This window comes from Rhineura floridana, chromosome 4, assembly GCF_030035675.1.
Source record: "Rhineura floridana isolate rRhiFlo1 chromosome 4, rRhiFlo1.hap2, whole genome shotgun sequence".
Lineage (NCBI taxonomy): Eukaryota > Metazoa > Chordata > Lepidosauria > Squamata > Rhineuridae > Rhineura > Rhineura floridana.
The window spans coordinates 205,106,191-205,224,384 of record NC_084483.1 but is presented as its reverse complement, the minus strand read 5'-3'; the positions used below and the strand labels follow the sequence as shown (position 1 = coordinate 205,224,384).

General features: G+C 45.9%; 2 protein-coding genes across 3 annotated transcripts; both read right to left on the bottom strand.

Moving 5' to 3' along the window:
- Positions 1 to 30,958: 30,958 nt before the first annotated feature.
- SOX7 (SRY-box transcription factor 7) lies at positions 30,959 to 38,533 on the bottom strand. Its single transcript, XM_061625809.1, has 2 exons — positions 38,077 to 38,533; positions 30,959 to 32,251 (listed from the first exon to the last, which is right to left on the bottom strand). Exons 1-2 carry the CDS (start codon positions 38,315 to 38,317, stop codon positions 31,353 to 31,355), a joined length of 1,140 nt encoding a protein of 379 aa, XP_061481793.1. The 5' UTR covers positions 38,318 to 38,533; the 3' UTR covers positions 30,959 to 31,352.
- Positions 38,534 to 46,305: 7,772 nt separating this feature from the next.
- PINX1 (PIN2 (TERF1) interacting telomerase inhibitor 1) lies at positions 46,306 to 109,307 on the bottom strand. Of its 2 annotated transcripts, XM_061625812.1 has the most exons (8): positions 109,217 to 109,307; positions 108,343 to 108,452; positions 105,027 to 105,119; positions 103,818 to 103,896; positions 99,031 to 99,123; positions 97,440 to 97,513; positions 54,433 to 54,490; positions 48,477 to 48,589 (listed from the first exon to the last, which is right to left on the bottom strand). In XM_061625812.1, exons 1-8 carry the CDS (start codon positions 109,233 to 109,235, stop codon positions 48,576 to 48,578), a joined length of 540 nt encoding a protein of 179 aa, XP_061481796.1. In that variant the 5' UTR covers positions 109,236 to 109,307; the 3' UTR covers positions 48,477 to 48,575. The 2 variants fall into 2 exon arrangements, with proteins under 2 accessions (XP_061481794.1, XP_061481796.1); XM_061625810.1 differs by lacking the exon at positions 54,433 to 54,490 and having other exon boundaries at positions 46,306 to 48,589.
- Between the last annotated feature and the right edge of the window lie 8,887 nt (positions 109,308 to 118,194).

Here is a 118,194-nt window from a genome sequence, read left to right as displayed (position 1 = left end):
CTAAACTAAAAGGCCCCAAATGCTGCGACACAGGAACATGGGACGCTACCTTACACTGAGTCAGGCCATTGGTCCATCTAGTTTAGTATTGCCTACACTGACCGGCAGAGACTTTCCAAGGTTTCAGGCAGGAGTCCCTCCCAGCCCTAGATGGAGATGTGGGGAATTCAACCTGGGACCTTCTGCATTCAAGGCAGATGCTCTGCCACTGCACTACAGCCCTTCCGCAGTCACCTTTCTTTTCAGGAGAGTTGCTCCATCCCATTGATCATTTTGGTTGCCCTTTTCTATGTTACACCTCTGAGCAGCCATTGGCGGTTGGATAATCCTGGAATAAATAGGCTTAAGTATGCTTAACCTTGTTCGCTGGATTACACCCTTTGGCCCTGATCCAGCGTCTGGCTCCACACTAAGCGTGGACTAGACATGGGCATTCAAATGTATGTCAAAACGCAGCACATCCCATTCAAGGCAAATGAGTGTGGATAGACCACATCCATGCATGATAATGGGCACCATAATCCTGTTTATGCTTACGGATGAACACAGGTGGCTCAGGCTGATTATTTTGATGAGTCGCTGTTACCCAATCCTGGGCATTCAGGGAGTTTGAAAATCCAAATAAATAAATAGAATAAAATCGGCATGCTACTCTGAGCTGGGGAGCAAACAATGTAGATGTAGGTATATTTTTAAAAGCACATGACAAAAATCCAGATATTTTTGGTAAATCCAGTAGCATTTACCCACTCCTGCGGCTCAACCCTTCCTCTTTAGGGAACCACTTGCTTCTGCCCTTTCATCAGCAAATCAAACAGGAAAGTAGGTCAGATTTGGAGACAAACCCTTCCCAAACACCCTGCCAACTGCTTTTAGACTTTGAAATCATTTTTGCTGTAGCTTTACTCTCTTTTTCTCCCCTTCCCGGGGGTTTTAGAGGAAGATCAGACCTTATTTTGGTTGGTGTCCTTCATCCAAGCAGATTGGGCACTTTCCTTCCTGAGACCATGGCAAAACAGCTAAAGCCCTCCTCGCCCCAGAGCTCATGGGGAGGAACATCATGCACCACAGCAGGCTCCCCCCCCCCAAAAAATTGCAAATCAAAGGAAAAGGCTTGTGAAAGGACAGGGAGGTAGAACAAGATGGTGCAGATATCTTGAGATGAAAGGAGCGTCAGTCTTATGAGGGCATGTTCAAACAACATGGCTTCCACACAGCAATGCCACAGCTAACGAAAGCAGTTAAGGAGTAGCCACTGTAATTTAGCCAGCACTGTTAATTATGATGAGAAGCACTTCTAGTGGAAAATATTGTTCCCTCGGAAATTGGCCCTTATCCTGCAGGAAGGCAGGTCCTTTACTGCATGGCTCACTTCAGTCATCCTCATTCTACTTCTTTTCATTCAAATCCCCTTGGCCTACTCACATCTGTGGTGTAGTGGTTTGAGTGTTGGACTAAGATTTGGGAGATCAGAGTTCAAATCCCCACTCAGCCTTGAAGCTTGCTGGGTTGCCTCAGGCCAATCACGCTCTCTCAGCCTAACCTACCTCACAGGGTTGTTGTGAGGATAAAATGGAGAGGTAGGAGAGCCATGTACTCCACCTTGAGCTCCTTGGAAGAAAGGTGGGATAGAAATGTAATAAATAAATAAATAAATATATGTTTCAGATTTACAGTGCAAGACTGCAGACTCAAAATCACTCAGCACAAAACAGCTATGCCTTAGCTGTTAAGGGATCTGAACACATTAAGGCATACGTTGACTGTATTAAAGACATCTTGAGTGCTCCAAGAAGTACCCTGCTTTATGGAGAACAGTCTTCTAGTTGAATGGCTGGCAGAGGACAGTCCTCTATTTGTCTGGTCCAAAGAGGGTATTCACCGCCCTCATTCTGTTAGCACAAGGATTTATGATTGCACGATGGAACTGCCCCCCTCTCCTCCCCCAGTGTGTGCTCCACACCCTCTCCAAATCTGCTCTGGAGGTTTGGGGGGGGGGGAAACCCAGAACATAGTTGGAGGGGGTGCAGGGAGAGGAGGGGGGAAGTTCCATTGTGCAAGAAGAAATCCTGGCACTAATGGAACGACTGACTTAGCACTTCTTTGGATTCAAGCCCAAGTCTAGTATAAAGATGAAGAACCTTAAGAAGGACAAGCGAAGAGGAGGAGGTGCCTTCCAATTGCCCATCCACAGTGAGCACCAGGGCAACAGACTGAGCAGGCAGGCACACAGAGGTCACTGGGTCACAGTCTGGTTCCTCGCTGTGGCAGGATGTATTGTCATTCTACTATAATAAATTGCTATAATTTATTTATTCATTTGCATTGATACATATCAGTGAGCACATGCACATTTTGTGCAACTTGGTGACTTCTTTTGGCCTCATTTTTTGGGGGGGGGCACTGCCAGTGTGTGGTTAGAGTGTCGGACCTAGGAGACCAGGGTTCGAATCCACACTCAGGTATGAAGCTGACTGGGTGACCTTGGGCCAGTCACAGCCTCTCAGCTTAACCCACCTCACAGGGTTGCTGTAAGGATAAAATGGAGAAGGAGGAGAACCAAGTATGCCACCTTTAGCTCCTTGGAGGAAAGGTGGGTATAACTGTAATAAATAGATATAAATAAAATAGCCACCTTAGACTCAAGAATCTAGGAGCCCCTTGTGATGTCCTTCCCCAGCACCACCTGTGAAGCTCTCACTTGGGGCTACCAGCAGACAGGAACGTCAGGTTTATTCTTACCCTTTACAGCTTTAGGCAGCATCACCAGTCACTTTCTGTAACCCAAACTTCCAGAGACTTTGCCTAAGTCTCTCTACAGCTTGTTACTTTGTGACTGTGTGCCTATGCTGTTCCCAACCCCCTTGTATCTTTATATTTAAAGCATACAACTCTGGGTTGCTCTGGATAGTGACTTGTTACAATCTCTCCCTTCACAGCTGCCACCATTAGATACAGTTTCTGTTCAGCCTTGGTAATTACCTTGCCCTCCCTTCTGGTCTGTATATTCCCCCAGCCAAGGATTAGGCCTTTGGTAAACCAAACAAGTATTTATTTAATATCAGAAATAACAAGATTACTTAAGGAATGTTTCACAAGCGTATGGTTTCATCTATATTCTGTTAGGTACTTAACTTCTTACTAATTGCCTCAGAACTCCGACTCACTCTCCACACCACCAAACCTCCAAACCTCCAACCTCTCTCTCAACCTCTCAAACACCACCTCCTAAACACCCTCTAAAAACCACCTCCCAGATTCAACTGTCCTTCTTCCATTTATACTCCCAGCCATTCAAACGCTCAGCCAATCATCCAGCATTCTACCGCTCATGTACTCCCCCCTCCTCTTTCACTCTACTTACCATATATTTTCTATATAACCAGCACTTACCATATTTACAATATAATCAGGAACATCACACCCCTCTAGATGTCGTTTTCATGGTGCCAGGGCCGACGGCAGGCATGACTTGGCCCTTGGGCACCAGCCTGCCTCAGGCTCGTGGTACCCACCCGAGCACCCCACCTGCCTCTCCCGTCACCTTGCATGAAAGATGTACGTGCTGCGCACACATGCCTGCCATCAACCAATAGGGCAGCAGGGGCTTCCTTAAGGGGCTGGTGATGACCTATAAAGCCCTATACGGCTTAGGTCCAGGCTATTTATCAGACCGTATCTCCCTGTATGAGCCTGCCCGGGCCCTGAGATCCTCAGGAGAGGCCCTTCTCTCAATACCCACATCTTCTCAAGTACGACAAGTGGGGACGCGTGAGAGGGCCTTCTCGGTGACTGCCCCTAGGCTTTGGAATTCCCTTCCTAGGGAGGTAAGAATGACCCCCTCTTTGCAGTCCTTCCGCCGACAAGCAAAGACCTTCCTATTCCAACAAGCCTTTGGAATTGAAGGCTACTGCATTGCTAATGTCTATTATATCATTTTTAAACTAGTTTGAACTCTTTTAGCTATATGTGTGTATGGTTTTAATATTGGAAATAGTTTAATCTTATTTTAATGTAGACTTTGTATGTTTTTAATTATATGTATTTTTTATCTGGAAGCTGCCATGAGTTCCAGTTTTGGAAAAATGGCGGGGTATAAATAAAGACAATAAAGATAATAATGCCCCTGCAGCCATCTTGGTTGGGCTTCTACTGGGAGAAAGGGCAGGATATAAACAAACAAACAAACAAATAATATGGCAGCAGGAGTGTGAGCCCCTCAGGGAAGCCCCCGCTGCCATCTTGGTTGATAGCAGTCATGTGCACACAACATTCACAGCAACAGGAGAGGTAGGTGGGGTGTGAGTGTGGGCTTATTGAAGCCTGCACAGTCTGTATGGGGGGGTGCCTGGGAGCTCCCTCTCTGCGATTTGTGGCAGGGTTGGGAGCTGCCGCTGCCGCGGAATGGGAGCACACTTTCAGGGGGGCCTGTAGGCTGCAGGGGCCCTTGGCCAGGGCCCTACCTGGCCACCCTCTGGCACCAGCCCTGCATGGTGCATTCATGACGATTTGTGTCTATGGTGCTATCAAGGCAGTTATACGTGATCATATTTTCAATACCGTGTCCACCTGCAAAATATTTTAGACTGCTTATACTACTTCATCTGCAATCGGTTTGTGTACTGTAGTTTCATGCTAAAATCCATCACTTTTTATAAGTATTCCTTTTTTAAAAAAAGAAAAAAATCTGCTTTCAATAGGCTGTAGCACAAGAACCCTTCTCCTTCTAGAACCTTCTGTCTGGGAAGAATCTTCCCCTGAGGTAACTGAGGTGATTTTTCCACCTGACACTGCTTTTTCCTCTCAGGTCAGTTGTGCCAGACAGGGAACATTCCCCTGAGGAGCCAATAAATTTTAGTAGTTATCCATTATACCCCACTCATCTGCAAGGGAAGCTCAGGACAGTGAACAACAGTCCAACAAATAAAACCAAGATAAAACAATAGTTCAAATCAATATTCAGTAATAATACAGCAATGAAATATTATAAAACTCCCCTCCAGCCTAAATATTATGGTGGTGGTGGTGGTGGTTGTTATTATTTACATTTGTTGCCTGAACAAAAGCAGCTTAGGGTCACCCAGGGAACCTGATGGGTGTCAGATTCAGGACAGGCAAAAAAAGGAAAGTTCTTTTTCCAACAACACAGAAAGAATGAGCTACCACAAGACGTGGTGATGGCCACAGACACAGATGCCAAAAGGGAATGAAGCAAATTCCTGAAGGGTGAGCTGTCTTTTAGAAACTATTAGGCGTGACAGCTTCATGGAACCTCCATAACCAGATGCAGTATACCTCTGAATACTGGTTGCTGGGGTCACACCTAGAGCAACGACTTGGTTCAGAGGCCCATTTAGTAATCCTGACCACCTAATTCAGGCAGGATCGCTTCAGGCTCAACATAATCCAGGCCTGATCTGGGCCCTAAACCGAAATGGGGGCCTTCCACAGCCCTAGGATTGGGCGGTGAGGAGGGGGAGGAGGAGATGATGCAGGCAGAGAGTCTCACCTGCATCATCTCTTTCCCCCAGTGTCTCTCAGCCCCCTCATTGCATGTTTAATATCCCACCCCCTTTTGACAGCTCCAGATCACTCCGGGTAGACCTGACCCGATCCGGGGTGATCTGGGTCTTCCTTGACCCGCTCTGGACAAATTCCAGATCAGCTTGATTCAGTTCAGGATCTGGAATTTGGATGCACAGCCTTCAACACGCCACAAGGAAGGGCTGTACCCTTCACCGCTTAGAAAATTTGAATATTAAGTGGTACGTACATACAAGGAAGCAAGCACGCAAATAATAAACAGCTTGTGGGTTTACAGGAAGCTCTCTGGCTGGCCACTGGTGGTCACAGGACCTGGGCTGGATGGATTATCAGTCTGATCCAGTGGGGCTCTTATCTTCTCTGCTTGGATAACTTTGGTCTGAGGGAATGTGCAGCTGATGGATGCTTCTTCCAGAGACCCCCTGTGCCTTAGGTAGCCTTCAGTCCAAAGGAAGAAAGATCGCCGGGATGGATGTTTAGGACAGCTGCAGCTGCTTCCTTAAGCACTGCCGTGTTGCAAAGTAAGCACTGGCCTCACCCAATGCCAGGCCAGATGCCAGGCTCAGGCTGCATACAAAAAGCGAACACAGTTCTGAAGTTGCTTCAGCAGCGGTCAGCCCTAGACTGAGCCTTAAGTAGGCGCAGCAGTTCTGTCCCAATTGTAAACTCCACTTTAAGAATGTAAGATGAGCCTCTTAGGCTGTATCAGGTCAAAGGCTCTCCTGGTCCAGCATCACAGTGGCCAACCAGATGCTAATGGGAAGCCCACAGACAGAACATAAGAAGAGCCTGCTGGATCAGGCCAGTGGCCCATCTAGTCCAGCATCCTGTTCTCACAGTGGCCAACCAGGTGCCTGGGGGAAGCCCGCAAGCAGGACCCGAGTGCAAGGACACTCTCCCCTCCTGAGGCTTCCGGCAACTGGTTTTCAGAAGCATGCTGCCTCTGACTAGGGTGGCAGAGCACAGCCATCATGGCTAGTAGCCATTGATAGCCCTGTCCTCCATGAATTTGTCTAATCTTCTTTTAAAGCCGTCCAAGCTGGTGGCCATTACTGCATCTTGTGGGAGCAAATTCCATAGTTTAACTATGCGCTGAGTAAAGAAGTACTTCCTTTTGTCTGTCCTGAATCTTCCAACATTCAGCTTCTTTGAATGTCCACGAGTTCCAGTATTATGAGAGAGGGAGAAGAACTTTTCTCTATCCACTTTCTCAATGCCATGCATAATTTTATACACTTCTATCATGTCTCCTCTGACCCGCCTTTTCTCTAAACTAAAAAGCCCCAAATGTTGCAACCTTTCCTCGTAAGGGAGTCGCTCCATCCCCTTGATCATTCTGGTTGCCCTCTTCTGAACCTTTTCCAACTCTAGAATATCCTTTTTGAGATGAGGCGACCAGAACTGTACACAGTATTCCAAATGCGGCCGCACCATAGATTTATACAACGGCATGATGATATCGGCTGTTTTATTTTCAATACCTTTCCTAATTATCGCTAGCATGGAATTTGCCTTTTTCACAGCTGCCGCACACTGGGTCGACATTTTCATCGTGCTGTCCACTACAACCCCGAGGTCTCTCTCCTGGTCGGTCACCGCCAGTTCAGACCCCATGAGCGTATATGTGAAATTAAGATTTTTTGCTCCAATATGCATAATTTTACACTTGTTTATATTGAATTGCATTTGCCATTTTTCCGCCCATTCACTCAGTTTGGAGAGGTCTTTTTGGAGCTCTTCACAATCCCTTTTTGTTTTAACAACCATGAACAATTTAGTGTCGTCAGCAAACTTGGCCACTTCACTGCTCACTCCTAATTCTAGGTCATTAATGAACAAGTTGAAAAGTACAGGTCCCAATACCGATCCTTGAGGGACTCCACTTTCTACAGCCCTCCATTGGGAGAACTGTCCGTTGATTCCTACTCTCTGCTTTCTGCTTCTTAACCAATTCCTTATCCACAAGAGGACCTCTCCTCTTATTCCATGACTGCTAAGCTTCCTCAGAAGTCTTTCGTGAGGAAAGGGAATAATCATTTAGAATATCTAGAAACTTTGCTTCTTTGTCATGACTGGAACACATATGCGGCCAGTCTATGTCCGGGTAGTTGAAGTCACCCATTACTACCACATTTCCTAGTTTGAATGCTTCCTCAATTTCATATCTCATCTCAAGGTCTCCCTGAGCATTTTGATCAGGGGGACGATAGATCGTTCCCAGTATTAAGTCCCTCCTGGGGCATGGTATCACCACCCACAACGATTCTGTGGAGGAGTCTGCCTCTTTTGGGGTTTCGAGCATCGAACATCAGTGCAACTGTGCTCTCCGTACCTGTAATTCCCAGCAACTGGTACTCTGAGGTATAGTGGTTAGAGTTCTGAACTAGCACCTGGGTGACCAGGCATCAGCCATGAATAAGCAAGTAAGCCACCTTGAACTTCATTGGAGGAAATATATGATGATGATGATGATGATGATGATGTCTTCACTGCAATAAGCCTTTTCAGTTAAACGGGCCTAGCACATTCCAGCCACCTTTTAATCTGACAGAATTGGAGAGATTCTGGTTGCACTGGGGCCTCTGTGACAGAGGCCACGTCCACACTTGATGTTTATTCCACATTAAACAGCCATGGCTTCCCCCAAAGAATCCTGGGAAGTGTAGTTTGTGTAGGGTGCTCGGTGTTATTAGAAGACTCCTATTCACCTGACAGAGCTCCAGTGGCCAGAGTGGTTTAACAGTCAGGCCCTCTTAGAATCATAGAATCATAGAACAGTAGAGTTGGAAGGGGCCTATAAGGCCATCAAGTCCAACCCCCTGCTTAATGCAGGAATCCAAATCAAAGCACTCCCGACAGATGGCTGTCCAGCTGCCTCTTGAATGTATCCAGTGTCAGAGAGCCCACTACCTCTCTAGGTAATTGGTTCCATTGTTGCATGGCTCTAACAGGAAGTTTTTCCTGATGTCCAGTCGAAATCTGGCTTCCTGCAACTTGAGCCCATTATTCCATGTCCTGCACTCTGGGATGATTGAGAAGAGATTGAGAGAATTCTGGGAATTGGAGCTCTGTGAGGGGAATAACAGTCTCCTCTTAAAGTAGAATAAATGTCTAGTGTGGATGTGGCCAGACAGAGTCTTCTGAGTCAGAGGATGGCAGTGAGACAGCCTGGGGCCAGAGGGGTACCCAGCACCACAGGCTCACCTTGCAGACTTGCCTCTGGGCCTGTCTGTCATTCCCCGTCTGACTCAGAGCCCTCGATCTCATCTCCTGAAGAAGAGGCATCTCTGAACCCAGAGAATCATCACGACCTGAGCACTGCGTCATGCCCCCAAATCCTTGAGGCCCACCCTGGGATGTGTGGGCCCCTGTATCTTCTTTGCATTCGTCTGCATGTGGTTTTGTATGAGCTTCAGGGCAGCCACTTAAACGTGTTCACGGGAAGGAGGAAAGAGAGGGAGGGAGAGGAGGGGGGGTCTTTTTCTTGAAGGATAAACAAGTCGTGATTTCTCCTCCTCAGCCTTTTGCTTAAACATAAAGGTAGCACCAGGGCTCATAACATCCGGCTCGAGGGGCCGGCAACTGTTATCAGGCAGGAAACAGCACTGGACACATCCTCTCCTTTGCCTGGGCTGCATAAGCCACCTCCAGTGGCAAGAATGGGCAGGAAAACACCGCGCGGGGGTCTTCCTCCTCCTTTTGCCCAGCAGGGGCCTGCTGCCTCTTTAGCTCTGGGGAAGTGATTTCTTTTCCTCCCTATCGGATCAGAGCGGGAGAACATTTTCTGACTTGAGAGAAGAGCAGGATTCGTACGGCTAATGTCACTTGTAGTCTAGACCCAGAGGGGCAATGTACCCAGCTCAGAGAGGGCGGTGGAGAGACACCAGGCATTCCCTCTTAATTTGAAACCAAGGTCACATCCGCACCATGCATTTATACCGCTTTAACAGTGGTGGAGAATCCTGGGAACTGTAGCTGGTGAAGGGTGCTGGGAATCATAGCTCTGTACGGTGACCCCAGTTGGCTTTCCTTTCGATTTTTGATGATTGTAACTCCAATCTTTTATTTTAAGGATCTTGTAACATGTCTTTTATTTGCTGCTCGTCTTTTAGTAGCTCAAATAATTTGAACATTTCCCTTTGGTATACGTTCTAGACACTGCGCTTTAAGAAGGATGCAGACAAACTGGAACAGGTTCAGAGGAGGGCAACAAGGATGATCAGGGGACTGGAAACAAAGCCCTATGAGGAGAGACTGAAAGAACCGAGCATGTTTAGCCTGGAGAAGAGAACACTGAGGGGAGAGATTGTAGCACTTTTCAAGCACTTGAAATGCTATCACATAGAGGAGGGCCAGGATCTCTTCTTGGTCGTCCCAGAGTGCAGGACAAGGAATAACAGGCTCAAGTTAGAGCCAGATTTTGACTGAACATCAGGAAAAACTTCCTAACTGTTAGAGTGGTACGACAGTGGAACCAATGACCTCGGGAGGTGCTAGGCTCCCCAACACTGAAGGCCTTCAAGAGGCAGCTGGACAGCCACCTGTCGGATATGCCTGAATATTCCTGCATTGAGCAGGGTGCTGGAATCGACGGCCTTATAGGCCCCTTCCAACTCTACTATTCTATGATTCTTTGAATACCTGGAACATTGCCATTTTGGGGGAAAATACACTTTCTTTATGATCGATTCAAGACAGGGCTAAACCGGACGCATTTCATGTGGTGTGGAGTTTTGTATAGCTCTGAACATCAAGCGCAGGAGCACCTGTCATAGGCCTGTCAAGAAATCTGGGACTCATAATTTGCTTTTGGACTGTCACCATCCACTCCTGGTTTTAGTTTGCTTATTTAAGAAATAAATATTTTAAAAGAAAACAAACAAGCAAACTACAGTTCCCAGGATTCTTTAGGGGAGGCCATGACTGTTTAAGTGTTATAAGAGTTCTTTAAATGCATGGGCTTGTAGTCAGCGAAGTCCTACTCAGAGTAGAACCATTGAACTGAATGAGGCTAAGTTAGCCATGTCTATTAGCGTCAAAGAGTCTACTCTGAGAAGGACTAGCACTGAATACCACCTATGGGGTGGATATGACCCAGATCTCCTGAGGTAGCTGATGGGCTGATTGACCCAAAGTGGCAGAGTCCTGTCACAGTAGAATGAACTGTACCATTGGGGGTGGAGGGGGGGAGATCACTTTTAAAAATGAAACGCCAAAAAACCCTGTTCTGTAAAAGAAAAGAAAAACCAGCTCTACAATCAGAAAAGGAGATATGAGTGGTTTAAAAAATACTCCCTGATGTGCTAGGGTTTTCTTTTTTGCTTGGAACAAACTTGATATAGCCATCAAAAATGGCATTCCCACCGGCAGTTCAAGAGAGTAAAGCCCACCTTGGCATCGCAGTCTGCTGCAGGAGAAAATCAGGTCTTTGTCTAGTCATCACCAGTGAAGCTTCTCTTCGTTACTGATTGTGCTTGTGTCGTCCTTTTCCTCCTGATGGAGCCCAGGGTAGCTAATGACACCCTTAAAACACTATCCAAATATCATAAAACGATAACTTAAATCACTACAACTTGATTTTTTTTTAGAAAACAGCCCTTAAAACCAGAGCTTGGAAATGTTACTTTTTTAAACTACAACTCCCATCAGCCCCAGTCAGCACGGCCCCTGGATTGGGTTGATGGGAGTTGTAGTTCAAAAAAGTAACTTTCCCAAGCTCTGTTTAAAACATAGGAACAGGATGATGAACACTCCCGCTGCAAAAATGCACACCTGTCTGCTAACACTCTGGAGCAATAAAAACCTTTTAAAGATGGCAGATGCTTTTGGCTCCCCTCCTTATAATGCATCTCTGCCTTTCATTCTCTTGCATGAACCGGCCAAGACAGCCAAGGTTTGGAAGGGGACAACTCTGCCAGAGCCTCCCCTGTTGCTATTGGAGAGGAGAGGGTTAAAAAGCATATCTGATGGCTATGCCCTACCTCCCCTGTCGGACTACCATTTGCAGGAAGGCAGAGTCCCATTGTGCTCAGGTCCCAGTGGGCTTTTCACCAGCATCTGGTTGGCCACTGTGACAACAGGATACTGGACTAGATGGGCATAGGGCTTTTCTCCTGTTCTGAAGCCCTTTGCATGTATATTGGCTAGAATAGGGGAAATAGTGTGAGGGTGAATAACACAGAGGGGTCCTTGGGATAGGAAGTTAGATGGGACACTTACGGGGTGGCTAGTTGCATCCCCATACACCTAAGATAAACTTTCTAAGTGACAAAAGAATTTTGCAAGACAGCTCAGCTCCTCGGGAAACTTTGCAAGACCTTAGCTCCTTTGCAGGCTATAAGGCTCTAAAGTCAGAGCAAAGGTCCTCTCTTTACAAATAAACTTGTCGCTAGGTTCTGACCTGAAAGCTGCAGCATCCACAACACTTCCTTTCTTGGCTGTCAAGAGTTTTATCTCCATTAAACTCTGAGGCTGGCAATTAACAGGGATTGGGGGTGGGGGGGTGGAGGGAATCACCACCTGTTTCTTGAGCTTCAAGGAAATGATCTGCCAGGGACACACTCACGCATACGTGGGCCGTGTTCCAGCGGCTATCCGGGAAGGATGATGTCATGATGCCTCAGGATTACTAACGCAGCAATCTGCACAACAATCAAACAGGCTGTGGAAGGACCGGCCTTGGTCAATGTGTAAATAAAAATGTAAATGTACTGCCTTCAAGTCGATTCCGACTTATGGCGACCACACAAATAGGGTTTTCATGAGGCTGAGAGGCAGTGACTGGCCCAAGGTCACCCAGTGAGTTTCATGGCTATGTGGGGATTCGAACCCTGGCCTTCCAGGTCCTAGTCCAACACCTTAACCACTAGTCCACGCTGGCTCTCCAATGTGTAAATAGAGATATATAAAACAGAACACCCGCCCCCAGCTTCAGGGATCTTGATGCAGCGCGGTTAGTTTGAATGGGGGTCATGCAGAAGAACTCCGGGGGGGGGTTAGGGATTGGTGGATCTGTCTATTTCAGTTTCCCCTAGTTTCTCACTTTTGCAGTCTTCAGTTCAGTTCTCCACCTTTCCACATAAGCTTGCAATATTTGTTTCAAGTCCTCATGAAAATTCATCAGCCTTTTAGTGTGAATTTCTCCTGATATTGCGACTGTGGTTATTGGAAACGTTTTCACAAAGAGCTGTTCCCTAATACAACAGATTTTTTTGCATGTTATTTTCACTAATATGTGAAAACTTTCACTAATATTTAACTAATATGCATGCTTGGCCCAGAATGTTCATTTTTGTAGCCATTAAGTAGCTGCGCTGCAAAATTCGGAGGAGTGCAAAACTGGAAGGATGGCTGTGTTTTGGTCACAGATATTGTTTCAGAAAGTGCAAGTTCAGTAGGTTCTCCTTTAAATGTGCACTATGGGTGGGTTATCTTGTGCGCATCAGACACCACCAATCTGCCACTCTGCCACCCCTTGAGGCTCTCACCATTGGTGGGCTCTGCCTCTTGTTGCTTCATGACAGGGCCACCACTGCAAAATGTGCCAAGGAGAGGAGACAGTTTCCTCTCTCCTGGCTTACTGTGATTATGAAGGCCTTGGCCACATTCACACCAGACATTGATTCCACTGTTATTCCACTTTAAACAGTCATGGATTCCCCCAAAGAATCTTGGGAGGCATAGTTTGTGAAGGGTGCTGAAAGCTGTTAGAAGATTCCTGTTCCCCTCACACAGCTGCAATTCTCAGAGTTTTCTGGGAAGAGGAAATGACTGTTAAACCGCTCTGACAAACTGTAGCTCTGTGAGGAGAATAGGGGTCTCCTAACAATTCTCAGCATCCTTCACAAACTACACTTCCCATGATTCTTTGGGAGAAGCCATGACTCTTTAAAGTGGAATAAAAGTTATGGTGTGAATGTGGCCCGTGTCCAGACAGTAATTTCCCCAACACTCATCTCTCTCTCTCTCTCTCTTTCTCTCTCTCTCACACACACACACAGGTGGTCCATCTAGGGTTACTTCCAGATTAGAATGGGATCCGTTGACTGGTGCCAGTTCAAAAGCGTTCCGTCGACCTAACAGGCCGGTATCAATTTGAGTTTGTCTTTTGTCCGCTAGTCACTGCTTTTACTGATCCTTTTATTTCCCTCACAAAAATATTGATTTTAATATTGATATCTTAAAAGGAAATATCAATAAAGTTGAAGGAAATATCAATATTTTGAAAGGAAATATTGATAAATGAAAGGAAATATTGGTAAATTATCGCTCTCACTATTGATATTTTAGAGGGGATTTTTTTTTAAAAGCCATTTTCAAAAATAGCCTGGAAAATCGCTACTTAAAAATCCAACCTGCAACTATAGAGAATAAGCAAATTATTGGAGAATTCGGTACCAAAACTGAATTGGGTGGAACTCTAGCACATCCCTACTTCCAGATGACCTGTGTGTTGAGCATCCATTCAGATTTATTTGCGGGAAAGTTAATTAGCATCATATCAAGTAATAGTTACCATCTGCTTTCCACTGCCTTTTCTGATCACTTTCCTTGCTGCAGAAAGTCCAATATTTTTAATATGTGTTTATTTATTTATTTATTTTGAAATTTATATCCCGCCTCTCCTCCCAAAGGGAGCCCAGGGCAGCAAACAACAGTGATCTCTCTCTCTCTCTCTCTCTCGCACACACACACACACACACACACACAAATCTTTTTTTAAAAAATCTTATAAACAAAACATCCTTAAAAACAATTGCAATATAGATGCAGACAGGGATACAGGTTTGTGGCACAAGAGTGCCAAATCCAATTTAATTGTGCAACCTGAATGTGCTGGTACATGATTTAATCCCACCTGGAAAAAAAGTGACAATCTAGAAGCGGCCTACCTCAGTACTGTCTGCCCTGACCGGCTGCAGAGGCTCTCGAAGGTACTGGGCAGGAATCCTTTCCACCTTACTGAGGACTGAACCTGGGGCTTTTTGCATGCAAAGCATGGGCTCTACCACTGAGCCACAGTCCTTACTCAGACTGGAATCAGACACAAAATCCCTGAAGAAAGAGGCACTCTGATCATGTAAGGTTTGGCCTGTAATGGTCACGAATTTCAGCATTACCACCTCTGCTGCTACAGCTGGCCTGTTGGGATTTATACGTGACACAGGAGTTGTCGCACAACAGTTTGGCTCAGTGGCTGTTAGTGGCGTCATGTCAGTGGGGCAGTGGAATTTGCTCTGGGTTTTAATCCAAATGGTCAATGAGCTGTCCAAGGTGCTGAGCTAAAACCCGGAGCGGATTCCACTGCCCCACTGACATGGAGCCACCAGCCGCCAGTAGTCTGGCTAATGGGGCACAGGAAGCTGTGTTGTCTTGCAGTCCCTCTGTCTGGAAAAGCCTCAAGCCAAGGGTGAAGTTGCAGAAGATCTATGCAGAAGACTCTCCTGATGTTTTAACATATAAGCAGCTGTGGAGGGCCCAAGACTGGAACAGGACATGGGGTTGTGGCAGGCCATTTTTAAGGCACCAAGGGCAGAATGTTCATTGGAGACCCCTCCCCTTTGCTGCCTCCTCCCAGCACCTTGGAGAGAGGAGGAAGATCATGTAAGCCGCCCTGAGTTCCTTGGATGAAAAAACCATCTTGCTCATGCGACCATGACAAAAGGGTGCTACCAATGACACTACCAAGTTCAAGGTGCTGGTTTTGGTGTTCAAAGCCCTATACAACTTGGGGAACAGGATACCTGAAAGATCATCTTACCCTGTATATGCCCAGTCGATCACTGTGCTCTGAAGGTGAGGGCCTGCTGCAGATACCACCTTATCGGGAGGTCTGTTCCACACAACATAGGAAGCGGAACACCATAGCTTTAGTGTAGCATCACCTACCCTTTGGAATTCCATCCCCTTAAATATTAGACAGGCGCTATTTCTGTTATCTTTTCGGCGCCTACTGAAGACCTCCCTCTTTCAACAAGCCTTTTAAGTAGAGACCTTTATCCCACTCTGTGTCTGTGTTGGAATTGCTTTTTAAGATGTTTTTAAAGTTGTTTTCTAAACATGTTTTAAAGCTGTTTTGTTTTTAAGATGTTGTATAGAAATCTAAATTTCAATTTAAATAATAATAATAATTCCACCAGTAAAGTTTGTTTTGTGTTTTTTTCCCCCATTAGGTTTATGGTGCTCAGGTTAATGGGATTCTGAAAGAAAAGAGCTGGCAACAATGCCGTAGTGCCAGTGTTGATGTGGCCACCTCCACGTGGGAGCCCCTTCCCATATGTGAGGCCTGGGATAATTGCCCGTTATGCACCCCCCCCCTTAAAAAGGGCATGTGCTGAAGGAACAGAGAGCTTACTCTTTCCCCTCCACCATTTTCCGGTCTGAAATCAGACACACACTTTTAAAGCTGCTGTTCGGTCCACTGAGGGGTGGAAAGAGGGGTACCTGTATTGTGACAACACCTCCTCCCATCTGAAATGGGGCTAATAACAACTTCAAGGAGGATTTTGATCTGGGAAATTGTGCTGGGGAAAGCGTTAAGCACACCATCCCCACGTGGGAGCTGGTGCCCTCCAGGCAGTGTTGGACTCCAACTTACATCAGTGCCAGACAGCATGGCCAATGGTCAGGGATGATAAGAGTTGTAGTCCTGCCACATTCTGGAGGGGGGCTTCTCACTCGTATTGGCCTCCCCTCCTCCAGCGGCTCCTTTCACCATTTAGAGCAGATTTGGGGAACCCTTGGCCCGTCAGATGTCACAGGACTACAACGCCCATCATTCCTGAACACCGGCTATGCTAGCTGGAGGCTGAGGGGAGAGATGAAGACTGACCAGATCTAGATTTTGACACTGACCAGATCTGGATCTGCTTATACCTTTATACCTTTAGCAAGGCAATGGGCTTTAGACCATACCTTGGAAGGAAGGAAGGAACCAGATTCTAGCCCCCTCTGGATGATACATTTAAAGGATTATTCCATTTTAAACAGTCATGCTATCTCCCAAAGAATCAGGGGAAGTGTAGTTTGTGAAGGGTGCCAAGAGTAGTTAAGAGACTCCTATTCCCCTGACAAAGCTCCAGTGGCCAGAGTGGTTTGACTCAGTTCCTTTTCCCAGTGAACTATTGGAATTGTAGCTCTGTGAGGGGAATAAGGCAGCTCCTAACAACTCTTAGCACCCTTCACAAACTACACTTCCCAGGATTCTTTGGGGGAAACCGTGACAGTTTAAAGTGGAATAATAGTGGAATGAATGTGCAGTGTGAACACGATCCAACGTAGGCGGCTTTAAAAATGAGACAAACTGATATCTGTGGCTTCCAGCCACAAGGACTATGTTTGCTCTCCTCTGTCAGAGGCAGTATGCTTCTGAATGCCAGCTGTTTGGGAACCACAAGTGGAGAGAGTATAATATCCTTGACTGGATTCCTCCTTGTGCAGTATGCAGTAGCACAGAGGCACACCTTCTCGTTGACCCTGTACCACAGCCGACTCCAGTAAAACAGCAGAAAAGTTTTATTGAACAGGAGATGAACAGGTCTAGCTCTGAGGCCAACATACACAGAAGTGAACTGGTAGAGGGCTGAAACACACACACACCATAGATCCCACCCACTGAGTCATAAGAGGGGCAATGGTTGCCGTCAATCTCCTTTAACCCTTTACACACCATATACCAGAGTGCTGTTTGGCTCAGGTCCTGCTTGCAGGTGCCTCTTTGGGGGTCTCTGGCTGGCTCCTGTGAGAAAAGGGTGTTGGGCTTAGGTGGGCCTTTGGTCTAATCCATCAGAGGTCTTCTGACGTATCAACTTCAGCTAATCAAATTAAGTATATTATGATGCCACACATATACACACACTTTACACACCAGATGCTTGGTTCGTCCCCAGGAAATGATGGGAAGTTATGAAAGAGCATGGACCCCTTTATTTCCATTAGACTTGTGGGGGGAGAACTTCCTGATGGATCATTGCCTTTTAAGTCCTTGGTTCTCCACATGAAAAAAAAGAGTGAAATGTAAGTTTAAAACAACAACACCACAATGATGGCCTGAGGTTCTTTCATCCCCATCTCAGCAAGCTCTGGTGGGGCTGCCTCTCTCCGAGTCCTCTCCCTGCCCTAGGAACTGCTACAAAAGCAACCTCCTATTGAATTACAAGAGATTCTGAGGACATGTAAAGCCTCCAAAATGTGCTGCAGAGGCGGCTTGCTGCTTTCCTTTTGTATGTTGCTTTGAGGGGGGGGGTTATGTAATTTCTAGCTGGGAAGATGCATCTTTGCGATGAAGGGGCTATTGACATTTTCCACCTCATCTGCAGTCCAGGCTCTTCCCACTTTGAGCAAACCTTGTCTGCATCCGAGGAAAGGCTTGGAAAGACAAAACTGGTTGTTGCTAAGCGACCCATCTCCCCCCCCCCACTCCACAGCACACACCTCAGTCCATCAGCCATTGATAAGAGTCAAACCTGGCAAGCTGGTGCATGCTTTTCCACCCTTGCTAAGGTGTTAAGCCACGACACAGTAAGAACATAAGAACATAAGAAGAGCCTGCTGGATCAGGCCAGTGGCCCATCTAGTCCAGCATCCTGTTCTCACAGTGGCCAACCAGGTGCCTGGGGGAAGCCCGCAAGCAGGACCCGAGTGCAAGAACACTCTCCCCTCCTGAGGCTTCCGGCAACTGGTTTTCAGAAGCATGCTGCCTCTGACTAGGGTGGCACAGCACAGCCTGATATAGCTATATAGTTGCTAGAATGCAGAGGCTAGCAGTGCAGAGCTGGTTATATGGGAGAAGTCCCTGTTAGATAGACAGGCTGAGAATTTTCCTGTTGCTACTGTCATAAGAACATAAGAACATAAGAAGAGCCTGCTGGATCAGGCCAGTGGCCCATCTAGTCCAGCATCCTGTTCTCACAGTGGCCAACCAGGTGCCTGGGGGAAGCCCGCAAGCAGGACCTGAGTGCAAGAACACTCTCCCCTCCTGAGGCTTCCGGCAACTGGTTTTCAGAAGCATGCTGCCTCTGACTAGGGTGGCAGAGCACAGCCATCATGGCTAGTAGCCATTGATAGCCCTGTCCTCCATGAATTTGTCTAATCTTCTTTTAAAGCCGTCCAAGCTGGTGGCCATTACTGCATCTTGTGGGAGCAAATTCCATAGTTTAACTATGCGCTGAGTAAAGAAGTACTTCCTTTTGTCTGTCCTGAATCTTCCAACATTCAGCTTCTTGGAATGTCCACGAGTTCTAGTATTATGAGAGAGGGAGAACTTTTCTCTATCCACTTTCTCAATGCCATGCATAATCTTATACACTTCTATCATGTCTCCTCTGACCCGCCTTTTCTCTAAACTAAAAAGCCCCAAATGCTGCAACCTTTCCTCGTAAGGGAGTCGCTCCATCCCCTTGATCATTCTGGTTGCCCTCTTCTGAACCTTTTCCAACTCTAGAATATCCTTTTTGAGATGAGGCGACCAGAACTGTACACAGTATTCCAAATGCGGCCGCACCATAGATATATACAACGGCATTATGATATCGGCTGTTTTATTTTCAATACCTTTCCTAATTATCGCTAGCATGGAATTTCACATTTGAGTTGAGAACTCTTGGGTGGATGCCATCCGGGCCCGGTGATTTGTCAGTTTTTATATTGTCCATTAAGCTTAGAACTTCCTCTCTCGTTACCACTATTTGTAACCAATCACTGCTTTCAATAAAGCAATTCAATCCAATCAAGCATTTCATAAAGTAATGATATGTTTGGACAGTCCTTCTCAAAGCATTCCAAACGACAGGAGCAATTGCATTCCACTGGCTGCCTTCCCCTTATGATCTCAGGGCAAATCCATGCCATAGGCTCACAAGGTGGTTAGACTGGCATTCCCTAGAATCCTGGGAATCAGGGGTGTAGCGGAGCAGGGATGAAACAAGGCTACTTATTTCACAGCAGGGACAATGATGTCATCTCCTGGGGGCACTGCTTCTCAATCCTCTACTTGACAAATAAGGTGCGTATATATTGAACACGGTTTCTGGGGACGATGGGAGTTGTAGTCCAACAACATCTGGTGACCCAAGGTTGAAGAACAGTGACTGAAGGCACATGAGTTCCCCCAAAGAATCTTGGGAACTGTAGTTTGTTACATGTGCTGGGAATGGTGGTTCTGTGGAGGTAAACTGCAGTTCTTAGGATACTCTGGGGGAAGTCATGTGTTTGAAATATATTGTTGTTTATGCATACAGTCCTTATCTTTATGAAAACAGAAAAAAGGAACATACGGTACAATGAGATTCATCTCCCCCTTTCCAGAGCCTGCCGCTATCTAAAAAGATTTGACAATTTTCATATAAAAATGTATTTATTTAAATTAAGCATTTTATGCCAGCTGCAATGGTCTACACGTACTCAAGAGCATCGAAGGATGTGAAATAAAAAGGAATGTTTTAGCTTAAACTTTGTGATGTTTAATTCATTTATTTTTTTTAATATATGTAATATATAAAAGTATTATTTGTAGGTTAAATCACACAGTTCAGGAACAAAATTAGGAAAAAAAACCCAGAATGATATAAACCAGCTAACTAATCATTACATTTAACTTAACTCTTATTAAATAACTGATTAACAAAGAAAAACAGTCCATTTCCATCAACACATGAAAGCTGTTGCAATGCTGGACGGGGTGGGGTTTTTTGTAAAACAGATATGTACAGTGTGTTTTCAGGCAGAAATATACTGACATTGAAAAGAGAAAAGGTTAAACCATTAAAGTATCATCCTGCAGAGATAGTTTGATAAAAATCAGAGCACTGATGTTGTCAAATCTTTTCAATAAAGCTCTCCCCAGACTTTGAGCCAGCAGTGAGGAAGACAGTTTGCATAAAACATAGGTTAGAGAAACACAATTAGGGCTGGCTATTAAATTAAGTTCACACAATCCAGGTATGTTAGAGCTTAGTTAGAGCCAAGATCCAGCCCCAGAACGTGTGAACTAATAACATCTCTCAGCATGTCCTTTTTCTGACACACTTAATAGCCCCAGGCAGCCTCTGAAATTAATCACAAAACACCATGTTCCTGAACTTTATCTGCTTGCAAAAGTCACAAATCATTTTTCTGTAATGCCCACCTAATTTTAGTTTGCCACACAAGGCTAGAGCAGCAGTTTTTAAACCACACTCTAAATGCACATCTGGGTGAGTTTTAAAGACCAGGCCATATATCATTTTCCCTAGTGTATTCCCACTAAGATCAATGGGATTGCAACTAGGGATGGATTCCGTTCAGTAGACATTTAAAGTCAAATTATCAAATTTGCACTTTCTGAAAAGGTATAAGAACTGAAACACAGCCACTCTTTGAAAGTGGCACTTGCCCGAACTATCTGATGCAGTTCTCCAACCGCTATTTACAAAAATGCATACACTAGGGAGAAACGTGCCTAAAAATGAGTATATTAGTGACAATAACATACAAAAGTGCATAATATTAGGAGAAATTTGCACTAAAATGCTGAAGAAGTTTCATGAGGATTTTTAAATTAAAAAATCACGAACTGCTGCAGAAATGTGAACTTAATTTAAGATTAGAAAATGGAGAAACTGAGAGAAACAGAACTGACATCCTTCCATCCCTAATTGCAACAGTGTGTAAACAGTCATGTGATCATTGCAGGGGGGGATTTCTCATCTTACAAAATGAGAAGATCTTTGGAGATCATAGAGTCATAGAATAGTAGAGTTGGAAGGGGCCTATAAGGCCATCAAGTCCAATCCCCTGCATAACACAAGAATCCAAATCAAAGCATTCCCGACAGATGGCTGTCCAGCCGCTTCTTGAATGCCTCCAGTGTCGCAGAGCCCACTACCTCTCTAGGTCATTGGTTCCATTGTCGTATGGAACGACATCAGTTTTTCCTGATGTCCAGTCGAAATCTGGCTTTCTGCAACTTGAGCCCATTATTCCGTGTCCTGCACTCTGGGATGATCGAGAAGAGATCCCGGCCCTCCTCTGTGTGACAACCTTTCATGTACTTGAAGAGTGCTATCATATCTCCTCTGTCTTCTCTTCTCCAGGCTAAACATGCCCAGTTCTTTCAGTCTCTCCTCAAAGGGCTTGGTTTCTAGTCCCCTGATCATCCTTGTTGCCCTCCTCTGAACCTGTTCCAGTTTGTCTGCATTCTTCTTGAAGTGCGGAGAACAGAACTGGATGCAGTACTCAAGATGAGGCCTAACCAGTGCCGAACAGAGGGGAACTAGTACTTCACGCGATTTGGAAACTATACTTCTGTTAATGCAGCCTGATATAGCTATATAGTTGCTAGAATGCAGAGGCTAGCAGTGCAGAGCTGGTTATATGGGAGAAGTCCCTGTTAGATAGACAGGCTGAGAATTTTCCTGTTGCTACTGTCATAAGAACATAAGAACATAAGAAGAGCCTGCTGGATCAGGCCAGTGGCCCATCTAGTCCAGCATCCTGTTCTCACAGTGGCCAACCAGGTGCCTGGGGGAAGCCCGCAAGCAGGACCTGAGTGCAAGAACACTCTCCCCTCCTGAGGCTTCCGGCAACTGGTTTTCAGAAGCATGCTGCCTCTGACTAGGGTGGCAGAGCACAGCCATCATGGCTAGTAGCCATTGATAGCCCTGTCCTCCATGAATTTGTCTAATCTTCTTTTAAAGCCGTCCAAGCTGGTGGCCATTACTGCATCTTGTGGGAGCAAATTCCATAGTTTAACTATGCGCTGAGTAAAGAAGTACTTCCTTTTGTCTGTCCTGAATCTTCCAACATTCAGCTTCTTGGAATGTCCACGAGTTCTAGTATTATGAGAGAGGGAGAACTTTTCTCTATCCACTTTCTCAATGCCATGCATAATTTTATACACTTCTATCATGTCTCCTCTGACCCGCCTTTTCTCTAAACTAAAAAGCCCCAAATGCTGCAACCTTTCCTCGTAAGGGAGTCGCTCCATCCCCTTGATCATTCTGGTTGCCCTCTTCTGAACCTTTTCCAACTCTAGAATATCCTTTTTGAGATGAGGCGACCAGAACTGTACACAGTATTCCAAATGCGGCCGCACCATAGATATATACAACGGCATTATGATATCGGCTGTTTTATTTTCAATACCTTTCCTAATTATCGCTAGCATGGAATTTGCCTTTTTCACAGCTGCCGCACACTGGGTCGACATTTTCATCGTGCTGTCCACTACAACCCCGAGGTCTCGCTCCTGGTCGGTCACCGCCAGTTCAGACCCCATGAGCGTATATGTGAAATTAAGATTTTTTGCTCCAATATGCATAATTTTACACTTGTTTATATTGAATTGCATTTGCCATTTTTCCGCCCATTCACTCAGTTTGGAGAGGTCTTTTTGGAGCTCTTCGCAATCCCTTTTTGTTTTAACAACCCTGAACAATTTAGTGTCGTCAGCAAACTTGGCCACTTCACTGCTCACTCCTAATTCTAGGTCATTAATGAACAAGTTGAAAAGTACAGGTCCCAATACCGATCCTTGAGGGACTCCACTTTCTACAGCCCTCCATTGGGAGAACTGTCCGTTTATTCCTACTCTCTGCTTTCTGCTTCTTAACCAATTCCTTATCCACAAGAGGACCTCTCCTCTTATTCCATGACTGCTAAGCTTCCTCAGAAGTCTTTGGTGAGGTACCTTGTCAAACGCTTTTTGAAAGTCTAAGTACACTATGTCCACTGGATCACCTCTATCTATATGCTTGTTGACACTCTCAAAGAATTCTAATAGGTTACTGAGACAGGACTTTCCCTTGCAGAAGCCATGCTGGCTCTGCTTCAGCAAGGCTTGTTCTTCTATGTGCTTGGTTAATCTAGCTTTAATAATACTTTCTACCAGTTTTCCAGGGACAGAAGTTAAGCTAACTGGCCTGTAATTTCCGGGATCCCCTCTGGATCCCTTTTTGAAGATTGGTGTTACATTTGCCACTTTCCAGTCCTCAGGCATGGAGGAGGACCCGAGGGACAAGTTACATATTTTAGTTAGCAGATCAGCAATTTCACCTTTGAGTTCTTTGAGAACTCTCGGGTGGATGCCATCCGGGCCCGGTGATTTGTCAGTTTTTATATTGTCCATTAAGCTTAGAACTTCCTCTCGTTACCACTATTTGTCTTAGTTCCTCAGAATCCCTTCCTGCAAATGTTAGTTCAGGTTCAGGGATCTGCCCTATATCTTCCACTGTGAAGACAGATGCAAAGAATTCATTTAGCTTCTCTGCAATCTCCTTATCGTTCTTTAGTACACCTTTGACTCCCTTATCATCCAAGGGTCCAATTGTCTCCCTTGATGGTCTCCTGCTTTGAATGTATTTATAGAATTTTTTGTTGTTGGTTTTTATGTTCTTAGCAATGTGCTCCTCAAATTCTTTTTTAGCATCCCTTATTGTCTTCTTGCATTTCTTTTGCCAGAGTTTGTGTTCATTTTTATTTTCTTCATTCGGACAAGACTTCCATTTTCTGAAGGAAGACTTTTTGCCTCTAAGAGCTTCCTTGACTTTGCTCGTTAACCATGCTGGCATCTTCTTGGCCCTGGCGGTACCTTTTCTGATCTGCGGTATGCACTCCAGTTGAGCTTCTAATAGAGTGTTTTTAAACAACTTCCAAGCATTTTCGAGTGATGTGACCCTCTGGACTTTGTTTTTCAGCTTTCTTTTTACCAATCCCCTCCTTTTTGTGAAGTTTCCTCTTTTGAAGTCAAATGTGACCGTGTTGGATTTTCTTGGGAATTGGCCAGTTACATGTATGTTTAATTTAATAGCACTGTGGTCACTGCTCCCAATCGGTTCAACAACACTTACATCTCGCACCAGGTCCCGGTCCCCACTGAGGATTAAGTCCAGGGTTGCCGTCCCTCTGGTCGGTTCCATGACCAACTGGTCTAGGGAATAGTCATTTAGAATATCTAGAAACTTTGCTTCTTTGTCATGACTGGAACACATATGCAGCCAGTCTATGTCCGGGTAGTTGAAGTCACCCATTACTACCACATTTCCTAGTTTGGATGCTTCCTCAATTTCATATCTCATCTCAAGGTCTCCCTGAGCATTTTGATCAGGGGGACGATAGATCGTTCCCAGTATTAAGTCCCACTTCAGACATATATTTTCAGTGCACATCTCATGTACACCTCAAAATGCAGCACTGTAAGCAGGGATGGACAAATCTGTCAATTTCGGTTCTCTCATTTTTCCAATCTTAAATTCAGTTCCCTACATTTCAGCAGCAATTTGCAATTTTTTTAAAAAAAATCCTCATGAAAATTCTCCTGAATTTTAGTGCCAATTTCTCCTAATAAACACATTTTTGTAGGCAGTTTTGACTAATATACACATTTTGCAAGCAATTTCCACTTATAATGGATTTTTGTGCGTTATTTTCAGCAATATGTGCATTTTTATGTACGCGTTCTCCTGCTATATACATTTTTGTACACATTGTTTGGAGAACTGCAAAGTTTGTAAGACAGCTGTGTTTCAGCTTGAGAAGTTCAAATTAGGTAGTTTCTCATTAAAATGCAAACACTAGATTTCTCCTTTGCCCTGTGCTGCATCTGCTCTCTGTTGAACATATGGTGGTGGCTGATCTAGGTTTCCTTCACTGTAATGTGGGAAAGGGAGAGAGAGAGAGAGAGCACAGCTTTGGGAGTGAAGTTTAGGGAAAGAACAAGATGTTTTAACTTGGAACACAACAGCTTGTTGCCAAATGGCCTCACCAGGCCCAAGAAACTTCTCGTTTTCTCGCCACACTGAGGGTGTGCAGTATGTGTGTATGTCATGTGCAAAGCGAGATGGAGCTGGAGGAGTGCATGAGGACACTGTGACAGCTGAACCACCAGTGGCAGAACAGGTCCAGCGTAGCAGGTCAGGGAGTATCTTGTCCTACTGCACAATTTAATTAGCACTAACAAGGCCAAGAAAAAAAATTGATGGAGGAGGAAACTAACAGCTGTTCTCCATATTGAAAAAGGATGTTCGAAAGAGGAAAGGTGACAGCAGAAAGTCAAAACCAAAGGAGCAGTGGGCTTAAAAGAGACCAAAAAAAGGTTGAATTTGGATTAAAGGTTTGGGCAAAGACTTCATTCCAAGACAGCAGCTCAACAATGGAATGAGCTGGCTTCTGACACTTCCCACCCCTGCACATGGTCTTTTGCCCATGCACAATTTGTTGGCATGGTCGCTTTGGACATGTATGGTAGCCAGTGGGGAGAGTGATTATTTCATAGACTTGAGTGGAGAAATTGCTTGCCTGGGGCCATAACTCTGCTACAGATGTTGCTCTCAGTTCCAGCACACAGCTTCTTGGATGGATCTCTCAATTTCTCATTTTTGCAGTCTGAAATTCACTATTGCACTATGCAGCTATCGGCATTTTTTTAAATTCTTATAAAAATTTGTCAGCATTATAGTGCGGGTTTCTCCTAATAAAACACTTTTTTTAAAAAAAAACACATTTTTCTGTGCAATCTTTTGCCTAAGATACACCTTTTTGCAAAACAATTTCCGCAAATATGTGTTTCTTTTATTTTCCATAATATATGCATTTTTATGCACACTTAACCCTAGCATATGAGTTTTTATACTCATTTCTTGCCTGAAAAACTGCACTGCAAAATTTGGAGAAGTGTGAATTTTGAAGGATGCCTGTGTTTCAGTTTGCATAGCGTTTCAGAAAAGTGAACCTACCAAATTCACACTTTAAAAGCGAACTCAATCGAATTTCTCTTTTAGGACAGACAACTGGATGACCACAACAGCACACTGAGAACATTCAAAATGCACTCTGAAGAGACATCTGCTAGCAAATGGTTACAAAACCTTTCTCCATGTGTTCTAATGAGAACACAAACAGCGTACATTTGGGCATGCATGCATGCGCATGGACATAGCCAGCACTGCCTGAGCCACACCTCTGTGGTGCAAAGTCCACCTTGAAAATGCCTTCATTCAGTTTTTTAAAATAGAGGTTTATAAAATTATGCATGGCATGAAGAAAGGGGATAGAGGGGGAAAATTCCCTTCCTCTATAATAGTCACTGAGAAAAATGGTCTTGCAGCAGATTCTAGACTGACAAAAGAAAATGCCTCACTGCACAAGGCATAGAAGACGTTGAGAATTCACTGCTTGAGGTGCCACGATTGCCCGTGGATTTAAGAGCTTCAAAGGCTGAAGCCAAATCCACAGAGAGCAGGTCTATCAAACACTACTGGCCATGGTGTTCAAATGGAATCTCCAAGGTGGGAAAATGGAAATGGACAGCCTTTAAGTCGATCCCGACTTATGGCAGCCCTATGAATAGGATTTTCATGGTCAGCGGTATTCAGAGGGGGGTTACCTTCTCCGAGGCTGAGAGGCAATGACTGGCCCAAGGTCACCCAGTGAGCTTCAAGGCTGTGTGGGGATTCGAACCCTGGTCTCCCAGGTCATAGTCCAATGCTCTAACCACTACACCACACTGGCTCTCTAAATGCCAGATGTTGAGAGTACTAGCCACTAGCATTAGCCACAATTGGCTCTCTTTTCCCTCCACTGTTGGTGGAAGTATCCTCTCAAAACCAGTTGCTGGAAATCACAAGTGAGGAGAAAGCTGTTGTGCTCATGTTCGGCTTGTGGGCTTCTCATTAGGACCCCTGTTTGGTCACTGTGAGAAGAGGGTGCTGGCCCTTTGGACTGATGAAGCAGGGCTCTTTTCACATTATTATTATTATAAAGGAGATCTGTAGGACCCTTTTGCCAGGACAGGTTTCTTCACAAAGCATTGGCATGTCTCCTAAACTCAGATGGAAGCAACCTGGTCATTGTCTACAACTAGAGATGTGTTCGTAAGGGAGCAAGTTCCACAGGGGCCCTCTGGAAGGCAACTAGCTTCACCCTCGTCCAGGAAAATAGCAACGCTGAGGGATCAGTTTGCTTTCACAAGGCATGCTTAAATTTGGGGTATTTCCTAAGACATCACACAAGATGTAGGGTCCCTGTTGAGACACGGTTAACATAACTGTATTTTTAGAAATACTGCACCCATCACTGAGGAGTTCTGGAGAGACCACACTTATTAAGCCCTATCTGCACCAAATTTGTTAAGGGTGCTGAGAGGAGACCCCTATTCTTCTCACAGAGCTACAATTCTCAGACATCAGGAAAAACTTCCTAACTGTTAGAGCCATACCACAATGGAACCAATTACCTAGAGAGGTAGTGGGCTCTCTGACACTGGAGACATTCAAGAGGCAGCTGGACAGCCATCTGTCGGGAATGCTTTGATTTGGATTCCTGCATTGAGCAGGGGGTTGGACTTGATGGCCTTATAGGCCCCTTCCAACTCTACTATTCTATGATTCTATGAGTTCCCTGGGAAGAGGGATTGATTGTCAAACCACTTTGGGAAGTGTAACTCTGTGAGGGGAATGGGGGTCTCCTAACAACTCTCAGTATCCTTAATGAATGGCGATTCCTAGGATTCTTTGCAGGGAAGCCATGATTCTTAAAGTGGCACCAGAGTGCTTTAAATGTAAGGTGTAGATGTGGCCCAAGAGTACTCCTCATAGCTAGGCTACTCTGTAGTCATAAATGGCTACTGGGTATCAATAATGCGCCTCTTTATGACTCATCATTCAAGCATGCACTTTTAAAAATTGAAACAGCCATATTTTCAGGAATTTTTTTTTAGTTGTGTTTTCAAACTATGTCCCCAAGGTTTAAAATATAGGTGTTAAATCAGCCTTGGAAATAAGTCCACAAGTTACTAGTTCACAAAAGATTTTACTGGCCCGACAGCCCACACTTAAATGTCTGAGGGTGTTTCCAGATGGGAAACTGCAAAGGAGTTGTTGAAATATTGCAAGCCGGTCATTGGTAACATTTTTGTTTTTAACATTAGATTTTCCCAAGAAAAGGTAAATCTGGGGGGAAATGGGAGTGGGAGACTGGAATTTTAATGCCAGAGACATTGTGGAGACATTGCAGAAAAACTTGCATGCATGGGGAACAGTAATTTTTTTTAAAAAAAAGTTTTATCTTTTTAGGTGGTTTTCGATAGTTTTAAATAAGTTTTATTTCAAATTGTATTGCTTGAACATTTTGATGTTTGCCACACTGGGCCTCTTTGGGAGGAAGGGCAGGATTCAAATGCAATTAATTAATTATCAATACTAATCCCACAATAAACATCTATCTGGAAGCACCCTTTACGGCTGGGGCAAAACCAACTTTTCTGCTGCCACGGAAGACTAGCTGATGGACTATTTTCAAGCCTGTGAGATGCCCAGTATCAGGCTATAGACATGGGCAACCCATTCCTGGTTTACATTTTTACTTAAACACTTCTGCAGGGGAGGTACAGTGGGTTGAGACTAGCACGGGGACAGATTTTTAACCCTTTCCCAGTTCTAAACCACCCTCCCCTCCGAAGTTGATGTCAGCCCAATTTGCTCCATGAGAGAGGGCACGATTTTGATCAGGAAAAAATGTTTCATCACCACCACCACTCATACCCATGCTTTGTTCAAATCCCTTTCCCCACTCCCCAAATCCTTGTAAATTAAAATCAATGGTGTAGTGGTCCAGGGTCTCAGGGGGTCTTACACCCCTTACTTTTTTGGGAGTAGGGTCCCAATGTCTCCAGCATCCTGTGAGTCAATCAGCATGAAAAGAAGACTGAGAAATCTTCTAACATGCTTTCTTGCCCTGCTCCTGCTATTTGGAGCCAATCAGAGTGAAAGGAGGCGAGTCAGCCACTGAGAAGACTCCTCCTAGCAGCTAACACTCGTCCTTTAAAAGCTTACTGGCTCCTAGGTACATCTGTTGTTGTGAGAGAAGGATCTCATTCTCAGCACAGCAGCAAAAAAAGATGGTGGAGGTGGCTGAAAGGACCCTGAACTTCTGAATTTGCCACTACACTACTGATTAAAATTGAAACTCGGAAAGACCTGACAGTGAACCTCCTGTTACCTCATCTGTTATGTCACTTGGAGATGAGTTTTTAACTCGAATTGTGAAAGCGGTCTCAAGACTTTCTTCCTTAAGACTGGATCTTCTCTCTCACTTTACCCCCCCAGAAAACCAGTTCATCTTTGAGATGCTAACACCATTAGCAAGGACCACCTCCATGAACTTGGAACATATATATAACATATACACACACATATATTTTGAGGGATGAAGGGGGAAATCTACACATTAGGGGCTGGGGAACCTGTACCCTTCCAGATGTATGGCTGTGCTCATGGGAAGTCCAACAACATCTGGAGGGCCACAGGTTCCCCAACCCTGGCCTAGCAGATATTTCCAAAAGGTTGCACCTTTGGTTAAAGGGCTGCATCTTAGGAAAGCAAGAGGAGAGGTTATTTCAAATTTCCTGATCTTCTTCAGCTTCTGTAGGCAGACTCATTTATTTTCTGGTTCTTTCTCCACTGCTGCCTGGGTGAGAGCAGGGGTGTAATGGCCCAGGGTCTTGGGGAGTCTTAGACCTCTTACTTTTTTGGGAGCAGGGTCCCCATGTCTCCAGCGTCCTATGAGCCAATCAGGATGAAAGGGGAGTGTGTTAACCATGGAGAAGAATATTCTTACATGGCTCCTTGTCCTTTCCTGCTGATTGCAGCCAATCAGAGTGAAAGGTGAGCCAGCCACTGAGAAGACTCTTCTCAGTAGGTAACACACTCTTCTTGCATGCTGATTGGCTCCTATGGACATATTTTGTTCTGGGGGAAGGTGAATGTGGGAAGGACTGAGGAGTGTGGAGATGACGACTGAGAGCAAGCAAGGGAATGACAGGATGTGACTATGAAGGGGCATGGCGTGACTATCATGAAGGGACCCTGCAATTCTGAACTAGTCACTACACTACTGGGTGAGAGTATTCCAGCCACTTAAGGGGGGCTGGGAAAGAAACGTTTCAGATCTAGATTTTAAGGTTGCAACCTGGGTTGCATCTTATGAAACTTGCATGGCTTGGCAACTGCCCATTTCTAACCTGGATACATTACAATACGCAATTCAGCTGTGGGCAGAGCCTGGGATTTCGTGCCCATAGTGTTGCAAGTCCTCTATGGAGAATCTGATTTCCCCACCCCTCGTCCTCCTAACTCTGAGTAGACTCTTCAGTCCAAAGGAAGGGAAAGGAATTCTTCTATGGCAGCCTGGTTACATGCTCTAGATCCACGGTTCCCAAACTCCCCCCCCCCTTGTACTATGTGAAAATTGCTGAGCTCTTGGCCGCCTACTTCATGATTTTTCTGCCTTTTGTAGCAATTGCAGTGTGCTGAGCTAGGTGCCGAATGATTTTTAATTGTATTTTTACTGCCTCATTTAGCTCTTCTACTGTATATTGTAGCTTGTGGTATTACTCTTTCAACTCCATAGCATTCAAATTTGAACACAATCAAATAAACACAAATAAAAACCAACATGAACATTTAATGCAATGGAGGTGCCTTGCCCCAACTTCAACCACAAATCCAGACAGATACGGTACAGACCACTTGAATGAAGCTCATGGACCATTGGGGAGGCGCAGACCATGGTCTGGGAACCCATGGTCTACCACTCAATCAAGAGGCATCCCTCAGCCCTTGGAAGTGGGATTCTGAAGTCAGATACTCAAAAGATTTAGACGGGGAGGATTGCTTGATAAAGTCATTACCTAGTAGCCAAAATACAAAGCCATTTCTTTCAGACTGGGAAACCCTGAGGAGAAAGGGTAGAAAGGTCAGAGAAGGCCACAGACCTTTTTCTCCGGCAAAACATCCTTCCTTGGGTCGGTCCAAGGGGGCTGATCTCACCCCGCAGGCCTAAGAAACGCTGTAGCTATTGTAGTAAGTGGCTGTCGCATCAGCTAGGACGGAAATGAGGCTGTTCTCAGAGGAGTGGGCACCGCTTGCTGGCTGAGATACTTGCACGTTGATTATCAGTCCGCTAGGCTCTGGGTGTCCGGGGGCATTGAGATACTGGTCAAACTCATTGCGGTCCATCTCCTCCAGGAGTTCCACTTGGCTCAGCTGGTCCAGGCTGTCGAAGTTCTGATGCTCGGGAGGAGGGGAGAGCTGGCCAAGGTGGGCGTGGAGGCCGGGGGGATGGAGGGGGGGATGGAAAGCCGGGGAGTAATAATTGCCCGAGGGGGGAGCTGGGCAACTGGAGGGAGGGGAAGGGAGGGAGGGGGCTGCTTGAGAGACTGACATATGCCCTAGAGGATGGTTACCCCGAAGAGGGCTGGTGGCATACTCCAGAGCATAGGGGGCTCCCGACATGTGGGGATGGCGGGGGTCGTCGGGGCAGGGGGAGGAGAAGAAGCTCTGCTCAGGATCTATCACATCCAACGGAGACATCTCAGGTGGAGTGGGCAGGCCATACGGATAAGTGTCCATGGGAGCACCAGCATTGCCGCTCTGAACCTCCCGGTATCTCCCCAGGCTCGACAGCACCGGACCGGGTGAGTAGTCGGCCTGCCTGTCCTTTTCACCTGCTGCCCTGCTGCTGCGCACCCGTTTCTCTGGCATGGGGTCCTGATCCCTGGAGAGGTTACTCAGCAGGAAGCCTGGATCCACTCGCTTGCAGATCCGCTTGACCTGTTTCTTTCTCCTGGGCCGGTATTTGTAGTTGGGGTAGTCTTGCATGTGCTGAACCCTGAGCCGCTCCGCCTCTTCCACATACGGTCTCTTCTGGGATGGAGTTAAAGCCTTCCAAGACTTGCCTGCAAGGGCAAAAAGGAAAAGGGAAAACCTTTTATGCTGCACAAGGCATGTGCTGCAACGCTCTGGGCTACGCACATTTGCTCACATTTGCCCCGGGTTACCTTCGATTCTCTCCGCTCCTCTCCTCTGTTCCTCTTAGTCTGTTTACACTGTTAGACTGTAAACTGGTCGAGGCAGAGGCCTGTGATTGCTTTAAAGTTTGGGCTTATGCTACTCTGCAAAGTGCCATTTACACCTGCTCTGCCCATTGTTTTTATTAGTTATAGCCGATCTAGCACTGTGTGAATGTTCCATCAGTGCAAGGATTTCTGCTGGTACAACATAATGTTCTTCTCCCCCACCCCATAAGCCCCCTAGATCTATTCTAAGGGTTGTATTTGATGATTATGATGTCTTTTCTATATCCTACCTTTCCTCCAGGAATCTCAAGGCAGTGTACATGGCTCTACCCCTGTTCTAGCCTCACACCAACCCTGTGAGGTAGATTAGGCCAGGAGTCTGTCACTGGCCCAAAGTCACCGGATAAGCCAACCACTTTCACCTTGGTCAGCTGTGAGTGACAATGAGGGTAGAGCCTGGGGCAGAGTACTGGCTACAGATTGAGACACCCAAGTTCAGCCCCCAAAAGGACTTTTCTCCAGCACCAGCCTGTGCAAATACTAAGGCGTCTCGCAGGTAGCGCCTCATGTGTGGAATGCTCAGGGAAGTTCTCCGAGTGCCAGATTTTATGTACTCCCAGTGCCAGGCAAACACCTTTTGATTTACCCTATTTTTCCAGCATGCCATCTTAAATCTGATCAGTTTTACTGGTTCCAGTTGTCTTCTTGGTTTAAATCACTTTGCCCAGATTTTTAATGTTCTGCTACATTTTAGATATACGTCAAAAACACACACACATGCAAAAAATAAAAAGCACCTCTTGATACTACTTTTATGGCTGCCTTGGAGCACCCTAAGACTTTCATTCAAACCAAAGGGTTTGAAATAAATAAATGGCCACAGGCAGTGTGCTCTCTCCCTCTCGGCCTCCATCATCCCCCCACCTCTCTAACGGGTTGAGAAATAACAGCCCACCACATAGGGATGTTGTGGGGAAAGCAACATAAAAACTCTAAAACTTTGCCGGTGGACCACACTAGAGAAATTGGGAGTCCAGTAGCAATATCAGGTCTGCAAAGATATATGGGTAGTTGTCTTCTACAGAGTTAGAGCATTGGTCCATCTACCTCAGTACTGTCTACACTGACTGGCAGCAGCTCCCGGGAGTTACAGGCAGGAAATACATCTTAAATAAATAAATGCACAAAAGGAAACAAAAGGACTGTGGATTGGGGTTATCAGACAATCTAATTAGTGGAAAATAGGGAGGGAAGGAGGTGCTCAGTGACAGACAGAAGTCATGTTTATAAGTCGATAAGGGCCAATTTCATTAGCAAGAGCAAATTTAATTAACACATTTGTGTATTAAGAACTCTTTTGTTCCCGGAGTGTTAATGTATTATCCTGCTCGTGGGCTTCCCATGGGGCACATGGTTGCCCACTGTGAGGACAGGATGCTGGACCAAATGGCCCACTGGCCTGATGGAGCTATCGGGCACCTCTCAGCTTCTGATGGCTTTCATTGATGAAATACTGGGTTGAAGTCAACTAAGTCCTACTCAGAGCAGACTGACTGAAATTAATTTATGTAAGTTAGTCACATCTATTAACTTCAGTGGCCCTGCCCTGGGTAGGACTGGTATTTGAATACCACCCAATGTATTGCAGCACTAAACTCGAGTGCAACAAGCCACACACACTTCGGGCCATTCGTTTCAGCAGGTCTGCTCTGAGTAGGACTAATACTGGATTCAACTCAGTCTGTGAGCAACTCCCAATTTCTTTCCAATGCCATTCCAGGTGCCACCTGTTTTTCCTGAAAGGGTGCCTTTTCTGCTGTTAGGTGCAGTTTGGCAGGCAGAAATTCAAGAGGTGCTGTTTATCAGGATGAACGTTGTATCTGTGGTTTTAGGTTTTTCTTTAGTATTGGTATTGTTGGAAGTGAATAATAAATATTACTAGTAATAATAATTAAAAAATGGAGATGCACCTGTTGAATTTAGCCTGTTCTGCACCAAGTTACATGGAGAGAGAAATGAGGCCCATTTCCTGCACTCCACCGTTTCTGTCATTTTGCCACCCTCTACATCGCTCCCACCAAATCCACAGACATGTTCCAAGAGTTCCAGCCCTCCACTCACCACTTTCCTTTTCTGATCGGAAATAAAGAAATCAAACCCAAAGCCTTCCTCGGCCTTTTAACTCTTTTTGTTCTTACACAGCTAGTCTTCTAGAATTTGCAAATTAAGTAATTTATGCAGGTGAAGTTTAGCTTGCATAATTTATCACCAGCATAAAATGTCTGGTCATAGACTCTGGGGTGTTTTGTTTTGTTTTAACTGAAGAACTCCCACAATTCCAAGATATTCATATTAATGGATGCGGAGATTGTTACCGGCATCTATGTGAGCCTGATGGTGGGGAGCGAGGAGTGAACAGTGAGGGAACCAAGTTTGGAGACGACCTCAAGCAATTCAGGATGGTGAAACTTCCAACCGACTGAAGAGCTCCAAAAGGATCTCTCCAAACTGGGGAGTGGGGAACAAAATGGCAAATGAGATACTTAATTGTAACACACTGGGCCAAACAAGAAATAGATCCTAATTGCACATAACACACTGATAAGGGTCTGAAGTGGCGGTGATTAAACCGGAAAGAGATGTTGAGGTCATGATGCAGGAATCTGGTGAAAATGTCCACCCAGCGTGCAGCAGCTGTGATAAAGGGAAATGCCATACTCAGGGTTATTAGCAAAAGGGATTGAGAGAAAAAAGTCCAGGTAATGTACCTTTTACAGATCTCTGCTGTGAGCGACCCCTGGGCTGTAACCCAAGTAAGATGTAGTCGGAGTAGGCCCGCTGAATTTAATGGACCTAAGTTAGTCATTTCCAATTCATTTCAATGCATCTACGCTTAAGTATACCTAACACTGGATACAAACCAACGCAAACAGTTCTGGTTGCACCATCTCAAAGAAGGTTTTGCAATGTTGGGGAAAGGCAGAGAAAAAGGCAGCCTCCTTTTGAAATGAAGGTTCTTCCACTGGGGGACATGACAGAAAGTTTATACAATTATGAAGATTGCAGCGAAAACGTGCACAGCTTACTCTGAATTCTCAAGATTTGAGAAATCAAAGGCAGAGAAAGTTTTGAAATACAGATATGCCTGCATTTTCTCTCCCCCTGCCTGCTTTTGCAGATCACTGTTGCCACCCTGCATATGCTTACTTGGAAGTAAACACCACTGAAATCAGAGGCATTGATTTCCAAGTAAACCTGGTTAAGAACAGACACTACAAACCTGAAATGCTTATGCCAATGACTGAAAGTTCCTTGCGTTCTCTTAAATAGATAACAGTGGTGATGAATGAGCACTTCACACACCTTAGAAACAATACCTGCACTGATTTCAACTGAATTTGCTTCAAAGGATGGATGCTTGAGATAACTAGTTCTAATTGTTACATCTAGAGATGCAAAAATATGTAAAAGTAGTAAATGTTGGAAACAAAGCAGGATAGCTAATAATTATCACCTTTCCACATATCATTTTAATTTAATCTCAAATTCTATTGTAAATAAATTAATTGTTTTGCAAAGAAAAGCTCCCCCCCCCAACTCCCGCTGAACAAATTCAGATCAAGAAGTTGATGCAGCCAGTCTTTGGGATGTTTTAGGATGTTACTGAATTGCTTTGCTTTATGGCTGGTTAAGTGCTGATTTGTTCATTTTACGCTGATTTTATAAGTGTGATTGTCTTTATTGCTGTCTGAACTTTTTATTTAAAAAAATGTTTTTAGCGTTATATATTGCTTTAGGCTCTTTTTATGAAGAATGTGGCTAGTAAATATTTATTAACACACACTGCCTTAGCAAATATCTGGAGATGCCATCTTCCCCCCGCCCCCAGGCTTTTCATGGGCCGCAATGATGTTGTTTGCTGTTAGTTTTGCTTCCAAAGCTTTTTGCTGATGTTATTGGGGATTGCTTTGTGTATTTTTCAAAAAATGAATTAAATTTTTATGCAAAAGTGTTTAATGTATAATACAATTCTACTGATTAGTATGCTTTGAAATATGTTGCAAGTCGCCCTGAGACCTTTTTGGGTAAGAACTAACTAACTAGTTTAATAAATTATAACAACAATAAGTAAACAAATATGAATACATTTTACATGTTGTTCTGTATTTGCACATTTTTAATTTTACATGATTAAAAAAACCCTTTCCTTTATTTTTTCAGAAACAGGCCAAAAGAATCCTTAGTCTAATCCAACATTCAAACCAAATGATTAACAAATGTCCATTTGTTCCTTTAAAAAATAAAACAAAGCTATAATTACATGTTCTAGATAAAAATAAGAGTGCTGTTATATATGACTATCCCCCCCTTTAATAATACTTCAGAAAGACACCAGATCACATCTCTTAGAGCTTTACCAATTTTACAAGGGCTCATTCCCCAAAATTCGTATTATTTCCTTCAAGGCTAGGCTGTTGACTCTTTAGAAAACTATATTGAACAGTCCTCAGAAAATATTTTGTACATTTGTAACACATCGGATTCGTAATTCATTTTGGGCATTTTTTAAAAAAAACATTTTGCCTTCTTCCGGGAGAATCCATCTCATTCTGTCCAACGGGTTCTTTGCAACTGTGAACTCTGAATAATAAAAAGGTTAGGTACCGACATGGACGGAGGAGGGTAATCACCTTTGAACCTTTCCCACCCAGCACATTTTAAGACCCAGTTTTACACAAAAAGCGGGGGGGAGAGAGAGGTTTGCAAAACATTCCTAATCCTTCCCCTTCTCAGAAATCTGTAGGAAGAGAGCAAATCGGAAACTTTATCAATGTGAAATAAAGAAAAGCTACTCCTTTTCGTGGGAAGCATCCTAATTGTTTTTAAAGATTTTTTAAGCCTTTTTTGCTTTTTTTTTGCGTTGTTTTGTTTTAATGTATTTTAATGTCCATTTTTATGATGTTTTAGAGTGTTTTTAGTGTTTTTGTTTGCCGCCCTGGGCTCCTACTGGAAGGAAGGGAGGGATATAAACTATAATAATAATAATAATACTCAGGGCCTCGATCGCAGGGGGCTTTCCCCAGCTAAAACTTCCATTCAAAAGAAGTCGCCAAGCGTCGCCACGAAACTCCATCGCTTAGTCCCATCCGAGGCGGCAGCAAAAATGAGGTGCTGCTTAAACAATTTATTTCAGTGGGAACGATTTAAACACAAGGATGACTCCCAGGAGGCCGGGGTGTTACTCCCCTATTTTTTTTTATCTTAATTAAAAGATTAATAATTAGTAATTAGTAATTAAGTTTAGTACAGAATCCCCCCAGTTTTGGGGTGCAGCCCCGAACTTTTAGGCTAGCCTACGGGCCTTGGGAGCCCCCCTCCCCGAAAACCTCCGCGGGCTTAGAAGTGCTGCAGTTTGGACGAGGCGACGCTCGCCTGCTTGCTTTGAACGGCTGCGAGCTCACGGCGTGCGGGGAACCAGCTCCGCACAGCTGAGCGGGACGGATTTTTACGCAGAGGGCCACGGAGGGGGATGGGGTAGGGGTGCGCGTGAAATAAGGCTGCAGCTTCAGAAAGCGGGCAGAAGAAAGTTGCAAGGTCTGGAAAGTCCAGGTTGCCAACGGCAGAAGGGGCCACGCGTAGCGGGGCCGGTCTCTGGAAGGAGGCGCGCCTCCTGCGCGGCCGGGGGCTCCTCCGTCCTTTCTTACCCAGCATTTTGCTCAGCTCGGCATTGTGCAGGTCTGGGTTCTGGACCGCCAAGCGCTTCCTCTCGTCCTTGGCCCACACCATGAAGGCGTTCATGGGACGTCGGATCCGGCTCTCGGGGCTCCCCTTCTCGGGCCGGCTCCCCGCGGCGGCGGTGACGGCGGCGGGGGCCCCGTCGGGCAGCTCCAGAGGGGAGCACTCCAGTCCCTCCGACCAGCCGTAGGAGCCCAGCAGCGAAGCCATGCCGGGAAGAGAGCGAGGGGGCGGGGCAACAGGATTCGAACCGGCGCCCCCAGCCCCGACGACGCCTTCTTGCCTATAGCGCCGCTGCGCGCTCACCCCACTGCGCTCCGCTCCAGCAGGCGGCTGGCCGCGCTCTATTTATGAGCTTCCTCGGTGCCGCCTGGGGAGTGCCCGGCCCCGCCTTGAGCCGGAGGAAGAGACCGCCGGGAGGGGGAAAGAGGCAGGCGCCGTCGGAAGCGGGGAGAGGAGCTGACGACCCATCCCTCCACCGCTGGCCCCTCTCCCTTTGTGCAACCCCGTCAAGTGTGGACGCGGGGGAGGCAATGCCCCTGAGCAGGTGCAGAGTGCCCCTGTTTTCATCTGGCTGGGCTCTACTCTAAAACATATCAGGTGTGAACACAGGGGAGCAATTCCCGAGCAAGTGCAGAGTGTCCTTGTGTTTACTGCCTGGGCTTCACGCTAGAACATGTCAGGTGTGAGCACAAGGATACAGTGCCCCTGAGCAAGTGCAGAGTGTCCGTGTTTTTACTGCTTGGACTCAACTAGAACATAACAGGTGCAAACACAGGGACACAGTGCCCCTGAGCAAGTGCAGAGTGCCTGTTTGCACTGCCTGGGCTCCACGCTAGAATTTATCAGGTGTGGACACAGGAGCAATATCCCTGATCAGATGCAGAGTGTCCTTGTTTTTACTGCCTGGACTTCACTCTAGAACATATCAGGTGTGAGCACAAGGACACAGTGCCCCTGAGCAAGTGCAGAGTGCCTGTTTTCACTGCCTGGGCTCCACACTAGAGTTTATCAGGTGTGGACACAGGGGGGCAATACCCCTGAGCAGATGCAGAGTGTCCTTTTTTAACCGCCTGGGCTCAAACCCTAGGTCATATCAGGTGTGGACTCCGAGGGATGGTGCCCCTAAGCAGGTGCAGAGTTTATTTCCATAACCTCTGACTAACACCAGAGAATCCCACACTTCCGGGAAAAAAGGAATGGGCCTTTGCATCAGAGAGTGGCAATTCTAGCCAAACTGGAGCCTCAGCTTATCTTTGAAGAGAAATCCTTCGTGCCCTGCCATCTCTCTCCCCCCCCCCCCCCGCAACCAAACAAAAGGAAACACAGAAAACCCACCTCAGGCGTCTTGCTCCAAAGGGAACCAGTTTACAGGAGGATGGGAGAAGCCCACTCCTGAGATTGCAGATCCTTTTAAATACAGGAATGTCACTGCAGAAAGACACACCACACCCCCACCGGTTTGGGAAAGAAAACATTGCAAATGCTTCCTCCTTCCTCCTTTTCAATCTCCCCAGGTTTTGTATGAGCTAGAGGTCACCGGATCCCTCAGCTCCAGAACTTTTCAGTGCCAAGACTTGAGAATGACTCTGAGCATGTGCAGAGTATCTTTTTTCACGGTCCTGTGTAACCGTCTACTGCATGAAAACTACCGAAGCAGAGATACAGAGGGTGGCATTTAATGCTAATCCTAGTCAGAGTAGACCCATTGAAGTCAATAGACATGAATAACTTTGCTTCATTAATTTCAGTGGGCCTACTCTGAGTAGAATTTAGCTGAAATCAATGCAAAGTGAGAAATGCGATCTCTCTCTTTTATAGAAATAGGACTATGCAAGCTTTTGAACTACACAGAGCTCTTTGCCAGCTACAGGAACAGGAAAAAAAGGGATCTTCTTCCCTCTATGGAGCAAAATTGGTCAGGGCTGGAAACATTTTCAAACTCTCCTTTTCATTTCGACACTCTCCTTACCAATGTGCTGGCTCTTTCTTCTTTACATATGCTGTGTACAGAACATAAAAGTAATACAGGGGGCTTCTGACCTTAAAATGTGTTCTGCAAACCCTTTTCTGCATCTTTGCTTGTTCTATGGCATGACATAGTCTGAACTCCACAGCGCAGAAAGATAGGCAGGTGGTCTGCCCTTTGGGCCCATGCCTTCCACTGGAAGCTGGTAACTCAGTGGGTGGAGTCTCTGCCTTGCATGCAGAAGGTCCCCCGGTTCAATCCCCAGCATCTCCAGGCAGGGCTGGAGAGGACCCTGTCTGAAATCCTGGAGAGCTGCTGCCAGTCAGTGTAGCCAACACTGAGCTAGATGGATTAATGGTCTGACTCTGACTTCCAAGCTTCCTATAACCTTCCAGGGAAAGATTCATCTGCCTAAATTTTAATCAGTTGGTCAATAATACATAAATCAAGTCACACATCCTCAAAAGCCCATTATGAGATAACAGGAAATCCAGCGTGGGGGTGGTTTTGGACTTCTAAACCAGGGAGCCATGAGTTCAAATCCCTACTCATCCAGAAAATGGACGAGGAGAGCTTGGCCAACCTCTCTTCTCTCTTTCTCTGACTTAGGATAACCAACCTCTCAGGGTTATTGTGAACATAAAATAGGGCTGGCTGGGCGAGACTATGTTTGCTTCCTTGGAGGAGGGGCAGCAACAACGTGCAAGCAAATCTGGCCCTTAGCTTGCAGCTCTGCTAATTCTAACTGGCCCCCACGACCACTCAGTCCATCTTTAGCTGATCATCCTGGTTAAACCCAATCAAATCCCCACTACATTCAATAGGATTCACTCTCAGGTCACCGTGACATGGGGCTGTAGGCCAAAGCTGGCAGCTTCACTTCCAAACTGTGGGATTTGATGAACAGTGTTGCACTTTTGCACACAAACACCGTCCTTCCCTTTAAGCCAGTAGGAAGGCAGACGACGGTTGCAAGAAGTCAAGGGCTTGATCCATTGAGAGAAGTATAGAAAGCTTCCTTTATACTGAGTCAGCCAACTGGTCTAGCTCAGCATTGTTTTACACAGATTGTCAACAGCTGTCCAGGGTTTCAGGCCAGGAAACTCTCCCAGCCTTACCTGGAGATGCCATTAGGGTTTGAACCTGGGACCTTCTGCGTACAAAGCTGCTGCTCTAACCACGGAGCTACAGCCCTTCCCCAAAGGACAAAGAGCTCTGCTTTCTCTGCTCCATTTCTTAATCTCTTGGATTGCCCAAATAGAGACGGATTAAATTAGAGCAGGCATCACCCCTAGAACCCTCAGGCAGAAGGGAACCTTCAGCTCATTATACCATTAGGAAACACCAGTCTTCTAACTGTGGGTATTATCACCTGAAAATCTTCCCCTGCTTAATCAGTGGCAAGAAGTACTACTCATAAATGGCAGTTTCCTCAGTTAAACTATCACACACACACCGCTACCACCTGCAGCTAGCATGTGTTGGTACTAGTGACTGGAGATATTCACTAATAGGCAGAAAAAACCCTTTGCTGTTTAAGAACATACCTATAGCCCACAGATGTTTCTATCAAACTTTAAAAAGCAGGGAAATTGGGCTGCTATAGTGAATGCACCAGGGGAGCAGGAGACCTGACCTCCTCTCTGAGATATTGTACTGTCCTACAACTTTGTCAAAATGCAGACACAATCTGGGTTGGTTTTTCCCAGTCCAATCCACTTCCTGTGTAGCTTGGAAGAATTTGGTAACGTGATCATTTGCATGCTTATTGAGTTCAATGGGATTTACTCCTGTGCAATCATGGCTAGAATAGGTAAAACTGACTATGGGGGAGTGGAGAGTAGAGGGAAGGAAGAAGGGGGAGAGGGGAGCAGAAGGAGGGGGAGGAGGAAGGAGGGGATTGGAAGGGGAGGGAGGGGATTGGAAGGGGAGGGAGGGGATTGGAAGGGGAGGGAGGGGATTGAAGGGGAGGGGTGAAAGAAGGGGGAGGGAAGGGGCAAAAGGGAGGAGGAAGGCAGGTTTGATGATTTGCATGCTTACTGAGTTCAGTGGGATTGACTCCCTTGCAATCATGCTTGAAAATGAAATGGACAGCCTTCAAGTTGGAGGTAGTAGTCCTAGGACAGGCAAAACTGACCATGGGGGAGGAGGAGGAGGGGGAAGGATGGAGGGGAGGGAGAGGGAAAGGGCAAGAGGGAGGGGATAGGAGGGAGGGCAGATTTGATCATTTGCATGCTTTTAGAGCTCAGTGGGATTTACTCCTGTGCAATCATGCTTGGGAAAGGTGAAACTCACCGCAGGGAGAGGCAGGGAGGGTAGGAGGAGGCAGAGGAAAGATTGGGTGGGTGGGCACTGGGCAGAGGGGAAGCCCCTTTCCTTTCCAAAAGGGAAACTTTGTGAACAGTATCATTCTTTTTCAGGGTTTCCCTCACCTTTTTGTTCCACAGCAGGCACATGTCCCCCCCCCCATTTAAACCAAAGCTGTCCCCGACCACATCCACACTAGACTGTTATTTCACTTTAGGCAGTCATGGCTTCCCCCAAAGAATCCTGGGAAGTGTAGTTAGGGAAGGGTGCTGAGAGTTGCTCGGAGACGCCCTGTTCCCCTCACTGAGCTTCAGTCGCAGCGGCTGACTAGTAAGTAAAAGTTTATTACAGTCAAAGACCAGACAAGGAGCGGCTGACTGTTAAACCAGTCTGGCCACTGGAGCTCTGTCAGGGGAATAGGAGTCTCCTCTCAGCACCCTTCACAAACTACACTTCCCAGCATTCTTTGGGGGAAGCCATGACTGTCTCAAGCAAAATAAAGGTCTGGTGTGGGTGTGGCCCCATGATTAGCCAAGCCCAGCAGCTGTGAGTCTGGCTTTTAGAACACTGACAGTTGGTTCTTACTGAACATGCCTGGCCTTATCATTGACTGCAGTGCTAAATTTCTTAAATTAATTAAAAATCAGACAGGCATTTTTTTAAACTTTTAAACTGCAGAAGATGAAGGTCAGAGTATGGAGAAAGGTCAGCAATAGGGTTTACAGGTACTCTGTGAAGATGGCTGACTTTTAATGAATTTCAGCAATTATGAGAACTCTGACAGAAAAAAGTCCAAAAGGAGTCTGGTTCCCCCCCCCTTTTTTACATTTTGAAGTCTCAATTCTCTCTGACTGTTTTGTGTATCACCATGAAAATTTAGAGGGTTGTTAAGCAAGCGTTTCTGAGTTCAGAACTATAAGTTTTGTAAGGTTTTGTTTTGAAATGAGCTTATGGGAAGCATCAGAATGGCATGGGGGTATTTTCAACTTAACATTGCAGAATGCGAAAAATCCGTGTTGACTATAATATACAGCCACTCTTGTGGCTGTATATTATTTGCATACAGGAGGGTTGATTTTTTTTAAAAAAGTATGTGTTGGGGAGGATGATTCCCACATTTACAACTCTTGAAAAATTGGAGAATGGATTAAAAATTCCCTTTGGATCGAGCTCTTCTGCTCACAGATAACATGACATATTGCAGGAAGGTTAAATGCAATTGTAAATCCACCTTCCTACGTGACCCTGAATAAGGGACACCAAAAGGTGCCTTATACTGGCTGTGGGCATGCTCTTCACCTACAGCAGAGCGTTTCCATTGGTCACACCTGGAAGAGCAATGGGTTGATCTGCCAATCAGCTGTAAAATCTGTTTGAAGCTGAATTAAAAAAACCAGCCTGATCCCACCAGGTTTTTGGATAAAAAGAGGTGGGGGTTGACTAGCGTCATGTGCCAGTTTTCAGAAAAGAGAGGTGGAGACACACTGGAACAGGCAGAACAGTAAGTATTTCTCTACGAGGGGTGTACTCGTCCAGGGTCTTGGGAGGTCTTAGACCACCCCCCAACCTTTTTGGGAGCAGGGTCCCAATGTCTCCACCATCCTACAAGCCAATCAACACGAAAAGGGAGTGAGAAGAGCTGATTGGAGCCAATCTGAGTGAAAGGAGGTGAGTCAGTCACTGAGAAGACTTTTCTCAGTAGCTAATGTCCTTTTTCATGCTTATTGGCTCTTAGCAACGTCTGCTGTGAGAGACGGCATTAACAAGGATCTCATTCTCAACCCCACAGCAAAATAAAGGGGATGGGGGCTTGGCTGTGACTAACAGCTTTTGAATTGTAATGTGTGATATACTGTATATTTCTTATAATGTTTTATAACTTGTTTGGTATGTTATACTGTACTATGTTGTTTTATTATGCTATTGTTTGCCGCTTAGAATTCCTTGGAACTGAAGCGGGATATAAACTTTTTAAATAAATAAAATAAATGAATAAATAAACACGAAGGGATCCTACACTTCTGAACTTGCCACTACTGCTCTCTACCCACTAAGCCAGGCCATTCTCCCATTTAGCTCACTATTGGCTATGTTCGTTGCTGCCGTTTCCCCTGACTTGGCCCTGGAGATGCCAGGGATTGAACTTGGGACTTCCTTTATGTAAAACGTGCCACCTGCCACTGAGCTATTGTCTTTCCCCCCAGTGCATTCGAAATTGCACTCCCTCTTTCACCCACCCACACCAATAGCAAGAGGCTTTCACAAATCATAGGTATGTATAATGGTGTTTGCTGACATCCATGTTTGGACGGGGGGGGGGCTTTTTCAGCCGGAGGGCCACATTACCTCACGGGCAACCTTCTGGGGGCCATATGCTAGTTGTGGGTGGGGCCAGAGATGCAGAAATAGATTAAGAGTAACTGATGTTACTCTAACCTCAGACAGCAGACTGCATTCCAGGTATGTAAACATAGAAGTTTACATAAACACATTCATCTCTTATTTTTTGTCCAGGCAAGCATGGAGGTATCACACTTCAGGGATGCCTTCCATCAGGGGATCATAGCTCAGTTGACGGAGCATCTGCCTTGCATGCAGGTCCCAGGTTCAATCCCCAGCATCTCCAGGTAGGGTTGTTGTTACCTTCCTGAAACTCTGGAGAGCTGCTGGCAGTCAGTGTTGGCAATACTGAGCTAGATGGACCAAGAGCCTGATCCAGTATAAGGCAGCATCCTGTGTTCCTTTCAGGCAAAAGCACTAGAGGAGGGGGGGCAAGGTTCCCATCCCTGCCCCAGAGGGCTTAGGTATTACCTGTGTTTCTCCCTTGATACCTTTGGTAAGCTAACCTTTGCCCACTTGAGTGCCCTCTAGATATTTTGGATTAACACTCCCATCCTGGTGGTGCTGATGGGAGTTGTAGTCCAAACTATCTGGAAGGCACCAGGTTGGTGAAGGTTTTGTTTAACCCATAAGTACGATTTCAGTGCAATCCTAGGCATGCTTTTGTTATGTGCCTTCAAGTCGATCACAACTTATGGCGACCCCATGAATCAGCCACCTCCAGTAGCATCTGTCATGTTCAGATCTTGTAAGTTCAGGTCTGTGGCTTCCTTTATGGAATCAACCCATCTCTTGGTTTGGCCTTCCTCCTTTTCTACTCCCTGCTTACTCAGAAGTAAATTGTACTGCATTCAAGGGAGTTTACTCTCAGGTTCAAAAGATCACAGCCTGAAATGGATTTTCGATCCATTGATTAAATCCCCCCCACTTTAATTCATTAAAAATGTCCCATTAAATCATGCAGACTTTGTAAAAAAAAAAAAAACCCAACAAACACCTTTTAATACAAGTACTTATACAAACTGAAAGGGATAAGCACCGTCCTAGGTGTAGGAGGGAATGTGCTTGCAGGGACTGTTGGGAGTAGTAGTCCAAAATATCTGGAAGGCACCAGGTTGGGGGAAGGCTGGATAAGGGTTGTTTTACTTCATAGGAAGCTTTGGAGATCTGCAGATATGCACAACTGGCCCTAGCAAATTTATATTTTGGCTGCGGAGAAGGTAGCAGATAGGAGACCAGGGCCGGAAACCATCTTAGAACATGTCGTCCTGGTCTGGAAACCATCTTAGAACATGTCATGTGTCAAACTAAAAGCGCACACTGTCCCCATGTGTGCGCAGGGATTACGAGTAAGATGATCTTCTGATCTTTTCCACACTAGCCAGAGGATTATTACACACCTATTTGCTTAAATCTATTTACCGTGTTGGTCTTGCACCTGATTTTCCATCAAGATTGGAGCTCTCCTTTGTTGAAAACAATTAGTTTTGCGTGTGAAACTTCGCAGGTACCAAAAAGAGATCAAAGTGTAGATGAGGGGGAGGGGAGGGAAATTAAAACACACACATGCACACATGCCAAATTCCATTTCAGAAGGCCTGTGTCCCAAAGCTTTATTTCATTCTTCAGAGGGCCTGTAAGGGAGAATGAACCCACTACTACCAAAACAGCCAATCCTGAGTTAGCAACCAAGCTTGAAGGGCGTCGTTTGATTCACGCATTAATAGGCAGCGATCCACTGTTCCACCAGCAGTAATTCATTGCCTGTACTCAGTGCCTCCAGGCTCTTTTGAAGTGTGCCAACAAAATCTAAGGAATGTAGATTTTGCAAACCACAAATTAACAGATACCACCCCCCCACTCCCCTCCCATCTCTGCTAGGCCATTTATTTGGGGTTTTGTTACAGAGGCCCTGTGGGTCAGTTATCACATCGTTTCAAGAAAGCCTGGTAGCGTGACCCGCTCCACTGCCAACGCAGCCACAAATGGGTGTACGGCATTCTGCATCCCCTTCAGCCCTGATGTAAGCTGGAAGCACCATTCAAAAATGTCCTGAATCAAGGCATTTTTTAATTAAGAGAAAAGACTAGGTTTGCAAGCCAAAGAAATGAAACAGACATCAAAATGTGCTCTGTTGTGCGGGCGGGTGTTGAGAACCAGAGTCTAGGCCAGCCTTCGCCAACTTGGTGCCCTCCAGATGCTGGACTACAACAGCAGCAGCCAGCACAGCCTTGCTGCCATCACCCCACACTAAACAGCTGTGCAGATGGACACTGTAGTGGAAAACATCTGAAGGGCACCAGGTTGGAGAAGGCTGGGCTAGGTGTAACCCTAGGGCCAGCATCAGCATGGGGCATTCCTGGGCACTGCAGGGAGAGAGCCCACGGGTGATGCCTGCCTTGGGGGCCCCTTTGAAAAAAATGTGTCATGACCAGGGATTGCAAACAGCTTCATTCGCCACAATAACCCTGATGAAGGGTCCTTCCAGGACCTCCCTGCCAGCAGGGCCCACTGACACAGAAGACTGGGACCACTAGAGAGAGAGCTCAGTTTGTCCAGGTAGCTTACTCTGGTTCACCCGCTGGCAGGGAAGGTGTCCTGAAGACAACAACCTGTAAGAATCCCACCACTTTTCTGAGAAGGTGTGGAAATTGCTTGAGAGCACTACCGAATTTGATTGATATCCCCCCCCCCCATTTAAAATAAATAAGAAAGGCTTCAAGTGGATTTCGGAGCAACCATCGAGCCCGTGGTTTGAAGGCTTGCAGTTTTAGCTTTTAAACGACCAAGGGTGGCGTGGTATACAACGAGCGGTGAGCGGGACGAGTCCTTCCCTGACTTTAACGGTCCTGTTTGTGGGCTGCAAAGCGGGCGCTCTTCCTTTTGACGACTTATTTTGTGGAGGGGGAGGAAGTGCAAATGTGAGCCCAGGACTGCTTCAGAAGACAAGGCGGTTCAGATGAAAGAGCCTGAGGAGTGGCGGGTGGGGTGGTGGCGGCGGAAGGACAAGGGTTAAGCCTGCCCCCTGCAGTTGCTACACATCCCTCAGGCCAAACATGCAAGGTTTTTCTTCAGGACAGCAGGAAGGAATGGGCATCCTGTACGTGGCCTCATCTGCCCCCTCACACGGTCCTTCAATGTGGGTGTGTATTTGTCTGAACCCCCCTAGTTTCACTCATGAACGTGGCTACGTTTGGATACCAGGCTAACGTGCTTGGACAACCAGAAGATCAACAATTCAAGCATGCCAAAGCCCCGGGGAGGCGCATTAGCTGTTAACTGGAGTGTCTCCCTGTCTTCTTTTTCTTCTTTGGCTTAGTTTTTTTAACCTCCTCAGTGGCATGCTTATTTAGCTTTTGGTGCTTGCTCTTCTTCTTCTTCTTTGGCCTTTGCTCTTCTGGGCCATTGGTTTCTGCATCAGATGCTCCAGAGTAGCAGTTTCCTTTCTCATGGGTGCCATTTTGGGATCCGTTGCAAATAAAGTGGCCGCTGATGATCCCCAGGTGCTTAGATTTCTTTTTCTTCTTTTGCCGGATGTCCAGCTCCCCCAAGTCTTCTTCGCTTGAGCCACGATTCCTGCTGCGTTTCGTCTTCGGTCTTCCAGGGCGCTCCTCGTTTTCAGGCCCAGGATGCTTATGCTTCTTTCTCTTCTTGGGCCAGGATCCCAAACACTCCGACTCTGGAGGGGGATCAGGTGGCCGAACACCAACCCCACGCTGGGCTTTCTTCAGTTTTGCCATGCGCTGGGCGAAATACTCCTGCACGGTAAGAGTGCTGGTGACAGTGTTGCTCAAGTCCGCTTGCTCAGCTGGGTCGCTCTTTTCTTCCTGCTTCTCCTTGAGAGAGTCAGTGTCAGAAACATCGGCCTGCAAAGTGAAAGGGTAGAGATCAAGTCAGTGAGCTGAACAGTTTCCCCAAAAGATTTTGCACATTTTAAAATGGAAACCTAGAAGGGGAATTTGGTAAGCAGAAGATTTCTTGAATATCCAGAGTAAATTGGTCATTTCCCACCACCCCTTTCCCTCTTTTCTTTTTATATTTACAGAAAGAAAATATTTTCAATTTTGCGTAAGACAAACTCCGGCATAAAGTATGATTAGGGATGGGATCCGCTGGCCGTTGACCTAACAGGCTGGCATTGATTCACATCCGTTCTGTATCCAGTAGCCACTGCTTTTACCAATCCGTGTTTTTGGTTGTTTTGCTCAGAAAAAATATCGATATTAATATTGATATTTTAAAAGGAAATATCGATATCACTCTTACAACTGACGGCTTAGAGGTGGATTTTTTAAAAAAAAGTCTGTTTACAAAAATAGCTCTAGTAATTAGCTTCGTTAAAATCTGATTCTCAGCAATTGAGAGTAAGCGAATTATTGGAAAATTCTGTAACAAATCCAAATTGGGAGGAATTCTAGCGCATCCCTAGAGGCTATATAACAAAACAGGCCACCGAAGAAAGCGTATGAGCAGAAACACGTTTGGCATTTTTATTTATTCAGAGATCTGCACTACAGCAAGTTAAGAACATCCCAGGTGACATTTTAGCCATTTAAAGAATATGACTGGAGAATCCTAAGAACATTTTACGTGGGGCACAGAAATTTCCTTTCTGTTTAGATTTTTACATGGTTTTTCATATGTTGCGCTTATATCAAATTGATATATGTTCAGTCTAAGAATTTATATGTTTCAGTCTTTGCAATAGATTTTTTTTTTACTATTATCTGTTTGGACTTGCATAATCCTGTTTTTTCTTTTTTTAAGTTGTAAGGTCGAACTCCATTTTTATGTAATAAATTTTGTTAGTATATTTATGGGCATTCTGGATATCTGATATTGTGTATATAGAGATTACATAGTTTATTTAAGTTTGTTATCCTTGGCATTTTCTGCTTTACACTGCCTAATATACCAAGCCAGACCATTGCTCTACCGCTGAGATGCAGCCAACGCCCAAAAAGGCACAGAAGAATCGACCTTCTGCTGAGTCAAACCATTGGCCTACTTAACTCAGTATTATTTATTTATTTCATTAAGCTTATAGACCGCCCCATAGCCGAAGCTCTCTGGGCGGTTCACAAGACAAGAAATAGCAAAGTACAAGACATGTATCAATATAAAACATATAAAAAAGTTAAAAATTATTAAAAATTAAAACAATGTCAGCGTATACTAAACATAATTAATTAAAAAGCCTGGGTGAAAAGAAAAGTTTTAACCTGGCGCCGAAAAGATATTAACGATGGCGCCAGGCGTATTTCCTCTGGGAGATCATTCCACAGTTCGGGGGCCACCACAGAAAAGGCCCTTTTCCGCGTTGCCATCCTCTGAGCTTCCCTATGAGTAGGAACTCGGAGGAGGGTCTTTGATGATGAACGTATTGCCTACACTTACTGGCAGCAGCTTTGCAGAGTTTCATACAGGGAGTCTCTCCCAGCCCTACCTGGAGATGCCATTGAGGACTGAACCTGGGACCGTCCGCATGCAAAGCAGAGGCTCTAACACTGAGCTACGGCCCTTCCCCTAAACACATTTATTTGGAACCTAGGAAGCTGCTGTATACTGAGTCAGACCATTGGTCCGTCTAGCACAGTACTGTCGACACTGAGTGGCAGGAGTTCTCCAAGGTTTCAGGCAGGAATTCTGACGTGAAACAAGACAGCTCCGCATGACTTGTGACTTGCCAAGCTGAATGCAACCCGGCAAGTCAGGTGTGGTGGACTCCTCTCAAGGCCTGATAAATCTCCGGCTGTTGCTGCCTGTGTTGGAAGGCAGCAGTTAGGAGTTGTCGATACATGGTTGGCGGGCCCCACTCTGCCTGACGCACTGCCAGTTTTGCAGGCTGGTAGGATTATCAATACCTTGGCACAGTCATTAACCGAAATGGAGACAGTGGTCAAGAAATTAGAAGAAGGCTAGGACTGGGGAGGGCAGCTATGAGAGAACTAGAAGAGGTCCTCAAATGCAAAGATGTATCCCTGAACACTAAAGTCAGGATCATTCGGACCATGGTATTCCCGATCTCTATGTATGAATGTGAAAGTTGGACAGTGAAAAAGGCGGACAAGAGAAAAAGCAACTCATTTGAAATGTGATGCTGGAGGAGAGCTTTGCACATACCATGGACTGCAAAAAAGACAAATAATTGGGTGTTAGAACAAATTAAACCAGAACTATCACTAGAAGCTAAAATGATGAAACTGAGGTTATCATAGTTTGGACACATCATGAGAAGACATGATTTGCTAGAAAAGACAATAATGCTTGGAAAAACAGAAGGGAGTAGAAAAAGAGGAAGGCCAAACAAGAGGTGAATTGATTCCATAAAGGAAGCCACAGACCTGAACGTACAAGATCTGAACAGGGTGGTTCATGACAGATGCTCTTGGAGGTCACTGATTCGTAGGGTCGCCATAAGTCGACTTGAAGGCACATAACAACAACAAGAAGTAATAGTATAACCCAGACTTTGCCAACCTGTCCAGATGTTTTGGACTACAGATCCCATCAGACCCAGCTAGCACAGCCTGGGCTGACAGGTGCTGTAGTCCGAACCATTTGGAGGGCACCATGTTGGCAAAGGCTGGAACAGACTTTTAAACAAATAGGGCTAAGCACTGGGCACAGACTAACCCAAGGGCTGGAAGACTGCAAAGCTCAACTTTTTAATATTTTTTTTAGAAGAGAGAACATAGCCCAGAGATTTTCAAGTGCCCCCAGAAACACTCCTGGAATCTGTTAGGTGCAATTTTATTTTTGTTCCACTGGCCTTAGTCTTTGGAGTGGGGGGGTAGCAGGAAGCTGCCTTTTGCTCTGCAGTGAATCAAGCACATCTGTATATTCTCCCTTATTAATACACTAATCCCCTAACCATGCGCTGTATGCCTGTGAGACATGAATTTGTAAAAAAAATGAGAAAAGTCTGTGAACTCAAAGACAGCACAAAACTATATTTGACAGAGGAATAAGCAGGGTGGGGTGGGGGTGATGACATGATCTGAGAATATCTCCAATTATCTGAAGGGCTTCCATGCGGAAGATTGGCCAGACAAAAACCAACTGGAAATTGCAAGGAAGGTGATTTTGCCAGATACTTCCTAGTAGAAAGAGCTGTTCAGCAGCGGAACAGATTGTCTCAGCAGGTGATGAACATTCCTTCCCTGAAGGTATGGAAACAGAGGCTAGACAGCCATCTGTCAAGGGCTGTTGCAGTTGCCAAGATTCCTGCACTGGGCAGGGGTTGGACTAGATGACCCAACGGTCCCTTTCAACTCTAGAATTTGCATTGAGCTAGCAAGGAGTGCACAGTGTGGCACAAACCTTGAAAGCCTTCTTGCCCAATCACCGGTTGCATTTTGTGGGGCATGATCCAGCATAAGTGAAGCACTATTCAGCTCCATCGGTTTCAGTGGAAGAGAATTAAGCCACTTGTTTTGCTCTCTCCCACTAAAATCAACTGGGCTAAATGGGCTCAAATCCAGCCGGATCACACTCTGCAAATTGACTGCTTTTGTAATTATATTTGGCAATGTCTAGTTTTGCTTTTGCTAAGCTTAAATGCGGGTTGTTTTTATTTCAGTTTGAAAGGAACTAATATACAGTGGAGAAGCAGAAATTCTGGGATGTACCTCCTGGGATGGCGACACTAAGATGGTGTCAAAAGGCACGAGGGGTGGGGGAGAAGAGACAGTGATGGCCACCAGCTTGGATGGCTTTAAAAGATTAGACAAATTCATGGAGGAGAAGGCCCAGGATGACCATGTTCAACGGCTGGAGGCAATATGTTTCTGAATACATATTGCCACCCTGGGCTCCTATTGGGAGAAAGGGTGGGATATAAATCTAACAAACTACTGCAGGAGGGGAGAATGTTGCTGTGCTCAGGTCTTGCTTGCAAGCTTCCCTTTAGGACATCTGGTTGACCACTGTGAGAGCAGGAAGCTGCACTAGATGGGCCACTGGCCTGATCAAGCTATGGGGCTCTTCTGATGTTCTTAAGGCAAACGTTCCTTCTCCCCAGGCCTGCCCCCACCTTTTCCATCCAACTGCACAACCGTTCCGACGCCGCACTTCACAGGAAGATAAATGTTTCCGCCCACCTCCTTTTGCCAGCCTCAACCAACTACTCCCACCAAGGCTCGCTCTACCACAGCTACGCAACCTGTGCAAAAGGAGAGGCAGTTTTAAACTATCTTTCCCCCAGACACACATTCATTACTGTTAACCGAGTGTGGCTCAAGGAGATACAGGGAGCGAAGTTTTAAGCAGAAACGCAAAGCTTTTAATTCCCTTTCAGCCAACGTTAGACCCGCATGCAGGCCTGGCTGTGGCTGGAACAGTGGAGTTCAGACAAACCCAACATGCCTGGAAAAGAGGGACGCCAGCCAGCAGCTCCTGTATCGATAGGAATTTTAATAACCACGGGCCGCTGAACATGGAGCCAGCGGAGCATGGAGACAGGTAAAGGCAGTGTCAGGGCCAAAAACAAACTCACACATTCAGTTTTGGGGGCACTGATGGAGGACCATTAATCATCTGGAAAAAGACGAGGAGGTGCCAGGAACGCTCCCAACTGCCTCGCTTGAAGGACTCCCCGAGGGAGCCACATGGAAACCGGGCTGCAGGCAGGAGCAGCGGTGGCCGTTCCAAAGAGGGCTGCCAGATTTCAAATTGGCTGATGCTGCTGGTGACCTAAGGCAGGAAGCACTTTGCTGCTGCTGTTGCCAAATGGCGACCAAAGGGAAGAAGGTCCCCCACGCCCTTTGGGTGGGCGCTGGAGGTGAGGTAGTGGCTGCTTCAGCACCAAGGAAGTTCAAGTAAGAACCCAAGAAGAGCCCTGCTGGATGAGGCCAAAGGCCCATCTAGTCCTCCCCTCTGTCCTCACAATGGCTGACTAGATGCCCATGGGAAGCCCGCAGAGAGGACCTGAGCGCAACAGTGCTCTTTCCCACCTGTGATTCCCAGCAGCTGGTATTCAGAGGCTTACTGTCTCCGACAGTGGACAGATCCATGCTGTGACATTTTGTCACACGTCCCACTCAGCCGGACCTGGAGGAGGAGCTGCATACGAAGACCATGCTCATCATAACTGAGGGGTCCTGATATTGAGGGGGATTCCCAGTGATTCTGCTTCTAGGCGCTTGCAGCAGTGATGAAGGGCGTATCGTAAGAAAATCCCTGCTGGATCAGGCCACAGGCCCCTCAGTTCCATCATCCCATTCTCACAGTAGCCAACCAGATGCCCTAACAGGAAGCCTGCAATCAGGACCTGCAATTCCCAGCAACTGGTGTGCACTGCCTCCAACAGTGGACAGCTTCTGAGTGGCCAGGAGACTGCTGATGTCCACAGCATGCACACACACACTCTTTGATGTGACATGGAGGTAAGGATATGGGCCCCTGTCTCCCAGATGAGTACTACTACCTCAGCCAACTTGAAAGGCAAAACTATGCTCCAGGTTTACCTATCTGGCATTACCCCTCCCTGCTGATTTCCAAATGTTCCTGAAGCACCAACATTTGCTGAGTTGGAAGCAACCCAACAGGCCAAAGATTTTCAGCTTCCTGCCAGGTGCTCTGAACTCTAAACGGCAGAATTGGAGGGGGGGGGGAAACCAATTTCAGGCAAGGTGGGAAAAGATTTGGGGGACTCAGTTCCTTGATGCAAACTGGAAATCTATTTTGATGGTTCGCTTCAGCAACTGACCTCTGCATGGATATGAAAAGAAAGCCACTGGAGATTCTGCATCGATGATATCTGACTCCTGGCAAGATACAAAAGATCTATATAGAAAAGAGTTGTTCAAAATGGTCAAGGTACAGGATAGGTTTTAGACTGATTTGCTGGGATGGCCCATATATTAAGAATTATTGAACAGATGCAATCAGATATATTGACCGTATTACTGGGTGTGTAATTTGATTAAATTGTGAAGTTATCACTTTATGTTGCCAAGCAGTTTGTATTGAAATATTGAATTTACAAACAACAAGCGATATGCTTTTAAATGGCAAACACTAAATGGAAACAGGATATACTTCCATTCCAGAGTGGTGTCAGAAACTGTGGTCCTGAAACCAATTTAGCAAAACTGACTACCTATATGCAGTGAGATGGAATTGTCATTTCTTGATGTAGTTTTTATGTCACATGGGGACCCTCTGTTAAGATTTTGGGGAACTTAAACGTGATGTAGCTAATGTTGAACTTTATTTGCTATGATCAGGTAGACTGTAGTACTTTGGGTGCTCTTTGATTTTGGAATTTCGCTTAGTAAACATTTCCAACCTGTGGGTTGCCTTCAACTGAGTCCTACTCAGACTAGACCCACTGAAATGAATGAACCCATGTTAGCCATGTCTATTAACTTTAATGGTTCGACTCTGAGTAGGACTAAGATTGAATACCACCACCCTGTGTTTAGTTAGTATGCGAACTCGTGCCTTTTAAAGACAAAACCAAAAGCATTCTAATATATAATAATCTGCAGTCTGCAGATAAGCCCAGTCTGTGTCCGAGTTGGGATTGCTTTTCAAAGATGTTTTGTTTTAATGTGTTTTTAAAGATGGCTTGTTTTAAAGTCTGTGTTTATGTTTTAGAGTGTTTTTAGTATGTTTCTTTGCCGCCCTAGGCTCCTACTGGGAGGAAGGGCGGGATATAAATCTACTTAATAAATAAATATGAGAAAAGAGCGCGTACACCCTGTCCTACATTAGCCTAGGCAGACTACACATCTGCAGCTGCTAGGGTTGCCAGGTCCGTGGCCTGAGACTGACCCTGTATCTTTAGGAGAAGAGAAAGCCAGCCAAGTGCAGGTGCGCTTGCAACGCTGTAATGGGAAAAACCACAAGGTGGAATTCTCCCTTCCCCCTGCACAACTTTTAAAGACACAGAAGACCTCTTGGAGGCTGGGCCTGGCAACCAAGAAGTCTTCTGTAACTTTAAAAGTTGTGGAGGGAGGAGTTCCACCTTGTGGTTTTTCCCATTACCGGGTTGCAAGAACACCTGTACTTGGCTGACTTTCTCTCCTAAAGATACAGGGTCAGTCTCAGGCCAAGAACCTGGCAACCCTAGCAGCTACATATTTGGATGGTTGCTGCTATCCCACATCTCTGTAGCTTCCGACTCTATTTAAGTTTTAACTTAAATAAATTAAGAACATAAGAAGAGCCTGATGGGTCAGGCCAGTGGCCCATCTAGTCCAGCATCCTGTTCTCACAGTGGCCAACCAGGTGCCGGCAAGCAGGACCCGAGTGCAAGAACATTCTCCCCTCCTGAGGCTTCCAGCAACTGGTTTTCAGAAGCATTGTTTAACTTATGTAGTCGTTTAGAATTACTTACTTAATTCTGTTGCTTAAAATATGGTATTATTAGTAGTATTACCAGTCCTGGTAGCAGTACTGTTCAGTTTTGAATGTGGAATCTGTATTGTATTTCTTATGGGCTGCCTTTACGTTAAGTCCTACTCAGACCAGACCCACTGAAATGAATGAATGTAAGGTAGCCGTGTCTATAAACTTCAATGGGTCTACTCTGAGTAGGACTGGTGCTGAATCCCACTCTAGATTCCTTTTTGTTCGGATTTTTAAACTGCTTAGAGATTTCCGTTGAAATATGAAGCGGTAATATAAACCAACAAATTAATATTGTCTCTCCCACTTTGACACCATTCCTCAGACTCCTCCCTTTGGCCATCCCTTCCTCCTCCACCACATTCTTCTGGGCAAGTCACTGTTCAAGTCTTAATCCCTTTGCCCTTTCTTGGCCTGCTATTTTTTCCGCCCCACACTCAACTCCTGATTTCTTATGCCCAGGCTTTCTTCGTAGGTCTTTCAGCTTTCCTGCCTGTCTCTAGTATTAGAGCAGCTTCAGGCATTGGCAGCCAGAGACCTTCTGCATGATCTGCTTCTGTGACATCAGGGCAAGCTCAGCCAATCACTGCCAGAGGATTCACTGCCACAGAAATAACATCACTTCAGCCAGGCATTTGCAGGGCATTAGGGTTAAAACCTGGTTCTGTGATACTGTTTGCTAAACTGGTTGTTAAGCTAATTTATGATCTGTTCATGTTCCTATATTATGGAATATTCTTATTATTGATACAATAATAGCTGTTTCATATGACTTACAAATATTTGAAAACATAAAGCATAACAAAATATCAAAGAGAAAAAAAATGTACAATAAAAAACATACAAAACCCATTGAATACTGTGCTCTGAAATTATTTCATTGTTCCCTGCCCTGGGATTGCTCATCTATGAGGATTTCAGATAAATAATCATTTACAACATTTCCAAAAATGAAAAGTTCCACAACCTCCCCTAGGCAGCCTGTTCTAAGGAGCCCATCCGGTGTGTTTCTGCGTGAGTCATTGTTCTGGGCCTCTGAGGGTAGGTAATCCGGCTGTGTCTCGGCATGGAGAGTGAGTGAATGTGACCCAATTATACTTAATGGCAGCGATGTGGCAGAATTGCCCAGCCCCAGTGGAGACTGGCCTGAAAGCAGGAACCCTCTTTTGTAGATAGGCAATTTCGCTTACAAGAAACTTAAGGTGTTTTTTTTTTTTTTTAATTCATGATATGCTGGCCATCTGGAATCGACTGCCTTAACGGCAAATACGTAGAGGCATGAGCGGGACAGATGGCAACCAAAAGCCAAACTGATCAAGTCAAAGCATGACTGAATGCCTGAAAAAACCACCGGTGCTCTTCCCCAACAGGATGAGTAACCTGTGTGCAACGGTACCGATAAAAGCCTCCGCAACAAAGTATTCAACTTTGGTTGGATCGTGTCCACCGTAATTCATAAACCACAATTCACAAGTATCAAAACATAATCCTACCAAAGATAAGCTCTTTTAGGACTCTTTTTTTCCAATGGGAGCATGCTTAAAATCTCTCCCATTGTAGTGAAAGGAAAGGAAAGATGCTTGATTTTGGCTGGATCGTTGCTCTCAACGCTTTCAGCATAGATGGGGTTTCAGCTTGAGTGAATTTGGGGCGTGGGGAGAACAGATTGTTTTTTTAAAAAAAAAAATCTGGGCAAACAGATTTCTAAGAACTGGAGAAACACCCCAGATTTGAGAAACTCTTCCTTTTCATGGATTTTCACTGGAACGGTGGATTTTTCCAATGCAATTGAAAACGTATTTGCAAGAGTACTTACAATTAACTTAAGAAATGCATCTCAAAGAATTCTGATCAGTAGAAAGAAAAAAAAGGGGTGCAGTGGGTGGGAAGATTAGAGGTATGTGTGTATATGTGTGTGTGTGTGTGTGTGAGTGTAAAGAGAGACAGACACCATAAGAAAAGAATTCGGCTATGCATGGTTAAAAGTAAGTAAGTAAAGAAAGAATCTGTCTGGAAGAGTGATTCCGAAGTCTCAGCTGCACAAGGGCTAGCAATGGTGGCTCAGTGGTGAGAGGGCCCTCTGCACATGACTATAGGATCCCTTCCCTCTGGCCTGCCTGCTAGCAAGACAAGCAAACTACTTTATGAGAGGTGTCACAGCCTCTCCTGGGCTTCGCAAGCAGTGCCTCACAGGTTCAAATAGGGCGGCAGTGTGTTATGATTTATGGCCTGCTCTATCCGAAAGGGTGGGCCAAGTAACAAATGAAGAATAGGATGGAAAGAATGAAGAGTCAAGAAAATGGGGTGGGCAGTGAGGAAAATCAGAATTAAAAGTAAAAGTAAAAAAAAAAAGGCACTAAAAGGCTAGCCGTACGGTGAGGATTGAGAACAGGGTGTTGAAGTAGATGGTTGAGATAAGCCCGTCGGAAAAAATGATGCCATGACAAGACTGGAAAAACCCTGAAGACGGAAAAGGATTCCAGCACAGATTATAGGAGGAAGCTGTGTCAACAAGCGAAGGGCTTGGTTTCTAAGAGATGAGGAAACCACGCGGCTTTTGAAACTGGGAATCACTGGCAACTATGGGAACTTTAGTTTGTATCATCATTCTGGGAGGACCTGAGGGAGGGGGGCAGTTGGAGAAAGGAACACGTTCAAATTAAATCATTTATTTTTTTGGCAAACAAACAAAATCAAGAATCGTTATCTTTTAAGCGGCATCTTTTCGTGGGTGCCAAAAGATGGTTTTTAAAAAAAAAAATATTAAAAGGAAGGTCCACTTAAGAAGAACAAACCTGGCTTAACAAAATAAAACAGAATAAGCACATTTGTTGTCAGGAGGGAGTATAAATGAATAAACTCCATACAACCCAATCAATCCCATCCGAAGGTAGAAGCAGCAAGAGGAGTTTCCTGTTTTGCAGCAATATTGAAACAAGGAGAGGCAGCATTTACGAGAACACCCTAGAGGCTGCCATGCAGTCAGTACCTTGCCTGTAAATACAGCAGCATCAGCAGCAGATTCTTCATTTTGCAACCTGATGTCAAAGGAAGTTCAGCTGCAAAGAGCGACAAGTTTAAGGGAGCAAAGAACTTGAAACCCAAGAAACCTGGAAGGGCCTTTCAGGTTGTGTCTGTGGCACAGACGCTGTCTGGTAGTAACTAACGTAATGAGTGGTAGCCCGAATTCCTTCTAACAGCACTCTCCACGTCAACATTTCCAACTCTGGAATTTCTGGTCCAAATTACTCTTAATCAGGGGTCACCAACATGGCCACTGTGGGCACCAGTGTGCCCACCTAAACTTATGGCTCCTGTGAAATGTCTTAGTAAATCTCCTCTCAAAAATCACATAGAGGAGGGCCAGGATCTCTTCTCGATCGTCCCAGAGTGCAGGACACAGAATAATGGGCTCAAGTTGCAGGAAGCCAGATTTCGACTGGACATCAGGAAAAACTTCCTAACTGTTAGAGCCATACGACAATGGAACCAATTACCTAGAGAGGTAGTGGGCTCTCCGACAGTGGAGGCATTCAAGAGGAGGCTGGACAGCCATCTGTCAGGAATGCTTTGATTTGGATTCCTGCAATGAGCAGGGGGTTGGACTTGATGGCCTCACAGGCCCCTTCCAACTCTACGATTCTATGAAGCACATTGGATTGGGGAAAGCTGCTTTAATGTGTGGGCAATACTGAGTGAAATCTCAGAAACCTGAGGAACTCCTGATCAAGAATTTTGCCTAGCGTCCCGCAGATGTACTCGCTGGGAGCTATAGCCCAACACCTGTGGAGGGCACCATATTGGCTTTAGGCTCCTTTGAAAATACTTCTGTTCCACCTTTTCTTCAACAAAGCTCATAGTGGCTAAATTAAAACAATGATAACATAGCAATGCGACCGCTAAAAATGGAATTAACAGAAAAAAGCAGCCATTAAAAACAACTTGAGGAAAACATCCTCTAATAGTTGGACACAATTCAGTTAAAAAGCTTGCTGGCTCCTGGTCCAAAAGCTTTCCTAGAAAGATTTCATTTCAGATTACGTGATGGGAAAGGTGTATTTGAATCCACTCCCCTATATATATGTATACGGAGTGAAACAAACCACAAATTATTAATATATGACTGCACAGAGGAATCTCGAACGCTGGAGAGAAAGCTTCTATACTAGTTTTCTTTATTGCTCACACTGTTGAGGAGCCTTCCCCCAATTTTCGCGCCAAATGCAAAACCCACATTGCCTATGCCCCTCTACCACAAACCTTGGCTTTGCTCAGGGGTGGGGAACCTGCAGCCCTTCCGCTGTTGCTGGGTTACAGCTTCCAAAGCTCCTGATGATTGGCCATGCCAGCTGAGGCTGGTGGGAGGTATAGTCCAACAAATATATGGAGGGCCACAAGTTGCCCATCTCTGGCTTAGCGCTTGCTACAAACAATACCATGCCTGGTAAGTCAACCACAAGCTTTGGCTTAACATCACGGGGAGTGGGTGGGTGGGTTTTGGAGCGAAACAAACCGCAATCCCGAGTTTGGACATAACCATAAACCCAAGTGTCATGGTTTGCTGCTCCTAATAGCTAGGAAAGAAGACTGAAGCAGGTGCCTCCTCTGCATTCACAACAATACCAGGCCAAGTTCAAGGTTCTGGTTTTGGTGTACAAAGCCCTTCGCAGCTTAGGACTAGGATACCTAAAAGAACTTCTTACCCCTTATATTCCCAGTCGATCACTTGCTCTGCAGGTGAGGGCCTCCTGCAGATACCGTCTTATGAGGAGGTCAGTTCTGCACATCGGAAGCAGACCTTTAGTGTACTGGCACCAACCCATTGGAATTCCCTCTCCTTCAAGATTAGACAGGCCCCATCTCTGTTATCTTTTTGATGCCTAACCGAAGACCTTCCTCTTTCAAAAAGCCTTTTAAGTAGAGACCTCACCCCAGTGTGCATCTGTGTTGGAATTACTTTTTTTAGATGTTTTTAATGCTTTTTAAAAATACGTTTTTAAAGATGCTTAATTTTAATATGTTTTAAAAGATGCTTTGTTTTAATATGTTTCAAAATCTTTTGTTTTTCAGATGTTTTAGAGTGGTTTTTAGTGTTTTTGTTTGCTGCCCTGGGCTCCTTCTGGGGGAAAGGGCAGCATAGAAATTTAATAAATAAATAAATAAAACAAGCCATTAACAATGGGTTTACTGTGATGGGCAAACTCTGCCACTTTGTCACTGCTTTCGGTAAACAAATGGGAGTCAGAAATCACTGCCGATCTATGCCAGTAGATATGGATCTACCTTCTGCCCACCGCAGACTCAGCCACTCGTCACCGCCTCATTTGGTGGCAGTGAACCACCTTAAGTCACTCAAGCGTTGTGTGAAGTACTTTCTTCTCTCTGCCCTGAACTGTCTGCCAATCAATTCCACTGGATGGCCCGTGAGATTGTAGATCAATGTTATAGGACAGACTTAAGTGGCTGCAAGAACAACAAGCACCTTAAGCTATAACATTCTGTTCTCAAATTGTAACTTCAAAAGGGGAGGTAGGCAAACCCACAGAATCTCCCCCCCCCAGCAAAAGGGCACCACAGGCATCTCTTGCCAAGAGGAAGTTGCAGCTCTTGGAACTGTGTTTGCATGGAGACGTGTCTCAGTAGGGGAGCCAGCAGGTTCCAACAAAATGCATAGGAAATCTGAGCCAAGCTGACTGCCCTTGATCAAAACAGAAGGGCATGCTGGGACATGTAGTTCTCATGGGACGCTCGCCTCTGCAAGGGCGATGTCATCCCTGGGCAACTTTTGAACTCTGATCCTGCGAGACGACAGCTCACACCCAGACGCCTCTCCCTTGTGGGCAAGGGATGCTATGCCAAGCTGTGCTGATTTTACTCACTGGGCATGCTGCTTTTCTCATTTAATCCCCGGCATATCCAGCAGGAAAAGGAAAAGCTGTGCTGGCTGGGGCTGATGGGAGTTGTAGTCCAAAACAGTTAGAGGGGAGCGGGTTGGGAAAGGCTGTCTTAAGCAAAGCAGTTTCCAGGTAGCACGAAACAGTCACTGGCTACCTTGGCTGGCTTCTTGCAATAACACAGGAAATTGACAATCTGACTGCAGGTGTAACTTTGTTAGTAGGAAACTGCAGAAAATCACCAAGCAGGTGGGTAAGGTGTTTCTTGGACTGCACCACTTCAGTTGGTGGTGGTGGGGATTACTGCTGAATGTTTCAGTGCCCTCTCATGGGGTGGAGAGAACACTACCTGGCCACAGAAGAGAAGTGTGTCAGGGACAAGGCAGGTGACACCTGGTCTCTCTGACATGCTATCTTTCTATGAGCAGGGAGAACATAAGAACATAAGAAGAGCCTGCTGGATCAGGCCAGTGGCCCATCTAGTCCAGCATCCTGTTCTCACAGCGGCCAACCAGGTGCTTTCAACATGAGAGAGCATTCACATATGCAACCCTCTCAAACTAACGTGGTACTCTCCAGGAAAACCTTTGCTATACTATTCTGCTGAATTTGTAACCTGAAGTTGAAAGGTCAGCCTGGTTAAAGATGAGAAGATGCCCGGAATTTTTCCTTCACAGACAAAAGAGAAAGTCTACAGCAGGTCAACCTCCCTTTGAAAGTTGTTCTCTTTTCACCACTTGTTTGATGCTCTTATCTCCTGCAGAGGTGTATGCAAACACATAAGAAGATCCCCAATGGCCCATCTGGACATCAGGAAGAACTTCCTGTTAGAGCCATACCACAATGGAACCAATGACCTAGAGAGGTAGTGGGCTCTCCGACACGGGAGGCCTTCAAGAGGCAGCTGGACAGCTATCTGTCGGGAATGCTTGGATTTGGAACCCTGCGTTGAGCAGGGGGGTGGACTGGATGGCCTCACAGGCCCCTTCCAACTCTACTATTCTATGATTTGATGATTCTATGATCTAGTCCAGCATCCTGTTCTCAAGGTGCCCAACCAGATGCCCCAATGGGAAGCCTTCAGTCAGGGCCTGAGCACAAGAGCACTTCCCTCCTATGACTCCCAACCACAGCTTGGAAAAGTTACTTTTTTGAACTACAACTCCCATCAGCCCCAGCCAGCATGGCCACTGGATTGGGCTCATGTGAGTTGTAGTTGAAAACAGTAACTTTTCCAAGCTCTGCTCCCAACAACTGGCAAGCAAAGGTGCACTATCTCCAACAATGGAGGCACAGCATAGCTATCGTGGCCACTGATAAGTCTTATCCTCCTTGGATTTGTCTGGCCAAACTGGCGCCCTCCAAATGTTTTGGACTACGACTCATGCTGTGCTGGCTGGTAGAAGCCGCCGTACAAAACATCTGGAGGGCGCCAGGTTGGCTAAGACTGGAATAGACTACAGCACACCAACTGGGGGAATGTTCTGGTGCAACATAACGCAGCTTCAGAGGTTCAGCACCAAGGACACCCTGCCCTATGGATAGGGTGTCATTGCCTGGGCACATTTGTTCGGAACAACTCCTTCCTCTGAGCTGTGAATGTGTACCCAGAAATGACCCTGGCAGTCAAACCTCTGCCAAGAAACCACACTCCCTTTCTCAGGGTCTCATTTAAATACAATCTGACCTGAAGAAAGAAAGAAAAAAAACCCTGTTCTCCTCCCACCTCCCCCAATTTTGTTAACTTTCCCTTCTGGGAAACAACTCAAACAAACAAACTGCAGCAAGGCATCTTGAATTTACACTGGTTTCAACGAAAATATACAGGCGCAAAGTTTTTGACCGGTCTGGCCGTTATCAGAAAAAAAGTTTGGTATGATCAAAAAACACAAAAACAAAAGCAACCACCCCTCCCCACCTCTTCATTGCTTCCTAAAACAAGGAGTGACCCACTTTCGCCTCTGAAGTCGTGCAGGGGTGGGCTGGGGGGGAGGTCTCCTGCCCCCGCAGACGTTACGCTCCCCCCCGTTTGAAGTTCCAGCTGTCAGGAGATGGTCAGTTTACGTCTCCCGATCCCAAGGACAGGAAAAGGATGCACTCTCAGCAGCCCATGTGCTCTGCCGAGATAAGGACAAAGAGTTCTGTCCTGGGAGCCTTATCAGCTTTTCCGGCTACTCTCCGGCACAGACACCACACGAAGACTGGCAAGTCAAGCTTTCGCTCGTTCAAACGAGAAGGGCGGGGGGGGGGGGGAGACAGACCACACCAGTCAAAATTAAATATATGTATATATATTTTCAAAGTCAGAAACTCTGCAGTTTCTCAGTGTGCTCTGTCTAGAGGGAGGAGACAGCCTTGCCCCAAGTCATCAGGATGCACTCTGATTCCTAGGTTTGAACCACCTCTCTATATCCATCCGCTTCATTCTCCTCCAAGGAAGGCGTTCCCATGTGGGCTTATTGTGGTTTAATAAAAGATTACTGGAAGAAAAACATTAATTCAACTATTACAGCAGGTGTGGGGAAGCTTTGGCCCTCCAGGTATCGCTGAATGACAACCCATCACCTCTGCCCATTGGCCATGCTTGCTTGGGGCTGACGGAAGTTATCGTTCAGCAACATCTGGAGGGCCAAAGTTTCCCACTCCTGGATTAGATAAATTAACAGGGTTTGAGTTGCAAGCGAACCCCTTGCCATGCTTTCAAGACAGACCAGATGCTTTTGGTTTCATGGAGGTTAGTGGGTCTTGATATCTTCTCAATGAACATGTGAACATGCTCCATGGAACATTTATTGGGCTACGTCCAAAGATGCCCCTGTGGAAGATGTCCAGCCAGGGATGCAGCAATGCAAATTGCTCCACAGGAGCTGGTGGAAGACAGTGTGCAATATTGCTCAAGACCTCGTGTAAGAGACTGAGTGACACCTTGAGCAAGCGTAAGCATGCCTTTGGATTTCAATTCTCTTTTTTCGTGCTTAAATGTCTCAAAGACCATTTCGCCACACAGGAAGCCCCAGGGCCTTTGCGCCCTGGGTGGAGAATGTTCAAAATGCCAACTCTGTACCAGGTGCCTTCCGCAATGTGGAAGAGCAGGGCCTTCTTTGCTGCTTCCCCTGGATGAAGCTGCAAAAAACTCCCAAAGGAGATTCAGCAACATTCCTCACTTCTAGCCTTCTGAAGGCTGCTTAAGACTTGCAGTTTCATGCAAGCCTTCTGAAGTTGATGCTCCCTTCATTTTTTTTTATTGGTTTACTGAAACTTATTTATTTATTATTTGATTTATATCCCACTCTTCCTCCCAGTAGGAGCCCAGGGTGGCAAACAAAAGCACTAAAACCACTTTAAAACATCATAAAAACAGACTTTAAAATATATTAAAACAAAACAGCTTTAAAAACATTTTTTTAAAAAAATCTTTAAAATATTTTTTTAAAAGGAAGGTTTAAAACATATTAAAAAGCAAAACTTGATTTGGTTTTGTTGTGGCTCTGGTGTACTGGATTTGTTAATTTTTAATTGGATTTTATTGTTGCATTTTGACTGATTTGCAAGCCCCGCGAGTAAAGGAAAGACAGGATAAAAGGAAATAATATAAATAGGCATGGTTAGGAATATATGTGCTATGCAAGCTGGAAGAGGTTGAGAGGAATTTTTTTTTAAGATCACGGGGTTTTGGTTGGGGCCCAAGGAAAAAAAATGAGGATGGACACCTATCATTTTCAAATGACAAGCAGTGGTTCAGAAAACAGAGGAGAGACATTTTGTTAAGTATCAAAATTCTAGTCCTCATGGTTGGTGAGGAGAAAAATCTGCGTTTCTTGCTCTCTAGCATCTCTTGATCGTATACCATCTGATTTTCACCATACCAAACAAGGGATGAGAATGTGTGCTAACTGAATTGGCAGAGCTTGCAAATCTGAGGGTTCAAATTTTTTTTAACTGTACATGCTTGTACAGGCAGGGCCGACAAATGTAATGCTGAAGGGCTTCTGGTACTCGGTGCCTCATTAAGCAAGTCAGTGAAATTGCTTAGTTTGCATAAGCTGAGCCGCTTTGCATGCTTTACAAACCCTTTTAATGAAGATGATAACGGGTCTGGAAGAATAATTGTATGCAGAAAGGTTGGCGGAACAGAGTTAGCCAAAAGCAATGAAAATGAAGGGATTTGCTCTTCTTTTCCTTTGGCTATACTTTTAAATATTTGAATTGACATAGCACTGGGCAATGAGGTCAATAGGTTCTTAGGCAGAGATCAAAATTTGAATATCTCAGGTTGTAGTACTGTGTTGGTGGTTTAAACATCTGCAATATCTGAAACTTGTGTTGCATACTATCTATTTTTGGAAAGTGGTTCCCTATGCATTTGGACACCTCTTAAGATATCACAACCAAATTTGGCATGATGGTCCCTGAGGACAAAGAGACAGGTTTTCATCTGCTGTATGTTTGGGCACAACTGGATGCCACTTTGAATCAAAATGGCAAACTGAAGCTTTCAAAACTGTGCTGATTTTAACCATCGATTTCAAAATTTCACTGATGTTTTGATTTCTTAGGATTCCCGAGCAATGCCAGGCTGCTAGCCATCCTTTATATGAACAGCAATTCCGGATCCTTAAATGTAGGCAAAACAACACACATCCCCAAACATGAGTGAGGCATTAGCAAGCTCGGGGTCAACCCCAAAGTTTGTGGAAGTGCAAGAAAGTTAAGAGGGAAAAAATCCAAAGGGAGGGATGCCCCCAAAACAGTCCAGTGAGGACTGAGCATGCTCAGTGGCCATAAAAAGCTGATAGCTGGTTGAGAGGGAAAAACTGAACACTGGGAGAGAGGAGGAATGGAGCATCCTGGATAAGGGCATGGCTGGAACCTGAACCACAATGTTTCTGCAGCACCTCGCAGAGAAGGAAAAGGGGATCTACCCATCTAAAATGAACACAAAGCCACATGCCTCCCTGCTCAAGAACTATCAGCCATGTATTTTTAGACATCAAGCCCACACTGCCCCTAGGGGCTTTGGGGAGTTACTGCAGCTCTGCAGATACTGGTGACTTGCAGCCAAAGGTCCGGGTGATCCTTTGGAGTGGAGGAACAAAGCAGAGTTTTCTTTACCTTTCTGCACCACATCCCATCAACAGCACAAATCCCCTTGACCCACAAGGCCTCTTGTGAGTTCCTCCCATCTTCCTGATTCTTGCTCCCTGTGTCCCACAGCTTTACTGTCTCACAAGCGGCTTGGCACCCAACAAACGTCTCCCGTACCTGCTACGCCATTTTATTGTCAGTCAGACCAATCTTAAGAAAAGCCAGGCTGCTAGATCAGGCCAAAGGCCCATCACAGTCCAGCATCTTGTTCTCACGGTGGCCAATCTACGGAAGGCCTGCAAAGCAGGACCTGAGTGCAATAGTCCTCTCCCCACTTGTGATTCCCTGCGGCTGGGATTGAGAGGTATACTGCCTTCGACAGTGGAGGGAGAACATAGTTATGGTGACTACCGGCCGCTGGTAGACCTTATGCTCCATGAATCTGTCTAAGTCTCTTTTAAAGCTTTCCAAATTGGTGGCCATCACTGCCTCTTGTGGGAGCCAACTCTGTACTTTAACTATGAGCTGCATGGAGGACTCCCTTTTGTCTGTCCTGAATCTTCCAACATTCAGCTTCTTGGGATGATGTCACTGGGTTCCAGCATTAATCTAGCACTGGTATTCTAGTCATTCCCTGCACAGCGGGACAAACACTTTGGGTGCAGAACCAGACAGATGCAGTCCCTGGCATCTCCCACTTGTCGTGAGAAGGATCTCCAATATCAAGGCTTGACACTTGGGAAATGTACTGCCAGAGTACAGAGAGCCTACTGGACCAGGTGGACCAATGACCCGGTTCAATATAATGGCAGTTCCCTATGTTCCTCAAGACTGTTCCTTTCCCCCCTCAGTTTTAGAATATTTGTGGGCATTCTATGACATCACAGCAGTACCTCCAAGGGCCAGGAAGGCTCACCAATAGACCTCCACGAGCTGGCTTATAAAACTTTGCTTGATATTACTTTGCCATTTTGCAGCAATGCTGGGCTAGGTTCAAGGCTCTTGTGTTGATACACACAGCTCTGAACAACTGGGGTCCAGGGCACCTTAAGGACTGTCTGAGCCCTTATATCTCAGTCCGATCATTGAGATCATCCAGAGGAGAGCTGCTAGTTATCCCCCATGTTATAGAGGCCTGACTGGCCTCAACCAGAAGTCGGGCATTTAGTGTCGCAGGTCCCATGCTGTGGAACACTTTTCCAGCAGAGATTCAGCAGGCATCCTCGCTTTTGACTTTCAAGCATCTCTTGAAGACCTTTTCATGCTGACAGGCCTATGCAGCTATTTAAGATGTCTCTTGAGTAGCCTGTTATTTTAATTATTGTTTTGTATTGCTTTTAAATGATTTTATGTTGCTGTATACCGTCCTGATACTTTTGAGAGAGGGTGGTATTATTATTATTATTATTGAATTTATAACTTGCCTTTCCTCCCAAGAGAATCCAGTGCAGCAAACAGGTGATAAAACACTAAATACATCTATGAAACAAAACATCTTTAAAAACATCTTAAAAACAAATCTTTTTAAAAACATCTTACAAAAACAATTCTAACACAGACGCAGACTGGGATAAGGTCTCTACTTAAAAGGCTTGTTGAAAGAGGAAGGTCTTCAGTAGACGCCGAAAAGACAACAGATAAAGTGCCTGTCTAATATTTAAGGGGAGGGAATTCCAAAGTGTCGCTGCAACAACACCAAAAGTCCGAAAACACCTCCTGATGACCTCCCTTGCAGAGCACAGTGACTGGCTAGGTATATAAAAACTATTATGAATGAGTGGATGGATGTAGTGATGCCACAGAACGACCACATACCACATTCAACCCTGTGGCCCCCCACACATTGCTGGACTACAACTCCCATTATCCCTGGCCGTGAGCTATGCTGGCTGGGGCTGCTATCCCTATCCCCGACAGACAATATAGATGTAATTAACCACCAACTCTTACGCATGCTTCCTCAGAAGAAACTCCCCTTGAGTGAGCATAGGACTTCACCCGAAAAGAATGAGCTGAATCTGTTTTTCCTGCACATCACACGAGCATTAAAGCGACCAGTTATTTCCTGGGAACAAAGATCCTGAACGCAGCATGTCAAGAGACAGAGAGTCTGAAGGAAATATTTCTTCCCACTGAGTGATTAAAGAGAAAGCATGTAGGCCCGTGCAATTCAGCTTTCTGAAATGAATCTGGTGTGTGCATGTTTACTTCTAGATACTGGGAGACTAGGACAGGAAGAGTTTGCAACATCAGCCAAGAAAAGAGAAGAGAAGCCGGCCAATTCAAGACATTCTCCATAAGCAGTACCAAAGCCATTTGTCTCTGGAGAGCCGTAAAATAAACACGGGAGGTGAGGGACAAAACTACCCTGCGGAGTCCTGCGAGGGAGTGTGTGTGTGCTTGTGCACGCATTATTGCTGTCCCGTTGGCTGCAAGAGCACAACATTACTGACATGAGCAATATCAAGGAATAGCGAAAGCCCCCCTCCACGTTCAGTGGGGTTCTGTTTTGGCGACGTAACCAGGCTTTCGGGAATCAGCTCAGACGGAACTGAACTCCGAGTGAACTTCATTACAAGATTGTGCCAACAGTTGATAATCTATTTTTTAAATGGCGTTCAGGAGGGCCGACAGGTTGCACACTTCATCAGGGCTGTAATGTGGAGGCAGTGTCTCCAACCATCCCCAGTTAAAAAAAACCAAACACCCTGGAGAGCTATTGTCAGTCAGAGTAGAAAATACTGGCCCAGAGGTGATTCCCATGATCCTAAGAGGGACTCTTGCACCCCCTCAAGATCCCCTGCAGCCACAACCTTAGTCCAGACCAGGATTTGAGCAAGCGTTCACTGGGGTGTGAAAGACACCAAGGGTGGGGAACCTGTGGCACTCCATGGGCCTGGTGTCCTCCAGGTACTGTTGGACTCCAATTCCCATCAGCTCCACCCAGGGATGATGGGAGCTGTAGTCCACCAGCATATGGAGGGAGGGCTACAGGATCCCCACGCCCGAGGTAAGACAAAGCTCAAGACAGAAGAGGGGAGGCAAAGTGGGCATAAGGACATAAGAACATAAGAAGAGCCTGCTGGATCAGGCCAGTGGCCCATCTAGTCCAGCATCCTGTTCTCACAGTGGCCAACCAGGTGCCTGGGGAAGCCCGCAAGCAGGACCCGAGTGCAAGAACACTCTCCCCTCCTGAGGCTTCCGGCAACTGGTTTTCAGAAGCATGCTGCCTCTGACTAGGGTGGCAGAGCACAGCCATCATGGCTAGTAGCCATTGATAGCCCTGTCCTCCATGAATTTGTCTAATCTTCTTTTAAAGCCATCCAAGCTGGTGGCCATTACTGCATCTTGTGGGAGCAAATTCCATAGTTTAACTATGCGCTGAGTAAAGAAGTACTTCCTTTTGTCTGTCCTGAATCTTCCAACATTCAGCTTCTTGGAATGTCCACGAGTTCTAGTATTATGAGAGAGGGAGAAGAACTTTCCTCTATCCACTTTCTCAATGCCATGCATAATTTTATACACTTCTATCATGTCTCCTCTGACCCGCCTTTTCTCTAAACTAAAAAGCCCCAAATGCTGCAACCTTTCCTCGTAAGGGAGTCGCTCCATCCCCTTGATCATTCTGGTTGCTCTCTTCTGAACCTTTTCCAACTCTATAATATCCTTTTTGAGATGAAGCGACCAGAACTGTACACAGTATTCCAAATACGGCCGCACCATAGATTTATACAACGGCATGATGATATCGGCTGTTTTATTTTCAATACCTTTCCTAATTATCGCTAGCATGGAATTTGCCTTTTTCACAGCTGCCGCACACTGGGTCGACATTTTCATTGTCCTCCCCACTACAACCCCGAGGTCTCTCTCCTGGTCGGTCACCGCCAGTTCAGACCCCATGAGCGTATATGTGAAATTAAGATTTTTTGCTCCAATATGCATAATTTTACACTTGTTTATATTGAATTGCATTTGCCATTTTCCCGCCCATTCACTCAGTTTGGAGAGGTCTCTTTGGAGCTCTTTGCAATCCCTTTTTGTTTTAACAACCCTGAACAATTTAGTATCGTCAGCAAACTTGGCCACTCCACTGCTCACTCCTAATTCTAGGTCATTAATGAACAAGTTGAAAAGTACAAGTCCCAATACCGATCCTTGAGGGACTCCACTTTCTACAGCCCTCCATTGGGAAAACTGTCCGTTTATTCCTACTCTCTGCTTTCTGCTTCTTAACCAATTCCTTATCCACAAGAGGACCTCTCCTCTTATTCCATGACTGCTAAGCTTCCTCAGAAGTCTTTGGTGAGGTACCTTGTCAAACGCTTTTTGAAAGTCTAAGTACACTATGTCCACTGGATCACCTCTATCTATATGCTTGTTGACACTCTCAAAGAATTCTAATAGGTTACTGAGACAGGACTTTCCCTTGCAGAAGCCATGCTGGCTCTGCTTCAGCAAGGCTTGTTCTTCTATGTGCTTAGTTAATCTAGCTTTAATCATACTTTCTACCAGTTTTCCAGGGACAGAAGTTAAGCTAACTGGCCTGTAATTTCCGGGATGCCCACTGGATCCCTTTTTGAAGATTGGCGTTACATTTGCCACTTTCCAGTCCTCAGGCACGGAGGAGGACCCGAGGGACAAGTTACATATTTTAGTTAGCAGATCAGCAATTTCACATTTGAATTCTTTGAGAACTCTCGGGTGGATGCCATCCGGGCCCGGTGATTTGTCAGTTTTTATATTGTCCATTAAGCCTAGAACTTCCTCTCTCGTTACCACTATTTGTCTCAGTTCCTCAGAATCCCTTCCTGCAAATGTTAGTTCAGGTTCAGGGATCTGCCCTATATCTTCCACTGTGAAGACAGATGCAAAGAATTCATTTAGCTTCTCTGCAATCTCCTTATCGTTCTTTAGTACACCTTTGACTCCCTTATCATCCAAGGGTCCAAGGGTCGCCTCCCTAGATGGTCTCCTGCTTTGAATGTATTTATAGAATTTTTTGTTATTGGTTTTTATGTTCTTAGCAATGTGCTCCTCAAATTCTCTTTTAGCATCCCTTATTGTCTTCTTGCATTTCTTTTGCCAGAGTTTGTGTTCCTTTTTATTTTCTTCATTCGGACAAGACTTCCATTTTCTGAAGGAAGACTTTTTGCAGCGATTTTGCATCAAGATGTTGCCTTTGGGGTGAAAACTGGGAGGGGGTTTCTTGATGGTAGAAAGTGGAAGGCAAGAGAGGCTCACAAGGCCCGCCAGACCAGCTTTCCCCCAGACTGGTGCCCTCTGGATGTGTGGGACTCCCAAATCGTATCAGCCCCAGCCAGCATGGTCAGGGATGATGGCAGCTGGGATCCAATCACATCTGGACATGTTTAGCCTGGAGAAGAGAAGACTGAGGGGAGATATGATCGCACTCTTCAAGTACATGAAAGGTTGTCACACAGGAGGGCCGGGATATCTTCTCGATCGTCCCAGAGTGCAGGACACGGAATAATGGGCTCAAATTGCAGGAAGCCAGACTTCAACTGGACATCAGGAAAAACTTCCTAACTGTTAGAGCCATACGACAATGGGATCAATTACCTAGAGAGGTAGTGGGCTCTCCAACACTGGAGGCATTCAAGAAGCAGCTGGACAGCCACCTGTTGGGTGTGCTTTAGCTTGGATTCCTGCATTAAGCAGGGGGTTGGACTGGATGGCCTTACAGACCCCTTCTAACTCTACTGTTGTATGAGTCTATGAAAATGGGCTCAAGTTGCAGGAAGCTAGATTTCGACTGGACATCAGGAAAAACTTTGTAACTGTTAGAGCCATATGACAAGGGAACCAATGACCTAGAGAGGTAGTGGGCTCTCCGACATTGGAGGCCTTCAAGAGGCAGCTGGACAGCCACCTGTCGGGAATGCTTTGATTTAGATTCCTGCATTGAGCAGGGGGTTGGACTGGATGGCCCTATAGGCCCCTTCCAACTCTACTATTCTATGATTCTATGATCTGGAAGGGTTCACAGGCTCCCCTTCCGCGTCCTGTATGGAAGATGCTGCAACTGCTTTAATATGGTCTGAAGGCACACGAAGCCACCACCTTCCTGAAGCTAAGCAGGTCTGGGTCTGGTCACTGCCTGGATGAAAGGCCGCCTGGGGACCACAGAGATGCTGCCTTGGGTTCCGTGATGAAAGAAAGGCAGGATATAAATGTAAGAAATGTTAAGATGCCAAACAATGCTTGTGACAATCCAGACTGGAAAGGTTAAAGCCAGAAACCGTAAAGCAGTAAAACACAGCTTCTGAAGGAGGATTTTTGAAAACAGCGAGGAACACTTTTAGCCCCTTGGCATTAGAAGGGGGATGAAGAGGGGTTACTGAAATCAGGGCTGGGGATCCTGTGGGGGCCCCCTCTGGAAGTTGCTGGGCTCCAGTTCCCATCACCCCTGACCATTGGCCATGATGGCTGGGAGTTGAGAGTCCAGCAGGATCTGGAGGGGCCCCCACAGGTTCCTGAGTCAACGGCGGCCATGGGCACAAGGGGTCCCATTCTCGCCCCCAACATTGCCTTTCCCAAAGCAAATAAAAACAATGCAAGCTTCAAAAACAAAGCAAAACACAGGGTAAGCTTCTTCTTTTTTTAGTCAAAAACCAAGTTTACAAAACAAACAAAAAGTCCATCTCCTCCCACTACAGCTATCAGCAACCCCTTGGAAATAGCCCCCCCCACACACACACACAGACACAAAGAAGTAAAAGTACAGCAAATAAATCAGCAAGCAGCAAAAGTCTATCTGTCGCGATGTGTGCAGGTATGGAGGGGTACCAGCCCTGCTGCTTGCAGACTTAACCATTTTGTTCTGCTGCTTCTTGCCTCATTTTTGCGGTTCAGGCAGCTTTAAGAATATCCAGACAAAATTCAAGGAAGGTAGGTGCAAGCTGGCAGAAGCCACTCTCTCCTGATCCTGGCTATGGAATTCAGGGCTGTGGAGTCTGAGTCGGAAGCAATTTTGGGTGGCGTCAGAGTCGGTGGAAATGTACCGACTCCGACTCCACCTTCAAAATAAAATAATTTATTTTTTTTGTTTTAATGTACTTTAAGGTCTTTGTATGATGTCTTAAAGTGTTTTTAGTGTTTCTGTTTGCCACCCTTGGCTCCTGCCACCCTAGTCAGAGGCAGGATGCTTCTGAAGACCAGTTGCCGGAAGCCTCAGGAGGGGAGAGTGTTCTTGCACTCGGGTCCTGCTTGCGGGTTTCCCATTAGGGCACCTGGTTGGCCACTGTTAGAACAGGATGCTGGACTAGATGGGCTACTGGCCTGATCCAGCAAGCTCTTCTTATGTTCTTATGATATAAATCAAATAATAAATAAATAAATAATATACATTTGCCATTTATGAAGGAGTCGGAGTCGGACAGTAGAAAAATAGAGGAGTTGGAGTGGAAGGTTTGATGTACCGACTCCACAGCCCTGATGGAATTGCATGCCTGTGTGCAAAGCATAAGCCGAGAAGGGCTGCAGCTCAGCCACAGAACATGCAGAAGGTCCCAGGTGTGATCCCTGGCATCTAGGGTAGGGCTGGGCATTGTGACTTCTGCCCGAAACCCTGCAGAGCCACTGCCAATCAGCGCAGACCACCCTTCGGCAACCTGGAGCCCTCCAAATGTTTTGGATTACAACTCCCATCATCTCCAGGAGTTAAGACTCCAAAACATTTGGAGGGCACCAGGTTGCCAGAGGGTGGCACAGACCAGGGATTTCCAAACTGCGGCCTGCAGACTGGCGGTCCACGAGCTTCATTCAGGTGGTCCGCAGTGTGTCTGTGGCTGAAGATGGGAAACGGCACGTCCATCGCATCGATGGGTGTTAAATCCCCATCACCTGCCTGGTTTATCAGAGCTCAGAGTATCAGCTGCAAATACATTCTTCCTGAGGCCCATATGAAAGGAATTCCAGTATTTGAATCTTTTGCATTTGAGTCCCTTGTGGCCTACTCTGGCTTTTTATGTATATGGATAGGCTGGTATAGCACAGTGGGGAGGAGAGCCTGGCTGGGAGTCCAGAGTCTGTGAGTTCAAATCCCCACTCGTGTCTCCTGGGTGTCAAGGACCAGCTTAAGATCACTCCACAGGGAGTGGCTCAGGGGTTATGTGCCCTGCCACCTGTGCAGCCGTGGGCAAGCTGCAGAGTCCCAAGGAGCCCAGTTGCCCCCCAGCTGGCAGTTGCGGACAAGGAAGGGGCTGGCTTGTGCAGCTGTGGCAAGCTGAGCAGGCCTTTGCCAGCTGGGGAGGACTAGCCTCGGAGGGAGGCAATGGTAAACCCCCTCTGAATACCGCTGACCATGAAAACCCTATTCATAGGGTTGCCATAAGTCGGGATTGACTTGAAGGCAGTACATTTTCATCTATCTATCTATCTATCTATCTATCTATCTATCTATCTATCTATCTATCTATCTATCTATCTATCTATCTATCCATCTATCCATCTATCCATCTATCCATCTATCCATCTATCTATCTATCTATCTATCTATCTATCTATCTGAGGAGCTAGCATCTTCCCCATTGAAGCCATTCCTTAGTTATTTGTAATGCTTTACATCAGGAGTAGAGAGCCAGTGTGGTGTAGTGGTTAAGGTGTTGGATTGCGACCTGGGAGACCAGGGTTCGAATCCCCACACAGCCATGAAGCTCACTGGGTGACCCTGGGCCAGTCCCTGCCTCTCAACCTCAGAGGGAGGCAATGGTAAACCCCCTCTGAATACCGCTGACCATGAAAACCCTATTCGTAGGGTCGCCATAAGTCGGGACCGACTTGAAGGCAGTCCATTTCCATTTTTCAATCCAAATCCTTTTCCATTTTATTTATATGGATATTGTTCATGTATTTTGTTTTGGAAATTAATTTGATTTTTTTTTTGTACCTTGTGTATTCTATTGTAAACAGCTTTGAGATCTTTCAGATAGTAAGCGGTCTATAAATGGAAATACAATGAAGAAGATGATGTTGATTTTTAACTATTTTTCCTGATAAGTTTTATTTCTTATATTGTGTTTTATTCATTACAGTCTTGTGAGCTTTCAGAAGCAGCATCGGGTTGGTTACTGTTGGTAACCGGATACTGGGGTAGATGGAGTTTCGGAAAGATGGGCAATGCTTATGGTGGGGAAAACAGCAAGCTAACCTGACGCATGGTCTGGCCTGGAGAAAATATTTATTGAACAGGACATTAATTGTCGTTAACCTCCTGAATTAATGCCTCTCTTTATCCCCAGCTGGAAGGACAACAATAGCAATATTTATATCCCACTGTTCCTCCGAGGAGCTCAAGGGAGCAAACACAGTTCTCTCCCTCCCCACTTTTACCTTCACCACAACCCTGCAAGGTAGGGCTAGTCCAATTATTTTTGCTCACATCCATTTCTTCTCAGCCTGCACCCCTCCCCTCCTGCTAGCACTGCCATGGCCACATTTTAGATTGCAAGCTGCTCAGGGCAGGGGCTTTCTTGACTGCAGCACGAGAACATCAGCGGGTTGCTTTTTCTTCCTGCACAGGTGGTAGCGGTGGGGCCTTCTTCCTACTCCAACAGCCAGTCAGCTTCACTATCCATTTAGGTGTCCCCCCCTTCTCTATTTTCAAGGATTTCCTTACTAAAATGTTAACCATGCGAAGCAAGCTGGCGCTTAAAAACATCAAAGCCTTCCCTATGATTATCTTCCTCTAGTGAACTATGACAATATAAATCCAGGCTGACAAGCCAGGTAGGATTTTTTAAAAATGCAAAATTTATACCGGAGGAACAGAAAAGCCTATTTAGGCTTCCTTTTTTATGCCAAGGAGCCAGCAGGTGGGGGGTAAAAAGCAGAGAAAGGGAGACTGCAACTCTGCCAAAAATGACTGACTGACAGTTGTGGTGGTTGGGGGGGGGAGAAGAGCTGGAGGTTTTTCTCTCCCCCAAAAATGATTAACGCGGGACCTATGTTTCCAGATACTGACAAGAGTCAGAGTAATGAGTCCTCGAAATAACCAGGCAGCAATTCCGAGGGAAGAAAAACAGAACAAAGTGTAGGCCTGGCTAAGCCCATAAATTATGGGGCATTCACACTGAACCTGCCACCCGGCTCTCTTGACGCACAAAAGGTGACGATCTGCCAGGCACTCCCTGGGTTTGCGCAACCCTCCACTTGCACCAACAGCATAGACACTCGAGGACAACATGGAACTGAGAGCTCTGCTGCAATCTCGTGATTAAGAAGGTGAGCCATGAGCGGCAAAGCCCATGGTTTGGATCTCGCCTCTGCAGTGAACTCTCAAAGCGGCCTTAGGCCAAAACCAAGCACACTCTCTCTCGCACTCTCAGCGCCCCCACAACTGCCCTCCAGTGCGGGCCACAAAAGGGAAGCACGGTCGCTCCACTGGCTGAGTTGGGAGACCAATTCTATCAGGCTCCACCTTCCCTCCATTCCCCCCACAGCAGCCATTCCATTGGGCTGCAGCAGAGGGAGGGCAGGGCGGCAGGGCCACACTGCTGAGAGACCAGCAACCAGAATGATCAAGGGGATGGAGCGACTCCCTTACGAGGAAAGGTTGCAGCATTTGGGGCTTTTTAGTTTAGAGAAAAGGCGGGTCAGAGGAGACATGATAGAAGTGTATAAAATTATGCGTGGCATTGAGAAAGTGGATAGAGGAAAGTTCTTCTCCCTCTCTCATAATACTAGAACTCGTGGACATTCAAAGAAGCTGAATGTTGGAAGATTCAGGACAGACAAAAGGAAGTACTTCTTTACTCAGCGCATAGTTAAACTATGAAATTTGCTCCCAGAAGACGCAGTAATGGCCACCAGCTTGGATGGCTTTAAAAGAAGATTAGACAAATTCATGGAGGACAGGGCTATCAATGGCTACTAGCCGTGATGGCTGTGCTCTGCCACCCTAGTCAGAGGCAGCATGCTTCTGAAAACCAGTTGCCGGAAGCCTCAGGAGGGGAGAGTGTTCTTGCACTTGGGTCCTGCTTGCGGGCTTCCCCCGGGCACCTGGTGGGCCACTGTGAGAACAGGATGCTGGACTAGATGGGCCACTGGCCTGATCCAGCAGGCTCTTCTTATGGTCTTACGTGGGATTTTCCTTTCCCTGGCCTGTTTCCACTCCAGCTGGTTGCTGTAAGAATTAGTGCCTGACTTTTTTGGTCCTCCGACTTCCCAATCCCTTTTCTTTCTGTATCATGTCTTTTTAGATTATATGCCTGAGGGGAGGGACTGTCTTCTCACTGACATCCGTAAGCTGCTCTGAGAGCCTTTTTTGACAGAAGAGTGGGTAAAAGTGCTTTAAATACCTATGTTTGTAAATAAATAAATAAGCAAGCAAACAAGCTAATGGTAATCTGCTGTCACAGAAACTACAATAGCTAGAGACCTGGATGGAAGCAGTGGCATCCACACGTGTGTGTGTGAAAGAGAGAGAACACACAGAACAGACTGGCAGATCTGGGGGGGGGGGGGAGAGAGCAAGAGCGAGAGGCTGGACTTCTTAATTAAGAATTGATGTCTGAGTTTGTTTGTTTTCCCCCTCCCTCCCAATTCCCTTTCCTTTTGTGACATGTCTATGACATGGTTAAATCCTAAGGGCAGGAACTGTCTTATTATTACTCTTTGTAAGTAGCTGTGGGAGCCTTTTTTCAGATGCAGATACATAGTCACCACTAACTAAAGGATGCCTAGCACCCGTACAAACCTGCCACAATGCTGAAGACATCCTTGCAGGGCATTTTCTGAGTGGCATTCTCCTCCAAATTGTTCATGGAGGTATACATAGGATTATTCCACACTAACTGTCAAGAAATATGGAAAACTAAACAATGGAAATATGGAAAACTAAACAATGGCCCACAGACTGGAAGCGTTCCATATACATCCCAATTCCAAAGAAAGGGAATCCCAGGGAATGCAGGAATTATCGAACTATTGCCTTAATATCCCATGCAAGTAAAGTAATGCTCAAGATTCTACAACAAAGGCTCTTACCATATATGGAGCGAGAAATGCCAGGTGTCCAAGCTGGATTTAGAAAGGGAAGAGGTACCAGAGATCATATCGCAAACATACGTTGGATAATGGAACGCACCAAGGAATTTCAGAAGAAAATCACCATGTGCTTTATAGATTACAGCAAAGCCTTTGACTGTGTAGATCATGAAAAACTATGGAATGCTTTAAAAGAAATGGGGGTGCCACAGCATCCGATTGTCCTGATGCGCAACCTATACTCTGCACAAGAGGCTACTGTAAGGACAGAATATGGAGAAACCGACTGGTTCCCCATCGGGATGGGTGTGAGGGGTGTGTTTTATCACCCTATTTATTTAATCTATACACAGGACATATTACAAGGAAAGCAGGATTGGACCAAGAAGAAGGAGGTGTGAAAATTGGAGGGAGAAATATCAATAATTTAAGATATGCAGGCGATACCATACTACTAGCAGAAACCAGTAATGATTTGAAACTAATGCTGATGAAAGTTAAAGAGGAAAGCACAAAAAAAGACTAAAGTAATGACAACAGAAGATTTATGCAACTTTACAGTTGACAATGAGGACACTGAACTTGTCAAGGATGATCAATACCTTGGCACAGTCATTAACCAAAATGGAGACAATAGTCAAGAAATCAGAAGAAGGCTAGGACTGGGGAGGGCAGCTGTGAGAGAACTAGAAAAGGTCCTCAAATGCAAAGATGTATCACTGAACACTAAAGTCAGGATCATTCAGACCATGGTATTCCCAATCTCTATGTATGGATGTGAAATCTGCACAGTAAAAAAAGCGGGTAAGAGAAAAATCAATGCATTTGAAATGTGGTGTTGGAGAAGAGCTTTGCGGATACCATGGACTGCAAAAAAGACAAATAATTGGGTGTTAGAACAAATTAAACCAGAACCGTCACTAGAAGCTAAAATGATGAAACTGAAGTTATCATACTTTGGACACATAATGAGAAGATATGATTCACTAGAAAAGACAATAATGCTGGGAAAAACAGAAGGGAGTAGAAAAAGAGGAAGGCCAAACAAGAGATGGATTGATTCCATCAAGGAAACCACAGGCCTGACCTTACAAGATCTGAACAGGGTGGTTCATGACAGATGCTCTTGGAGGTCGCTGATTCATAGGGTCGCCATAAGTCGTAGTCGACTTGGAGGCACTTAACAACCACCACCACCCCAGGAGGCAGAGCAATCTGAGAAAAAATCAGTCTTCAGCCAGCCATCTTCCTGGATTCCAGTCCAAGCCCTTTCCCACCTGCCCCAGTTCAAACACTCTTATCTGCTACATTACACTGGGACTCTATCTACTCATGAAACTAATTTTTATTCTTCCTTTTTTATATCAACCGTTTCTTGAAGACTGCCATACGGTCAAAATGCCAAGTCTCCTGGCAGCCAACGGGACCTTTGAAAATCCTGCCACTTTGCACAGGCTGTTGAACTTCATCAGGGGAATGTCAATTTCGTTAACACAATAGATAAGCCCGCAGGCGGGGTACAGCACCTTGAGAGAAAATCCATTGCAATAAACTGCAGCGAAACATTCCTTTGGCATTTTATAAAAATACCAGGTTTTCCCCCACCACACCTCCTTTCCTTAATCTAAAAAAAAAAATCAAGAAAGGAGGCAGAGAAAATTATTTTGCCGCTTGCAAGGGTTGACCTGGGGAGTCCGAGGCGTAATGAAGGGAGTCAACAGTTCAAATGATGCATGAAGTACAAACTGTCACAACTGGAAGCTGCTCCTTCACTTTCCAAGAAGCAACCAATTTGCACAGGGACCTTTGCTCACTCTCTGACCTATGCTTCCAGAGATGTCGAGTGAGCCAATTCAAAATTCCTTTCTTCCTTTGTCACTCATGCACACGGACCGACCAATACAGCCCGGTCGTATCCAGTGATCATTCCTCCTCCAACCTTCCTTCTTTCAGAGGATGCTTTCCACGCTGACTTTCCCACGAGATAACCTCTGATCCTCTGCCGTGGAAACTCTACATATTGCAAAGGATTCGGGGGGGGAGACAGTCAAGGACATGCCCATTTGCATTGCCGGCATGTGTGGACTGGAGGGGGGGCCGGTGCTGCTGACCGGCTGTGACCTACAATGGAGCAGGGGCAGGCAAAAGGTACGCCAAGATCTACCGGCAGACCTTAGGGTGACAAACATACAGAGGAGAAACCTAGTAGTGGCTACCAGCCATGGTGCCTATGTAGTATGTCCATTGTCATAGGTAGTATGTCTCTGAATACCTGTTGCTAGAAAACGCAAGAGGCGAGTGTGATGTTCCTATATTAATGTATATATGGTAAGTGTTGGTTGTTTAGAAGATACATGGTAAGTGGAGTGAAAGAGGAGGGGGAGTGAATGGGCAGTAGAATGCTAGATGATTGGCTGAGTGTTTAAAATGGCTGAACGTATAAAAGGAAGAGTGAGAGTGGAATCAGGGGGGGAGAAGAGAACTGAGTGGGTTGCTTGGTGGGGTTTGAGAGAGTTGTTTGCCAGGAGAGAGTGGAGAAGGAGGGGGGTGGAGTTCGGATTAGTATTGAGTAAAACCATATGCTTATGTGCCTTAAGAAGAAATCTTGTTAATCTTGTTAGCTTTGTTATCTTTAATAAATACTTAATTTGGTTTACCAAAGGCCTGATCCTTGGCTGGGGTTTCACAGACCAGAAGGGAGGGTAAGGTAATGACCAAGGCTGAAGGGGAACTGTAACAAATGGTGGCAGCGGTGAAGAGAATAACAATACCAGTATTCAGAGTCTCTGGGAATACTAGTATTAGGACGTGACTGGTGGTTGCCTAGCAGGAGGATCTGTTGAGATCTGTGCTAGAGTGGGGAGAGAAACAATAAAAAAGGACAGTCCGGACTGGTGGAGTCCCTGGTGGCGCCTAGTGACAGGCAGTAGCCACGAGCAGGTAGGAACCTGACAGGGAGAGCCAGGGAAGGGCGTCACAGCGAGCACAGGCTGTTGCATTCAGATCCTGCTTGTGGCTTCCCGCAGGCATCTGGTTGACCATTCTTGGAATGCGCAAGATTGGCCACTGGTGAATGATCCAGCAGGGCTGTTACGTGCTTACGATTTGCAGCAGATCCCCAAGGATTTCTGACTCCCAATAGTTTGTAATGCAGGGGTGGGGGACCTTTTTCAACCTGAGGGCCGCATTCCCTTCTGGTTAACATCCCAGGGGCCACATGCTAGTGGAGGGTGGGGCCAGGCGCAAAAGCGGGTGGGGCCACAAACGCAAGCGTTACCTTTATGCAACAGGCTGGTACCTGCAGACACTCGAGACGCCCCCTTCCCTGCCCTCCAGCCTGGCAAACAAGAGTCGGGATCCGAGTTCAAGAGTGCATTCCAGCCAGGCAAAAACACTGAAGGGGGTGCATGGTGCAGTGGGGGGGGGGAGAGTCCTGAGGGACCAGAGAGAGATACTTGGCAGGCCACATTTGTTTAATTCTTAAATTTATATCCCACCCTTCCTCCCAAAGGGAAGCTCAGAGCAGCAGACATTTGGTCTCAAGGCTGGGGGCAGGGTAGGGTGGGATTTCTCTGCCATGCCTGGCCTGGTGCTACTTGCTTCTCTCTCCAGCTGAATGTCCTTCACTTGCCTTCGGCCAGCATTCAAAGCTCAGGAACCAGACGGGGGTTGGTGCAGTCTCCCACCTCAAATTGTAGTCAAGGCAGACACTTGGGAAGCTGCCTTCTACTGAGTCAGACCATTGGCCCATCTAAATCAGGGTTGTCTGCACTGACTGGCAGCAGCTGCCCAGGGTTTGGGGCAGGGGTCTTTCTGAGTCCTATCTGGAGATACCTGGGATGGAACTTGGGGTCTTCTGCACGCAAAGCAGATGCTCTGCCTCTGACGGATGGCCCTTTCTACATGGTGTGCGTCACAGTCAACACTGAGCATCACAAAGTCTAACTGGGACCTAAAATCCCTGTTTAAAGTGGATTCCCTCTACCGGTGCGCTGAGCAACCTACTTGCTCACGGGGTTCATTCTGCAGCACGACGGTGACATTTTAAGGGCCATAACCACCTGGGCAGGGCCAACCGTGCACATCCTTATCCAAAAATTGTTGCCCCAGCCTGGCTGGCCGGTTTCATGGTATGGACTTGGGTGATGGCAGCCTGCCCATGGGGTCTGGGCCCTTTCAACGTTATAGCAGAATCCATGAATCAGCAGCACCCAGCCTGCTATGGCCATGTTTCAAATGTAGCTCACTTTCTCGGTTAGCCTTACTTCCAGACAAAGGGGGGAGTGTGCCGAGACAAAGGGGAGACTTCTGAGGACGAAGCCAACTAGTCTTAGGACTAAGCCACAGTTAAGTCCTGGCAAACGGAGGCTGGTAGCCCTACCCTTTATAAATTCATCTAATCACGATTTAAAGCCACCTAAGCCAGTAAGATGGCTTCATAGTCATGCATGGATGTTTTGCCAATTCCCAACGGGGTGGGTATTTAAGGCTAGTTGTTCTCAGAGTAAACTCATTAAAGTTAATGGGCATGACTAACAGGTTAATTGATTTCAATGGGTCTACTCAGATTTTAATACAACCTACAGTTTTGTGATTTCTATGTATGGATGTGAAAGTTGGGACAGTGAAAAAGGCGGATAAGAGAAAAAACAACTCATTTGAAATGTGGTGCTGGAGGAGAGCTTTGCGCATACCATGGACTGCAAAAAATACAAATAATTGGGTGTTAGAACAAATTAAACCAGAACTATCACTAGAAGCTAAAATAATGAAACTGAGGTTATGATAGTTTGGACACATAATGAGAAGACATGATTCACTAGAAAAGATAATAATGCTGGGAAAAACAGAAGGGAGTAGAAAAAGAGGAAGGCCAAACAAGAGATGGATTGATTCCATAAAGGAAGCCACAGACCTGAACTTACAAGATCTGAACAGGGTGGTTCATGACAGATGCTCTTGGAGGTCGCTGATTCATAGGGTCGCCATAAGTCGTAGTTGACTTGGAGGCACGTAACAACCACCACCACAGTTTTGGGGGCTGTTTGGGTTTACCTAAAGGCAAGAGGTTGCCTTCTGTGCGTGGTCAGAGATACTGAGTGCGTGCCAGAACTCAGCCCTGGGCCTGAAAAAGAAGTTCTGAGGCTCAGATTTAGCCTTTGCGGACACCTCAGGCCCAGGGGTCAAATGCAGTGGCCCAGGCCTCTCTAGCTGGCCCTTGGACCACTCCACGAGCCACCCCACTCTTCCCAGGCCACCCTCCTCACTGGCCCTGCTTGGCACCCCAAATATTTTAACCTGGCGAGAATGCGTCCTTGAACTCTGTTTGTATGGATGATGATGGTGACATTTATGTCCTGCACTTCCTCCCATAGGAAGCCCAGGACAGCAAGCAACAGTGATAATAATAATAAGCTTTATTGTTACGGTCAATGACCAGCATGAAGCAACAGTGATAAAGCACTAAAAACATCTGCTTTGGCCTCTGCCCCTGCTCATCACTGGCATGCGGCCCCCAGGAGGCTGCCCAGAAGGGAATGCGGTCCCTGGGGTGAAAAAGGTTCGCTGCTCCTGCTTTAAGGAAACGTCTCCTTCCAAGAAGGCGGCAGCCCTCATTGTCTGCCATCGCCACAGAGGCGTCACCATTTTTCATGTACCAACCATGCTGTAAAAGAGCCAAGGCAGCAAAAATTGGGGGGGCAGGGAGTGGGAGAAGAAAGGGGGGGGGGAGAGGAATCCAGCTTTCAGGCAAAGTACAGTTAAAAATGACTAAGTTTTCTTGATATATGAATTTACGGGGAAACCATTTATCAACACGGCTGTTTACCTCCGCAGCGGAGTCCCTCAAGCCGAAGAGCCGTGTCATTCCCCTTTGACTGATTAATTAGCCAATCAGGGGACATTTTTCACTGTGAGGCATGATGGGTTACCCCAGCTAATGTTTGGTCTCTAATGGCGACACATTAAAGCCAACGCGGCTCTTTTAGCCTAGAGAAGTGACCGAACGGGTAGGCAGGATGATAAATCAAAAAGTAGATTTCCCCCCCTCCGCCCCGCTGTTCGGTTTTGCGTTGGGCCCTAACAAAACCCCCAAGGAATGAATGGCTAGAGGCGAGCCTCCTCACCAAGGAAAGCCGGGGGAGGAGGGAGAGAGCGCAAACGGCAAATTTTGAGTTGGCTTTGCCCTTGTTTCCGCAGGGCAATACATTTTATTCTCTCTTGATTAACTGAACAGCTTTAAACAGATTGGATCAGAAGAGGATTTGGCTCGCCTTCCTTTCATGAGGAACCCCAGCGGCTGTGCTTGATGTCCAGGGCAGGGAGCCAATTTTACACCCTTCACCTTCCAAGACAGGCTCCAGGGCAGGTTAAAAATGGTTGTGAGTTTTTAAAGATCCCGCTGCTGGAAAGTCTAGGTCAGTTAAGATCTCTCCTGTTCAGGGAGCGCTGGGATGGAAAGCCCACAGGCCCACGCTGCCCAGAGTTAAGGTACCGCTGCGGTTTGCAATGGCTGAATGCGCTGGGCTTTGAGTCCAGGGGCCAACAAGAAGCTGCAACGTGAAAGGCCATGAAAGGTCCAATCTAGTCCTGTGTCTGATACTGGCCAACTAGGAAGTGCACAAACATGTCACCAAGGCCACAGCAAATGGCATTCAGGAGCCTGATGCTGCCAAACCTGGAGATTATATACAACTGTCATGACTACCAGCCACCGATAACTCTCTGCCTGGCCTGCTGCCCCCACTAAGCCTCAGAACTGACTGGTCATCTGGCTTTTCCTTTACCATCTTGAAAACAACTGAAAATAAAAAAACCAACCACACAGCTGTCAATCTATAGCATGATATTTGATGCCCACCCTGCATCAAAGGCAGGAGATGCCCACTGCACGTGCTCCTATGGCCCCACCCTCGTTGTAGTGGTTCCTGGAAGACTCTCTTTGCTTCTTAGTGAAATATCAGGGCTTAATCCAAAACAAAGAGCCAGTGTGGCGTAGGGGTTGGACTACGACCTGGGAGACCAGGGTTCGAATCCCCACCCAGCCATGAAGCTCACTGGGTGACCTTGGGCCAGTCACTGCCTCTCAGCCTCAGAGGAAGGCAATGGTAAAACCCCTCTGAATACCGCTGACCATGAAAACCCTGTTCATAGGGTCACCATAAGTCGGGATCGACTTGAAGGCAGTCCATTTCCATTTTTCAATCCAAAACAGAGTTCAATAGTCCTCTGCTTCCTGGCACAAATAGATAAAACCCACAAGCAGCCTTCATGCCCCATTAGTTTGGGGGCAGTTTACTTGTGGGATCGCCTTACCCCATATGTGCCCACTCGACCGCTTTGATTTGCGGGACTGGGACTGCTGTAGGTGCAACATAATACTTGATCGGCACTTGTAAGAAATCATTCTTTAAGTGTGGCAGTACTTACACTTTGGAACTCCCTGCTTATTGACACAAGACGGGCACATTTGCTGTATTCCTTTCAGCGCCTGCTTAAAACTTTTGTTTATGCAAGCCCATCCAGGTATGTAGAAGTCAACATGTGTTTTTAATCCGTGTTCAGCTTCCTGTTTATTTGATTTATATTTTAAATGTTTTAATTATTTGTTCATAACTCTTTTTAATTGATAATTTTTATGTTTCTCGTAAACTAAGCTAAGAGATTGTGTTACAGTCAAGTGGTGCAAGCTGCATTTAATGCTGTATTTTAAAAATGTTGCAACCCGCCCTCGGACCTTTGGGTGAACGGGGTAATAAATGATGATGATGATAATAATAATATACAAATTTTGTTAAATAAACCAGGGAGATTTTCTGAAGGCATCGTAAAACAACACTTTCTCCACAGCTGCTGGGAAGATGGTGACATGGGAGGAGGCATTCTCAGCAGCAGAGCCCTAAATATGTAACGCTGAACTCGGTGGAAGACTGACCTGGCACCTACTTTTGATATTATTTTGGTAAAGGGTTATTTTCCTTGGCCTAACTCTGAACTTTTATCCTCCCAGAGGGCCAGTTTTATGCAGCTATTTTTAATCCACAGCCTTAAGATTTCCTTTGTTTGTATTGCTGGGTTTTTAGGGAGAGTAGCTCAGTGGTAGACCACCTCTCCTTTGTATGGAAAAGGGTCTAGGGTCAAACCCTGACATTTGCAAGTATGGGAGAGACTCCCTGCCTGAAACCCAGTAGATGCATCTCTCACTCTGGATTTATTGATCTAGGGCTGCCTTTCCCAACCTTTGGGTCCCCAGATGTGGCTGGACTACAATTCCCATCATTCCTGACCGTTGGTCATGCTGGCAGGGGCTGATGTGAGTTGTAGTACGCCAGCATCCGGCAATCCAAAGGAAAGGCTGATCTAGGATGCTTATAGACTGCTGTTCAATAGCAACAACAACAGTTTTCAAAGATCTGGATTTTTTTGCCCTAGGCAAAAACTGGCCTTATTACTCATGGAATCATAGAATAGTAAGCGCTGAAAGGGGCCTATGAGGCCATCAAGTCCAACCCCCTAGTCTATAAAGAGAAACAACAATTTAAGACTGCGATGCATCGCAGATAGGGCTTTTATCATGATTTACAGCAGCAAATATAACCTCCCCCCCCCCTTGGTATTTTTGCACCTTGAGCTCTTTAACATGTACAGCTGATTGCTAATGAGCCAGAATTAGGACTCTTTATTTTAAAGCGTCCCCGAGGACAGGCACCTTCCTACGGCACCCCTTTCCTTTTGTGCCACACTGTGGCCATCAGGACTGTAGAAGGTGATCCGTGGAGGGCTGGTCAGACTGCATCTAACCCATTATACTCTCGTCCAGCCTTTCCCAATGTGGTGCCCTCCAAACCCATCATGCCCGGGAGCTGGCTGAGGCTGGTGGGAGCTGCAGTCTAAAACTTCAGGATGATGAGCTCCAGGCTGGACAAGGTTGAGCTAATCTGACCGGCAGCAGCCCTCTAGCGTTCAAGGTGGTTTTCATCATTCGCCTATCTATTTTTCTTTAAGAAAAAAAATAATGAAGTGGGTTTGGGGCCTGGAGCCTTCTGCATGCTAAACATACGCTCTGCACCGGGGGTTCCCAAACGGTGGTCTGTGAGCTTCATTCACGTGGTTTGTGCCATGTCCGCATTAAATATCCATATTGATTTGAACTGTATTTTATTGCTTTTTTATTTCTTATTACATTTCTTATTATGAATGCTGCAGAGTGCAGATTGTAGTACAATTTAAGACATAAAAGCAGCAATAAGAACGTAAGAACGTAAGAAGAGCCTGCTGGATCAGGCCAGTGGCCCATCTAGTCCAGCATCCTGTTCTCACAGTGGCCAACCAGGTGCCTGGGGGAAGCCCGCAAGCAGGACCCGAGTGCAAGAACACTCTCCCCTCCTGAGGCTTCCGGCAACTGGTTTTCAGAAGCATGCTGCCTCTGACTAGGGTGGCACAGCACAGCCATCATGGCTAGTAGCCATTGATAGCCCTGTCCTCCATGAATTTGTCTAATCTTCTTTTAAAGCCATCCAAGCTGGTGGCCATTACTGCATCTTGTGGGAGCAAATTCCATAGTTGAACTATGCGCTGAGTAAAGAAGTACTTCCTTTTGTCTGTCCTGAATCTTCCAACATTCAGCTTGTTTGAATGTCCACGAGTTCTAGTATTATGAGAGAGGGAGAAGAACTTTTCTCTATCCACTTTCTCAATGCCATGCATAATTTTATACACTTCTATCATGTTTAAGAACATAAGAAGAGCCTGCTGGATCAGGCCAGTGGCCCATCTAGTCCAGCATCCTGTTCTCACAGTGGCCAACCAGGTGCCTGGGGGAAGCCCGCAAGCAGGACCCGAGTGCAAGAACACTCTCCCCTCCTGAGGCTTCCGGCAACTGGTTTTCAGAAGCATGCTGCCTCTGACTAGGGTGGCAGAGCACAGCCATCATGGCTAGTAAGATAATAAGATACAATTAAAAATCATACAGCATCTAGCATAATGCATTACAAATACTACAAGAGGCAGGAAAATCATTAAGTGGTGGGCCAAGACTATCAGCAATTTTTAAGCGGTCCGTGGGAAAAACAAGTTTGGGAGCCCCTGCTTTATACCACTGAGTTGTAGTGGATCATGTGGCCTTTTGTTTCCAGGCAGCTCTATGGATTCCAAGGAAAAACAAAACACAAAACAAAAGGTGTCTTTCTAGTCCTCATGGTACAGGGTTGGATAAGTAATGGCTGCAACTGCCAACACTGCGCCAAACGGGATGCCCCCCCACCCCAGACTCCTTCAATAACTACCAGGAAATGTGAGTCAGGAGAGGAAATTTTAGCGAGGGAGAAGAAAGAAATTGTGTTAGTAATCAGGAAATTACCTTAAGATGAGAGACCAGCCTCCAGAAAGATGGCAACTCGACATGACTAAACAAGGGAAGGGATATGACAGGATGCTTTTCCACGCAGGCCGCTGGCCACGTGCTTGAAAGGAAAGCCGTGGCCAATCAGGCAGGCCAAGGATCAGATGGCAAGAAGAAAACAATACGGACATGCGATTGCTAACGTGCCACAGTCTGGACTCCTTATTCTAAAGCATCCCCGAGTACAGGCACCTCCTTGCCTTGCAAGAGGATGCCAGAGCCGTGTTTAGTCAGTTCCCAACCACAGTCTGTCCCAAATCCTACGTCTCTTCCAGAAACACTTTTCCCCAGCCGTAAGAGCTTGTCAGGAAATACAGCTGGATGGAGGAAACGCTGAAAAGAAATTAAGATATATATATATATATATATGTGTGTGCATATGCACATCTTTTACACACCCACTTGTATATTTTTATATATATATATATATTAACAAGGGTAGCAGGGGGGAGGGGGTTCAAGGAAGTTAAATCAGATAGGAACTAATGGAAATGTGTTTTTCTACCATCCAAGCAAGAAGATTTAAACAGAGGGGGAGACACCTGCGTCTGAGAAGCACTCTGGATTTTGTGAGGCAGGCCTTTGCTAGAGGTCCCCAGAGAGACCTCTAATGGCCAGTCAATATTTTCAATCGCTTCATTGTCTCTCGAAGAGAGAGGGGGGAAAAGTGCAGACGATTCCAATTTAGGTGTGCTGCGATAGACAGCTATTGTTTTGAGATATGCAATTTTTTTAAAAAAAAGAAATTGAAGGATAAAGACACCGTCCCCACCCGTACTGCTTATTAATGAGAGCTTCATTTAGCCTCGCAATTTGTCTCAAAGGAAACGAGCTCTGGAACTGGAACGAGGCCCAACGTTCGCTCGCAGTGATGTCAAGAAAAGAGGGGCGGGCTGTGGTTATGCAGCATTGCGAAAGGAACGGAAGTCCACAGCGGGATGTTAACTTGGCTGGCTCTCAGCTTGCCCTTGGTGTGAGGGGAGATGGGAAGAGCAGGAAGATATGCCTTTGTAGGGAAAGCTTTGGAGTCAGGTTCAAGAGTTAATCCTCAAACAGCATCTATTGAAAAATGAGAGTTGTCAGAGCTGGGATCATCGGCATTCCAGAGAATGAGCGCTGCGTTGGGCTGAGCTTAGAAGAAAGGGGTGATCCTGTATTCCTGGCGCTGCAGAACAGAATCATAGAATAGTAGAGCTGGAAGGGGCCTATAAGGCCATCAGGTCCAACCCCCTGCTCAATGCAGGGATCCAAATCAAAGCATTATTATTATATATTATATTATTATTTACATTTTTATCCCTCCCTATCTTGAATGGAGTACATGGTTTCCCCTAATTTTATCCTCACAACAACTCTGCGAGCTGGCTCAGACTGAAAGATGGCAACGAGCCCAAGGCCACAAATTGGGCTTCATGACAAGGGGGGATTTGAACCCAGGTCTCCCAGACCTTGTCCGATGCTCTACAACTCCGATGCCATCCTGGCTCTCAATGGTTTTGTTGTACACCAGGTGGGGAGGACCTATGGCCCTCCTGCTGTTGCTGAACTACAACTCCCATCAGCCCCAGCAAGCACGGCCAATGGGCAAAGGTCCCCCACCCCTCTCGTCAGTGGTCAAGCTTGGTTCTTGATGATCTCCCACACAGCGTCTATGCTATGGGCACAAGCCAAGGACACAAGCAGGGGAGCCAAAATGCACACACGCCCAGCATGGCTGGAAATGGGGTGACAGAAGCGCAGGGAGGATAATGCCAGACATGCTTCCTCCACTCTGCGGCCCTTGCAGACAGGGGTATCAGTGCATACAGCAGAAGGTCGCCGGTTTGAGTTCAGGGCAGTCCTTATACCAAGAAATAAGGTCGGCTTTGGCTGTCTGTGTGTCGCTGAACACTAAAGTCAGGATCATTCAGACCATGGTATTCCCGATCTCTATATATGGATGTGAAAAAAGCGGATACGAGAAAAATCAACTCATTTGAAATGTGGTGTTGGAGGAGAGCTTTGCGCATATTATGGACTGCGAAAAAGACATATAATTGGGAGTTAGAACAAATTAAACCAGAACTGTCACTATAAGCTAAAATGATGAAACTGAGGTTATCATACTTTGGACACATAATGGGAAGACATGATTCATTAGAAAAGACAATAATGTTGGGAAAAACAGAAGGGAGTAGAAAAAGAGGAAGGCCAAACAAGAGATGGATGGATTCCATAAAGGAAGCCAGAGACCTGAACTTACAAGATCTGAACAGGGTGGTTCACGACAGATGCTCTTGGAGGTTGCTGATTCATAGGGTCTCCATAAGTCAAAATCGACTTGAAGGCACATAACAAAATTGGCTGTCCAGCCTTCTCTAGGAGACCATTTCTTGTTGGTTTTCCTAGAGCTGAAAATGCAAAGGAGAGACACTCCCCATGTCCTCAAGCTCAGTGTCTCTCCACAAGGGGGATCTGCTCCACAGAAGCCCCTCATACCACCAGAGCACCCTTGCTCCATGCTGCTGCTAGTTCAGTAATGGCAATATTATTCAATAGGAAAACAAGGAGGAAGGCACCCAAACGTGCCAAAAACAGGGGGGGGGACACCCCAATGCGTTTCAGGTGGAAATAACCCTTTATCAAGGGCAGTAAATAAAAACACTTGTTTCCACCTGTGGCTTTTCACTGGCAAGGCACTTTGAGGGTCCCCCGCTCCTTGTTTTCAACATTATTCAATAGACCAGGGATTCCCAAACTGTGGTCCATGGGCCACCAGTGGTCTCCCAGTTTCACTCAGATGGTTCATGTCTGTGGATTTCTGGTAGGAGACAGGAGAAGTCACATCCACTGCATTCAATATTGATATTGATTTTCAATTGAATTTCTACTGCTTCTTTTATTTTGTATATTGCATTTTATTGCATTGAAATTGGAACAACAGAATGAAATTCAGCAGGGATAAGTGCAAAGTTCTATGCCTAGGAAAAAGAAACCAAAAGCACAGTTATGAGATGGGGAATACTCGACTCAGCAGTACTACATGCGAGAAGGATCTGGGAATTGTTGATCACAAGATGAATATAAGCTCATAGTATTTTTTGGCACTGGTTAGGGTTCATCTTCAGTACTGCGTCCAGTTCGGGAGACCGCATTTTGAGAAGGATGCAGACAAACTGGAATGGGTTTAGAGGAGGGCAAAGAGGATGATCAGGGGACTGGAAACAAAGCCCTGTGAGGAGAGACTGAAAGAACTGGGCATATGACAGCACTCTTCAAGTACAGGAAAGGTTGTCACATAGAGGAGGGGCAGGACCTCTTCTCGATTGTCCCAGGGTGCAGGACACGGAATAGTGGGCTCAAGTTGCAGGAAGCCAGATTTCGGCTGAACATCAGGAAAAACTTCCTAACTGTTAGAGCGGTGCGACAATGGAACCAATTACCTAGGGAGGTGGTGGGCTCTGCAACGGTGGAGGCATTCAAGAGGCAGCTGGACAGCCACCTGCTGGGTATGCTTTAAGCTGGATTCCTGCACTGAGCAGGGGGCTGGGCTCAATGTCCTTATAGGCCCCTTCCAACTCTACTATTCTATAATTCTAAAACATCCTGAAGTGATTTAACAAAAAAAACTGCACATACATTAACAATAAAAACATACATAAAAACAATTTCAAGTCCTATATCAGAGAATCATAGAAGAGTTGGAAGGGGCCTATAAGGCCATCCAGTCCAACCCCCTGCTCAATGCAGGAATCTAAATCAAAGCATTCCCGACAGATGGCTGTCCAGCTGCCTCTTGAAGGCCTCCAATGTCGGAGAGCCCACTACCTCTCTAGGTCATTGGTTCCATTGTCATATGGCTCTAACAGTTACAAAGTTTTTCCTGATGTCCAGTCGAAATCTAGCTTCCTGCAACTTGAGCCCATTTTCATAGACTCATACAACAGTAGAGTTAGAAGGGGTCTGTAAGGCCATCCAGTCCAACCCCCTGCTTAATGCAGGAATCCAAGCTAAAGCACACCCAACAGGTGGCTGTCCAGCTGCTTCTTGAATGCCTCCAGTGTCGGAGAGCCCACTACCTCTCTAGGTAATTGGTTCCGTTGTCGTATGGCTCTAACAGTTAGGAGGTTTTTCCTGATGTCCAGTCGAAATCTGGCTTCCTGCAACTTGAGCCCATTATTCCGTGTCCTGCACTCTGGGACCATCGAGAAGAGATCCCGGCCCTCCTCTGTATGACAACCTTTCATGTATTTGTGAGTGCTATCATTATCCCCCCTCAGTCTTCTCTTCTCCAGGCTAAACGTGCCCAGTTCTTTCAGTCTCTCCTCATAGGGCTTTGTTTCCAGTCCCCTGATCATCCTCTTTGCCCTCCTCTGAACCTGTTCCATACTAGCAATAGTTATTCTTTACTATTTAGGGAAGGGGCCAGGGCTGAATGGGAGAGCACTAGCTTTGCATGCAGAAGGTGGATTCCTGCACTGAGCAGGGGGCTGGATTTGATGGCCTTATAGGTCCCTCCCAACTCTGCTATTCTATGCTTCTATGAACTCTATGGAATACACTAACATACTGGATAAGAAACAAACGCAGCAATCAAAAATACAAGTAAAACGTGTACAGTGTCTAGCACAGGACATTACCACAGGCCAAGACCCTCAGCAATTTCGAAGTGCTCCACGGAGGGGAAAAGAAGGTTGGAAACTACTTATCAGTGAAGGGATTGAAGAGCTGTGGCGCTCTGCGTACCATCTGCTGCTCCGGGCGTGTAGTTCAGCCTTTGCCAACCTGAGGTTTTGGACTATAATGTCCATCAGCCCCAGCCAGCATGTAGTCCAAAACCATTGGTGGGCACCAGGCTGGTGTACTTGACCATCCCTGTTGCAGATGGCCCCTTAGAGAAGAGAAAAACAGACCTGCCATGGCTTGCCTTTCCACTGAACTATCTAAAAACAAAAGCACCACTGGTTAGGGTAAATTTTGACATGCCCATGTCCCACTGGGCCTGGAAAGAGATAGCAGGAGATATCAGTATTATGGAACTGGCCAAGCAGCCACCAGATAAGCAAAGGAGAAGACAAGAGAGCGGAGACTGTAGGGATGCCCCAGCCAGAGACTTGGGTCGCACATTGGTAGCAGCAGCAGCTGGGTGTTGCACAGCCGATTCACCTAGCGGTCAAGGTTAGTGAATCCATGCACAGCTGCGGTGAAAAAGCTGGCCGGGTGAGCCCCCAGCCTGACAGCAGAACCCCAGGTCCTGACGGACACCAGGACTCTCCCTATCTTGGCAGGAAGAGATACAGAGACACTCGTGGCCAGCGTTTCCTTGCTCGTTTAGGCCCGACAGTGACACGCTCCAGGGTTTCAAACCGTTTGGTGCCAACCTTCCAAGGAATGGGAACCAAAACCCACACAGCCACATCCGGTGGGCAGGGGGTAGCGAGCGCTCCTCCAAAAATAAATCTACCGCACCATCTACACACAAGGAGGTGGCTATCAGCAGGTCCCGGATGGCGGTGAGGGGAACTCAAAGGGTTGCAGAAGTAGAAATAAAAATATTTAAAATGAAAGGGGGGGGGGAACTCCAGGACAGTCCAGTGTGTACTGAGTCCACTTAGTGGATATGGGATGCCAGTGCGTGCGCACGTGTGTTAGAATGGAATGGAGTATCCTAGAGAAGGGCTTGGCTGGACGGAAACCAGAACAATATTTTGTTGCAGATCTATTGGTCATGACGAATCGCCACAGATAGATACTCTTCTCCAGTAATTTGTCTAATCCCCTTTCAAACCCACACAAGCTAGGAGCCATCCCATTACCACACCTTGTGAGTGACAGTTCCAGGAAGTCATATAATTAATGTCTGGCTCAGATCAGTCATACTGGATTTGCTGCTTTGCTTCACAAACATCCTTGCAAACACACACACACACACACGTACATATAGCACTAGTTGGCTCCAAACAGCCCTTTTCAACAAAATACATGCTTAAGAGAAGACCAAAAAACACAATTTATTTTAAAGGTTTAAAAACAAGTTAATCTGGCCTAGATCTCCAAGCTAGACCTGTCAACCTGTGACAGTTTCCACAGGTGATTCATTATGATCTTGTTGTCAATGTTTCGATTACTAATAATCCACTATTAATTTGAATTATGCCAAGAGTATTCCAAATTCCATCACCAAGGAAATGGTACCTATGTCAGCGAGAGCCACACTGTAAGTTATCTTGGATAGCTTACAGTAGAGAGTCAATGTGCTGCCCTCCAGATGGTGCCGCTGGATGACAACTCCCATACTCCCTGACCACTGGCCATGCTGGCTGGGGCTGATGGGAACTGGAGTCCAACACCACCATCTGGAGGGCCATTCATCTTCTCTATCCGGCTTGCAGAACACAATCTCAACAAGAAGGTATTCTCAACCCAAAATTTTGCATTCCAGTGTTTTAGGACGGGGACCAATTGACCACCTGCCAGTCTCAAACCAGCAGCCACGAGGGCAGCAGCCTTCTCCCATGCTGTAAGAACAGGGCACACGTCCCTGCAGGATGCCCACCTGTCAAATCACTGGGCATCACAATGACATCAGGCAACCCGTTTTCGCCCATAAAGATGATCAGCTGATTGTTGTCTCATGCCTGACGTCATCTAGGCAGGTGGGTGTCCCTTGGCCAAAATGCCCTTGCGGTGCAAATGGGGTAGCCCAGTGGCCCTAATTCGGACCGATGTCCAGAAGTTCCCCATCCCTGCCCTAGAACCAGATGCCCTGTTCTCTCTGAAGGCCACCTATTGCCTCCTGCACTCCTTAAATTGCGGTTCAAGTTCTAGCTCCCGGCTGAGCAAGAGGTTAACCTCCGTTCCCATGAACTCTCCCTGCTGCTGCCCTTCCTCAGACGACAGAAGACCTCCTATTGCCTGGGGGAGAACTTGCCTCGACTGTCACATCCTGCCCCCACCCCCTGCGTGGAAGTCAGTTAGCAAAATGCATTGGTGACCTCAAGAATTGGTGACAGATAACGTGCTTTATGTGGGGCTGCCCTTGTACCTGGTCTGGAAGCCGCAGCTAGTGCAGAACGCAGCAGCCAGACTGCTCACAGATTACTGGCAACATGTTACTCTTCTGCCGAGAGAGCTGCACTGGTTACTGACATGCTAAGGGGCCGGGTTCAAGGTTCTCGTGTAAATTCACAAACACCCTGAACAACTTGGCCCTGAAGACTGCCCGATTCCTTTTGGTCTGCCTTGGTCATTGAGGTTTTTGGAAGGAGCACTTCTGGTGGTCTCCCACGCCACTGAGGTTCAGCTGGCCTTTACCAGGGACTCAGCTTCTAGTGTGGCAGGCCCTGCCAGTGGAATGCCTTGCTGACAGAGGTTTGTTTTTAGAGATCTTCTAAAAACTATATTATTCAGACAGGCCTTTCGAGCTTGAGATTCTTTGCCAACCAGCTGTAACTGATGTGTCTGACGTTCTTGAATTACTTTTACTATAAAACTGAGCTTTTAGGTTGTATACCATCTTGTGATATTTTATACAAAAGTGGGGTTTACAAATATTTAAATAAATAAAACAGTGAGGGCTGGAATTGAAGCAGAGGTGTTTGTGGGAGGAGGTATTTTTAAAATGCAAACACAGCTTAACAGGGCAATCTTATGCCTATCTACTGTAAGTCCTGTTATATTCAATGAGACTATGTACACACCATACATTTAAAGCACATTATTTTCTCCAAAGAATCCTGGCAATTGTAGGTTACCCCTCACAGAGCTAGAATTCCCAGCACCCTTAACAAACTACAGCTCTCAGGATTATTTGGGGAAAATAAAGTGCTTTAAACGTATGGTGTGCATGCAGCCTCACTTCCACATGGTACAGGACTGCAGGCCAAGTATGGCATCTGCTGGTGCCCGGATGTAGAGTTTCTACACAGGGAAACACCACTTACAATGAGAATGAATGCCTAAGAAAATAGGAAGACGTAAAAAAGAATCACATACATGTGTCTTCTTGATCTGGCGTTTCCCAAAAATGCAGGACAGGTCATCTTCACTTCGGGAAGAAAGATCTTTTCCTGCAGTGAAGACAAAGAAACAATTACTTGTGTTCTTGGGGAATAAGAATTGCTTACAAAGCGGAGGTCAAAACATGCTGTTTGGGGCCCCAAATGATTTTGAAAAGCAAATTTCCCAGAAAACCTCCTGATTCAAAATTTTCCAGAAAACCCACAGCCCTGATTGACAGGAGTCCTTGCATCTGGGAGAGGATTCTGGCGATCTGGTCTTGCATTTGTCAGTCAGTCAGTCAGTTTTATTGCATAGCCACAGGCCATAGCATCACATAAACATAAACAACACCTACAGACAGTTTAAAATTTCAGGTTAAAATACTAAAAAATACATAAAATACAAAGCGTTAGCACCAACAAGGCTCCGATAACCCAGCACTGGTCAAACCATAGGCAATACCTGACATCTACCCTTGACCGAGCCCCGGACAATTGCCCGCCTGCTCTGCAATATTCCTCGCCCGGAGCTTTTGCACCGCAAGGACGAAATGGGCAACCCTATACGTAATCATGAAATCCTTATTGGATAAGAGAAAAGAAATAGTATGTGGATCCTGAGAGGATCCCTGCTTTAACAGGCCACTCAAAAATTTGATCCGGGGGTGGATATACAAAGGACACACCAACAGGTAATGGGGCAAGTCTTCAACTACCATAGTGCCACAGATGCACAACCGCTGACACCATGCGGCCTGATTGCAGCATCCGAGCAGGACTGCGTTTGGCATCGTTTGAAATCTGATTGCAGTAAAAGCTTGTCTAAGATTTATTGATATAGGGTAAGCCAGATACCTCACTCTGAAGTGATCCTGTTTAAATACTCCATACCACTTGGAAAATTTGGAGTTGATAATAGCCAATCTATCTATCCATGCACAATGCTGAAAGATTGCCTCGCACAACCTTGCTGAGTTGGTGAGGTTAGAAATCTGTGCGGAGACATGATACAAGTGATACAAACTAGACAGTCTGGATGACCAGAACTTATCCGTAGAAGCTATGTCATAACAGGATTTCAAAATTAGCTTAGCTGGGGCATTTTTATAGATCCCCCAAAATTAAGCAAGGTGCAATGGACATGGGCTTTAACAGGGGGGAGGCCGAACTCTGCTCGAAGCAGCGCCGCTGGGGTACCAGCGGGTAGTCGCAAGAGTTTTTTCAGGAAACTATTTTGAATAGCCTCTAAGCTGGACAGGTAAGAGTCCTCCCAGCCCCAGACTGCTGTTCCATACAGGATCTATACGAGGACTTTACTTTGGAAGATTTTCAGTGCGGGGGCATTTGGTCTTGCATTTGGTTCAGCTTCTTCTGCCTTTTGTTGTTGTGTGCCTTCAAGTCAATTTCGACTTACGGCGATCCTATGAATCAACAACCTCCAATAGCATCTGTCATGAACCACCCTGTTCAGATCTTGTAAGTTCAGGTCTGTCTGTGGCTTCCTTGATGGAGTCAATCCATCTCTTGTTTGGCCTTCCTCTTTTTCTACTCCCTGCTGTTTTCCCCAGCATTATTGTCTGCCTTACCTTTGGCAAATTTCATATAATGAACCCGTTTCTGGGAGGTCTTGGACTTCTCCTCAAGGCTAAAGGTTTTTTTCTCCTCCTTCGGCACAGCCTCTGAAAAGACAAACAGAACATGCTGCATGGAGGTGAGGTGGCCAGACTCTGCTCTGGAAGAGCCTCCCCCATATGTGCTTTCACGGGGCATTCAGACCAGCTGTTTCAGACAACCTCACCTCAAAAAAAAGAAAAGAAAAAAAGATACTGTTAAGTTGGAAAAGGTTAAGAAAAAGGAAACCAGAATAATCAGGAAAAGTTGGAGCATTTGGGGCTTTCTAGTTTACAGGAAAGGCAAGTCAGAGGTGACATGATAAAAACTGTATAAAATTATGCATGGCATGCAGAGAGTGGAGAGAGAGAAGTTTTTCTCCCTCTCTCATAACACTAGAACCTCGTGGACGTCCAGTGAAGCTGAATGTTGGAAGATTCAGGACAGACAAAAGAAAGTCCTTCGCACAGCACATAGTTACACTATGGAATTTGCTCCCACAAGAGGCGGTGATGGCTACCAAAGTGGATGGCAATAAAAGAGGATTAGACAAATCCATAGAGCATACGGCTAATGGCTACTAGCCATGATGGCTATGCTCTGCTTCCATAGGCGGAGGCAGTATGTTTCCCAATACAGTAGGGCCCCACTCATACGGCAGGTTCCGTTCCAGGCCCCCACCAAAAAGCAAAAACCGCCGGAAAGTGGGGCCCTATTCAGCTGTAGTGTCTGAGCTCCCCATGCTCCAGCTGATCGTGCACTACAGCTGATCAGCTGGAGCGCGGGGAGCTCTCGTGCTCCAGCTGATCCCTGTCAGCTGGAGCGCGCGATGAGCTGGAGTGCAGGGAGCTCACACACTCCAGCTGATAGCTGTCAGCTGGAGCAGGTAGCTGGAACTCCCCACGCTACAGCTGATCACCCCGCTGGCGCCGCCGTATTAGCGGAATGCTGAAGAGCAGGGCACCGACAAGCGGGGCTTTACTGCACCAGTTGCTGGAAGCCACAGGAGGGTTAAGTGCTCCTGCGCTCAGGCCCTGATCCTGGGCTTCCCATCGAGGCACTTGGTTGGCCACTGTGAGAACAGGGTGCTGGGTTCGATGGGCCCCCTTTGGTCTGATCCGGCTACAGGGCTCTTCTTATATTTTTTACTCGCACGTTAACTTCAGCAGCAAAGGGTAACTTCCAGACGGCTGTACAGCTACATTTCAGCAAGGATTGAACTAAAGCTCTTCCTCCGATTCACCCCAAGGCATGATGAAGGACTTCCCTTCCCCCGTTCCTGGCTTCTGTTTTCAGCCCATGACGTTCTATAGTGAGCACATCGAGCGGTGCAGAAAAATATCCCTTTTCTGCCAGTCAATATCTGAGCTCTGCATTTTGTGTTTTGAGGGCTGGCCGAAACACGGCAAAACTCTATGCAGGAAAGAACTCGGGCTTAAGAAGTGTCAAACAACTCAAGCATCGGTCGTGAAGTGGGACAATTGCTCCCGTGCATCGTCAGCAGGACGCATGTGGACACGTGCTCAGAAGCAACGCTCATTACAAAGCCTGAAACGAAGCCTGAAGTGATCAAAAACACAGCGAGTGCCACAGGCAATGATCCACTGGCAGCTTGCAAGTGAACTCTGCACACACAGGTGCATTCCATGCAGGGATTTTGAGATGTCTCAAGAGAGACAGAAACACTTCTCCATTTGTGCTCTCGGCAACACTTCTCACCCTCTGCTCCCAGCTTTCTGATGTCAGCCAAGGGTGGGGAACCTGAGGCCCTCCTGATGTTGTTGGACTACAACTCCCACCATTCTTGACCATGCCGGCTGGGGATGACAGGAGTCCAATGGCATCTGGAGGGCCACAAATCTTTATTCATACAGATGTTTCATCCTCCCAACTGCCATTCTGGTCACTTCAAGCCCTTTCACACATTACACAGCGGCAAACCTGGGTTGATTTATTAATTATGACACTTCTATCCCACCTTTTCCTCTAAGGAGCTCCAAGTGGTGCACACGGTTCTCCCCTTCCCCATTTTATCCTCATAACAACCCTGCGAGGTAGATCAGGATGAGAATCAGTGACGAGCCCAAGATCACCCAGTGGGGATTTGAATCCTGGTCTCCAATGTTCTGTGCTGGCACCCTCACCACTATGCCCCACAGGAAGCTGCAGATGATGCCAGCCCTCCAACCATTTTCAACAAGCTTTTTACGCGGAGATTTTTTTTTAATCCTAGGGTCACGTCCAACTAAGTCAGGGATAGGGACCCTTTTTGACTCTGTGGGCCAGATCCTCAGCAGGATCTGCCTTGTGGGCCAAATTTGACAGGTGGGCTGGGGTGCCCACCTGTCAAAATCCCTTGCCTTTTCCAAGTCTCCCCGCGCTTCCTTTTTAATTCTCTGCGATGCGGAGATTTAAAGGGGGAGGGGGAAGACTTGGAAAGCCTCTTCCAAATGGGAGCATAGGAGCTATCTTAAAGCCTTTGCAAAAGCGTCATTGAAGGAGCTCATGCCCGCAAACTGCTTCAAAAGGCATTTCTGCACAGGGCTTTAATCCCTGCTCATCTGCCGGGAACAGGATGTTGCAGCCAAGGTAGGATTAAACCCTGTCCTCCGACCCATCGCCAGATGTCACTAGTGATGTCAGCTGGTGGGCATGGCTTGGGGGGAAATGGTCTCATGGACTAAACTGGACCCCAGGTGGGGGGGCATGACTGGCTCCCCACCCCTGAACTAAGTTATATTAAAAGTAGACTCCCTGAAATTAAGAGGCTGAAGAATGCCCATTATTTTTCATAGGTCTGCTCTGAGTAGAACTAACATTGAATACAAACCCTAAGCAGCACCTGAATTGGATCTGAATTGTGAAATTGTTTTAACTGCTGGTATTATGGCTAATCGCTTTGAGATGCCTCATAGGAAGGAATTCCATGCAGTAGGGCCCCACTTTTTGGTGTTCTGCTTCTTGGTGTTCTGTTAATACGGTGGTTTTCTTTGGGGTTGGGGGGGTGCGGGGGCACATCCGGACCAAGAGGCAAGCAGGCACGGGTGGGCCAGCGAGCAGCTCCCTCCCTGCGATCTGCGGCAGGCTCCCTTGCCAGTTTAAGGTAGTTTGGGGTAGTTGCTTACTTGGTTCCCCACCACCACCTCCCCATTTCTACCTACCTAGCTCTGTTCTGTTTTTTGGGGGACAGCAGAGGCTGCTAGAGAGGGAGTTCGCTCTAGAATGGCCGCTTGTTGCTGTGCCTGCCTGCAGCTCGCGGCGGCAGCTTCTGTCCCTCTCGGTTGGATTGGTGGCACCTGCTACAACGGCCCAACTGGAGCTTGCAGCAGCTGCCTGAAAGATCATACTGGAGCTCGTGGCTGCGGCTCCAGTCGACTGGGGGGGGGGGGAGGGTTTGATCTGGCTCTCCCATCTCGGGACTCACCACTGTGGTCTCTCTGGACCTTGCAGCTGCCACTCCGGTCAGCTGGGGGGGGGGGAAGGCTGGCAACACGTCCAGTGCCTGAGTGACCATTTTGTTGCGGCCTTTTTGGCTCCCCACCATAACGAGGGCCAGTGAGCAAGCGAGCGACGGGGTGGGCAAGTGAGCAAGGGGGAGGGTGGGCGAGCGAGCGAGGGGGAGGACGAGCAAAGGAGCCGACGGAGGATTTCAGAGTATATGCAGTCGCAAGCGGAAAATAATGCTATGGTCCACTTTTCAGCGATTTTCACTTTTCAGTGGGGGTCTGGAACCTAACCCACCGTATGAGTGAGGCCCTACTGTAATGGAATTACATTTTTTCAAAAAAAGAAAACAAATGCCTGCAAGATACACATTCTCAAACATCTGTTTGCTCCATTCACTCGCACCTAAAACATCTTCAGCACACCGCATAAAATAGGCTATGGACCTTAGCTGGCCCTTCTGTGACTCCCAGGAGAGAGATTATGGGTCACGCTAGGCAAGATGCAGCAGACCTGCAACTGGATCTCCTGATACTGTCGAGAGCAGGGGCTCCCAAAGTGTGGTGCACAAGCTTCATTCAGGTGGTCCACAGCATGTCTGTGGATTTCTGACTGAAGATGGCACATCTATCACATGAAATATTCATATTGATTTTTAACTGTATTTTAACTGCTGTTTTTATTTCCTATATTGCATTTATTGCATTGCAATTTAAATTCTATGGAATACAATACGATATGTAAGAGATAAAAGGCGCAATACAAATTACAATTACAAACCATATCGCGCTTAGCACAGCGTATCAAAATTGTGACAGGAGGCAGAGAAATCGTTAGGTGGTCCACCAAAACCCCTCAACAATTTTGAAGGAGCCCGGGGGTGAAGTTGAGGAGCCACTGGTTAAAGATTGGGAAAATGGTGCAGGGGAAAGGGTGAACACCCCCAGCACCACCTCCCCAATGCAACGGAACACTCTCCTTCTTGCAGGTGCTTTTTTAAAAAATGTCTCTCATCCTGTTTGGCCTTGTGTCAGAGCTTGGAAAAGTTACTTTCTTGGACTACAAGTCCCATCAGCCCACTCCAGTGGCCATTGCTGGCTAGGGCTGATGGGAATTATAGTTTTAAAAAAGTAACTTATCCAAGCTCTGCTGTGTGTACATTTGCAGCAGGGTTTTAAGTTTAACCACAGCCTTGCAGCACAAGTGGCAGCAGTGCCCTCATGTGGCCAAAGAGGCAGAACTGCACAACATTACAAGTTTCTTGGGTAGTGGGTTCACGGGGAACAACCTGCCCCCCTTTCAAGGCTTATTCCTGTACCTGGGATGTCTTGTCCGTGGCAATTGTTCAGCTCTGCCAGAAGCTGGCTGAAGTCCTCCTGATGGGCAATCCAGTTGTCCTGCAGAATATCACGCAAGCAAGTCACCGATCTGGTTTGTGCCTGTGGGCATGCTTGCAAACTGGAGAAACTGTTGTGGGCACCACACATGCACAATACGACCAAGAACACATTGCAAACCTATTCTACTCGCTACAACAGAATTGCTAAAAAAAAATTAATTGTTGTAAACTGCCCAGAGAGCTTCGGCTATGGGGCAGTATACAAATGCAATAAATAAATAAATACATAATATAATTCAAGCCTAATTTCAGTGGGGTAAGGGTACTCTATGGGTGCTAGTGAAGGCCTCTATGGGGCACATTACAGGCACCATATTGACAGCCTGGACTGAACAGGAGGAGAGGGTCACCAAGGAGGAAAGGGAGAGACTGCAATGGTAAAGAATGAAAAGGTATTACCTTCTGGAGAATTATTTTTGTGACTAATCATTTTAAGTTAGAATGGATCAAATTCAGATGTCGCCCCAAAGCACAGCTTGCGCTAGCTGGAGTTTGCCAGCTGATGGCAAACAAGAATTGAAAATCATGGTTTCAAGTGGATTTGTCAAACCATTATTATGTCACAGAGGTGGGAGGGAATTGCAAAAAGGGGCAAGCTGCTCTGTTTCATGGCCTGCAATTCCCTCCCACCTCCGTGACATAATAATGGTTTGACAAATCCACTTGAAACCATGATTTTCAATTCTTGTTTGCCAAGCTGATTCCAAACCATGGTTTCTCAGTTGAGACATCACACTGAGAGATCATTCCTTAACTGTAACCTTGGTTTTGGTACGATGCTTGAACCGATTTGTTGTCTCACAGGTAAAACCACAAGCAGTTTAATCTGTTTGCAAACAACAGATTGCAGCATTCACACCAAAATCTTCCATGTGCATGTGCGCACGCTCACTCACGCATACACAAGAACCAGCCACTTTCTGTAACCTTCTAATGCAAATTAACCCTATTTGCATATCTGCTAATTTTACACGGTTGGTTCTCCTTCTAAAAGCCCGAGGAAGGATTTGGACCTCTCCAGAGCATGAAAATGCACATTTGATGAATACGAATTCCAAAATAAACAGATAAACCTGAATTTAAATACTCGAGTCTGGTTTGGCCCTCCTTCCCATTTACTCTACTCACTTCCTGGCTGACAGATGCTCCTAAGCCCAGAGTGTTGTTCTTCAGCTGGACCTTGATGTGTTGCGTGTTACCTTGCTCCTGAGCTCCAAGCCCCTATCAGAAACAGAAGCCAAGGAAGAAAAATCAGCCATGGGGAATCTCATATTTTGCCAAGAGGCTGCAGCACATTGGCAGTTTCTTTGTTTATCTCGAAGACTTCCATCCTGCTTTTCAAATGAATGATTTTCAAGGCGGTTTTCAACCGGTTGTAACAGTAAAGCAACGCAAAGAAGCTGAATGTTGGAAGATTCAGGACAGACAAAAGGAAGTACTTCTTTACTCAGCGCATAGTTAAACTATGGAATTTGCTCCCACAAGATGCAGTAATGGCCACTAGCTTGGACGGCTTTAAAAGAAGATTAGACCAATTCATGGAGGACAGGGCTATCAATGGCTACTAGCCATGATGGCTGTGCTCTGCCACCCTAGTCAGAGGCAGCATGCTTCTGAAAACCAGTTGCCGGAAGCCTCAGGAGGGGAGAGTGTTCTTGCACTCGGGTCCTGCTTGTGGGCTTCCCCCAGGCACCTGGCTGGCTACTGTGAGAACAGGATGCTGGACTAGATGGGCCACTGGCCTGATCCAGCAGGCTCTTCTTATGTTCTTATGTTAACCTAAACTCACACATATACTCACCGAGACACAAACCAGCAGCACTTAAACTCCAGGCTAATGAATGGGGCCAGAGCACACCCCCTTCAGTTCTGCAGTCCCAGGGGAACCGGTCGTTGGTGCTGAGTGCTCTTTCAGGTGGTGAGGAAGCACAGCCCCCTGCAGTTCTGCTCCTTCTTTAGCCAATGCACAGAGCCACGCTCTATGTTCTTACTGGGAGGCAGGACATCCTAGCGAATGGATGAGGTCAGTGTGTCGCTTCCCCTCAATTCTGTAGTCCCAAGGTAACTGAAGTTAACTTACAGCCCTATGGCAGCAGTTGAGCCCACTTCTGGACACATCTTTAAGGCTCATTTACATTAAAAAGATGTAGGTTGAGTACACACCATATATTTAAAGCACATGACATCCCCCCCAAAAAAAGAATCCTTGGAACTATAGTTTATCTCTCACACAGTTTTCAGCACCTTTAACAAACTAGTTTCCAGGATTCTTTGCAGGAAGCAATGTGTTTTAAATGTGCTTGGTCTCTTTATTAAGGCAGAATGTTCTGATGCTGAAATAAAGCAAATTCACAGGCCTTTACAGAACTGTGATATCTGCCAATAAATAACAACTCTGCTGTTTTGTTTGTTTATTAAATTTATATCCTGCCCTTCCTCCCAGAAGAAGCCCAGGGCAACAAACAAGTGACAAAACACTAAGAACATCTACAAAAAATCTTAACAACAAAACAAAAAACCCCATAAAAACAAAAAAGTCTTCAAAATAATCTTTAACTCTTAAAAACAATTCTAACACAGATGAAGACCGGGATAAAGTCTTTACTTAAAAGGCTTGATGAACGAGGAAGGTCTTCAATAGGCACCAAAAAGGCAACTGACTGTACCTGTCTAATATTCAAGGGGAGGGAATTCCACAGGGTAGGTGCCGCCACACTAAATGTCCGTTTCTTAAGTTGTGCATTATGGACCTCCTGATAAGGTGGTATCTGCAGGAGGCCTTCACCTGCAGAGCACAGTGATCAACTGGGAATATAAGGGATAAGACGGTCTTTCAGGTATCCTGGTTCAAATCTGTATAGGGCTTTGTACACCAAAACTAGAACCTTGAACTTGGCCCAGGAATTAATGGGCAGCTAGTGCGTTTTGCACCAGCTGCAGCTTCTGGACCAATCTCAAGGGCAGCCCCACATAGAGCGCATTACAGTGATCCAGCCTGGAGGTTACCGGTGCATGGACAGCAATGGTAAGGCTATCTCAGTCCAGAAATGGCCACAGCTCTCTTACCAGCCTAAAAGCTGTAAAAGGCACACCTAACCACTGAGGTCACCTGGGCCTCTAGCAACAAAGATGGCTCCAGGAGCACTCCCAGACTATAAATCTGCTCTTTCAGAGGGAGTATGACCTCATCCAAGGCAGGCAACTGACCAATTATCTGGATTCAGGAACCACCTACCCACAGTGCCTCTTTCTTGCTAGGATTCAGACTCAGTTTATTGGCCCTCATCCAGCCCACCACCAATTCCAGGTACTGATGCAGGCTTGCACAGCCTCTGCCAATTCAAATGTTACAGAGAAACAGAGCTGGGTATCATCAGCATACTGCTGACACCTCACCCCAAATCTCCCAACAACTGTACCCAATAGCTTCACGAATTCACAGCATTGGGGACAACATGGTACCCTGCAGCACCTCACAGCACAACTGCCAGGGGACTGAAAGACAATTACCCAATGCCTGTCTCTGAAACCGACCCCAGAGATAGGATCAGAACTACTGTAAAAGAGTGCCTCTGATATAAAGTCAGGATACCACGATCAATGGTGTCAACAGCTGCTTAGAGATCAAGAAAGCATAACAGGGTCGCACTTCCCTGTCCTTGCAATAGCGGTCGTCCATCAGGGCAACGAAGGCTGATTCAGTCCCATAACTAGGTCTGAACCAGACTGGAATGGGTCAAGATAATCTGTTTCATCCATGAGTGCAATTGCTGCTCTACAACCCTCTCAATCACCTTTCCTAAAAAGGGTTTTTGTGACTGGACGGTAGTTGTCACAAACCAACAGGATTTGCATTACCACTTGTTCAAGGAGCAAACAAAATTAAGTCTGGGATAACCAACTCTTCAATCTCTGCTTGACCCCTTCAACATATAAATAAATCAGAGGCAGAACTAAATTCAGTGGTTTGCCATCCCAGTAAAAAGGGTCATGGAAGCATAAGATCAGGCAACACATGAATATTCCACTCATCAACACATGCAAAACCCATGTAAGTGCTATTCCACCACATAGCAAAGCTTATTCCTTTATCATTCAGATTTTTATATTTATTTGTCATAGTAATCTACATTGCAAGGAGAGGTTGGAGGATGGCCTTCCCCAGAAGATTTCGAGAAAAGACTGGACAGGTTATTTGGCAAGGATGTATAAGATGAAAGCTCCAACAGACACTTGGCATGGAAATGCTGGCATGGAAATACTATGCTCAGGAAAGCATTGCCGGTACCATTTCTGTCTGTTACCTAGCTGTCACTAACATAGGAGGTCTGCCAGAAAGAAGCTGGCATCACCTTCTCTCTACCATACAAGTGCTGTTAATTTCAGGATGTAACTCTTTGACTGTCACAAGGTACACACTTCATTTCCTGCGATGCAGATTTACCTTGCCTTTTGACCATCCCATTTTTTCCAACATCTTCTGCCCAAATTTTGATTCATCTTTACTCCACATGCTATTCCGGGGATCCACAGACCATTTCTGTTTGCAACGTGCTATGAGAGAGAGAGAGAGAGAAAGAATGGAGTTCAGAGAGAGAGAGAAAGTGAGTGTTTTTCTCATAACACTAGAACTTGGGGATATCCAATGAAGCTGAAAGTTGGAAGACAGACAGACAAAAGAAATACTTCTTCGCATAGCGCACTGCCAAGCTTGGCATTATGTGCACAGGCTGGCAGCAGCTCTCCAGGATTTCAGGCAGGGAGGCTCTTCCAGCGCTACATGGAGCTGCTGAAGATTGTGTGTGCTCTACCACATGCTGCAGGAGAAAGACTTGAAGCGTTAGAGAATCTGCTTTGCATACAGAAGGCCCCAAGTTCAATCCCCAGCATCTCCAGGCAGGGCTGGGGAAGATTCCCTGCCTGAAACCCTGGAGAGCCGCTGCCAGTCAGCGTAGACAATACTGAGCTTGATGGACCGATGGCCTGATTCAGTATAAGGCAGCTTCCCATGTTCATTAAGTGAAAATCTCAAAACTACACAAAATCCCAAGGACAGCAACGTTAATGGGGAGGGCTATTGCCGCCCTGCCCTGTTTGTGGGCTTCCCGAGGAGGCATCTAGCTGTCCTCGGTTGGAAGCAGGATGCTGGGCTAGGGGTGCTTATGGGCTCTCCCAACGCGGTTGGGGAGCAGGGCTCTGACAGCGATCGAAGGAAGCGAGAGAGGAATAAGAGGCTCCCTGGCTCGTTGCGCCTCTCCCCGCCGGCTTCCCCCGCTCTTTTCTTCCCCCTCGGGGCGTTCAACCGGCTTCATACTCACGTTCGGCCAGCATCGCCATCTTGGGGAAGGGAAAGGGACCTCCCACTGCGGCCGGCGCGCGATGGCGATTGCCGCCGCCATGTTGGCTTGGGGGCTTAGTTTCAGTCAGGCGCCTCTCACAGCCGCCCAAAACATGCGCCTGACTAGAAGGGAGCGGAGAACGGAAGAATTGGAGGCGGCTAAAATTAGCAAGAGTCAAAGGGGAGGAAATCTAGGTGGGTGGGAGAGAGAAAGGAAAAAGGACGACGGCACTTATGTCTTCTGAGTGTGGAATAGGCAGTCGAGTAGACGGCCTCAGCGTTAGGCGGTGGAGTCGAGGGCTAGAGGGGAGGATTCTTGCCGTTTTAAGTAACTGCCCAACGGGCTGAAATTTTATTTATTTATTTTTTGCATTTATATCCCGCTTTTTCTCCAAGGAGCTCAAAGTGGCCTGCATGGTTCTCCTCCTCTTAATTTAACCCCCACAACAACCCTGTGAGGTAGCTTGGGCTGAGAGGCAGTGACTGGACCAAGGAAAGGGAGAAGGAGGGTGTGTGTGACACGTTTCTTGCTTTTTTGGAGAAATAAGTGCAATTGCCAGCGTGTGTATCTCCTTAAATATCAATAAAGGCAGAAAAGCATACATTCATTTAAGCATAATATCGCAAATACAAACAAGGCAGGTGTGAAACTGACCAGCAGCCTTTCCTTCCCAGGGAGAACTCCTTTACAGCCATATTGTGCTTCCTTGCAAAGGGGGAGAGGAGCAGACTTAATTTTTTTGCTGGCCAATTGGTTGATGAGGGAGGTTTTAGAGGCAGAGCTTGGAAAAAGCGAAAAGAATGTAGGGGTCTTACCGCTGCGGGTGCAAAAAATCATTTTTTTAAATTGGGAAAGAGCGAACTAAAAGGCAAAGTGAGGACTATCAAATGACAAACCGAATATGGAAACCGTGGATTATCCCGCTCCGTTTGATAAGCCCCCAGTCTGCTTCATGGCTGAATGCAGATTTGAACTCTGGTCTCCTAGATCCTGGTCCAACACTCTAACCACTATACCACACTGGCTCTCTTTGGCTTCCATCTAACATTTGGAACGCCTCTCCCGATATGAACCTACCCGTACACTGCGCTCAACATTGAAGGCCCACCTCCGGGTGCCTACTCAGAGAGAAGCCCGGAAGGTGACAACAAGAAGGAGGGCCTTCTCGGTGGTGGCCCCTGAATTATGGAATACTCTTCCTGATGAGGTACGCCTGGCGCCAACATTACTATCTTTTTGGTGCCAGGTAAAAACCTTTCTCTTCTCCCAGGCATTTTAGTATTTCAGTATTTTAATATTTTAGTAGTATTTAATTTTAACAGGTATTCCAGTATGTGTATAAATATGTTTTAAATTTTTCAGATTATTAATGTATGTTTAAATTGTTGGATGTGTGGTTTTTAATTGTATATTAGATGTTTTATTTGTTGTGCACCGCCCAGAGAGCTTCGGCTATGGGTGGTATATAAATTTAATTAATAATAATAATAATAATACCATCTATCAAGTTTGAAGTTTTTTCCCTGTGGTTTTTTTTTAGAAAAAAATGGAAATTTTCAGAAAAATTGAAAAACTGCAATATTAGCACTTTTTACAGATTGAACGTCACTTTTTTACTTCAGGCAGAGCCAGTGTGGTGTAGTGGTTAACATGTTGGACTATGACCTGGGAGACCAGGGTTCGAATCTCCACACAGCCATGAAGCTCACTGGGTGACCTTGGGCCAGTCACTGCCTCTCAGCCTCATAAAAACCCTATTCATAGGGTCGCCATACTTGAAGGCAGTACACAGTCACAGTCTTGTTACTTCAGGAACATAAAATGTAATTATGTACAAGTTGGTTTATTTATCTATTGTATTTGTATACCGCCCCATAGCTGAAGCTCTCTGGGCAGTTTACAGCAACTAAAAACATAAAATTGGCATAAAATTATCATATTTGGTATGTTAAAAGTACATTTTATTCAAATAATTATTACAAATTGAATTTACTTTTTAAACTTTTTACTTTTTTTGTAACAAATGGGTCTGCAAGATCCTGAACTGTAAGGAATACCTGAACTTGTAAGGAACCTCTTTCATTTTGCCAGTTTATGAGGAGCAGGCAAAAAACAATTTAAAAAAACATGAAACCATCAACATTAATAACAAAATTATTTATGTCTCTACTAGTCCTCCACAGTGTCAAGCAGACATAAAGCATCTATTCCCGTAAAAAGAACTCAGAGAAGCGGGGGGAGGGGGGACCAAGATTCAATGAAACATTTTATTCATCATGCTAACATAAAACATTCCATAATCCATTTTTTCTTCATTTTTTTCAATTTTTCCAAAAAAACCCAAAAACAGCTTTGGGGGGGAAACCGCTTTCCCCCAAAATTTTTCTGGTTTTTTTCCGGGTCTTCACATCTCTACTCTGGTGTCTCTCAAAGCATTCTGTTCTGGGGTTCTATTGTCTGAACTTGTTACAGGAGCCATGGGCTGGTTCTGTGTCTGACTTTCACATGGCTTTAACTCACTCCAGGCAGTGGCTAAAACATGAGTGGGTTGATTATGATGATGATGATGATGATTCATATCCTGAATCATGGAACACAACTCATTCTAGAGATAGAGATGAAATGGGTCCGAATTGGTCCTGTTTGGGGAACTTTGACTCTGCCTATTTCCTGAAGTCTGTCTCCTATCATTTCCTGCTGTGGGCCCTTGGAGACTGTTAGCTGGGGAACTCTATAACTGGCACGGGGGTTGGGGCCTTGATTCTGTCTGGCAATTACTGAAGATTCAACAGGGCTTATCTTTACCGGTTGGTTTTTTTCTCAGCTGTGCAACTGATGCTTCCCTTTCGTCACTGCACCCCCACCCCACGCAAAGGCTTCTCTTCGCTTGCTTGCTGCTGTGCAAATAAAATCCAACAGGTGAAGCTCACCTTGGAACCATGAAGGCTAACCCCAGGCTAATCTGGTTGGCCAGTGTTGCAATCAGGATGTCGGGCACGAAACAGACCTTCGCCTGATCTTCTTACATTCTTAAAAGAATTAAGCTAAAATCCCCCCCTTCATACATTATGCATGAAATGGAAATGGACTGCCTTCAAGTTGATCCCGACTTATGGCGACCCTAAGAATAGGGTTTTCATGGTAAGCGGTATTCAGAGAGGGTTTACCAATGCCTTCCTCTGAGGCTGAGAGGCAGTGACTGGCCCAAGGTCACCCAGTGAGCTTCATGGCTGTGTGGGGATTCGAACCCTGGTCTCTCAGGTGGTAGTCCAACACTCTAACCACTATGCCACATTATGCATAGTTATGACAAATCATTAGGTGGCAATATTAAATATGGGGGGGAGGAGTGGGTATCAGAAGCTCATTTCTACGCTTCTCTGCCAACTTTCACAACTGAGTCAGCTTTACATTTCCCACATCTGGACAGCGACACATTGGCTAGAACGAACATTTAATTTAAACTTGGCCCTTTTCCATTTTCCCTCCTGCTTAAATACATTTCCAAGTGCTGTGTTTCAGATGTAGGCATCTGTGTACAAAAAAATGGCCCTTGTCTTCCCTCACTAGTAATGTGCAAGACATCAGCCTTATTGAAAGGTCAATGACTTAGAGCGGTGTGTGTGTGTGTGTGTCTTGTGCCAATATAAAAAATAATTTCCCCCCAAAAGTAGTTCTCATTATGCCTGTTTGCTGGCAAACCATGAATTAGTTCTCCTAATTCAGAATCTGAGAAGCCACATCTCTCCCCACCTACATCCTATGCTGTATACCCTGTACCAATTTGGTATTTCCAGCCAGCAAGTAGAGGCCTAAAGCAAGCTGTTATAGCCTTAAGTTAATCAATATATATTCAATATGTATTTGTTAGCAAAGCCTGGAGGCCCTTTCAGGCCCCAGCATCTTTGGGTATGTCAGATCACCTCATAGCCACCTGCAGTCTAATCTAGGTGTTTTAATGAGGATATGATGGCTTGCCCAGTATGATGCTGGGAATGTATCTTGTTAAGTGTAAAGGCATCAAAGGAGCCCAATTAGGCATAGGTTTAAGTATATGTTTATTAGTAGGCAGTTTATAGTTGGCTTGCCTAGTATGATATTGGAAGGCACCTTGTTAGACTTCAGAGAGTCCTGATAGGCATAGATTCAAGGATACAATGGATGGGTCGAAAGGACGGTCAATGAGCAGATAGTGCAGCTGTGGCTTGTTAGTCCAAAAGTCAGGTAACGGTCAATGATAAAGTATAAAGATGATAGCTATGAAGTTTGCCAAGGGAGGATACTAAGGTGCACCTGGAACGATACTATAGTTTTTAGCAATTAGTTTGCTTTGAAGATGTTCTGTGAAAAGATCAGAACAGCCAATTATATGTCATAATATGTTACTTCAAAGTGTATAATCTCATTAATCATATATGTAACCTCATGTGTATACCAATGATATGTGCCAAGATTTATGCTATATAACCATGACCTGTGCCCAGTATGGGTGTTCAGTCTCTGACGTCCACTACTGCAGAGCGGTGGGACTGATCCACTTTTATTGGGAATACTTGGCTGAATGCTGTAAGTTACTCAATAAATTTTAACTCTTTGTAAGCAAACCTCTTGTCTGCATCTCATCTCTGGTAATCCAAAACTACCCTGAAGGTATACATATGCTGGTCACTTGGATTTGTGGATGAAGATCTCACACCCACCCCATCTCGTTTGGTCTTCCTCTTTTTCTACTCCCTTCTGTTTTCACAAGCATTATTGTCTTTTCTAGTGAATCATGTCTTCTCATGATGTGTCCAAAGTATGATAACCTCAGTTTCATCATTTTAGCTTCTAGTGATAGTTCTGGTTTAATTTGTTCTAACACCCAATTATTTGTCTTTTTTGCAGTCCATGGTACGCACAAAGCTCTCCTCCAACACCACATTTCAAACGAGTTGATTCTTCTCTTATCGGCTTTTTTCACTGTCCAACTTTCACATCCATAGAGATAGGGAATACCATGGTCTTTCAGAGAATAGCATTGGACAATTGTCTTTTGGCCCCCTGGCAGTTGTGCTGTGGGGTGCCACAGGGTACCATCTTGCCCCCATGCTGTTTAATATATATATGAAGCCCTTGGGAGCAGTCATCAGGAGATTTGGGGCGAGGTGTTAGCAGTATGCTGATGATACCCAGCTCTATTTCTCTGTAACATCTGAATTGGGAGAGGCAATGCAAGCCCTGGACCACTGCCTGGACTCGGTGGTGGGCTGGATGAGGGCCAGTAAAGTCTAAATCCTAGCAAGACAGAGACGCTGTGGGTTGGTGTTTCCCTAGTTCAGATAACTGGTCAACTGCCTGCTTTGGATGGTGTTGTACTTCCTCTGAAAGAGCAGCTTTGTAGTCTGGGGGTGCTCCTGGATCCATCTTTGTTGTTAGAGGCCCAGGTGACCTCAGTGGCTAGGGGTGCCTATTACCAGCTTTGGCTGTTAAGACAGCTTCACCCATTTCTGGACCGGGATAGCCTGACCACTGTTATCCATGCACTGGTAACCTCCAGGCTGGATTACTGTAATGCGCTCTATGTGGGGCTGCCCTTGAGGTTGGTCTGGAAGCTGCAGCTGGTACAAAATGTGGCAACGTGACTGCTAACTAGGGTGGGGTATCAGGAACATGTCACCCCACTGCTGAAAGAATTGCACTGGCTACCGGGCCAAGTTCAAGGTTCTGGTTTTGGTGTACAAAGCCCTATACAGCTCGGGACCAGGATTCCTGAAAGATTATCTTACCCTTTATATACCCAGTTGATCAATACGTGCTGCAAGTGAGGGCCTCTGGCAGACACCATCTTATTAGGAATATAGGAATATAGGAAATGGATCTTTAGTGTAGTGGCACCTATCCCTTTGGAATTCCCTCCCCTTAAATATTAGACAGGTGGCATCTCTGTTATCTTTTTGGCACCTACTGAAGACCTTCCTCAAATGCAAAGATGTATCACTGAACACCAAACTCAGGATCGTTCAGACCATGGTATTCCCAATCTCTATGTATGGATGTGAAAGTTGGACAGTGAAAAAAGCCGGTAAGAGAAAAATAAACTCATTTGAAATGTGGTGTTGGAGGAGAGCTTTGCACATACCATGGACTGTGAAAAAGACAGATAATTGGGTGTTAGAACAAATTAAACCAGAACTGTCACTAGAAGCTAAAATGATGAAACTGAGGTTATCATACTTTGGACACATAATGAGTAGACCTGATTCACTAGACAAAACCATAATGCTGGGAAAAGCAGAAGGGAGTCAAAAAAGAGGAAGGCCAAACAAGAGATGGATTGATACCATAAAGGAAGCCACAGACCTGAACTTACAAGATCTGAACACGGTGGTTTATAACAGATGCTCTTGGAGGTCACTGATTCATAGGGTCGCCATAAGTCGTAATCGACTTGAAGGCACGTAACAACAAACAAAGACCTTCCTCTTTCAACAAGCCTTTTAAGTAGAGACCTTTTCCCAGTCTGCGTGCGTGTTGGAATTCCTTTTTAAGATGTTTTTAAAGCGTTTTAAAAAAGAGGTTTTTAAAGATGTTACATTTCAATATTTCATAGAATTATAGAGTTGGAAGGGGCCTATAAAGTCATCAAGTCCAACCCCCTGCTCAATGCAGGAATCCAAATTAAACCATACCTGATAGGTTTTGTTTTAATATATTTTAACATTTGTTTTTAAGATGATTGAGTGTTTTTAGTGTTTTGTTTGCCACCCTAGGCTCCTAGTGGGAGAAAGGGCGGGATAAATAAAATAATAATAAATAAATGTGGCTCTGAGGATGAAAATGGTTCCCTACTCCTGATTTAAAAGGTATGATCATTCTAGTGTTTAGCCAGCTAAGCCACACCTCTGGTGGAACAGAGGCAGATAGATGGGATATCCTTCTTCACACACCTGAGCAATCTTTGGATTGGGGAAGAGCGGATATACATGGCAACCAGGAGCAGTAGCAGAGCTTGGAAAAGTTACTTCTTTGAACTACAACTCCCATCATCCCCAGCCAGCATGGCCACTGGATTGGGCTGATGGGAGTTGTAGTTCAAAAAAGTAACTTTTCCAAGCTCTGAAGAAGTTATGCTAATGGCAGCCAGGTACATATCTGTATTAACAAATTGTGAACAGTAAGAACATAAGAACACAAGAAGAGTCTGCTGGATCAGGCCAGTGGCCCATCTAGTCCAGCATCCTGTTCTCACAGCGGCCAACCAGGTCCCTGGGGGAAGCCCGCAAGCAGGGTGCCAGGTGAGTCTCCCTGGGGAGATCATTCTGTTGAGTGGGCACTGCCATCTCGATGCCTCTGCCACAGGTTGCCACTCTTCACTGACCCCAGTCCGCAGGGGGCCATGGAGAAGGGCCTTCAGTGATGACTTTAGTGTACAGGATGAAGCACTGAGGAAGGCAATCCTTCAGATATTCTGGCCCCCATCAATACAGAGCTTTAAAGGGCAGCACCAGCACTTTGAATTGTGCCCCCAAATGGGCCAGGAGCTAGCACAACTTCAGGTAGGGACCGGAAAGACCTTCACCAGAGACCTTGGAGAGCCACTGCCAGTCAGTGGAGGCAATACTGAGCCAAATGGACCACTTGTGTGACTTGGTATAAGGCAGTTCCTTGAAAACCTGAGCCAAGGAATGAAGCCAAGAGTCATAGCCACACAGAAACAGACCTTAAGAACATAAGAAGAGCCTGCTGGATCAGGCCAGTGGCCCATCTAGTCCAGCATCCTGTTCTCACAGTGGCCAACCAGGTGCCTGGGGGAAGCCCGCAAGCAGGACCCGAGTGCAAGAACACTCTCCCCTCCTGAGGCTTCCGGCAACTGGTTTTCAGAGGCATGCTGCCTCTGACTAGGGTAGCAGAGCACAACCATCATGGCTAGTAGCCATTGATAGCCCTGTCCTCCATGAATTTGTCTAACTTTCTTTTAAAGCCATCCAAGCTGGTGGCCATTACTGCATCTTGTGGGAGCAAATTCCATAGTTTAACTATGCGCTGAGTAAAGAAGTCCTTCCTTTTGTCTGTCCTGAATCTTCCAACATTCAGCTTCTTTGAATGTCCACGAGTTCTAGTATTATGAGAGAGGGAGAAGAACTTTTCTCTATCCACTTTCTCAATGCCATGCATAATTTTATACACTTCTATCATGTCTCCTCTGACCCGCCTTTTCTCTAAACTAAAAAGCCCCAAATGCTGCAACCTTTCCTCGTAAGGGAGTCGCTCCATCCCCTTGATCATTCTGGTTGCCCTCTTCTGAACCTGAACAGTGTTTCCTAGTATTGCGGCTCATCTTCTGCACTGGGCTGTCTCTCATATTTAGATGCTGCAGACGTTCCCCCAATTTTCACCTGTGGCATTTCCTATGCTACATCTTTTCTTTCAGGTCAATGCAATGTAGTTCTTGGATCATTGACTGGCTGGATTAGAAAATTCCTGTGCAGTAGGTTGCAAACGCCAGTTTGCTTCTAACCGTTGCAGTTGCATCTGTTTCAGAGACCTTTGGACAACTGGCATTTCCTAGTATGTATCATATTCTTTTCCTTCCCTGTCATATTATTTAGAGAGGTGTGTATGCATGCAACAAGCTGACATCCTTGACTGTGTGATGGGTAATAGGTTCATTGGTTCTGCGGAACCACGATGAGGAACTGGAGAACTACATTCTCTGTTACAATCCTAAAGCTTTTTTTAAAAAAAATATGTTTTTAAAGATGTTTTGTTTTAATATATTTTAACTTCTGTTTTTATGATGTTTTAGAGTGTTTTTAGTGCTTTTGTTTGCCTCCCTGGGCTCCTGCTGGGAGGAAGGGCGGGATATAAATCTAATAAACAATAAAAATAATAAATAAGAGCAGAATGAGGAAAATAAGTTCTTAATGAAGTTCTCAATAAAATCATCAATTCAGCATGTGCCACCTTGAAGAAAG

Excerpts from the sequence above, each read along its gene's own strand:
- SOX7 (XM_061625809.1), bottom strand. The coding sequence starts at position 38,317 with ATGGCTTCGCTGCTGGGCTCCTACGGCTGGTCGGAGGGACTGGAGTGC. Across the intron at positions 32,252-38,076 it reads CGAGCTGAGCAAAATGCTGG|GCAAGTCTTGGAAGGCTTTA; the intron begins GTAAGAAAGGAC and ends TTGCCCTTGCAG.
- PINX1 (XM_061625810.1), bottom strand. Across the intron at positions 105,120-108,342 it reads TGGGATGGTCAAAAGGCAAG|GGGCTTGGAGCTCAGGAGCA; the intron begins GTAAATCTGCAT and ends TGTTTCTGATAG. Across the intron at positions 103,897-105,026 it reads GAGCATCTGTCAGCCAGGAA|GACAACTGGATTGCCCATCA; the intron begins GTGAGTAGAGTA and ends GATATTCTGCAG.